The sequence below is a fragment of the Catharus ustulatus genome, chromosome 17 (genome assembly GCF_009819885.2).
Source record: "Catharus ustulatus isolate bCatUst1 chromosome 17, bCatUst1.pri.v2, whole genome shotgun sequence".
In the NCBI taxonomy this organism is placed as follows: Eukaryota; Metazoa; Chordata; class Aves; order Passeriformes; family Turdidae; genus Catharus; species Catharus ustulatus.
The window spans coordinates 6,300,001-6,418,649 of record NC_046237.1 but is presented as its reverse complement, the minus strand read 5'-3'; the positions used below and the strand labels follow the sequence as shown (position 1 = coordinate 6,418,649).

General features: G+C 49.8%; 3 protein-coding genes across 15 annotated transcripts; 2 read left to right on the top strand and 1 right to left on the bottom strand.

Annotated features, from left to right (window-relative positions):
* Positions 1–4,726: 4,726 nt before the first annotated feature.
* Positions 4,727–18,142, bottom strand: PPDPF (pancreatic progenitor cell differentiation and proliferation factor). Of its 3 annotated transcripts, none has more exons than XM_033074733.2 (5): positions 17,734–18,142; positions 6,304–6,392; positions 5,585–5,659; positions 5,316–5,412; positions 4,727–5,112 (listed from the first exon to the last, which is right to left on the bottom strand). In XM_033074733.2, the coding sequence occupies exons 2-5, from the start codon at positions 6,356–6,358 to the stop codon at positions 5,001–5,003; spliced, it is 339 nt and encodes a 112-aa protein (XP_032930624.1). In that variant the 5' UTR covers positions 6,359–6,392; positions 17,734–18,142; the 3' UTR covers positions 4,727–5,000. The 3 variants fall into 3 exon arrangements, with proteins under 3 accessions (XP_032930624.1, XP_032930623.1, XP_032930625.1); XM_033074732.1 differs by lacking the exon at positions 17,734–18,142 and adding an exon at positions 7,116–7,195; XM_033074734.2 differs by lacking the exon at positions 17,734–18,142 and adding an exon at positions 6,832–6,937.
* On the top strand, positions 15,776–30,498 carry EEF1A2 (eukaryotic translation elongation factor 1 alpha 2). The gene is made up of 8 exons (XM_033074731.2): positions 15,776–15,942; positions 17,394–17,615; positions 21,632–21,811; positions 22,820–23,116; positions 27,192–27,342; positions 28,887–29,143; positions 29,224–29,458; positions 30,149–30,498. The coding sequence occupies exons 2-8, from the start codon at positions 17,472–17,474 to the stop codon at positions 30,274–30,276; spliced, it is 1,392 nt and encodes a 463-aa protein (XP_032930622.1). The 5' UTR covers positions 15,776–15,942; positions 17,394–17,471; the 3' UTR covers positions 30,277–30,498.
* A 13,847-nt stretch (positions 30,499–44,345) lies between these two features.
* KCNQ2 (potassium voltage-gated channel subfamily Q member 2) lies at positions 44,346–117,723 on the top strand. Of its 11 annotated transcripts, none has more exons than XM_033074941.1 (18): positions 44,346–44,661; positions 67,826–67,916; positions 68,724–68,850; positions 69,912–70,087; positions 70,938–71,063; positions 73,185–73,295; positions 74,177–74,272; positions 74,965–75,059; positions 78,304–78,333; positions 82,144–82,212; positions 83,903–83,932; positions 89,315–89,368; positions 96,393–96,580; positions 97,367–97,475; positions 98,006–98,137; positions 100,851–100,958; positions 106,550–106,673; positions 107,371–117,723. In XM_033074941.1, the coding sequence occupies exons 1-18, from the start codon at positions 44,366–44,368 to the stop codon at positions 108,073–108,075; spliced, it is 2,667 nt and encodes an 888-aa protein (XP_032930832.1). In that variant the 5' UTR covers positions 44,346–44,365; the 3' UTR covers positions 108,076–117,723. The 11 variants fall into 11 exon arrangements, with proteins under 11 accessions (XP_032930832.1, XP_032930830.1, XP_032930829.1 ...); XM_033074939.1 differs by having other exon boundaries at positions 96,357–96,580; positions 97,370–97,475; XM_033074938.1 differs by having other exon boundaries at positions 96,357–96,580.
* Positions 117,724–118,649: the final 926 nt, after the last annotated feature.

The following is a 118,649-nucleotide window of genomic DNA, read 5'->3' as shown; positions in this document are numbered from 1 at the left end:
TGTGTGCCTCTGCCACCCCTTTCCCAGGCAGCAGCCCCACATGCCCCAAGGACCCTGCACAGTCAGCTCTTCACTGGGCTGCTCCGCTCTGGATCCTTGTCTCACTCACCATCGTGTGGTTATTCCAAGAAAAATCAATGTCTGTGTTCTAATATTGAATGCCTCCTTATCCCAGGTGCAGGCAGCAAAGGGAAAACCCTGCAACACCCACGGGAAAGCCAAGAGATGCTCCCACCACCCCCAGCTCCTCCCTAATCCCAGGATATGGCATTGCAGGGGGGCCTTGAGCTCTGCTCCCTCCCAAGCCAGCACAGAGTTTGCTCCAGCCAAGTCCTGGCTGTCCCCTGCCCATGAACAGTCCCAGAGGCTGGACTGTCCTTGGCAGCAGTGGAAGGACACATGGAAAAGCAGGAATTGGAGCAATGCCAAAACTCCTGGCTGGTGCAGGCAGGGGCAGCCCGAGTGGGGCTGTTGGAGCCCTAACACACTTGTGGCACCAGTGGCAGGAGCAGACAGGCTGTGGGTGAAAGGCAAGGTTTAGAATTCCTCCTGACAGGCCCATTTTGCCTCTTTGCAGGTGACCAGTGGGACTGAGCCAACAGCAACGTTGGAATTTATAAAGTTAATAAAGTTTATGCAACACTCCCCACGCCTGGGCAGTGTCCATGCTGTGCAGAACAGCAGATACAAGTCTGGCTCTTGGCTCAGCAAGCCTCCAAGCACGAGGGGCCTGGAAAGGGGAAGCAGGAATGTGGTTTAGGGGTGGGATGAAGCCTGCTCTGTTCATGTCCACAGAGCTGCAGCCCTGTCCTGGGAAGGCAGCAGCTCCTGGTTAGTGTGTGCCCAGATGGAAAAAGCAACAGGTTGGGTTTGGACATGGTTGCAGCAGGAAATCCTCTCCTTGAACAAACATTTCACAGCCTGATCAAACACCTGAACAGAGAGCACACCTGTGTACAGCCCAGGTGCTCTCCTGCAGGGAAGAAAAGACAGAAGCCACAGCCAGCAGGTGAAGGGCTATGGCACACTAAGGAAGGGCAGGGACAGAGGGGCTGCTGCACCACTGAACCACAGAATGGTTTGGCTTGGAAGGACCTTCAAGGACACCCTGTTCCAGCCCCTGCCACGGGCAGGGACACTTTCCACAGACCAGGCTGCTCAAATAGCAATAACGACGGTAAATTTGCAGGTCTGGCTGCCACCAGATGGAGCTCAAAAATAAGCAGGAGGAGAAGGGGGTGCATAGGGTGCATAGGGTGGTGGGGCTGCTGTGGGGCACAGTCTGTGGTGGGGTACCTGGAGATGCCAGGAGGGTTGGCAGGGCACCAGCCTGTCCGACACATGGCCCAAAACCAGCTCACTCAGCAGCCACAGTGACCTCTTGGGGATGTGCAAGGGGAATGAGGGGACACGGTGATGACAGGGTGCTGCCCACAGCAGTTTTCCTTCCTTCCTCCTCCTCCTCTGCTGCATGAAAAGCCAATCCACAGCCTGGGCTTGCCCTCCAGCACGGTCTGCTGGGTTTGGACATTTCTCAGAGTCATTACTTGTTTTCTAAAAGTAGATGAACTTGCCTGGGGGGGAGGGGTACCCAAATTTTCCTGTCTGCTCCCAGGATGTCAGCCTGAGCTGGCCACTGCAGCCCCTCCAAAAACTGGACCAGGCTTTTCCTTAAGTGCACTCCAGAAAGGCAGGAATGCTGCTGTCCTGTCCCTCCAGAACTGCTCCAGTGAGCACTGGAAAATCCCGTTTTTAGAGGGCATTGTAAATCCTGTTGTTGGAGGGCACTGTAAATCCTGTTGTTACAGGTATCTCCTGCTCCACTTGCAGCCTGGCATGTGCCCATTTGCAGATTCAAGGATCCGAGCTTTGACCCAGTGGCATTTGGAAGCAGCCTCAGGCTGATGCACTGCATCTCAGCTCATTTCTATTTTTAAGGTCCCACATCAGTGTTTGAAGGGTGAGGGGGAAGCAAAGCTGCTGGAGGGAAATAAACCAAACCAAAACAACCCCCAGCAGCAAGAGGCAGGGAATGTGAAGAAATACTTCTCACTGGAGGCGGCGGGGTGGCACGAGGGCTGCTGCAAGGGACGAGTGAGAAAACACCAGCCAGTTTTTAGCAAATATGTGAATTAATCAGCATTAAATCACCATCGAGGCAGCAGAGTGGGGGACATCACTCCCTGTGGAGTTGATGCCATGGGAGCTGGGTGCTTGCCCTCCAATATCAAGCCCTACAGGAAGGGGACTGATTTGGGATGTGTGTGTGGGGAACCCCTTTTATTGTCTTGCTTCTGCTGCGCAGTGTTTCTCTTGCTATCCCACCTCAGCAGCAGTGTGAGGACACAAGACACAGGAAATCAGCTGGAATCATAGAATCACTTAGGTTGGAAAAGCCCTCTAAGGTCCACCACTAACCCATGTCCCCAAGTGCCACATCCACAGGTCTGTTAAACCCCTCCAGGGATGCTGACTCCACTGCCCTGGGCTGCCTGTTCCCATGCTTGGTAACTCCTTCAGTGTGGAAATTTGTCCTGATAGCCAACCTAAACCTCTCCTGGCACAATTTGAGGCTGTTCCATGGAATTGTGAAATGAGAGTTTTCTCTCATCACTTGTTACTTGAGAAGAGAGACACCCACAGCAGTGGAGATGGAAACAGAACAAAAATAAATGTGCTTGGCTGTCAGATGCTTTTCCAAAATGTCTGAAGGCTGTGACAGGGCAAGAAAAGCCCTAAAAGCCTTTCAATCCCAAGCAAAAAAAAGGCAATGCCAAGGGCTCTGCACTCAGAAATGCCATGAAGCTGCCCAGGAGCACATCTGGGAGCATCTGGACTCTCCCAGGAGAGGAGTCTGAGTCTGTGGCACTTCACAGACATTCAGAAAAACAGCCTTTAATTCAGCAGGGCTTTTCCAGGCAGTTTTGCTTCACTGAACAGGGAACCATCAGCATAAAGGCAGCTACTGACAGGTGTGGCAGTCCCTGCTGTAAATCCAGCCCACCTTGGAGCAATGTGGGAATGCACTCAACCTCCATCCAGCATCCACAAGCTGGATAGGGGAGCATCCATGAGCTCATGGCATCACAGAGCAGCTCACTTAGAGCTGGATCAGGCTGGGGAATGTGCTCAGATATAAGCCAGGGATGTAGGATTGGTGCCTTTGCTTTCCCTGGTGCCTGAGGACAGTTGCTGGGTTTGTCCCTCCAGGATCACAAGACCAACAAGCAAATAAAGTAATATTGACTTTACCTTTGTGTGTCCACACTGATTTCCATGCTTGAAAAAAATTATTTCTCTCTCAAAAAATATGTGGCTTTTGCTGGCAAGCAGCAGCAGAGATCCATGAGTCATCCTGGGGTTGAGCAGCACCCAAAGGGCTTTGCTGGGACCTGGAAGACCCTGGAGCATTGCCACTACCACACATCCCAGCCAACCAGCCAGCCCACCTTGCCTTGTCTTACTCAGAAAGGGTTTTTTTTGTCTTGATTTTCCTGTGTTTTGTGAGGTTTAAAAGCTGCCATGTGCTTTCTGGGATGTGCAGCCCCACAACAACAGTTGCTGCCCGACTGGAAGTCACATCAGATCAGCTGCTGCCATGGGGGTCACCTTCAGGGTGCTGGCAGCCCCTGGGGTCCAGACTGTGTGCCCAGACTGCTGGAACACCCCTGAAGCCATTGCCTTTGGATGCACACACTGACACAGGGGGAGCAGAGCTGCCCTGGCCCCTCGGAGGGACAGGGGACACAGACTCTGCCCCAAAGACAAGGACCAGTGCCTGGGGAAGCAGAGCTGAGAGAAAAGCTTACTCAACACTTTCCACCATAAAAACAACAGAGCTGGAAGTGACCCTGGATGCCCCTGCAGAGCAGACAGAAAGCAGAGCAGCCACTTGCCCCCAGCTGCTCCCTGCCCTTTGCCCTGCCAGCACAGGACAGCAGGAGGCACAGCCACAGCCCAGGGGTCCCACAGCCTCAGCTGCCATGGGGCTGCAGCACCTGGTGCACACAGGGCCAGCCCTGTGCAGTGGCTGGAAACAGAGCAGCCTTTGGCACCTTTAATTCAATCTCTACAAGGTTTTTTTTGCCTCCAGCAGGAACAAGGGCACTCCCTTCATGCAGGCACCTGCAGGCTTTTGTTTTCCCAGCTATCAGGCTGGTCACAGAAGGATCAAACAGCCAAACTGGATAACTGAAGGCAAAAATCAGGCAAAACAGCACTTGGGGCAGTGCAGCACGTGGGCCAGCTGGGATACAAACCCAGGGCAGCCTCTGAGCTGCCATCCACACCATGAGCTCCAGCCTGATATCCAGACCCATAAAATGCATGTCTTGAGCGAGTTTTAACTCTCTCCCCATTATGGAGGAGTCACTGTGCACGCAGATCCTTCCCCAGCCCAGCCACACCTGCTCAGGTCCTGCACTCGCTCCTACCCCTCCAGGAACCAGAGCAGTGCAGGGCAGCCGTGTGTCCAGGGAGCAAAACAATTTCAGTGCCAGCAGGGACAGGCTGAGTAGCCAAGTAAGGAGAGCAGAGGGTGAGGGAAGGTGTGTGCAACACCACCACAGCCAGGCAGATCCTGCTCATGTGCAAAACTCCCAGTGCCCAGTGAGTCAGGCTGGCACGTGGCCCCACCACATCCTGCTGCTGTGGTCAGGAGCTGTGCCCTGTCCTGGTCCAGCCTCACTCTGCTCCCTCTCCACAGACAAAAAAACAACAACCCACACCATTTTAAAAGGCTGCTCAAGTTTATTCGTTTCCATTGTACGGGTTGAAGGCAATAAAAAGGTGTTACCAAGTCTTGGAGAGGGCTTAGTTACACTGGGAGAGAGTAAAAAAGGCTGGAGTGGAATCGTCGGGGTGGCTGCAGTTTTCCATCAGACAGCAGCGCTGTTGCTTGGAGCAGCCTCTACTCTACAGGGCTGGGGCTGGGGCTGGGGATGGGGCTGGGGCTGGGGATGGGGCTGTGCCTGCCGGGTGGGAGCAGCCGCCGGCCCCGCTCACGCCGAGGGGCCCACGCTGGACTCGCTGGCGTGGCGCCTCCGTCCTGCGCCCGGGGCGGCCACCAGCCCACAGGCCATCGGTCCAGTGACTGCCCGCAGAGCTCCCAGGCTGCAGCACACAGCAGAGAGAGAGTCAGCCATCATGCCAACCCCAAAATGTGGCATTGCTGCTCTGTATTTGTTCCTGCAGCAAAAGCCCTGGGCGTGGATGTGGTCCCTCGGGTCGGAATGCACCCCGGGGGATGTAGCAGGGATCCCCAAGTGCCCTGGTTGCTGCACTGGTGCTCCCCCCTGTCACCTCAAAGCACTCACCTCTCCTGGGACTCTGCCACTGTTGTCATGGCTGGGTGAGTTGTCTTCCCAAAGAAGAAGCTGGCCCACCACTGGCCGGGGTCAGACTTGGGCAGATCTGAGGAACAGGGCATCACAGGGAGAGTCCAGGTCACTGCAACCTGGGCAGCCCCACGGCCACCCCAACCCATCCCACAGCAGAGGCTGGGGCACCTCCAGTGAGATTTCTCAGAGCAGAGTCCCCACGAGCCAGGACAGGTGACACTTGAGCCAGGACAGGTGACCCTTACCTGGGCCGTGGGGGATGACCTCCCCAGAGTACTCTGAGCTGCAGGAGCTGGTGCTGGAGGTGGAGCTCAGGCGCCCTGTGGAAAAATCCTGGCCATCAGAACCACTGCTGACCCATGGTTGTGCCAGAGAAGGAAAACACAGCCTTGGTGAAGCTGTGCCTGGTGATATGGCTCAGCCCCATCACTAACTCACTCCACTTGCCCAGTTTAGTGCCAGGCCAGTAAAAATCACTAGGAAGGGAACACTGGGAAGATTCCAGCTGCAGGGAACAGAAAAACACCTGAACACCTCTGCAGGAGAAAACCTGCAACCCCAAGGACAAAATTTGATGGCTTTGAGAGACCTCTGCAGATGACTTGAGGCCAAGAGGATGCAAATTCCTGTGTATAATCCATGTGCTTTTAGTACAACAGCTACAAGCCTGCTGCTTGTTTCATCTCGGGGGAATCCTTTAATTCCCTCTGGTTTAAGCAATCCATTAAACCAGGAACTCTCTCCCCAGTGGGGTACCAGGAGCAACCATCACCCAGAGGAGGCTGTGGGCAGCAGCAGGGACACTGATGGCTGACCCCTTTTCTCACCAAATGCTCACATGGGGCTGCAACTGAAAGCTCAGCTCCATCTGTGCTGCAGCCACATCCCCCCAGACCTGGCAGAGACCCCCAGGCTCCCCCCAGCCCCCAGCCCAGGCTCCCCCCAGCCCCCAGCCCGCCCTTACTTCTGCGATAGTTGTGCGTGGCCATGAGCGAGCCGCTGGATGGGATGGATGCCATGGTTCCTGATCTTGGTTCTTGTGCAGATCTAAACCTGGGAGCACAGAGGCAGCCGTCAGCACCCACCCTGACCCTCCCCTGCACCCCTGAAAGCTGCAGGGGTGCAAATGGAACCAGTGTGACCAAGGGAGAAACGGGACGTGCAGCCCTGCGCTGGGAACGGCTGGTGCTCACTGCACATGGATTAAACCCACAGAGCTATAAAAGCTACATGCAAAGCCAAAATAATTCCATCATTCACAACTGCCTGCCCAGAGCACAGCCCTTCCCGACCCCACCTCCCCGAGTGTTTTTCTTGCAGGAATCCAGCTCCCCTCCTTAGATCAACATCTGGAGTTACAAAATCCCAGGCGGGTGTTGCATAAGGAGCAAAGAAATGTTGAGCTGGGGTACACAGCGAGGGTGTTCCTGCGGGAAGTTCCAGCCCCAGCCAGTCCTCTGCAGCCTCCCCGTCACCCACAGCCGGGACAAACCTGCCAGCCCTTCACCTCTGATGTGCTTCAGCTCCAGTTCCGAACTGGAGAACTTCTTTCCCTCTTCCGGCTACAAAACACCATCCTGCCAGCAGCTGACTTCCTTATTCTGACCCCTTCAGACCAGTCTGACCCCTTATTCTCCAAAAAAAGCTCTAAAACCGCTCGGGGGGTCACACGCGCCAGCTGCCAACATCTGGCGGGCACCGAGCGCCATCCGCGACAATCGGGGCAGGGTCCGAGAGCGCAGCTCGGGGCCACCCCGATCCCTCCCCCCAGCGCACCTGGGCAGTGTGGGGGCTCCGGCGGGGTCCGGCGGGCCGGGCAGGGCAGGGCAGGGCAGGGGGTCCGGCCGGGGGCCGCCGATCGCTCGCACCGCACGGCCTGAGCCGCGGCGCTGCCCAGCGCGCCCCGCTCCGCGCTTTTATCGCTCCGGCAGCGCCAATGGCAGCGGGGGCGGGCACCGACACGCCCCTGGTGTTGTCGCGATTGTCGTGGGGGAGAGAGGGGACACCCCCACAACGCCCGGAAGGCGGAGAGACTGGGGTGAAAAAGCTCTGAGGTGGTTCAGCTCCGGTTCCGAACTGGAGAAGTTTCTTTTTCGAGCAATGTTGTGTTTAAAGTAAAGGTTAACACGGAAAGTAAATAAATATGGATTCGAAGGATTCTGAGCTGGCTGGGCTTTATCAGTTTTGGGAGAGAACACTTTATTTCAGAGGAAAAGCCGAAGTAAAGCTCACAACACAGACCAGCTCCTGGGTACCAGAGTAGTATCCTACCCGGGCATGCCCAGACACCCTGGAGAAGTTTCTTTCTCCTTTCGAGCCATTGCTGTGTTTAAAATGAGGGTAAACATGAAAAGCAAATAAATACGGATTCGAGGGATTCTGAGCTGGCTGGGTTTTATCAGTTCTGGAAGAGAACACTTTATTTAGAGGAAAAGCTTGCAGCAAGGTCAAAGTACACCCCACACCACAGCTCCTCTGTGTTTGAGTACCAGGACAGCATCTTATACAGGTGCTGCTCCATAAACCACTGGTTTTGTGGATGTGAGTCTGGGACAGCCAAGGCAGAGGAAGCAAATCTGTTTAAGAGGAACAGAAACTTCACAAAAATTTTCTTTCTATTTGGAATGGAAATGGGGTTGAGAACAAAACACTGGAAGAGACACCAGAGCCTTAAGGTATCTCCACAAGGCAGTTTGTACTCTGTACACCTAAACTGTTGCTCACTTTTCTCCCCTAAAATTCAGTAATGCTCCAGGGCAAAGCTTTGCAGCCCAGCATGCTGAGGATCTCAGTAAAACCTTGCAGTTCAGGTGCAGCTGAAAAGCAGGGAAAACATTTTTGGGGGGTGATGCTTTACCCATTTTAGGGACTGAAGGCAGAAGGGAGCCCACATCGCAGCCTGGGGTGGTACTGTCACAAACCCCCATGCAATGAGGTTCACTCCTCCCCACTCTGTGTTTTTCCCTATTAATCTGGAGTTATTTTTTAATCACCAAGATGAAGAACCAGTGCCAGGGGAGGCTGCCCTGGATTGCTCCAGGACACTGATCTCCCTGCAGAGCCCATGGGGCAGTAAAAGGGCTCCACACCCCCAGGGGTGTGTTTGTCTGTGGGGTATGACCACCCCAGCATGGGGACACTCCATGTGAGCCATGTCCCCAAGAAGGCCACCCTGACCACTGCTATGGACACTGCATGCACCTTCCCAGGACAGCAGCCAGCACAGTTTTCAGGGAAAGCCTTGGCACCACAGCTCTGTAAATAAATAGATTATTTCCAAAATTTACCCCAGAGGTTTAAGGGCCAACACAAGCACATGTGTGATCCAGCTGAGGACTGAGTTCCTCCAGTTGTGCCTCAGTTTCCCCACTGATAATACTGACTCAGCGCTTTCCAGGGAAGGATTTGGCTGAAGGTTGTGATGGACTTTGAATATACAAATTCCAACAGGCAGTTTAAACAGCCACGTGGTTGTTTTCATGCCCAGCACAAGGCTTTGTTTTTGTGCTGTGTGACTGCGTTTGATCATTGGTTTGATTTCAGGGTCCTCACACTCCCAGCCCATTTGCTCCCAGCCCTGCCTGGCTGCACAGCATGGAGATTTCCACAGGCTTGGGAGGGAATGATAGAAGGCTGAAAATTTAGTGCTTCAGACATGAAAAGTTACTTTTGTTTTAGAGTAGCCTGTGGTTCCTCTCTCAGGTTACTCCTCAGCTCCCTAGGGATGTATTCCTGCATCCTCCATCCCCCCAGTAACGCACAGAGCAATTAGAGTGTATTGATATAAAGATTATATTCTATAATGGATTATATTCTCCCTAGCAGGTACAGGCTGTGTACCCCAGTGAGTCTGAGCAGGCTAATTGCTTTAATTAATGACAGAGCAGAAATGAACAAACCTGCCGCAGCCCCTTTGTGCCATGACACCCCTTACACCCACATTTGGGGCTGCTTTTAAAGGATCACCTCATTAAGCAGATTACACTGGGGGTGTGATGCTGCACCCACAGCCATGAGGGCTGAACTGGGGCTTTGCTACTTCAGGGGGATTAATCTCCAGCAAATCGTGCCTTGTTCTGCTTTTCCTCTCAAAATCAATCCCATTTTACCTTAATGATGCAGCAGGAGCAGCATGGGTAGGACAGAGCAGGGCAGAGATTGATGGAGCAGCCAGTCTGGTTTCCCAGGACAAAGCCTGTTCATATCAGGTATGTGGAAAAGAGGAAGATCCATTTCATTTATATTGATCAAGAAATGGTACTTTTAAAGTGAACAGATGACAAGATTTGGATAGATTTTTCTCTTTGGTTTATTGGAGCCTCATTAGAGCCTCTAGGCTAGAGCCTGGGACTGCAACTCTCCAGTTTGCTTTTCAGCAAGGTTCCTGTGTTTGCCTTGTTGTTTTTTTTTTTTTTTTTAATCTGGCTTTTAGCTTCTGGCAACTGGCTTTTGTTATCAGCCATTTGTGTGGGCCGTTGAGGAAGGGCCTTTTGGGTAATTTTGAACTTGGCAGAAATTTCTGGAAGCCAGCAAAAGCTGCAGAGCTGAAGGAGCTGCTGCCTCTGGACTCCCCCAGTACCTGTGGGACAGCATCAGTGGTGTTTGGGTACCCCAATGGCTGTGCCATCCCAGTGGCTTCAGGGATTTGGTCAAGAAAACGTTGCCCAGCAGCCCCTTCCCCACCAGAGCATGCAGCAATTTTCTATTCTGGGTCAGAAAGCAGCACTTAGTCCTGGCACAGTGGAATCACAGGCTGGTTTGGGTTGGAAGGGACCTTAAAGCTCATCTCATTCCATCTCATTCCAGCACCTTTCACTAATCCAGAGGGCTCCAAGCCCTGTCCAACTTCACCTCGAACACATCCAGGGATGGGGCAGCACAGCCTCTGTGAGCAGCCTGTTCACCAACACAGCTGGAGCTCTCTGCAGGGCTGCAAAGCCCGGCCCTGCCCCACGGAGCCTTTTCCCTAATTCTCCCTCTCTTGAGGATTCCTGCTGCAGAGCAGGGAGCAGGCAGGACCTGTGTTCAGGCTCGTCCTTCCTTCCCCCTCCTCCCTCTCTCGCTCCTCCTCCTGCCCTGCCTTTTCCCGGCTCTGTCACTCATTGCCAGGTTTGGGATTAGGGCAGCGTCCGCCCAGCACAGGCAGCTGCTGCCACCTATGGATAATAAACACCCGAAATATTCAGCCCAGATGCCACATTAGGGCCACCTCTGGTCAGAGCCAGAGCAGCTGTGACACCAAGCCCATGCTCAGGTTGTGGCCTGCTAGAAATGCCTGGACATCTTCCACTTGTTATACAGGTTTAAATTAGAAAAGGGAATGTCCTGGAAAAGCAGAGAATCACTTTCCTTAAGCACAGTGCTTACCTGCCATCTGGAAATGGTGCTCTGCCTTTCTGGGGCACGTGCAGCAGTGACCCAAGTGCCACCTTGGCAGGAGAATAAACCGAAGCCAGATCAGGGCATGGGTCACTGTCCCCATGGTGATGGGAGCAGCACCTGCAGTCTGATTTCCCAGAGGGCACAGGGAATTGGCATCAGGACCCCCAGAATTCTGAGTCTGACCTAAAATACTCACATTGTGGAGAGGGTTAAACAGTCACAAACTGTCTGATTGTCTGTGGAAAAGGGATGTCTCCAGTTTGGAAAAGCCAGTGAAGAGAGATGACAGATGCTTGCTGTAATCCACAGGCTTTGTGGTGAACTTGGTTCCACAAGTTCCTCACATTTGGTTCCTCTGTTCATCCCTACAAACTGGAAAATCATCTTGCAGAAACCAGGAGCAGCCCTGTGCGGGATCCATGTCTGCAGAAAACTCCTGGACCAGCAACTCCTTTGTGGGATCAGGGGAGATGCCACTACCCATCACTACCACCACATGAAAACAAATTATTCACCAATATAAACCCTAGGGCTTTGGTGGGGGTTGGTTCAGCAAAAAATTTTCTCATTAAGTTCCCTGATCCTCTTTTCACTCTCTGGGTGCATCCAAAGCTTATGCTGTTATCCAGGTATCTCCTTTAACATTTCCACTAAATCCATCAGAAGCTGTGGGCAGCCAGGGCTCTTTTCACTCAGTGGCTGTGGTTTGATAGGAAAAGCCATCCCTGGGATTAATCAGGCTTTTCCTCACTGGGAGATGTGCACAGCTGCCAAAACAAACACATCAATCTGCTGGAGCTTGACACAGCACCACACATCTTTGCTGAAAACCCAGCATGGTCCAGGGGCAAGGCAGCATCCTGCAAACAGCACTAAACCACAGGGCAGAGGTGCCTCATCTCATTTGGGCTTGACCTAGATTGGGCTCTGCCCCATCCTCAGCTCAGGGGGAGATTTAAGGGATCAGCATCTCGCAGCCCCCACAGATGCTGCATCCAGGCGCCAGAAATGTCACAATGTCCCTGATGAGATGTGGATGAAATGGTGTTTGTCTCCTTCCCTGGTGCTAAAAGATATTTCAGGGCATGGAAATGTTCATCCTGGCTGCTTCCCAGATGGACAGCAGCTCAGGCTGAGCAGTTTTATCCTCTATATCCTCAACCTCATAACTCAGATATTTGGTGGGAAAGGCGTTCCTGGAAGAGCATCCCCTGGAGCCGTGTGCTACCACAGACACCCAGGATAAATGGGGACACTTTTCAAGGCTTTTAAGCACTGTCCCTCCAGCATTGCTACCTCAGATCACCTTGGACCCCCAGTGGCTGTGCCTAAACCCCACTGGGCAGGTCCCAGTGGTGTGAGCACCATGGTGGGTCCTGAGGAGCAGCCCAGCCTGCAGCAGGTACTCTGCTGTCCCATCAGGGATGACACCAGACTCCACCCCCAGCTGGCCAAGTGGCTGGAGGACTTGAATGTCTTGTTATCCCTTCCAAAGTTTATTTTTAAATCTCTAGCTCCAATTTAAAGGTATCAGCAGCATGTGCTGAGTGCAATGCCTCAAAATAGTCCCTTTCTCCTCCTTCCCCTGCCTTTCTGTCCCATAAATCCTGTCTTTGTTTCTCCTCTCCAGGTCTATAACATGAGCATGAGTTGAAAAACCTGCTCATGTTAAAGGAAATCTACTCCATCCCTGGAAGTGTTCAAGGCCAGTTTGATGAGGCTTTGAACAAACTGGTCTAGTGGCAAGTGGTCCTGCCTGAGATCCCTTCCAACCCAAACCAGAGTGGGATTCTGTAATCCTGGGATCTGTTCCTCTTTAGTGCCTTGAGCCAGGAGTGTTGGCATGTAAACACAGGGATCTGGAAAGTTTGACCTCAAAGCCAGCCCCAGGTAAACATGCTCTAGAAACCCCTGGGGTGTACAGAAGGGAATCCCACCCTGCTTTAACACCAGTTATTGGGGTTTGGCTGCAATGGCAATGCCTGTTCCAGGATTGCCATGGGATGCACGGTGTGTACACGAGCAGAGGATGGTCAGTGCCTTGGTGTCTCGAGCTTGTCCACTCCCAGCACATGGTAAATGCTCAAATATCAGGGTGCAAAACCTTGGCAAAGCCTCCAAAGCTGGTGTGGAAGGAGCTGAAAGCCTGAACATGGGAAGAAGGAAACCCAACAGCCTCCACTCTGTCCACAAACTGCGTTTTAGAGGACAACCACTGCCCTACCCACCTTGGATCTGCTTTTCCAGTGGCTCTTGCATGAGGCCAGGCTGCATTTCTTCCTTTCAAGGACTCTATTTCTTTGCATAGAAAGAAAATAGCAATTTACAGCAATGTCCAGCCCCAACTTCTCCCTTGTGAGACCAGAGCTTCTGGAGCAACATGCGTGCTGGCATTCCTTGTGGCTGCCATCTGCCCTGCCCAAACCCCCTCCTTCAGAGGAGACCTGCTGCATTTTATAACCACAAACACACAAGTGCTCAGTGAGCTGAACACCATCAGGCAGAAACACCCCCAGAGCCAGGCAAATCCAGGCAGGCAGCCTGGGGTGTTTGCATCCCAGATCCATACAAATCACTGGCACTGCGGATTATTCCCTCTCCCAGTCACACTGCGCAGGCCTCTTGGGGGAAAAAAATAAATTCCAGATGTTCTGTCTGGGCAAATGGAAATTTTAGCCTAGTTTAAAGCACCAAATCTCAACGCAGGAGCTGTGGGGCAGGATGGGGTGGAGGTGAGGATGATGAAAGGAGGAAGAAGTCCCTGCCTTGTTTGTGTGCAGCCTGCCCATCCCTTCCAGGGAAAGGGGGAGTTCAGTTTTCTTGAGTCACCCTAAATCATTTGGTGGTGGTTGATGGGGAGGGTGAACCAAACCTCAGTATTGTAGGGGAATTGTTTCAGCTGGATCTGGTGCCAGATGGAGGGAGACGAGGTGCTAAACTTCAGCCACCCTCGGATTTCTCTTGCTCTCTGTTATTTTACACGGCTGAACATTTAAGAGCAAATTTACAGTGTTTTTTGTGAGGCAAAATTGTTCCACTCAGGCATGGCATTGAGCTTGATGGTCCATGGGACCACATGTGTTCAGTGCAGTCCTTTGCCCCGGGTGCCAGGCAAACCTGGGCACACAGCTGTGGCTTTAAGCCTCTCGAGGCTGGGGTAAAGTGGCTTAAGGGAGCTGGGATTAGCCAGGTCTGACAGCCCTCTCTCCTGCTCAGGTCCTGCACTATTTATAGGCTGATGGGCAGTCAGGCTCTATTTCAGTGCAGCACAGGGCACTGCCCACTTCCCTTCTTCCTGGCTGGGAAAAGGGGTGGAAACTAAAATTCTTTTTACTGGAGAAGGAAGGGAGACAGGAGAGGCTCACCCCATGCTCACCTGGCAGAGGTGACCAGGATTTATTCCATCCCCATCTTCATTATTAAACTCAGCCATTGCCCTGCTGAGGGCAGTTCCCAGGCTGCCTCAACCCTGGGTAAAAAAAGGGCAAAGCACTAAAATATGGATAGGAAGAATAAGGGAGTTATAAACCTCTCCCTCCTCCACGTTATCAGACTTGCTGTCCACCTCCAGACCTGTGGTAAAGCTTCTACCCCTGCCCCAAAACAAGGCTGGGGTAATCTCTTTAAATCCTCTTAGAGCCTTCTCCTTGGAAGTTTCTTTTTATTTTTCCTGGCACTAAGTGTGTTTTATGTTGTGCAAGGAATGCTTCATAAAAACAAAAGATAGTTTTACTATCGTATTTCTAAGAAAATACCAGTGAGCTATAATATTCATTAAAGAAGGCCTCCCTTTAATAAAGCACTAATGAGAAGTTAGAGACGTTTTTATCCACATAAGGAGTAAGTTTTTAACCATTAGTCTAGGAAGGTAAGAGTATCTTCATAAGGATATCTAATTTAGCTGTTAAATTCACTGGAAGGATGCTCTGGGCCATAAAATTGTTCTGGGTTATTTCATAGCTTTATTCAAAATTAGCTCTTTTGGCCTATATTTGGCTTTGGGACATAGAAAATTTTGGATTTGCATTGGAAACTCACAGTTGGCACAGACATGAATATTCTGACCACTACATATTATCTTTTATGCAAAGAAAATGTCATTACATTACTGAAGTAGATTGCTTACAGTGTTCTTGTCCTCCTAGGACTTGAACCCCACTTCTCATTAAAAATGAGATGATGATGTTAAATCACAAATTCTTGATTATCCCCATACGTGTCGGAGGTGCAGAAATCTGTTTTGCTCTGTTTGCCCCTTGCTCCCGGGCTGATGAGTTCCCAGTGAGGCAGAGATGTGGGGCAGTGCCCTCAGGGCCTGCCCAGGGTGGTTTTTGTGCCCTGCAGGGACCTCTCTCCTGCCAGCCCCTGTGGGAGCACCCCCACAGGGGACACAGCAAGGCATGTGGCATTTGGTGGCCCCTTCCAAACCAGCCCTGTCCCAGGCTGCCACAGGGACCCCCACAAGTCCCTCTGGGCCAGCACTTCCATCATTTCCCCGTCTTCCAAAAAGACATCCCTCCATTTCTCGTCTCTCCATCTCCTCCATCCCTTCATCTCCCTCTCATGTCTTCATCTTCCATCTCTCCTGTTTCTCCATCTTTTATCCTCCCATCTTTGCCCCATCCCTCTATCTTCCATCCTGCTGTTTCCCTCTGATTTCAGTCTTGCATCTCTTTATCTTCCATCCCTCCATTTTGCACTCCTCCTCCATTTTCCCCATCCTTCCATCCTTCTGCCTCCAGTCTCCCCACCTCCCTCTCATTCCTTCATCTTCCATCTCTCCTGTCTCTCCACCTTTTATCCTTCCACCTTTTTCCCATCCCTCCATCTTCCATCTCACTATCTCCCTCTGACTTCACCCTTCCACCTTCCCATCTCTCCATCTCCCACCCCTCCATCTCCCCCCACCTCTCCATTTTCCCCATCCCTCCATCCTCTTCCTCCCATCCTTTCATCTCCCATCCTTACACATTCCCTCCCAGTCCCCCTCTCTCCCGCCTCTCCCTCCTCCTCCTCCTCCTCGTCGTCCTCCTCCTCCTCCCGTTCCCCCCGCGCCTCCTCCTCCTCCTCCTCCTCCTCCTCCCCCGCCCGGTACCGCATTGCCGTAGTGCGGGGGGGCCGCTGCATTGCGCTGCCGCCGTCGATAGGTGGGCCCCTCCCGCGGAGATAAAGCCGGCGGAGCCCAAGCCGGCAGCCTCTGGCCGCCCCGACCGCCGCCCCGGTAAGAGCTGCGGGACCCCGGCGGGATGGGGGGGACAGCGGCGATGGGAGGGGGTGTCCTGCCCCAGGGGCTGCGGGGATCGGTGATTCCCACCCGCCGTGTGTGGGTGCTGGCAGCCCCTGGGGTGGGGGGTACCCCGAGGAGGGAGAGGATGGGGCTGGACCATTCCTTCATCCCGCAGGTGCGTCTTCCCGCAGGTGGGAAATAACACGCGAAGAAGTGGGGCTTCAGGATGTGAAAATCCTTCTAAATGTTGTGCGTGAGGAGGAAAACCTGATAATCCCCCCAGCTCCCCCCTCCCCTCCCCCCACCCTGCCTTTGGGATCATAGAATCCTCGAATGATTTGGGTTGGAAGGACCTTAAAGATCGTCACGTTCCAACCCCCCTGCCATGGGCAGGGATGCCTTTAGCTCCTTGGGGAAGGAATAAAATTTAAAAATCCCCAATTCCCAAAGCGATCCTGCATCTCCCCCCGTGTGCCAGGGGTCTGCAGGGGACAGAGGGACCCGCACCCAGAACCGGGCATCTCAGCGGAGCCACAAAATGGCCAGATCGGGCTGGCTGGTTCAAGGGCAGGAGGGACGGGACAGCCGCCGCTCCTGCTGCCCAGGGAAGCTTCTGGCTGGGAATGTTATCACCCGCATGACTGAATCGCTATTAGAGCAGCAAACTCCTCCTGACCTCCTTTACTTCTATGGGCAGATTCGTGAAATTGGATTTTATTAGACGTCAGATTAAAGCTCCTAATTGTGCCCGGTTTGTGTGCAGCTGCAGAGCCATGGCAACGCCGGGAGATGCCAGGACAGCTCCCTGGCTATATCCGTTTGCGTTTTTAGCCTCCTCCCTCTGTTCCATCTAGTTTCACGGCAGCAAAATATAATAACCCCCCCAAGTGCAGGCTCAGAGGAGCCCTGGGCAGCCCCGCTGTTCGCAGCCCTGCTTGGGGGAGCAGGCGAGGGCTATTTTTGTCCACCCCATTTTGCAGACGCTCTGTTGTCACCTGGACTGTGCCCAGCTGGGGAGGGGTGAGGGCACCCTCGGCTCCTCCCAGGGCACCCACGACATGGAGGAGATGCCCTCGGGTTTGGAAAGAGCGAGAAGGCAGCGGGAAGGTTTTCCAGGGAGGAAGGGCACCTTCGCAGCATCCATGACGTAGCCCTGGGAAATGGGGGTCTCCGCGAGGGCGGTGGAGGGCAAGATGCCGAAAAACACGGCATCTCGCTGAGTCTTGGAGGCTGGACGTGGCAGCCCGAAATAGCCCGGCTGGTCTCCTCCGGGGGCAGGCTGGCTCTGACCCAGCGCGGACAGAGCTGCCAGACGGGCCGGGCACCTCCGGCTGCGTGCTCCAGCGGGAAGGTGGGGCGAGGGAAGGACAGCGTTTCCCGAAGGGCTGGGAGAGGGGCTGGCACAAGGGGGGCTCTTTCTGACACGCCTGGCTCTTCCCCCGCAGCCTCCCCCAAAAGGCAGCCGCGTTCCCACCGCCCTCCCCAGCGCCGCCCGCCCCGGCCAGCCCCGTTAGCCCAGCAGCATGGGGAAGGAGAAGACGCACATCAACATCGTGGTCATCGGGCATGTGGACTCTGGGAAATCCACCACCACCGGGCACCTCATCTACAAATGCGGGGGCATCGACAAACGGACCATTGAGAAATTTGAGAAGGAGGCTGCCGAGGTGAGGAGCCCGCCCCTCAGCTGCCCCCACCCCGCATTGCCGCCCGGGGATGCTCCGCGCTCATCCCCGCGAGCATCCCGCCACTATTCCCCTTCTGCTGCCGCTGCCCTTCTCTTACCTTCAATTTCTCCCTTTGTTCCCACCTATTTTTCTCCCTCTGCACCCCTGGGTCTTCCCGACTTCTCTGGCCTTGGGAAAATAGGCCATTTGGGCGCTCGCCACCCTCCGTTCCGGAGCTGGGGGACTCCCTGCTGCCGGCTGCTAATGAGGGCAGGGGCACGGCGAGGGCTGCACCATGGGCTAGGGAACCAGCAGGAATCACTGGGATTCTGGAAAAGCCACAAACCATTTCAAGGCATGAAATTCCTTCTAAATATGGTGCATGAGGGGGAAAACCTGATAATCCCTCGCTGCATAGGTCAGGGCTGCCTGAATTTCACTCTGAAGCATCAGTTTCCAGTGCCTGCTGGGGACAAGGTGCAGCATCAGCTGGACCATTCGTTTGATCCAATTGAAAAACCTCATTCCCATTTTCCTCAGGCAGGTGGTCTGGTGTGTAGTGAGAGTGGTACAGAAAACTGGCTGGAAATCTGAGCATTTGGGTTAAATTCTTTTGTTTGATCCTTGCAATAGTGGCATTTATAACGATTTTATCATGCATGCATTTAAAAGCTGTCACACAGCAATGCACCACCTGTAACATGGCAAACCCCAAGATTATAGAGGAAGAAACAGTCTTGGGAAGAAAAATGTCAGTTGGGAGTCCTGAGAAATTAATGATGGTAAATTCTAGAGAGGTGGGAACAGCCTGGCTGTGTTATCCATAGGGCAGCTCCTGTCACTCAGAAGATTGCTTGTCGTCATCGTTCTGGGAATGCAGATATCCCTTTTTTTTTTCTTTTCCTTTTTTTTTTTCTTATTTTCCTTTTTTTTTCTTTTCTTTTTTCTTTTCTTTTTTTTTCTCTGATCAAGAGCTCACATTTCATTGACCAAAAAAAAAAAATTACAGAGCAGCCATTTTTGATTTCACATTTTGCTGTCTGTCGTAACCTTTTTAATTTGCCGATAGCATCTGAGCTAAATCCCTTATTTTCCTGCCTCACTTTCAGCCTTTTTTTCTCATCCTTAAGCCAAAGAGCCTCATCCTTCATACAAAATGATTGCTGATATCCCTCCATAAAACCCCCCCCTCACCTATAAGATCAGATAAGGCATGATGAGGTTATCCCGATGCGATTGCAGTGATTTTCATTGAACAGACACTTTCACTGACTTGCCAGGATCTGCGGGCACCGGAGGCTGCTATTAATAGCCTATTGACTGAGCTTACAGACTCCATTTTCTGATGCAGGGCTGGGGAAGGGTTTGCTTCCATTAGGTGGCATTCACAGGAAATGGAGGCCTGCGCGCACCCAAAAGGCCAACAAAAAACCCCAGGGTCTGCTATTTTATTGAAGAGAAAAGAGCGAGGGTTTCTCCCTTTTTCCCTTTTGATTCAAGGGCAGAGGTAACAGAATCTCTGAAAGAAGAGTTGTTCTGTTTTTTAAAAAAAAATTAAATAATCAGTATTTGTGGCCTCCAAATAGAAAGCTGTCCCTCCGCTGGGGTTCGATCAGGGAAATTCAGGCTATTTCTGGCACTGAACAGGGAAGGTATTGTGCACAGCTAGATAATACCCTGGGTTTTTCAACACCAGCTCTGGGTAACTGAATACACCCTGTGAAAGGAGGGAAACTGTTTGCTAAATAAAGGATCTCATTTGTCTTCACGTTACGTGTGATGGCGAGCTCTGGGGGGGTCTGGCACGTGATGGGCAGCTGGATGTGTGTGTGGACATGGCTGGTGGCAAGAAGGGGCTGATTCCCACTCAGCTGCCGTGTGGTCTGCTCTGTGCCTCAGTTTCTCCATCCAGAAGGGATGGGGAAAGGCTGTGGGATGTGCTGCTGGTGGGGGAAAGGATGTGGGATGTGCTGCTGGTGGGGGAAAGGCTGTGGGATGTGCTGATTGACCTCCTGCCTGACAAGAGCCCATTACTAATGCAATGCACAAATGGACCATTCCCTGCCGTATCTCCATTTCCAGCAGTAAATGAGCACACTCTGATGACTCCTCCCTGTTCCCTGGAAGGGGGAGTGTGATGTGGGTGCTGGAAAGGGTTAACCTGGCCCCATCCCTGGCAGAGCTCAAGGCCAAGCTGGATGGAATTTGGAGCAACCTGATCTAGTAGAAGTTGCCCCTGTCCATGGCAGAGGGGGTGGAATGAGATGATTTTTGAGGTCTTTTCCAGCCCAAACCATTTTGTGATTCTAAAAACCTCCAAGCTCCTGCTCCACCCCCTTGCTAAATCCAGTGTCAGGAAGATGCTCAGGAGCAGAGACTTGATTCTGGATTTTTCCATCCCCGTGAGAGCTCACAGCTTCCCAGAGGAGACGGTGCATCACCTCCTTGACCTGGTATCTCCTCTGAGGAGGGGAAATCTTGCCCCTGGCTTTAGGATTTTGCCCATAATCCTCTGGAGCAAGCTGCAAAGTCATCGCAGCACTCAGCTGTTATGAAACAGGATGTCACCATTAATTCCTGGTGCTGGCTGGGAGCAGGGCTGGAGTGTGGGAGATGGAGCAGACCAGCCCCCGGGCATGGTGTGGGCAGGGCAGGTTTGGATGTGATGCTGTGCTCTCTTTCCTGGGGAGGCTCATCACTGGAGTGTGGGACCTGCTGTCAGGAAGTGCTTCCCTCTGACTGGTGATTGATAATGGGCCAGAAGAAACTGTGATTGCAGGGAATGGATGGATGGATGGGAGCAGGCTATCACAGCTCCGACCTTGCATAGCAATAGGAGACCATTAAATCATCTGCAAATGACCTAAATTCCTTTCTCTGCCTTAAAATCTGCTCTTATCTGAGGCCAAGAGCTGATGGCTGCAGCCCATTTGAACCCCTTGCTTTGGCCAGGCTCCCTGACTGCCCCACACACAGCAAGGGGGGGCTTGTCCTGCCCCATCTCCCCCTTGGTAGGATCCCAGCTCAGACTGGGAGCACAACCTCCACGCTGGGGAAATCCAGCTCTCCCTGGTGCAGTGGTGTCAAAGGGCTCCAGCCCAAAGGAGAAGGCCCTTTAGAAGTGCCACTGTGCTTTTACCAGGGAATTTGCTTTATCATGGGGCAGAAAGATTTACTGGAGCTAATCTCCCCCAGCGTGATTTCCTGCATTACATTGTTGGCTGAGATTTTGGCCATTTGGCAACGACAGTTGGTCTGGCTGCAGCTCACAGTAGCTTTTTCCTGTGAATTTGCACTCTCTGTGGCAAAAATCAATCACATTTCTTTTCTGCTCATAGCAACCATCTCTCATTTCATTTTCTTTTAACCCATTCCACCCCTGCCAGTTTTGTGCTCGCTCATGGAGCAATGCCCTTTCCCACTAATCAGCTGCCTCAGGTCTGAGTCATGGATTAAAATCACAGAATCAGAGAATCATTTAGATTGGAAAAGCCCTCTGAGGTCATCGAGTCCAACCAGCACTGCCAAGCCCACCACTAGACCACTATCCTTTATTTCCCTGTGAAACCATGGGAAACAAAATGAATCTCATAAACAGACATTTTTCAATAACTCCATTAGCATTAGGGAATGGGATAAGTATATAAATATCCTGTCAGAGACATTTAGTGTGGCAAGAAGCAACTTTCCAATTTTCTGCACAGGATTTCCAAGCAGCAGTGCAGGACCTTGGTGTTTCATTGAGGAGACCCAATGGGTTGCTGCCTCTCGGTCTGCCCACCCAGCCCCACTCACAAATTCACTTTGTGGCTTTTTTTCCAGCCTCTCCTGCATCCTGATGAGGAGCATGTTGAGAGCAATATCTCCTTTCACCTGTATTTATTAGTAAATAGCCACAGCTCTCACTGAATTTAGGGAATTTTACCTTTACATGTTTGACCTTGTGTGAGCTTGGGAAGTGCCCTGGAGGGTGGGAGCTTGGGTTTCTCACTCGTTCTTGCCTCTGTGTTGGCCAGATGGGGAAGGGGTCCTTCAAATACGCCTGGGTGCTGGACAAGCTGAAGGCTGAGCGTGAGCGTGGCATCACCATCGACATCTCGCTGTGGAAGTTTGAGACCACCAAGTACTACATCACCATCATCGACGCCCCTGGCCACAGGGACTTCATCAAGAACATGATCACTGGCACCTCCCAGGTGGGAGATGGGGCCCAGGGCATGGGGCTGCTGGAGGGGGGAGGTTGGGCTTGTTCACAGGCTCAGGGTCATGCAGGTGCTGTTAGAGTGCTTGTGGAGGTGGGAAGTTGAGAGAGGAGCTTTCAGCCGGGTCTACCCAAGGGACTGGGTGGCACCAGGAGCCCAGCACACCATGGTCCTGCACCTCCCTGGGTGTCTGGGAGAAAGGGTGGCTTTGGGCACAAAGAGGTGGTTTCTCCACCCCATTTCCACCCCCATGAGCAGTGGGATGAATGTGGCCTGCCTGGGAGCTGGGATGCTGTGAGCTACAGGCCTTTGTGTCTGGGCATCTCCACACTGTTCTAGCCTCAGTCAAATGAGATACACAATGAACTTCCAACAATCCACTAGGTTTTATTGGAGGAGGCTCCATGGGTTTTTCTCTTTAATTTTCCTCAAAACTGCTGTCTTTGTCTCACATTGTATTGCCAAACCCAATGGCCTGCCCTTCCTGAGTAGGGTGATTTCCCCTCATTGCACTGTGGGACATTCCTGAAGCTCCCTGTGACTGGTAGGTGCTGGGTGAACCCCTCTGAATGCCCAGTGAGATTTCCACTGAGGTGCCAGTTGGACTGGGCATGGCTTTCTGCCAGACCCAGGCAGCTTCTGCCGTGTGCTTTGGTACAAAAGTAATCTGGGGAACAGTTCCCATGGCTGGAGTCAAATCCATCATCCAGCAGGGGTTTTTTTTGCAAGACTTCAGCAGGGTTTTAAATAAAAAGTTGTCTGTAGATGATCATGATGAGGTCCTGGTCAGAGTCCTGCATCCAGGAGGGATCCACACTGGTTTCCCACCCACAATACAGACCCACGTGGGGTTGGCAAGTCTGAAACAGCACAGCTGGGTCAGTTTTAAGGCAGATCAGCAGCTTTGTGGGTCACAGCTGGCAGGGAGTCATCTGTGCCTCCCTCAGAGCCCTGAGGGGTGTCACCAGGGCCGTGCAGCAGTTCATTTGCTCTGTCCCCCAGGCTGACTGCGCTGTCCTGATCGTCGCCGCTGGCGTGGGTGAATTTGAAGCCGGCATCTCCAAGAACGGGCAGACCCGTGAGCACGCCCTGCTGGCTTACACCCTGGGGGTGAAGCAGCTCATCGTGGGCATCAACAAGATGGATTCCACAGAGCCGCCCTACAGTGAGAAACGCTACGACGAGATCGTCAAGGAGGTCAGCGCCTACATCAAGAAGATCGGCTACAACCCGGCCACAGTTCCCTTCGTGCCCATCTCGGGCTGGCATGGAGACAACATGCTGGAGCCCTCTCCCAATGTAAGTCTGCCTTGTTCACACTTTTTCCCCCCATGCTGAGGATCCTGACCTGGGCTGAAGATGAACTCGGTGCTCTGCAAACATTTCCTGCACCCGTTGAGCTGGCAGCAGAGATGATGTGTGATGGAGCTCTGCTTGGCCCTGGGCAGGATGAATGGGATCAGTGTTCATGGGGGCCATGCCCAGGCCAGCCACCCCAGCACTAAACATGACTATCTTCAGGGATGATCTGTCTGGCTTTGCTTCTGGGCCAGGATTTGAAGTTTTTGCCTTGTCAGAGCTGATGGTGACATTAGAGCAGCAGGAGCAGTGTGTGTGTTTTTAGGGCATTGTTTTCTGGGGAGAATAGCACAACCTGGGGTCAGGCTGGGAGCAGTTCCCACAATGCAACCCTTGTGCTGGGTCTCAGGTGTCCTTTCCCATCGATGCTCTGTGTCACTGTGGTGGCCAAACCTCCACTTCCAGTGCTGGGATCTCACTCCTAAAGGTGATGTTTTCACGTTTTCTTCAGGAAGTACCAGGTTTCCCATGCTAAAATCAGTTTCTTAGAGCATCCATTTGAGGCTGCTCCTTTTCCAGTTGGTTTTTAGGTTTTTATTCCCTCTGTGATGGGGATGGTGAGGAATCAAAGGCAGGGTGCTCTGGGTGGGCCCGTGCCATCCTTTCACAAGGAAGAACTTAAGAAGGATGAAGGTTTTTGGCTGCCCAAAACACTTGTTATTCTGACACTGGTTTTGTTGGAGGAAAAGCTACCTCAGGGTTAGTCTTTTAAAAAATCATGGGCTGGAAAGTTCTGGCTAGAGGAAGGTCCCTGCTCTCCTGGTGACATCTGTGTGACCTTGAGCAAGCTGCTCAGACCAGACACCCCAGGAATCTCTTGTGAAACCAATGGGAAATTTGATGCTTAGGGGGACTTCAGGACATCACCTGTGGATTAGGGCAGGGCTCTGTGATAGGAGAGGCAATCCATGAGTTCAGCAGCAACAGGAGGAGGTCAGGGATCACAGCCTGAGGGAGTGCTGCAATGCAAACTCACACAAAGCTCCTGCCCTGCACAGCTCACTTGGGATGGCTTGGAAGGAAGGAATTATTGGGTGCTTTGGGAGATTCCTGTTCCCTGAGGAGCAGAGCTGGGATAAAGGTCAGTCATGGCCATGCCAAACCCAGCCCCATGGTTCCTGGGTGCCTCAGATCAGGCAGGCTCCAAATGTCAGCAGCTGCTGGGCTGGGAAGATGATCCTGAACAATCCTCCTATAAATAGGCAGCAGAGGGGAGGCACGGGGCAGGAGGGGCTCTGTGCTCCCCTTCCTCCAGAGGGGTCTCAGGGCAGGTTCTCAGTGTGATGGGCTGCCTGGGAGAAGGCAGGGGGTGAAACAACTCTCTCCTTTGTCCTGAGGAGGCAACTGGCTCCTGACTTCTGCCTGAGCTAGGGAAGAAAACCTGGCCTGGTCTGGAACAGATGAGCTCTGCTGGACAGGGTTGAGGGACAGACTCCTCCTCCTCATATTGCACCACCTCTGGGAAAGCTTAAGCAAGAACTGGTGTAGATGTCTCTTCTCTCTTTCCTCGCCTGAAAAAGCTCTGATTATTTTACTTGTAATTTCTGGACAGGTTTCACTGAAGCACAAGGCAGTCAAGTGACTTGTCTGTCTGTCAGGGGACTTATCAGAAAGTGGGGATTAGAGCCATGATGTCCCTGCAGCTCCTGTTGCCTCTGAGCAAGGGGGGTGTGGTGGTGCATCAGCCTGGAACTGGCTCTGTGTGGGAGACTCCAGCCCACATCCCTGTTGCACAGAATCCCAGGGCCAACTGCAAAAAAATGACAGCTGGGATGGGCTTCCATCAAAGTTTGGCATTTGAGAGCTTTTTGGGAAGTGGGGTGTTCTGTGAAGCAGCTTTGTGATGCTCCAGCTGGCAGAACGGGGTGATTCCATGTTGTTTGGGAGACTTTCACCCCATGGGATGCTGCAACCCAAACACTCCCAGTCTCTGGGGCCAGGACATGTGGTTGCCTGGGACTGCAGCCTCAACACTGGGGTGTGAGCTGAGGTGCTCATGGGCTGGGCAAAATCAGGGAAAGGTGACTGCTCTGTAAAATAATCTTTCTGTGAAAAAGAGCTGGAGCTGTTATTTTGGGGAGCTGGAACTTGTCTGTCTCCAGGATTTGGTCAGATCCTGCTTTTGCCACAGGAGTGGTGGAGTAGGAATTGCTCTTTGAGGAGCAGATTTGGGGAACACATGACAGAAGTTTTATTTGGGTGGCCACAGGAGGCAGCACAAGCCAGGTTTTGCAGACACTTTTCACCCTGAGGCCATGCTGAGGTTTTGCAGAGATTTGTTCCCTGAAGTTGTCTAAATTCATCTTTACCTGATTCTTGGCATGTCAGAAGTCCCCAGGAGAGAGGGCTGGTGCCAGGTGACAGCCAGGTGCCATGGGCAGAGGTTGTTATTTTCCTGTGTGCCAGAACTGTGTGGGGCAGGGGACAGGAGCTGTGGGCACTTGGTGGCCGTCATCCTCGAGAGCAGAGCCTGTGGGCAGGTGGCCACCAGGCAGCTGCTGGCACAGGTCCCTGCCTGCCATTTGGGCCATGTGACAGCAGGATGGGGGGAGGTCTGAGTCATCCTGCACATCACACGAGGCTCCCTCACTGCCTGCATGCAGTTTTCATTTTGCCAAGCTGTTGCCTGGCTCTGGGTCTGGGTGCACGGTGAGAGCTGCAGTGCCCTGGGAAGAACCCACTGCAAAAGTGTCCCCAGGTCCCTCCTGCCACTGCCACCAAGAAAGACAAGTGGTGACCCTGTGAAGGGGGCTGGCCTGAATGCTTTGGATGCAAGCTGAGTTCCGTGGCTGCATCCTGTCTTTCCCTCTCTCCTTGCCAAAGCTGGTGCAGATTGATGGATAGGAAACCAGCCTTGGCATAGGCACATCCTGCATCCTGCAGGCATGGCTGTGAAGCTGGGGGCATTTGGGGGCCTTGCTTCACCCCAGCCCCCCATGCCCACTGCACTGTGCCACTGGTGTTGGTGCTAAGGGGAAAAAAACCACATCCATCAAGTGTGTGATGGATTTGGGACAAAGAAGAAGCATTTGACATTAGAATGGGAAATACTGTCTAAGCCTCTCTATGCAGAGGGAGGGGAATGGCCTGGCAGACTGTGATCTCTGCTTGTTGTATTAGGGTTGTCTCAGACACAGGATTAATTTTTTTCCTACCAGCAAACTCCAGGTGTTGCTACAACATCCAGATGTACAGCATCATCCCAATAAAGCACTGCAGTTCCCTGCATTTAACCATGGTACCTGCATTTCCACCCCTGTCTGCCTCTTTTCTGGGCAATTTTTAATTTCAAAACCCACCTTAGGGGTAGGAGAAGGGAACATCTGTGAAAAGCAATCCTGTCTCTTGGCAGCTGGGGTTCCAGCACCCTCCCAAGCCAGGGTTTAGAATCCAGACCCTGGAGGGATGATAGCAGGAGAGAATGGGCAGAGACATCTTTCTGGGTCTTGCCTTGGACAATCTTGGACCCCAGGACTGAAGGCTGAGCACTTTGTAGCTGGGACTTGGCTGCAAACCCTGTGGTCCCTGTACTGAAGGCAGCATTCCTGGAGGGTGGGATCCAGGCAGCAGGTGCAGTGCCCACGAGTGGTGTTGGAAGTGGGGACTGTAAGTTTGCTGCTTTAAGCACTCCCATTCTTTTTCTCCTGCTAATGGATATCTTGCTCATTTCTAGAAGAGAGAGAGGGAGATTGAGCAAAGAGGAGCAGATAAACCTGCAGGGATGGTGGAGTGGAAGGAGCTCCCCACCCCCCTGATAAAGCCAGGACATGGCAGGACTGTGTGATGTCCCTGTCCTGCTGGGACATCTCCCTGGATTTACCTCTGGGTGCTGAGGACAGGCACATCAGTGCACATTGGAAGTGTTCAAGGCCAGGTTGGATGGGCTTTGGAGCAATCTGGTCTCGTGGAAGTATTCCTGCCCATGGCAGAGGGGTGGGACACGATGTTCTTTAAGGTCCCAACCATCCCAAAGCATCTTGTGATTGTATGGCTCTCTGCTGCTGCTCTCTTGCAGATGCCTTGGTTCAAAGGCTGGAAGGTGGAGCGCAAAGAGGGCAACGCCAGTGGGGTGTCCCTGTTGGAGGCCCTGGACACCATCCTGCCCCCGACCCGCCCCACAGACAAACCCCTGCGCCTGCCCCTCCAGGATGTCTACAAGATTGGAGGTGAGCTTTGCCACTCCTCTGCCTTAACTGGAGTCTTCATTCCACAGAAATTTGGGAATGACATTTCCAGGTGTTGGGAAACTGAAGAGATTTGACTCTTCAAACCAGAGATAATGTTGGAGGAAAGGGTGGTAGCTCCTGGGCAGAGAGAGATTTGGTGACTGCTTCCATTCCTTCCCCACTCTCTGTCCCTCTCTACTTGAGAATTAGATAGAGGGAAAGCTACCTACTTCCTCCCTGCCTGATTGCCCTTAACCACAGATTTCTCTGAAATACAGATTTTTATTGAACTTTCAAAGTAGTGTTGGGAATTGCAATATCTTCCTAGCAATACCTGTCCTGGTGGACATGCCCAAAGGTGCCCAGGGACCAGGGAGGAGCAGCAGGTTTGTGAACTCTCCCCAGGGAACACATGATGCCAAAATGGCTGCAGATTTGTGTGTCCCAGAGGTCATGGTTGGCCAGGCAAGTTGGAGGCAGCAAAAAACATTCTGTGACCCAGATGAGAGACAAGACCAGCAGGGAGGGCACTGAAGCTGGTGCATGGCAGCTTGGCTGTGACCTGCCCGAGCTTCCCAAATGCTGGTGTCCATCATCAGCACCTCCTCCTGCTGAGCTGTGCCAGCCATGCAGGGAGTGCTGTGGCTGACACGTGTCCCCTTGCCTCTGGAGAGGTGATGGGGACACTTTGCTCAGCTATAAATACCCCGTGAGCTCTCTGACCTGCTGGCATAAGTGGACAGCACTGCTGACTCCCTGGCTGCTGGATCAGGCAGGCACAGCCTTTTCCAGCCCTTTCCCACCCTTTTCCAAGGACACATGCACTGCAGGGATTGAACATGGGATTTAGCTGGGTTTTCAATGCTGGCTGCTGTTGTTTGCAGTGCAGATGAAAGGTGGTGAGCAGGTCTGTGTCCTCCCCTAGCTCAACTGGGGTGAAGTGATCTGGTTTTACTGGGGAGCAAGTCCTGGGGAGGAGAGACACTGTGGGAAGAGGAGAGATGGAGAGCAGGGTGGTTGTGGAGGACCAGATGGGTCCAGCCAGCCTCTTCAATCTCTTTTCAGTGCTGTTTCTCTCAATCATTCTTCACCTGCCTCCAAAGGGGAATTTTCCCAAAGTGTCCTGGTGACACAGGGTGTGAAAGATCCCAACCATTAAATGGGCCACCCTCATTCTCTGTCACAGCTGGTGGTGTGGCCATCAGGGATGTGTTATGGCACACATGCTGGGATGTCCCAGTCCTGCATGCAGGAGATGCCACAGCTGGTCCAGGAGAAGAACTTTTGGGGCATGCAGAGTGCTCAGGACTTTCTGATTATGGGTTGCTTCATTTTTACAAAACATTGGGTAGGAAGGATGGGCTCATATTGATTTTCAAGGTTCTGATGTTGATCTGCTCAAAACTTGGGGGTTTTGGTCAAGGAGCAAGCATGTTCTTTGGTGACAACCACTGGGGAAATCTTGCTTTTGCTGAACCCAGGTTCTGGCCCAGGGCCATACCAAGCAGATTGAACTTTGCTGCACTCTGTCCTTGTCTCCACAGGGATTGGCACAGTCCCCGTGGGCCGAGTGGAGACCGGAATCCTGCGGCCCGGCATGGTGGTCACCTTTGCCCCTGTGAACATCACCACTGAGGTGAAATCCGTGGAGATGCACCACGAGGCCCTGAGCGAGGCTCTGCCTGGCGACAACGTGGGCTTCAACGTGAAGAACGTGTCTGTGAAGGACATCCGCCGCGGGAACGTCTGCGGGGACAGCAAGTCCGACCCGCCGCAGGAGGCGGCGCAGTTCACGTCTCAGGTGAGCAGGGCTCGCTGCCACCACCACACCTGGTTTGCCAGCAGCTCCCAGCCTTGCCATGACACTGCTCTGTCCCCCAGGTGATCATCCTGAACCATCCTGGCCAGATCAGTGCTGGCTACTCGCCCGTCATCGACTGCCACACCGCACATATCGCCTGCAAGTTCGCCGAGCTGAAGGAGAAGATCGACCGGCGCTCCGGCAAGAAGCTGGAGGACAACCCCAAGTCCCTGAAGTCGGGTGATGCAGCCATCGTGGAGATGATCCCTGGCAAGCCCATGTGTGTGGAGAGCTTCTCCCAGTACCCACCCCTTGGTAAGGGAATGGCTCTTTGGAGGTCTGCTGTGGAGGGGCTGGAGGGCTCTGTGGGTGCAGAGCTCACACCAGCCGTGCTGAGCTTCTCCCAGCGGGATGGGGAGGGAGCTGAGGATATTTTTTGCTTCCCCATGTGCTGCCAAGATGGGTTTCCAAAAGCTGGGTTTCCCTTCTGGGAGCAACAACACCTTTCCTTTATGGTTACTAATCCATGATAGTTTCTGAACACAGAAACTTTTTCCAGTTTCCTCCTCTCTGCCCTAAAACAAGGTCAGGAGAAGAAAGAGGGAAGTTTGTTCAGTGGAGGCCACCTTTTAATGCAGGGAAGTGCCATGCTAGAGAGCTAGGATGGTTTGGATTGGAAGGAGCTTGTTCCACCCCCTGCCATGGCAGATACACCTTCCACTATGCCAGGCTGGTGTTGCACATCTGGAAGCTTTGGTAGTGCTGGGAGCACACAGGGAAGAGATGGGTTTTAAGTTAAAAAAGCAGTAATTAAAATAGAGGGGAGCATCAGGACTAGCAAGGGTTGATAGCTCAGGGCTTGTCCCTGCAGGAGCTTGCTCCAAGGGCAGGGATAATGCATGGCACACATGGCACCATGAGTGGGGGGTGTAGATCCCACCACCACCCTCCCAGAAGAGCTCAGCCCCCCGTCCCACTGGCATTGCCCCTCTCCCTGTCCCTCAGGCCGCTTCGCTGTCCGTGACATGCGGCAGACCGTGGCCGTGGGCGTCATCAAGAACGTGGAGAAGAAGAGTGGTGGGGCTGGGAAAGTCACCAAGTCTGCCCAGAAGGCCCAGAAGGCTGGCAAATGAATCGTGGGCTCCCAGTGCATCGCGCAGAAACCATCCCTGACACCAGGACGCTGCCACCGTCTCCCCCGGGCGCACGTGTGCACATCAGCTTGTAAGAGTTTATATGTCAACGACTGGATGCTCACCATTAAGGTCCAGTGGAAATTCTTTAAAAGGAAAAGCATGTTCCAGCGTTTGTGAGGCTTCATGTTAATTTTACCAATAAAACTGGTACAACATCCACCATGGAAAAAAAAAAACCAAACCAAAACCAGACAAATCCCCCCATCCCAAAAAAAACCAAAACAAACCAACCAACCCAAAAGGTGTGGAGCTGTGTGTGTGTGTGTCTGTTACTGAGAGGGGCTGGGCTGGCTGTGGGTTGTGTAGTCTCACTCAGAGTAGATGGTGGGGATGGGCACAGGAGGGCCTGGGATGGAAATAAAGAGGGAGGAGGATGGGAGCCCAGATTCAGGGTGTCAACCAGCACTCAGCCCTTCCCCAGCTTGCACCCCTTGACCTGGGTGACTTCCACACCCTAAAGCAGTGACAGCTCTCACAGCAGCTTTGAGGCTCTCCTTAACCAGCTCAAGCCTCTAAAATAATTTTCCAGGGTCTTTATTATTTTTTTTTAATACAAAATAGGCTTAAATTCAGCTCCTACATGAGAGAAAGGCAAATAGGGCACCTCATGTCTCCTGTAATGGTGAGCAGCACCACTCTGGGCCTTTGTCATTCCCCATCATTTTGGGAGCAGTGATTGGCACTGCCTGCTTTCCCCACACACTGCCCTTTCCCCAGCCCTTTCCAAACAACACAACAGGAACATTTCCTCCTGACTGAAGCCCAGATCTCACAAGAAGCCCCAAAACTCATGGTGTCCACCCAGAGCAGTGTTTTGTCTCCCATCACAACCTTGCAGCCCCAGGCAAGGTGTGCAGCTCTCCCAGCTCTCCCAGTGCAGCTGTCCCAGTCCCAAGGGTTGCTGAGTGGTTGGCATTGTCCAAAACACGACAGGAGCAGTGAGGGGGACTGAGTGGGAGCAGGAGTGTGAGGAGGAGCAGTAGGTGGCACAACGGGGCAGGGAGAAGGAGGGAGGCGGTGTGAGAGTTGTGCTTCCATCACATCATTCCAGGGATCTTTCCAAGGGACATTTCCTCCCTGAAGGAGGCATCAGCAGCGTGCTGGGGCATCCTGAGCCTGTCTGTGCCCATGACTCGGCTTTCAGGAGGAGACAGTGCTGGGAGCACATGGCCCTGCACGTCTCTGTGAAGGGCAGCATCCCCAGAGAGCTCCAGAGGCACAAGCATTGTCATTACTGTTTGTGTCACAAGCCCTTAATGATCCTAATTAACATCTGATGCTCTGCAGTGCCGAGTGTCCCCAGGCAGAGCCTCAAGGAGCTGGCAGGCAGCTGAATTACAGAGAGTTCTGCACAATCTCACCCTGCCTGCTCCCCCAAAACTCTCCCCATCCCATATTGGTATCTGGCAGCCCACAGACACGGACTGGCTCCCTGGGCCCTCCCCAAAACTGCACACAGGCCAGCAAGGCTCCTCACCCCTCTCCACAGCCCACATCAACCACCCTCAACTGTAGAAATCAATTTGATCCCCAAGGTCTTGGCAGTATCTGGGCTCTCTGAAGTGCCGTGTCCTCGCCTCAAATTGGAAGGGGCTGTGGGGATCCCTGCAGGCACAGCACAGCCATGGGAGAAGGCTCTTTTCCCACTGATAGTTTAATCTCATCTTCCAGCTCCTCCTGCATTTCCCAGCTCCTGAGGCATGTTTTCCCTGAGACAGCTTGTGCCTCTTCCTGGGTATTTCCAAGCAGGAGAACATCCTCATGTGCATGATCTTCCTGCACCCTAAAAGCAGCAGCAACAGGAGCTCCTGTGGGAATATCCCTCCCATTGCTCAGGAACCTCCAGCTCCCTGTGCCCCATGGAAGCCTGGCACAGCAGGAGTGGGGACAGCTGTGGGGACAGAGGAGAACAGGCACAAAGTCTGCACCTCTCTCCTATTTTAAAAGCAAAAACAAGCTTGACAAAACCATGGCTACGTTTCCATAGAAATATGCCAAGGGAGCTGTGAAAGTTACTCTGGTAGCACTGCACAAGTGGTGAGGTAATTAATGATGGAACTGCAGAACAGCAAAAATATAAACCCCAGAGGATTTCACTCAGACTTGCTCATGGCTCAGAGCAGGGCCAAGTTTTCAGCCTCATTTCAATCTGGGTTGGCACCACAGGTGATCTGCAGAAGCAGAAAGAAGAAATGGTGCCTGAAGTGAGATCTCAGCAGCATCCCCTATTTTAGGAGGTTTGGGTCAGGATCTTTAGCAAGACAGAATTAATGAAATATTGTTATTTAAACCCACTTCAAAGCATGAGGTTCCCAAAAGAAAAATATGCTGAATTTCTGGGCATCTCAACACCATATAAATGAAGCCACAATCTGCCTCCAGCCAACCTTGGGTTTGAATCCATTGTGTTTTGGGATTGGATCAACAGCCCATCAAGTGCAAATCACTGCCTGGCCCCACAGGGCTTGCAGGCACACAAGTAATGATGCCCTTAGTTTGACATGATCCGTTTTGGGGTCCTACCAAAATGATAAACAACCCAAGAGCCCCCTGAAATGGACCACAGGTGGATTTTGGCAAATCCTGCAGGGAGATCAAGCAAATTTTGGAACCATCAGCATCATGTTGGAGGGGTGTGTGTGACCCCTGGCAGGTGATAGAGCTGTGGTGGTGAGATGGATTTTTAAATACCAAATCCTCCTCCAATTCCTCCCTGCCATGGCCAGGTGTGCTGGGACGCCAGGGCTCAGAGTCATTTTTTCACAGCAACTTTTGTTTAGGAGTCATTTTCCATCCCGGTCCTCCCTGAAGGCTCCCTGCGCTTCCCGCAGCAGCCTCATCGGTGCCATCTCGTGGAAACAGGGATAAAGTCCTCCTGAACAGAGGAAATCCAGAGCCAGGGCCCTGATCCTGGCAGGCAGCACATCCGAAGCAAAAGGAATAGCCCCGGGAGATGCAAAGTGCTTATTGCCATTTCTTTGGGCACCAGGGTTTGCAAATGAGATTACATTTCCTGAAATTTAAAGCTGGTGGAGGCAAAGTTACTTGAGGTTGTAGGAAAGTCAAAACACATCAGGGCTGTCTCTGCTGTACAGCTCTTCAAGGGGAGAGAACCCAAAGGACCTGGAAGAGGAGGGAAGAGGAGGGAGGTGTGTGTGATGTGAATCAACACTCGGTTTCCAAAAGGGGACCTCACCTCCACGGGCAGCACACCCTGTGCACAGCTCGGCACCGATGCCTGGGTGGGGGCTCCTGATGGACAAGGGAAGATCCCACAAATGGGACCATCCTTGAGGTGTGAATGGACACCTCTGCCAAACCCCAGCCTGGTGCTGGCTGCTCTTGTGGCATCCACTGGAATGAGGAGTGAGCGCTTCTCCTTTCCCACCTCTACCCTCGTGTCTGCCTGTGTGCTGTTAATAATTTAAAGTAAGTTTTCTTAATCCACTGGAGCTGATTGGCCAACTCAGCAAGCGTTTGGGGCTGCTCTAAAAAATTTATAAGGCTTTTGCAAGATTGCTAGTGGAATCCAGGCTGCAGATGCTGAGCTGGGGGAATTTGAACCTCCTGCTGCCCTTCTGCACTTGGAGGGGAGTTAAAGCATCAGCCACAGCCCCTTGTCAGCCTGGGCAGGTCCTGCAGAGACCCAGCACAGGCACACACAGAACCTCTCCAGTCAGGGCAGTTCCTCTCCCATGGCTCCATCATCTGTCATCAGGTTTTGCTGAACCTTAACCCCACACAGGCAGAGAGGTCCTGCCTGTGTCACGATGACTCAAAAGTCTTGGTGACATCTGAAGCATTTACACAGCATTTGAAAACACAGCCCACTGGGGAAAAAAAGCAAACTAAGATCTCCTGACCTTCCCTTCTGGTTTGCTGCCTTGGCAGCCAATGCCACTGACTGCCAAGGAGGCCAAGGTACCCTTCAACCCAGAATTCCCAGAGGACATCACCCAAGGGGGTCCTGCCATTGTCTGCTGGTGATGGAGATGCTGAATCATCTGTGGTAGCGGTGGGAATGGTGCACAGGCAGGACAAAGTGACTACAGGACCTCAGAAAGTGACTTCATCACTGCCCAATGTTTTTCCTTGTGTCCCAGCAGATGCTTCTCCTCTCCTTGGGCAGCTGCACAGCACATTTCCCCTTGCAAAGCTGCACTGCCACTGGGCAGCTCTCCATCCAGCACTGGGTAAATCACCTCTGTCTGCTGCCCAGCCCAAGTGTTCTGGGCTTGGCCTCTTTCCTGAGCAGATCTGCACAATTTTGGGCACCCAGGTGAGAGCAGATGGGGCTGGGCCATCCCCACAGCCTGGGCAGTGCCTGGCCCAGTGGGGATGAGGAGTTCTCCCTGGGTTTTGTGTCCTTGAGGCTGGACACAAACTCCTTGAACTAAACCTTCTTGGGACACAGAGGATGGGTCAGAGCAGACGCTGGGTGTAAAGGCTGATCAGGGCAGAGAACATCCATGCCTGGGTGGGTCTCATGTCTCCATCCTGCTTCCATCACACCCCCTTCACAAAGTCCACCCTTGTCCCCAGAGGTACAAATTCAGAGAGGAGGGGGGGAAGCCAGGATCTCTCCCAACATTTTGTAACATGCCAAGGGCCAAAACTGGGAGGTGTTGACTAATTTCCTTTACCCACCTCCCTCTGCATTTCCCCAGCTGGAGATCCTCATTTTCAGGTGCATCTGCAGCCAGGGGAACACAAAGCAGCAGCTCTGGCCAGGGCACTGCACCACGTCCCATCCTCCTCTTGGCCTGTGCTTTACCCTGTGCAGAGATATTGCTGAGCTGAAGAGAAACTGGAGCTGTAGCACAGCCCAGGGTGCAGCTCTGGGCCAGACCCTCCCTCCTGCCTCGGGTACCATTTGGCCACTGCTCTGATGCTTTACATAGAGGTACTGCAGCATCTTCAAATAACTCATTTCAGCTCTGCTCGCAAACACTCCTTTGCTGCCTACAAATTTAGGATGGCCTGGTTTTGCTTAGTCTAAATGATTTGTAATCACCCCGAGTCTGGCACTGTTCTCATGCCTTATTTCTGCTAAATGCTCTCTGCAGTCCTGGCCAGGCACAGCCGAGCACTCAGAGTGATGAGTCTGGCAGCAGCCAGGCTTTGGGATGGGGATACGAGCAGGGGAAAGAGAAGAGGACGATCCCCAAATATCGGCTGTGTGGGGATGGGGTGGGTGTGGCAGCAGTTGGCTCGCACAGGCTCCGAGCTGGGTTTGGTGTGGGGCAGGAGCGGGGGGCACAGGGGAGGGTCTGAGCCAGCCCTGCCACCTCCAGGGTCTGAGCCAGCCCTGCCACCTCCAGGGTCTGAGCCAGCCCTGCCAGGGCGGTGCCGAGATCCTCTCCAAGGGCACAGCGGGGAATTCTCGCCCGGCACCGCCCTGAATTCAGGTGGCAGCAGTGATGGATGGGACCGCGCCGGGATGCTCCGAGCGCTCCCACCACAGCCACGCCCGCAGCCCAGCACCTTTGGGGTCCCATAACCCGCACGGGGAGCAGGGCACAGTGGGGACAGGGGCTGAGCACATCTCCAGTCCCTGTCCGAGGTGTCCTGGGCAGCTGAGCTGTGACAGCTCCTGTCAGGGCACAGACACAGCTCGGTTTTACAGCTGCCTGCCCCGCTCTGCCCGCACACAGAGATGCTGAATGAGAGGTTTTGAGGGCACAGCCGAATGCCCAGAGGACAGGAACAGCGTGAGCAAGGCAAAGTTGCGAGAACAAGACAGGAGTTGCATGAAAATCAAGCTGGAAGTGAGGAAATGTCACCCTGCAGGAGCAGCACCCGTGTTTTTGTCTGGGGGAACGTGCCCAATGTGCTTGATCCTGCCTTGTCCAACATCCGAGATGTTTGGCAGGTGCTTCCCACACAGTGAGCCCACAAAGAGGGAATTTCATGACCAGTAGTGTCCATTTCCCCATGGATTTGTGTTTCCAGTAATGTCCTGTGGGTTCTCTGATGTCTGCTATTATCGTGTCCATGCATCCCCATTTCCTGCAGTGAGATTTCTGTCCTCTCTCTCATCACATATTCTCACTCAAAGCAATCTGGAATGTTCCCCCTATATTTAATAAAGAGGTTAAAAATTGCCCAAAAGCTCTGCAGTTATTAAAGAAGGGAAGAGAGATGCAGACACATGTACACCAGCTTTCCTCAAGACCTCAGGTTAAAGATAAATAAATCATAAACTCTTGCCCTTTCACGTTCTTTTGATTTCCCAGGGGTCCAGGCTGAAAGGCTGAAGAAAGCATGCAGCAAAAGCCCACGGTGCAGAGAAACTATGAATTTAGTTACTTCAAGAGTTTTCCTTTGCAGATGACACATGGTGTGCTGTGACAGAGGCAGGAGCATGGAGACAGCCACGTCTGCCTGGCAGCTTCCCAACAGAATACTTCCATTTTTTAACCTGAAACATGGATCAAAAGCAACCCTCCTAACTAAAATCAAAATCTAATATCCTTTCTTTAACATTTTTGAAATGGAAAAAAAATTACATGGAAAAAATGGAAGGCAGTTTTTTCTTAATTTGGAAGGAGTTTTTTAAAATCTGAATAATGAAGAGGTAAAATAATTAACCTTAAAACTTTTCAGCATTTTAGTAATTGGGTTTGGTTTTCTTGCTTGCCAAATTGTAGATTTTGACATTTCAGAAAGAGAGAGGAAAAAAATGCTTTTGCATCAAAAAAAGAAATTATTTTTTTCTCCATGCAGGTTTAGAGCTTTTGCATCTCCTCATGCTGCCCCCTCCTGCCAGCAGGAACCCTCCCAGCCTATGCCTTGTACCCCTTTTCCCTGCTTTTCCCTAAGGAACACCCCATCCCTGGGACAAGATGAGATAGGATTATCTCCTTCAGAGACCCCTCTGATCCAGCACAGCTCCCCAACCCCAGCAGAGCTGGAATCCCCTCACATCCTGCCCCAGCACCTCCTGCCCTACACACCAACACCCCTTTTATGCCCCCAGCACTTTCCAAACTTGGGCTCTAGAAGGTCCCTCCCAGCCCAGGACACCAGGAGCATTTGGAGCATAATAATTTGAGCTGGTTTCCCTTCCATGGGATAAAGCAGAGAGCAATCTGATGTGCCCCTCCTTGCAGAGATGATGTGTCAGAATCAGCTATTTCAGTATGGGCTTGTTTCTTTGGGATGACAACCTCCAGTGCCTAAATATTCATGCAGGCTTCGATTCAGCTTTGAAGTCGGTGGGAGGCAGGTGCTTGAATGGGAACAAAGCACCTAATGGGCTTTGTGGGACTGGGTCTCAGCCAGGATGCAGTTATGGCTCTGGGAGGTGCTTTACTGGGAGCAGAGCCAGTCCTGAGCTGGATTCCAACTCCTGAAACCAGGCAAGGCTGGAAGAGCTCCCTGCTGAGACCAGGTTGAGTTTTGTTGCTGTAAGCTGTGTATTGTGGAGAGCACAGCCCTGGTTTGGGGACACTCGGAGGGAGCTCTTAGTGAGGAGGCTTCTCCATCTCTAGTGGTCATCCCCAAGGAGCTTCAGGGTGTGAGAGGAGGTCCTGGAGCAGCCCTGTGCTGGGGGATGAGGTCAGAGAGCACTGGGGTGACAGCAATTTGACAGTGGGGCTTTGGTCCTTGTGGGGGCAGGAGGAGGTGGATCCCAAGGAGGTCAGGAGGAACAACGTGAGCACTGGGAGATGTGAGGGATGACTAAGAGAGCTAAATTTACAGAGTCTGGGAAAAGGAAGGCTCAGGGGCAACTGTGGTCACGGGCTAAAAATACCTTCAAGGTAAGAGTATAAATGAAGAAAGGGAATTACACGTGGTCCCAAAGGAGGCAGGGCAGGAGGAGGAGCTGAGGGCAATGACGGAGGCAGGGGGAGCAGGGATGGGGGAGCACACCTGGCCAGTGGGGAATTTGCCAGGAGAAGGGTCTGTGTGGCAAAAGCAGAGCAGTCTAAAGGTGGCAGGGAAATGTCCTGGGTGCTGCTCCCTCTGTGGCTTTCAGCTTTGTGTGTGCTCTGAGAGTAATGCAATTTAATTCATGAGAATTCACCTTAATTTTTGCTTTTTTTTCCCTGCTTGTTTCTCCTTCCACATCCCAGTCAAGCAGCTGTTCTTTCCAGGAACCAGTTTTCCTTTAGCATCAGGCCTCCACAGCACAAATTGATATTTAGACCTCAGCAATTTTAATCCCCCTCAGAAAGGAGGAGCATAAATTTCCAGTTAAGGATGGAGCATGTGTGTCTCCCAAGTCAATTCAGTGTAACTTGGGGAGATTTCTGTTCACACAGTCAGACACTTCCAGCTGCAGCTCTGGCTGATCTCATACAGCAGGATTTGTCCCAGGTTTTTCTGGAGCAGCCTCCAATGAGGTCGGTGCTGTCTAAGAACAGGTCAGGAAGATGGATGGCGGCACAGAAATTTTGCATCCAATAAATATGTAATATAAAATAAGCAGCTCTGTCAGCAGCAGGATGAAGGGAGCCTGGCTCCTTATGAGCATGTTGCTTGCAAATTCTGATTGAAGATTTTTAGTGGCTGGGAGGCGTGGCCTTCGCATGGGCACCTTCTCCTGTGCCTGGTAAAGCAGAGAATACACTTTAAAATCTCCTTTGAAGGGGGAAGAAGGAACCATTGGGGAGCCTCTGTCTATCAAGGCTGGTTTTGATGAAAATTGATAGAAACTTCATTAGCATTGAAACAGATGACAAACAGAATTGATCACAACTGGAAAACCATCTGGCACATCTTCATTTCAGGTGATTAAAAAAACAAATAAATAAAAATCAGTGCTGATACTGTGGTTGTGACTGCCAAAATCAGCCTTTTCTCTCTGCCCAGTTTGAACCCTCTTGCTCTCGAGGTGGTTCTGCACCAGTGTCCTCACCACCCTGCAAATACTCTGCAGCTGTGCCCACATCTCTTCATCCCAAATGTGGAAGCTTTGGCTGAGCATTGCCTTCTGTTCTAGCCACAAATGTCACACTCACCTTTCTCCTTTGGAAATATGCAGATTTCTCCATTTGTGCACATGAATTATCTTTCCTAGAGCTTTTTTTTTCCCCTGAGGGCTCCACCTTATGCTGGGGAAGCATCTCCTTCCAGGTCGAGTTCCTTGTATGAACCAACCTCTCTTGGGTCAGGGCTGCTGCTTTCAAAGCCAAAACTGATTTGGCACGTGTTGGGAAGACTCAGGCAGGGAAGAGACATGAATAATCAATAGACAGGGGCTCTTGAGGGCTGTTTTCTGCTCAGAGAAGAGGATGGGAGTGGTGGGAGGTGAGGGGGAGCTGAAGCAGAGCGAGCTGGGTGGACACTGGGTGCAGAGAGACCGAGCTGTTCACGTCTTTTCCCTTGGCAGGTTAGTGTTGCTGGGATGTTGCAGCATCCTGTACAAGGGGAGGTAAAGCCATCTGCTTTAGGGTTTGAAAATAGCTCTGGGAGAGAGCTGTGAGTGACAAAACCCAGGCTATGGGTAGCACAGTTCACACAAACCACCAGCTGGGTGGGGATGGAGAAAGGGTTCAGTGTTTCAAGCAGAAATTCATCCCTGGAGTCATTCTACATATTTCACACCAGTCATTTCTTACTACATCTCAAAAAAATCGCCAGAGGACGGAGCATGGACTTTCTGTATCTTAACATGGATTGATGGGTTTCATCCTACCTTCAGGGTCTAAGCTATCTGCCATGTTGTTTGTGTTTTAAAGCCGTCACCAGTGTTGAAAGCAAAGGACTGACTCAGTAATTCTGTTTGTTTGTGGAGACATAATGTCCTTGGATCAGATAAAAGCACCTTCCCACTGCTGCTTTTATATACCTCATTAATTCCCAGTGTTAATGGCTGTGTCTTGTCTTCTGCCACCCAGCACAAGTGGCACACAAGTGACTTCATCTCCAAAATTACCTGCTGCAGGCTCTGTGCAGGACATCACAGCTCTGTAAGTGTTTGTGTCCCCTGGCTGCTGCTCCTCTCAGGGCTGCAGCTGGCCAGGGACTGGAGCCTGGACCAAGGGACAGCTCCTATGAGTGGCACATGGGGGTGGAAAGGGGAAAGCCACGTGTTTCTGAACACTCAACTGCACCTGGCTGTGCCAGCCTGTGGAATATTATAAAAAAGGAGTTAGAGATGCCCTAAGAGTCCAAGATAATAAAGAAAGAAAGGGTGAGGCTAGAACAGACCTTCATCCACAATTTCAGGCCTTTTCCACCTCCCAAAGACCACTCTGTTCACAAGAGAGGCTATCCTTGATGCCACTTACTCTCAAGATCTTGCTTACAATTGAGGTTTTGCCTCCCTCCCGAGTGTAGCAACAACCCCTGACAGTCCCTACAACCACACTGTGCCTTTCCTTATCCCCCCAACCTCTGACAGTCCCCACAACCACACTGTGCCTTTCCTCATCCCAACCCCTGACAGTCCCTACAACCACACTGTGCCTTTCCTTATCCCCCCAACCTCTGACAGTCCCCACAACCACACTGTGCCTTTCCTCATCCCAACCCCTGACAGTCCCTACAGCCACACTGTGCCTTTCCTCATTCCCCCAACCCCTGACAGTCCCCACAGCCACACTGAGCCTTTCCTCACCCCCCCAACCCCTGACAGTCCCTACAACCACACTGTGCCTTTCCTCATTCCCCCAACCCCTGACAGTCCCTACAACCACACTGTGCCTTTCCTCATTGCCCCCAACCCCTGACACTCCCTACAGCCACACTGTGCCTTTCCTCATCCCCACAGCCCCTGACAGTCCCTACAGCCACACTGTGCCTGTCCTCAGCTCCTCCAACCCCTGACACTCCCTACAACCACACTGTGCCTTTCTTCAGCTCCCCCAACCCCTGACAGTCCCCACAACCACACTGAGCCTTTCCTCACCCTCCCCAACCCCTGACAGTCCCTACAACCACACTGTGCCTTTCCTTATCCCAACCCCTGACAGTCCCCACAACCACACTGAGCCTTTCCTCAGCCCAACCCCTGACAGTCCCTACAACCACACTGTGCCTTTCCTCACTCTCCCCAACCCCTGACAGTCCCCACAACCACACTGTGCCTTTCCTCAGCCCACCCATGACTTGGAAAGGGTGAGATCCCACCCCCTTCCTTTCCCACTCCTGATTTCTGGTGTCTCAGAGATGCAGGATACCCAAAGCTGTGCTGCAGTGTGACACTGAGAATGACCAACTAATTACGCAAAGAGGAGTGCGTTGAATTTAGATTCTTCTTTAGGGCTCACAGACTATTTGTAATCTTGAATTTGTTAATTGAAAATTGCTTCCTTTGTTTGTTGTTGGCCTTTTTGTGGAGGGGGATATTTCCTGCTTTGGGACTGCGTCACTGGATCTATAATAATGCACTTTGTACATTAGTGCCAGGCACATTTGTAATTGGCCACCCTATTAAAGAACACTAATGATCTTACAAGTGTTCACAAATAATGAATAGAATGGCCCCTCATTGAATTGAGCAATTTATTCCCTGACATACTTGCAGTTCTGTTTTTTCCAGTATTTAACCCAGCTTTAGTTTTCTGCCTGCCTTGCAGAGATGGCTTCTCTTTCAGCCATGTGTTGGAGAGAATATGGGTCACAGGAAACGTTCTGCTCATAAAAAATGTAGGGCTGCTCCATGCTCACTCTTCCCTCAACGTGCATGACAGGGTTTGGGGAGTGAGAGGCAGCTTTAATCTCAGTGCTCCTCTTATCCAGCAGTTCTCACTGGGATCCTCCTGAGAAATTAGGAGAGGACCAAAAAGCCAGGACTTGAGAAGTGCACTCTGAAAGGTTATGTTGATTTTCTCATTGAAATAAGAATTTCAGGAAAAGCTGGTTTTCCAATGAAACCCAGCCCTGGGTGGCTCCTGCAGCCATAAAACTCGGGGCCACCATCTTACTGCTTCCCTACTAACATCGTGTCCAGGTATTTATGATGAAAGGAGCAGCTCACCAGAACCTGTGATTTAATTTACAGTAAATTCACGAATACAAGCCGCACTGACTATAAGCCGCATCTCTGGGTGTTGGCAAATATTTTGGTTTTTGTCCATAGATAAGCCGCACACGAATATAAGCCGCTCTGTCGTTCGCAGCGAGGACCCGCGTGCAATTATTAACAGAACCGCGGGAGGGCGGGGTTTACTGGCTGAGCTAAGGCTGTGCAGGCTCGGCCCGCTAGGGGCCGCTGACGGGGCCAGGTGGTCCAGCACGGTGCTGCAGCTCGGGGCCGGCCGCCGCTGCCCCTGGGCTCGGTCACCCCGGGTCGGCGCTGCCCTGCGGTGGCAGGCAGGGACGGAGCTTCCCCTGCTCCTACGGCAGCGGCGGCGGGCGGGGACGGAGTTTCCCCGCTCCTGCCGCGGCGGCGGCGGGCGGGGACAAAGCACCCCGTCGGCTCCCCGAGCCGCGGCAATGGCTGCGCGGGGCTCCCGTCGGCTCCCCGGGCCACAGCAATGGCGGCGCGCGCTTCCCCCCCCCTCCCTGGGCCGCAGCAATGGCGGCGCCGGCTTCCCCCCCCCTCCCCGGGCCGCAGCAATGGCGGCGCCGGCTTCCCCCCCCCCCTCCCCGGGCCGCAGCAATGGCGGCGCCGGCTTCCCCCCCCCTCCCCGGGCCGCGGTAGGGGCGGCCCGGGTCCCCCCCCCCCCTCCCCCGGCCGCGGTAGGGGCGGCCCGGGTCCCCCCTCTCCTCCCCGAGCTGCAGCAATGGCGGCGCCGGGCCCCCCCCCCGTCTCTCCCCTGGGCTGTGGCAGAGGAGGAAAGAGAGCTCTCCCGCCTCTCTCCCCGCCCCCCGTTCTGCCTACACGGAGCCAGGCTCCACCCGCGGTGCAACAGAGTAGCGATTTGTAACAATCGCAAAATGCCGACTTTGCAGCTGCTCGGCTCAGCACTCTGGCAGGCACTTCTGAGGTTGTATTAGCCGCTCCTGATTATTAGCCGCATTTCCGGTTTAGGAGCAAAATCTTAGTCAAATTGGTGCGGCTTGTATTCGTGAAATTACTGTACATACAAAAAGTTTTGTCCTAAAGCCTTGTTTTACTTACAAAGAACATGCAGAGGTGTGCAATGCACAGATCACCTGTGATTTTTTGGGTTGTAAGGGACAGAAATGTCACTGGGAAGGAGTTAATGATCTTGGGATTGATTTTATTTGGTTTCAGGTCTTCCCATTGCACTGCAGAGAACCCTTTCCATGGAGGATAATCAGGTGGGGCAGGCACCTCTGTCCTATCTTCTGCAGTCTGCCTGTCTGCTCCTGAGTCCAGTGGAGGAAATATTCCTTGGGGCAGAACCCAGCCATGGTGTAAGGGGGGACAATGCTGCTGCTGGGTGTTAAAGAGCTAATCTGGCTCAGCACATCTGGAGATGGGCTTTCTGTGCTGGGAGCTCGGCTCCTGAACAGCTTGGTGACCATGTCATGGTGCACTTTCAGCATGAAGGATGAATTTGGGCTCCCAATATGATAGGCTGACCTTTGGGAAGCACGGAGAAAGGGAATGACTGTGCACACTGGGATTTGCAGCGCAGGTCTGTTGCAGAGTGGGCTCACAGGTTGGGTCCCTCCTGTGACACTGTGGCAATGTGTGACCACGGGATGTGCATCCATCGCAGGGCGCTGCCCAGCCCTTCCCGGGGTGCAGAAGGGTTTTGAGCGGGGTGCCAGAGCCTGGTTTGGGGAGCAGACACTGCGCTGGGGGCAGGAAGATGCTGTACCTTGATCTGAGAGTGGGATGTCAGACCCTGCTTTAGCGGGGACCCACAACACCAAACACCGCTCTCCTTGGGGCGCGCGGTCCGAGCCGCTCTCTTTGAATTTGGGGCGGGTGGGGAATGCCAAGCCCGGCTTTTTGGGAGGGGGGCAGTGCGAGAGGCTGCCGGCGGCGGGGGACGCCAAGGGTTAAGGGGGCGGGCGGCGGCGGGGCGGCGCTGGCGGAGCCGATTGCAGCGGCTCCTGCGGCTCGGGCTGCGCCGGGCGCGGAGCAGCGGCGGGGAGCGCGGGCGGAGCCCCCGCCGGAGCCCCCGCCGCCCCCGGCCCGCCGCCCCCCGCCGCCACCATGGTGCAGAAATCCCGCAACGGAGGCGTCTACCCGGGGCCCGCCGCCGAGAAGAAGCTCAAGGTGGGCTTCGTGGGGCTGGACCCGGGAGCCCCGGACTCGAGCCGGGACGGAGCGCTCCTCATCGCCGGTTCCGAGAGCTCCAAGAGGGGCAGCATCCTCAGCAAGCCCCGCTCCGGGGTGTCGGGCAGCGGGAAGCCCCCCAAAAGGAATGCTTTTTACCGCAAGCTGCAGAATTTCCTCTACAATGTGCTGGAGAGACCGCGGGGATGGGCTTTCATTTACCACGCATACGTGTGAGTAAAAGGGTGGGGGGCGAAGCTGATGGCAGAGACGCCCCCGGCTCGGGGTGCCCTCCTCCACCCCCTCGGCCCCCCGAATGCGCCGGGGAGGAAGGATGCTCCGGCTGCGGGGAAGGGATGCCGGGTGCCAGGGCTGCTTGGGGAGCCCCGGGGGATGCTGCGGGGGGCGGAGGCTGAGCCGCTCCCCCCCATCCTCTCCGAGAGCAGCCGGGCCGCCCGGCCGGGCCGCCGCTGCATCCCGCATCCCGCATCCTCATCCCGCATCCTCATCCCGCATCCTCATCCCGCATCCCTCGCCCCAGCCCAGGCGGTGCCCGGGGACCGGGCGGTGATGGCCATCCGGGGAAGGGGGCGGGGGGAGAAGCTGCCCCTGCAGAGCCGGGGGGTGGCTCCCAGGAGAGGTGCGATGCACCGAGCCCGTGCCTCCCCCTGCCCGCTCCTGCTTGCGGGGGAAGGGGCTGCTCATGCGGTCGGTGCAGGGGGCTGGAGCAGCGGGAGTGATGGGTAGCGACGGTTCCTCCGTCTTGCTTGAAATCACCATAGCAATGCTGTGAGCAGAGGAACAAAAAGCTCCTCTCAGGCACCGTCTCTCCTCCCCCCCACCCCCCAGCATCCTTCCCTCCCCGGCCCCATCTTTGCCTGCTGGGTGCCTGCAGTCGGTTTGGGGCCGGGCTTGGTTCTGGGGCTCTGCTCAGGGTTCTGGAGGTATTTCTTGTCCCCCGTGGGAAGCGGCTGAATGGGAGATGTGTCTAGAAAGAAACGCTAATCTGTCTGGGGCTCCCTGCCTGTGCAGGCGAGCGGTAAACAAAGGAGCATCCCCGGGCGCACATCTCCCCTGGTACCCGCGTTTGGGCAGAAATGGCCCAGCTGACCCGCGTTTGGCACAAGGATTCCCTGAATCTCTGAAGCACTGCTGCATAGGAGCGCAGATGACTTCCCGTTGTCCCCAGGATTGCAAAGGGAGGGTCAAGATAAATCTCGGTGTTACTGCAACTCCCTTCCCTCTGGGACTTTCCTCAGTCCCACCGGGCTCTTCCGCAGGCCTGGGCTCAGGCTGAGGTGCTCCTTCCCTTGGCACCAATGTATTTTTGTTTAGTTTTTGTGTTTTTCCTCATGGCCATGGCCTCTGTCAGCCACGGCAAAAGGATTTTTGGGGCCTTTTCTGTTTTCTCCCCCCTCCATCCTTTTGCAGTTATGCTGCTGTAGATAAGGAGTTGGGATGTGCTTTCTGCTCCTCAGCCATTTTGTACCTTCAGGCCTTCCTTGGAGGTGTTGGTGGGACCAGCTGGAGAGGGGAGATCCTGGCTGGGTGGAAGGGGCAGATTTGCTGAGCACTGCAGCGAGCTGGGGTCCTTGGGGAAGCTCATCTCCCCAGGGAAATGGGAGAGGAGAGGAGAAGAGAGAGCATCTCTGGAGCTCAGCTGATGAGCGGTGTGAATTCCAGCACTGGGCATCCTGAGCACCTTTCCTGCTCCCATCCATCCTCTGGAGCTGTGGGTGGTTTGTGTCACAAAATCTTGTGTGGAGGGGCTGAGTGCTGACAGTGTGAGCTGTGTGTGCACTGAGGGTGGGGATGTTGTGTGCAATGAGCTCTGTGCTGTTAAATACAGGTGAGACCCCAGCTGGGGGACACTGGGGTGACAGTGGCAGAGATGCAAGGGGCTGAAAGCCAAATGACAAACAGCAGGGGTAGCTTGTCTCTGAGGGCTTTACAAACACCTTGGGCTTCTTCAGCTGCTCTGTCTTAACTTCTGAAATGCTTGGCTCTCTGTGGTGGCATTTTCTTGGGCAGCCAGGGAGGAGCAGGGTCACCCCAGCCTGCCCTGTTCCCAGTGCCAGGCTGTTCCCAGTGCCCCTTGGCTCTCACCACACAGCTGCATCCCCCCAGCCCAAGTGCCTGCCTTTGTTCTGGCCTTGTGACCCCGCTTGTATCTGCTGTGGCACCACAGGGAGCTGTGCAAAACCAGCCTCTGCCCCCACCCTTCATGCACCTGCTGGGAAATGGAGGCTGAATTCAGGGCTGAAGTGGCAATTGCACCAATGTCTGTGAAGAGTTGGTGTTTTCATTGTTTTTCTACAGTGTGCTGGGAAGTTCTATGGACTCTGGTTTTCTGTACTATACACATGATAGGCTTAGCCTTGGCAGATTGCTGTTACAAGGGTAAGGGAAACTTCACCCAAAGTTACCAGGATCAGCTGGTGCATCAGTTATCCCCCCTTGCTGCCCAAGTGAGCCTGGCATGGCCTGTGCCAGGGCTGTGAGCACTGGAGTGGGTTTTGTAACTGGAAGTCAGTAATGCAGGCAGACAGAGCAGATAAAAAGCTAATTCAAAGGTGTGGCAGGATAACAAGGCTGCCTCAAGGTCACAAAGTTTGTATGGAAGAGCTGAAGCCATTCCCATGTCCCAAAGGCCAGTGCAGTGTCCTACCTGTGCTTTTGGGGACCCTCTGTCTCCTCGTGCCCCAAACCTCATTTTGTGCCAAAGCCTGGAGCACAAAAGCACCTTTAGCCCTCATCCTGCAGGAAGGGGAGTCCTGAAGCAGACTGGATGAGGATGCCCTGTCGTGGGTTCAGTCAGCCCTCTCTATGCCAGCACCCCAATTTCCCTGCTCCTGCTGCTCACAGGCACTTTCTTGCATGAAGATTTATTATTGTGAGTTTGTGATGCTGCAAGGCTGGTTTTTATCTCATGGAGATGCTCACAGACCCAGCTGCCTTTCCAGGCATGAAGCTGCTCCAGGGCTGCTCAGGCAGCTCCCTGCACCCAAAGCCAGGACAAAAACTCTTGGGACTCTCCCACCATGGAGATGTTTTAATAAATAGGAGAGGTGCCTCTGGGTAAGCACCTCTGCTAAATTCCTGCCTGCAGAGGCCCAGGCTGGTTTTGCACAGGGCTGCTGATGCTCTGCCTTGAGATGCCTGTGCAGGTTGCATTTATTTCCAGTGCTGCATCCCAGATCCAATCCATCTGATTTCATTCCCCACCTCTTCCTGCTGTCGATCACTCCCTTTTGCACCATCTCATGCATAAGAAATCAGGGAAATTCAAACCAGGGAATCTCTCACTCCCCCAGCCCCAGTCTCATCTCAGATGTTGCCTCTCCAAAAGCGCTGGAACCTCTGTGAGCAAAAGTACAGTTTTATATTTCTGTGTTATGATTCATTTTTGTACTTAATAGCTCTTCCCACACTGACACAACTGGGTGACCTGCTCTTGGGAGCTGTGTGGTATATATGATATATAATATGTATTTTGCACAACCCCATGGACAGCTGAGCCTGGTGGGCCTCATTTTTGAGTGTAGCTAGAGGTGGTCTGTGGCTCCCAGAATTCTGAGCCTTCTTTATCTTTCACCATCTCCCAATATTTCTGTCAATATCTTTATTTTCTATTCCCCCCCACTTTTTTTTTTTTTTCTGACAGATCCTTAATGCAGCACATGGCTTCATTCTGTTCAAAGCTGAGCTGAAACTTGAAAAGTTGAGCTGTGTCTAAATAACAGGTCAGGCTTTTTGAGGGGTACATCAGCACTTAGATCTCAATTTAGTTCTCTGTACAGGTGGGCATTTGGTGTCTAATTTTTTTCCATTTTATTACTCTGAATGAATTTTTTTCCTTCTGTTATTTTTTGGCTTGGTTTATGTTAACCTGTCCCGGGCTCAGGAAGGGCTGTAATACTTGAAAGTGATTTTTTGTCCCTACCTGTCATCTTATTTCAGGAGGGATGACTGTGTTCTGTGCCAGCCTAAGCAAGGTGTTCACTCTGGGCACCCCATGGTCTGAGTGTCTGGAATCAGACAGGGATTTGCTGATCCCTGGGGGAGCTGCTCAGGTTTGGACCCTGAGCTGAAGAAGGGGCATTTGGAACAGAGGCAAAAAACCAACCCGGATTCAGGCACTTTTAAAGCTGTGTGTTCAGGAACCAGCATCATTCTTGCATTTCCTATGTAGAATTTACAACCCTAATGCATCTCTTTAACCATGTTAAAAATAGTTTGGGTGCATTTTTCATCTGCATACTGTGCACCATACATTTAGTTAATTAAGCAAGTGCATGGACTTAAATTATAATAAGGAGGAACACTTCCTCCCTGTCTAATTCTATAAAAATTTCCTTGTACCATCTCTGTCCCATTTGTTCTTTCCTTTCCACCTCTCTCTGCAGTGTCCAGCCTTCCCTGCCTGCATCCTGGCATGGCCATGGCTGGCACAGGGGGGTACAGAGAGTGGATGAGTGCTTCCCTGGAGTTCCAGGGTTTCTCTTTGCAGAAATGCCCTCTTTTGTGACTCCTCTCCCTCCTCAGAACCGATGAAAGCATGGTTATTTCACATAGATCCATTCCCAGATAATCTCTTACACCAGAATTCAGGGTAAATGTGGTCGGACAGTCTTGACAGTCCATCCCCACCCCCTGAGGTGGGGTGGTTCATGGCAAGTCCTCACCCTCAGACAGGGTTGTGGGGGGCAGTACAATGCCACCAAACCCAGCCCATCCACCAGTGATGTACAGGGACTCTCCAGGATTCTCCTTCCCACCTCCAGGCTGAGTGGGATGAAGGGGCCAGGATGGATCTCCCATGAACTCAATGGACCTGCTGGGCTCTGAGCTCCCATGTTTCTGCCCTGAGCTCTGGGGTTGTGTCCACCCCAGGGACCAGGGCACCTTCCTGCTGGGATGCCTCACGAGCTCCTCTCCAGCTGCTTAGTCAGAGCTTGGTGGGAGCAACCTGATTTCAGTGCTTTAATGTGTCACGTTCCAGCCATCACGTTCACCCCACACTGACATTAAGGAAATGAAAAACAAGCTGATCCCCTGGGTGACCTCCTTTTCGTGCTGCAACACACCTCAACCAATGAGTCTTGCTAGGGTTTGATGTATAAAAAATGGAATAACCCAAAATGCAAGCCCCAAATACTGCACTAAAGGGAAGATGGGCATAGCTCAAAGAGACGTAGTTACAAAAATCAGCTTTCTTGATTTTCTTTTTATTTTTTGCATTGCAGCAGGAGGAAGGGATGACAGGGTGAGACACTGTGTCCAGGGTGAGCAGGACACAGGCTTTGCCTGCCAGGCATCAGTGGTGCTCACAAGAATAAAAAACATGTAAATTTAGTGTTTGGCTTCTGGGAGTTAAGTAGCAAACATTTAGCCCTGCATAACCCTTTTTAAGGTAACTCAAATGCTTACTGGTTTCTTAGTTCCTAAGGAACAGATTGTTCTTTAAATTGTGGTGACAGGGAGATGTGCCAGTCCCTTTTCCTGCCATGTAATCTCCTGTGGAACAGATATGGTAGAGCTGAGACAGGTGGAGAGTGGTTCCTACAAAGGATTAATGGCCTGTCCTTGTTGGTGTGGTGTCCCTGTACATCTCCAGCATGAGATGCACATTGCTTTAGAATAATACAGTGATTTTTAGCCCCCAATGGTCCAAAAGGAACCACATTGCAAAACCAGATTGTTGTGGTGGTCTGGACTGAGTTTCATGAATGTATTGAGAATGCATTTAGACTGTATTTAGATGTACTTGTGAGCACACAAGGCAACACCAGGGAGTGCAGCAGGACTGTGGGTGCAGGGTCCTTCACCACCGTGTATTTATTTAAATGGCCCCTAATCAGGTTGCAAGACAAAAAGACTTGGGCTATTCTGACAGCCAGCTGTGACAGAAGATGATTCCACCAGGACTGCAAGAGTAGGTGTTTCAATGTAAATTTTGTTTTCCAGTAAGAGCAATCTGTGTGACCAGCAAGTTGTGTGAGCTTGCTCAGCTCCCTGCAGCTGTGGTGGCCTCGCTCCCCACATGGTTCTGGTGGCCTTTCCCTGGGCAAGCTGCAAAGGCAGCCTCCTGTGACACTGACAGGTGTCTTGGGGGCGTCCTGTGCATTTATTGTGAGCACTGAAGTAATTACTTGCAGTGTTTGGTGGGGAGTATCTCGCACAAGGCCTGGCTGGGATGGTGAGAGCTGCTTCCTTACAGCCTCAGGGCATCTTGGCTCCACGGCTGCCAATAAACAAGGGAAAGCACAGAGTTCCTGCAGAACTCTCTGGTCTCTCCTTGGCATCACTCCAGCCTTTTAATGTGCTTTTAGATGTGTGGAAAAGTTTTGGTGTTGGTAAGCATCCATCCAAGTGATCTTTTTGAGTGGATTGGGTGTCAAAGAGCTGCCTTTTGCAAGAGAGGGAGCAAGAAGACCTCTGGAACCTTCTCACCTCTCACTCCTGCTGCTCTAGGGAGGTGATTTAAAGCTACATCAGAGTCACTGGGGTTGCTGGGTGCAAGCCCTTGTGACTGAGCAGCCACTTGATTTGACTTGGGGCCTATAATGTCCAGATGTTTAAGGTGCAGTGAGCTTTCATTGTGAATTTGGTGGTGCTCAGGTACGTGCTGGATTCCTCGTGGAAGTCCCACAGGAGCCCCAGTGCAGGCTGAGGTGGGCAGGTTTGCCTTCTCTTGCCCATTTCTCTCTCTTGGAGGCAGACGGAGCCTGACTTCCCTTGCACACCTTAGTGAGACCAGTCCAGGCAAGGAGGAGACAGAGCCTGGCTTGATTTCAGACTGAAAAACGGGAGTGAGTGCAGGCATCTCCACCTCCTGCCACAGCCTGTGGGAACTGGGGTGCTCAAAGCCAGAACTGCACTGTGTAAGGTGAAGGGGAGAGGTGAGGCTGATCCACATTGACATGGGATGACCTGGACCCGAGATCCACCTTTGAGAAGTGGTTTGAGGAAGGAATCTTTGAGCAAACCCTGATCAACTCTTGTGATCTGCAGTGCAAGACTGGAAAAAATCAGAAGCAATCAAGCCTTGTTGATACCAGTTGTAGCTCCAGTTGTGTTTCAGACTGAAGTGCCCAGGTGCCATCTTCATCCAGAGATCCTCCTTTTTTTACTGCCTCCCCTGGCAGGCTGGGACAGGGAGAAGAAACAAGAGGATGGGCAAAGGCAGAGGGAATGACTGGGTTAGGAGGGAGCTGCTCTCCATCTGACTTTCCTGGCAGTCCGTCGTGGCTGGTGCTCCGTCTCTTCAGGACAGATTTTGCCTTCCAGAGGGTCTTTCCCAGGCATTCACAATTTCCTCATTTGTAAACAAACCCTGATCTGCCTGGCAGTCCTGCTCCCTGGTTTAGAGCTCTGCCAGCCCTGGGGAGGTGACAGAGTGGGAGCAAATTAGGGCTGGGGTGGCAGCAGAGCTGCTGTCACGCACTGCAAGGGATGAGCACAGCGGGGCAGGCGCTCCTGACAGCCAGCCTGTCACTCTCCATGAAGTTATCATGATGCCCAGGAAAAAAATAAGCTATCAGAAATCCTGACTCAAGGGTGGCTGGTGCACACCTCGAGTATTTCCTGTATGAGGGCAGTGTCTGGGTACCTGCTGTGTCTATTCTTGCAGATTTGCCTTGGTAGAAAAAAAAACTAACATGGGGTGCAAAGGAAAAAGAAAAAAAATCAGTTAGATAATAGTTCAAATGAATAGAAAGGGGAAAATATTACTCTGCTAATACTACAGCAGTGTACAAGCAGCCCTATGGGAGCAGAAGTCTACAAGCTTCTGTTCTCCCATCAAGTCAAAAAGAGCCAGTCCCTGCTGGAAGAATTGTGTGTTGAGCATTCAAGACACAGAAAAGGCATAAAACAGTTGTTGGGGCACTACTGGGAAATGTTCTTTGTGTTCCACTTTTCTTTTTAACAGCATTTCCTGTCACCTGTTTTGCTTTTGGATTGGTGGTTTGGTTGCTGTCTGTGCTCCTTGGGCCTGCAAAGGAAGGTGGGGTTGGCTTTGGCCAGCCTGTGGGCTGAGAAGCTCAGCAGGGCTAAAGTTGGGCTGGGAGGATGAAGGTGGCATCTTCCCAGTGCCATGGATCACCCACAGAGGGACAGTTAGCTGTTCATTACAGATGCAGCAGTAGAGGGCTGTGAATGGGTCTTATTGACTTTCTCCTGTTGGGGTGTTATATGTGGCAGTGAAATGACAGCTCTGGGAGACTCCTCGTGCATGTTTATGGGTCTGTGCTCAACTCAGAGTCTCAAAGTGGCCATTAATTGGGTTTATGCTTGCTGGGAGGTTTGTTACCTGATCTGAAGAATGTAATAAGGGATGTAAGAGCACTCCATCTTTCACTCAAGAGGAGAGGAAAATATGTGAATGTAAATATCTGTATATTATAGCTGGACAAACAGGGAGAGTGGCTCTGCTTCCTCCTGCCACTTCAGGCCATATGGTGGCTGAGCCTGAGTGCTTCCAGGAGGGGCAGTGAAAAACAAAACCTCTCCCCAATAACAAGGACTGCTCAATGCTCCTGAGGCAGGTAGGCTGCAGGAAGGGCTTAGGCTGATGTGACCATTGCCTCAATGTTGGACATTGATATTTTCCAGTGGTTACTCATCCTTCCTCTTCCTTTATGCCTGGCAAGGCTGGTAATGCCAAGTCTTGCCCAGTTGACCTCTTGCTAGGCCTTCCTCCAAGCCTTCTGGGGATTATTAGCAGTGATTTGTGCTTTAAGGACTGGTGAGATTCCTGAGTCATCCCCTTAGGCAGGGAGCTATTTATTTCAGTGTGTGTGTTGCACTCCCTGGGAGTGGGTGTCTCTCTTCCGCTTTTGGATCCTGCCCTGACACTATATAAAGACTCCAGGCTTGAATGAGCAACAAAACCAACCCTGAAAGTGGCTCCATCCTTTGGAAGATCCGTGCTGCTGATCCCATCTCTCCTGGCTGCAGGAGCAGGGCTGTTTGGAGCATGGGTAGGAGCTTGCATGGGATGTTTGTCCATCTGGGGTGTGGAGCTGCTGGGACAGCTCCTGGGCACCTGAGCATGTTCTGTGTCTTGTCCAGGAGCAGCTCTTGCTCCTCAGTGGCTCGTGGCTGAGGGGGAGGTGGGATTTGTCCTGTTTTTCCCCCAGAGGTTGCTCTGCTGGTCCTGTTGGGTTTTTGATTGGCAGGGGTTTCATTATTTAGAAGAGATGAGGTATTGAGTGGCTCTAAGTCTCCACTGGTATCAGAGCAGGCACTGGAGGTGTCATGGGCTCCTCTGGGACGCTGCCAGTGCAGGAATTTTGTTGTGTCCTTTTCCCCAGGATGGGTCTTTCTGGGCACACCCCATGCCTGCAGAAAGCTGCCCTGCAGTGAATCTGGGGGAGAAGGAGCAGCCCCTCTCAGGGAACTGCACAGAAGCCGGTGCTAATGGCAGTGCTCATCCAAACGCTGACTTCACACCCAATTAAGCATCACCCTGAGCCAGAGGGACAAGTCCTCATGTCATTATGTCTTGAACTCAATTGCTGGCACTTCATGAGGGCTGTGTCTCCATAGCCTGAGGGAACAGAGCATTTAATCCGTATCAGCACTAAAGAAACTTGGTTAATGTGATGTCTGGTTTGGTTCTTGTGGGTAGGGGATGCACATCTCTGTCATGGTCTTTTTCTTAGTTTTCTTAGTTTCTTAAGTTTTTTCTTAGTTATGGCTATTCCTCTAAGGAAGGAAAAACACTTAGAGAGAAGGAAAATTTCATGTGCTCTTTGTCTGTAATTTACCAGAATTTTGCATTGAATTTTTCTTCTTCTCCATGTTTTCTTCTTTTAACATCTAGATGTTTTTAATGCTATTCTTAATTAGCAGCTTCTTGCTTATTGAGCCAGCTAATGAGGGATAGAAAGAATTTCTGCAGTGACCTTTTGTAGCTGATGATGTTTTTCTTTTCTGCAACAGAAAACAGATATAATTTGAAACCTTCTCTGAACTGCCCCTCCAGACCCAGAGCCTGCACCCTCCCGCTCCCAATGCATATGTGGGTGGGGGAGCACCTCAGGTCGTATGAAATGGCAGAGAAAGAGCTGCTGAGGCTTGGTGTGAGCATCAGTAAATTAATGGGATAAATAAAATCAGGGAATTGCATTAGTAGGGATCTTAAAACTCATCTTGTTCCACCCCTCCTTCCAGGGACAGGGACACCTTCCACTGTCCCAGGCTGCTCCAAGCCCTGTCCAGCCTGGCCTTGGACACTTCCAGGGATCCAGGGGTAGCCACAGCTGCTCTGGGCAATTTGTGCCAAGGTCTCGCCCTCCCACAGGGAACAATTTCTTCTTAATATCTAACTAATCCTGTCCTCTGTCAGTTTAGATGACACCGTGTAGGTATGAAACTTGGTTTTAAATTGGCAATGGTTTTAAACAATCTCAGTATGGGGAGAATGAGTTGGGGCTGTAAGTGCAGGAAGAGGTAATGGAAGTTTCTGAATAAGACAAAGGAATAGGACTCTAAAGTTGTTTCTATCCTACTGCTTTCACCAGGAGGTGGGGATGTAAACATCTACAAGTAGGTGGGACATATCCCAACCATGATTTGGAATAGCTAAACCTAGGAAACCTCCTAATAATTCAGGGCTTGATCTTGCCTGGACTTGGCTCATCCATGTGCAAGAATTTGGGAATCTGGGGAGCACCTCCATCAAACCTGCCATTTTTGCTTCCCCTCTTTGCACACAGCCTTCTGTGGGTGTGTGTTTGGCAGAGAGCACCTGCCCAAAGCCCAGCCTGCTGTACATAAACGGGCTGAACCTCCAGGAGGAGTTCAGTCCTCTCTGGCCTTGCTCTTCCCCCCTTGGGAGCTGATGGCTATTGAAAATCACAGAGAAATTCATGCAGGTAATGAATTGCCTCCCCATCTGTTTCTGGGGAAGCCCATCTACCCTGCAGCCACATCCCCGTGGGATGTGTTGGGAAGAGTGGCTGGAGCCGAGCCTGACCCTGTGATGCATTCCCTGCTGCCTGCAGTGGCCTGGGATGTTCATCCCATCTGGGAAACACAAGGGCTGGTAGAGCCCAGGGCAGCAGCACAGGCCTGATGGGCTTGCTCACTTATTTTTCATTTGCTAACAGACAGCAGAAATTAAATGAAGATTAATTAAACTTTTTTTTTTCCCCTCCTTCCTGCTTCCTCTTGCTCTTTGCTGTTTCTAGGGAAGACTGGAGATATGTGCTGGAGAGGAAGCTCAGCTCTGAGCATCCTTCCACAAGTGCAGCATATGGCCCCCATGGGACTGCAGGGAAAGGCCCTCTAATTATGGGGAAAGTCCTGTGAGGCTGGCTTACACAACCAGCATGGAGCTGCTCCTGCTTGGGTTTAGCAGCAGGCTGAGGATGCTGTGACTCCAAATACTACCTGGCTGTTATCCATTCATGGCTTTGTGTCGCTGTCGGTGTCCTGAGCGTGCAGCGTGGAGCACGCACGCGGCTCCGAGCCAAGCAGGAGGCAGAAGGAGCGTGGGGGAGCATGAAAGGGACACAGATATTTACAGAATGACAGAATTCCCAACAGCCCCAGCACATCTCGGGGCTGGCTGACATCACCAGGGGCATGTGGCTGGGATGGCACTGAGTGAAGGTGACTCCTGTGGCAGGAGCAGGATGCCCTGATGAGGATTTGGGCTGTTCAGCACAAAGTGAAGGTGATTTCTCTGGCAGGATCAGGGTGCCCTGAGTGAAGGTGACTCCTCTGGCAGGAGCAGGGTGTCCTGATGGGATTTGGGCTGCTCTTGGGCTCTGCACTGGCTGCCTCTGGCTCCAGCACCAAACCAGCCTCCAGGAAAGGGATTTAAATTTAAGGCTGTTGCAAACGCCTTGAGCTGCTGCCTAGGGGTGGAGCAGCCCCTTGGCTGTGGTGCTGGGCATGGCCTGGGGTCATGTGCTGGAGGACATTGCTCCTGTGAGGCTTTGTGCTGTCCTTTAAGATGCTGTGTTGGCTCTGGTCCACGTGAGCTTTGCAGTGGTTTTGTGCCAGGCTTTGTGCTACTCCAGGAGGATTTATTGCTTGCTGAGGGCCATGGACATGTCTTGAGCTAGACCTGGGTTTAACCTCACCTGTGCCCCTGTGTGCTGGAGGAAATCATCACCACGTTTTCCAGCTGGGAGCTGAGGTACAGAGGAATTCAGTGACACAGGATGCCTGCAGCATAAAAATCCAGCATCCCTGCTCCCCAGGCTGTAACTCTAGCCTCTCCCTCCTCCAGCTGCAATAACCATTTCCCATACAGAGTAGGAGCCTTCAGGATGTATCCTTGTCCCATCACGCCTTCCTCGGTTTTGAATTATTAAATATTGTCTCTGATATCCATTATAAATGTTTTTAAGGCATAGTTACTTATCAGAATAGAAAATGCTCTGGTTTTGGCTTCATCTGCTTATGGGATTTACAATAAATGAGAACAGTTAAAAAAAAAGGGGCTGGAAGTGTTCAGGGCCAGGTTGGACATGCCATGGAGCAACAAGATCTGGTGGAAGGTGCCCCTGCCTATCACAGGAGGGCTGGAACAAGGTGATCTTGAAGGTCCCTTCCAACCCAAACCGTTCTGTGATTCTATTAAAAGAAAAAATCATGAGAGGCTTCAGTGGCAGGTAAACACAGAGAAGTAAGATCTTTACCAGAGGATGTCCAGTTCTGTTACAGTGGGCACTGGTTTGTGTCTTCTGCTTAAAACAAAATCCCATTATTCATTAGTGTTAATAGGCTGAAGAGTGTTTGTTGCTGTGACTCCCACGGTGCCAGGTTGTGATTTGTGCTCTGGAAGGGCTCCCTCCCACCTCCTCATCACCAAATCCTGCAGCTGGCACTGGGGCGCACCAGCCTGGCTGTGTTAGAGCCAGGACTGTTCCTCTGCCTTAGAGGGAGCAAGGAGAAGGTGCAGATGCAGAGCAGGAGCCCAGGGCCAGCTGCAGATGCAGCCAGCTGTGAGCTCAGTGCTGGTTCCTGTGGCTCCTGCAGTCCTGGCTGCTGGAATTCCCAAGGTCAGATCCGTGCCCGCTGCCTGTGAGGAATGGGTGGTACCTGCAGCTCTGCAGGAGATGGTTGGAGCAGCACAAACCCAACCCTGGTCCTGCTGTTGGTCATTCCCTTGCTGCAGCAGGGTCTTGCCCCACAGCTGGGCACATCTGTGTGTGTCTGTGCCAGGCACCTGCAGCATCCCCGGGTGCAGCTGCTGGATGTGACCCAGGTGGGAGATTCCCTGTTTTTCCAGAGGAATGAACTGTGGAAGCTGCCTTGGGAGTGAGCTGGGAATTTGATGTGGGATCTCACTGCTGCCAGGCTGGCTCTGATTTCCTCTGGAGCCCAGGGGAGAAGCAGCATCTCCTTCCCCCGTTCCCAGGCTGAGCTGCAGCAGCTCTCCCAGGCAGCAGCACGGCGATGCCGCAGGGCTGGGGGAGCTGCTGGGGGACTCAGATCCTGCCTGAGAAAAGGGGTTAAAAGCAGGTTTTTGCAAGCCTTTGCCTGCCATTTTAAACGGGAAGGATGTTTCCCTGGCAACGAGATGGATGCTTCCCAGCAGAGCATATGGCTTCCATCGACTTTGATTTACCAGCGTGTTGAAATGGCAGCTAGATAATCTCTCTCCAGCTTTACTGTGTCCATGCCGTGTGTCCCTGTTCCTTAGGAGTTTTTAAAGGATCCAGCCCCTGCAGTGCTGCTCCTGCTCCTGTCCCAGGGCTGGGGCTGCTGGGGTCCCGTGCCAGGGCTGGGGAGCTTTGCAAAGAGGGACCTGCACAGAAGACCTGAGCATTGCCCAGAGCAAAGAGCTGGAGGAGCTGGAAGGGAAAACCTTCCCTGCCTCTGCTGCCTTTCCCCATCCCAGCAGCTCCTCCTCCTCAGAGATTATAATCCACAGCTCTCTCTCCCTATTCTCCTCCCTGCTTTAAATCATTTTTAGATGTTTTCCACCTTTCACCACACAATCATCTGCCTGCTACAGCTTGCTATTTATTGTTGTGTTTACTGGCACAGGGAAATAAGTAAAGGGAACAAACCTGTCATTTGCTGTGCGGGGGAACATGGGGGAGCTGCTTTTGGGAGCTCGTGGCTTTCCCAGGCTGGCTGGTGTGTGCCAGCCTCATGGAGCTCACGTGGCAACCTCCTTTGAGGGGTAAAAACAGGGGGGAGGAGGTTTTTATCCTCACTGCTGCCCATCACTTTGGCAAACTTGGTGAAAATCAGCCAGCAGGTCCAGATTCTAGGTAGAGACAGGGCAGTCGTGTGAGGCTCATCCATTGCCTGAGGAGATCCACAGAGGTTTGGTCACCACCTGATTGGTGCTGTCTGAGCCTGATTCCCATCTGTCCATGTCTGGTTCATAGCAATGAGCAGCAGTGAGGGACAGGCGTGGGGTTTGGGAGCTGCCTGGGTAATGCAGCCGTAACTGAAGAGGTTGTGCTGGCCTCTGAACTGCTGCACTGCAGGAACAGCTGGGGGGAACATGCACCATCCCTCCCCTCTTCCACTGATGGAGGGTTTGGGGGAGCTTTGGGTGAGGTAATGTCACCTTTTCTGCAAGTTTCCAGGTGGGCACAAAAGCCCTGACCTGGGCTTGCAGCAGGACCCTAAAGCTGCCCAAAGGAGCTCCCTCATTACCTGAGGTTGCCTTGATTTCCTGTGGCAGGGCCATGGCTTTCCTCCTCTTTCTGAAGCTCTCTGGGCAGCCTGTCCCTCTGCAGAAGGTTGTCAGTGTGTGAGCTGTGCTCACCTGCTCCCATCCACACCTGGCCATCCACCTGCAGAATTTGGGTTATGCCAGGGAAGAAGTGAGAGGTGACAGAAGTGATAAATTGTCCTTTGGTGCTGGGGATTAATGTACCAGAGAGGCAAAGAGAGGCTGTGCCAGGCAGCCCTGGCACTGCCAGGTGTCACGAGCTGTTCTGTGCCCTGAGCCAAGGGGTGCCAGTGTGGGTGGGGGCAGGATGATGTCCCCATCACATCCAATCTGGCTGCTGCTCAGGAAAACTTTGCTGATGGAGAGGAAAAGGTGGAAAACGACTTTTGAATTCAGAGTTGCAGCTCCTGGGGAGACTCAGAATAGTTCTGTTAGTGCTGAAGTTAAGCAGGGATTGACTGGCAGCTGATGTGATGTTCTCCCCTCCCTGCAGCATAGCTGGGCTGGTTCAGCAATTTTTTAGGGCTAAAGAGCACTGCCTTCAAAATGCTGAGCTCTCCAGAGATCCAGGTTTGTTTTGCATCCCTTCACCCTGGGCAGCTCCTCCAGGCTGCCTGTCTGCATGGCCCAAATGTTCCCATCCTGGCAGGAGCAGCTTCACAGGCAGGGGAAGCACCAGGGCTGTTCTGCCACCTCTGCCCCATGGTATCCTACCAGCGTGGGGAAGGGAGCAGAGCTCCAAAAGTGACCTCTGGCCTTTTATTTATGGTGCTGCCCCTAATCCTGCATTTCCTCTTGTGCCAAACTCTGTCTCAGGCATCTCAGAGTTTGGACCCAGCTGGGCTGGAGCCTCTCCTGGGGCAGTGCAGCCCCCTTGGCCTTCAGGGGATTATTCCTGATTTGTGCTGGAGTGGGTGAGAGGGAACACCAATCCTGATTGTTGTGGCATTCCTGTTATTCCTTGGGTTACATTTTTTAAACCCAGTTTGGGGGTCATAATCTTTTGGGGATTGAAATCCAAAGGCTATAAGCCAATTCTTTTGCACCTTGGAATCCAAAGGCTATAAGCCAATTCTTTTGCACCTTGGTTGTGAGCTCCTGCTCACTACAAGAGAGGTAAAATTAAGCAAATGTCGAAATTACCAACTCTTAGATTTTACATGGGCAGTTTGCAAATACTTCCTTATTTCCCCAAGATTCTGTTAATTAAACAAACAAATGAACAAATGAAATTACCAGGGCTTTGGTAATCCTTGCATTTTACACTTTGGTGTTATCCATTAGCCTCTGGCTCTCAGAAACCACATCCTTGTCTTCTAATTATCAAGGAATGAAGCTGGGGATGGAGCCTGGGAAGTGACTGAGGCATCTGAGTGCCTTCAAAATTGCCAATATCTTGTCCCTTCTCCTTCACTCTTGGCTGGGAGGGAGCCCAAGAGTTCTGGGGTCCTGCTTTTACAGGAGCACAAGGGCCTCGCCCATGGGGAAATAGAATTTTTAAAGGCAGCACAAGCATTTTGAGCCATTTAATTGCCTTCTGTGGGTCTGGGACAGTTCAGGTGGCTGCTGAGAGCTGCTGAGTGTGGCAGCAGCTCCCTGAGGATGCTCTCAGTGAGGATTTTTGTTTCTGAGGTGCTGCTGTAGAACCAGTGCAGAGTCAGAGATGGGGAAGTGAAGCTGAAGGAGCTCAGGGGGATGGAGCTCGTCCTTTCTGGGCAGGAAACGTCGGGCTCCAGCTGAATCGCTGCTTCTGGGACAGACCTTTGAAAAACCAGCTACTATTCCTGTGTGCCACGGGAACCAGCCCGATTGGAGACAATCTTCCTATCTGCAATTAGACCAGAGCCTATTTTTGTATATCCCATTCCCTCGAGGAATGTTTAGATGAGATGCAGCATTACATTTTATAGGGACAGCTTTCTTTTAACCCAGTTCTAGAGCTCACCTAAGTCAGATCGAGTGACCTGCCCAGGTCAGTCTGAGGAGTTTGACCTCAGCAAGAGCAATTTTAATTCCTGCATGTTCCTGCCATGCAGCATTTCCTTGGCTTCTGAAATTTGTTTTTCTTGAAGTGTGGAAAAGCAAGGCTTAAGAAACAGCAATAACTTGATCTTCAAATAGGGATAAAGGTTGGATCAGGAAGGTTTGTATTCCTGTGCTCACTAGCAATGATTTCTCTCCTCTCCAGGGTGGGGAGGAAGCAGAGGCTCTTTTGGGGAAATACCCTGTGGGATGAGAGGCAGTGCTCAGATTTCAATCTGAGTACTGTGGGTATTGCATGAGACAGCAACTTTCCCTCACATTAAAATCAATGAACATGATCTGAATAAATGCCTGCACAGACATTTTAAGAATTACTTAAATGTCCAATATTTTATACTCTTAATTTACCTCCCAATGCACTGTAATTGCACTGTGGGCTTTAAGATTCTCTCCCATGAACCATTTCTGCAGCTGCATGAATATATTTCTCCCCACCAAAATTTTTGAAAGAAAGCCTCAGCCCAGCAGAGCTGGATCCCAGCAGGAACAGACTCTTCTGGCAGGTGCACAGGCTTGATTAATACTTTGGGTTTTCCTCCAGACATCTGGCTCCTCTGAGGCTGCGTGTGCAGGGCGAGGAGAATACGCAGACAAGCATTTCCAAGTGATTCATTCTGGGTGAGGACAAAGCAGAACATTGGAGCTAGAACTTTGCATGCAGTCATTATTATTAATAAGGCTTTTATTCAGCCTAAGTTAAATGATTAGAGCCAGCCTGTAAAAAGCCCAAGCAATTCCTTACATTTAGCTCCTTTTCCCACTGTAAATGTTCAGATCTTGATCTCCATTCCCTGGCATTTCCAGACAGCTTTGTTTCTTTGAGCCTTCAATCCAGAAAAGCTCTTAAGCTCACTCTGGCTCCTAAGTGTGAATATACATAGTCCTTTGCTGGACTAGGGACAAGTTACTTCATGGAAACCCAATTTCAGCTCAAAATTCCTGCAGCCCAGGGGTTTGGATCAGGACTCTGTCACTCCTGTTACAAGCAAGGGCAAAAGGCTGGAGGAGCTTTTGGAGCAGAAACTAATTTCAGAAGTGGTGGATATTGAAGGAAAAATTTCCTAAATCCTGTGTTTTATTTCTGAGAAATGTGCTTCCTAAATAGAAGGAAGGCAGGGCAAGAGGTTTTCTTGTGAGCTGGTTATGCCACTTTGCCGTGCTCTTACAGGGGGTTTCACAGCTGTGTGGCACTTGGGGACTTGGTTTAGTGGTGGCCTTGGCAGTGCTGGGGAAGGGTTGGACTCAAAGATCCTGGAGGGTTTTTTCAACATAAATCACTCTATGATTTTCCTTCCCATCCCAGGGCCAGCCCTTTACGTGGATCTCTGAGAGCCATTTCTGTGTATCCTGATGAATTCTCCCCTCCCAGCACACCACCTAAAGCCTCACTGTGCCCACCACAGCCTTCCCTGGAACACTGCTTTGGTCCTCTGGAGATGTTCTAGTGCTCTTTTTAGACCACCTGCTCCAGTGGGAGTTGTCAGTCCCAAGGCAGGGGTTTGGAATTAGGTGATATTTAAGGTCCTTTTCAACCCAAACCATCCACAGCACAGTCCTCAGTGCTCTTTATGGCTTTGTACAAGCAAGGGGGTTCTTATCAAGGCTGCTCAGGCATCACCTGAGTGCACTGAGAATGAGAGGAGCTGTAAATGTTGTCCCAGACAGGCCTTTGATAATGATTTATTAAAAAGTTGATAAACCATGACAATCCCTGCCTTGGAACCAGCCAGTGTGTTCACCACAAACAATGTTTCCTACCCTGAGCATCCCCCAGGCTCATTCAAGGAGCAAAATCTCAGGCTGGAGGATGGGGCTGGGCATGGCTCACTGCCCTCAGGAGTTGTTTTTGGGAAGGAGAGCATTTATTAAGGCACACCACCAAAAGGCAGGACTCTCCACTTCTATTTCCAGCTTTTCTAGTGACAGAATTTGCCTTGGGAGATGATTTTGGCTGAGACCAAGGGATGTGGGAACACAGAGTGAGATGTTTAGGCTTCTCCTCAGCCTTGGAAGTGAGCAGCCAGGTTGCAAGTCACAGCAGGATTGCTTACATGAATAAAGATGATGGATGCTCCTGGCTAAGGGTAGGTGCCATATGACAAAGTCTTTATCTCACAGTGTTCTCAGCATTTTGCTTCTGACTCAATGGAGGTTTCAAATGAGCTGCAAATACTCCCATTCTGATTTCGAGGCTCTCTGAGCACTAAAAGGCATTTGCCAATCTCTGTTTCTCTTTGCTGTGGATGCTCTTTCACCTTCATTTATTATCACTTCTGTATTTTCCTGGCCTTTGATTTACATCAAAGTTTTAGGTACTTGAACTGCAGCGTTTTCCAGAGCCCACAGCAGTCCCAGGATTTACTGGGATTGCAGCTGGGTTGCACATAAGCATGTCAGTTTTATTTTAGCACAATTATCAATGCCCTGTTTACATCCCCAAAGTAATTTTCAACTTTTGTTTTAAATGTTTTAAGTTGTTTTTCAATGTGCAGCTCTTGAATGCCTGTAGTGGAAGACTCTTTCCTTTCCAGCTTTGCCCCTTTTAATTGAACAAATCATTAATGGCCTTTCCCAATTCCAGGGAAAGCCATCAAAGTGGCAACGAGCACAGTGGTTTATTACAAACTTCTGTCACCTCCTTGTGTTGTATCCATCCAGGAATCCAGTTGCTAATTAGTGGTGCTCCATCAGAGGAACCCCAACATTTCTGAATGTCAGGGAATGTTATTTGAATATGAGTATTTCAGGAATAAATTTAGAGGCCTTTTAAAATTCTTATGTAAATGGGCATGTAGATTCCAAGGGGGTTTCTTTTGGAAGGCAAATTAGATGATTAACCTGAGAAGCTTTAGGATGATTCCATCATGTGCTTTCACTGAGGAAGGGGAAAAAAAAAAGAAAAAAAAGAGAAGGACAATCTTTAGTGTTTCATGCCATTTTAAGTATTTTTATTTCCAAGGGGCAGTTCAGTCATTCCTTTTTCTGTTGCTAACCTGAAGCACTGTGGATATGAAATCTGGATATGCAGATTTTGTGCTGGGATTTAAAAACTGTAATAAGAAGCTTGCACGGGTGTTTTAAGTCAACATAACCTTTAGATGTAAAGTCAGACTTTGGAGGTCTTTGGATTTACTGGTATTAGCAGCAGTCAGATTTGCACAGCTGAGTCTTGGCTGAGCTTAAAGGTCTCAGCAACAGGTGTGGGGGATGCCAGAGCAGCAGAAGGTGCTGGGGGCTGCAGGAATGAGTGGTGGGGGAGAAAATGCAATGAGTGGCTCAAGACAGATTTCTCCTTCCTGTCACTGTGATCCCAAACCCCCTGAATCCTGCCCAGAGTTTGGGATGCTGGGTGCTGACTCCAGCCAGGCATCAGGCAGGACCTGCCTGCTCAGGAGGAGGATATTGTCTTCTCCAATGTTTTGAGCAGAATTGGCATCTTTAATGTAAAAATCATTAGATGGGACCTAATTAATGTTCCTTATTGCACATTAACATTTCCCAGAGTCAGGCTGCAGACGTAATTTGCTTTCATTAGATATGTAGCTTTAAAAATTAGATTAATCCCAACTGCTACACTATTTATTGGCTTGTTTCCCTTCCCCTAGCTATCCATTATTATCTGAAGCCCTTTCCTGGTCTGTCTGGGTAGATTAGGTGGAATTAAAGCAGAGTCCAGCTTCCTGTTCCCCACTGCCCTCCCTCTGTGACAGCTCAGAGGATCCATGCCCTGATGTGCACGTACCTCTCAGCTTCCCTCTTCCACTCCTCTTCCAAACCTCTGCAGATCCCTCAGACCTCAAGCCCCCAAATGCAGCTTCCTTGCAGCAAGGTGTTGTTCTCTGAGCCTCCTTTTGCAGCCCCCAGAGGCTGGGTCAGGCAGAGAAGCTGTGCATCACCGTGGAGCTGTTTTGGGATGTGTGTGCAGCTCATCCTGTGCTGCTCCAGAGCCTGCATCCCTGGCTGGCAGTGCTGTCCTGACCTGGTGGCTGGGACAGGGACATTCCTTACCTGCTGGGACTGAGCCAGGGGGAGGTTTTGTCCCTGTGGGATTTGGCCATGGATCTCCCACGCTCTGCTGGAGAAGCTGGTGCATTCCCTGCTGCCTCCTGTGCTCGGCAGAGCTGTAATTAATGCTGGCCCTGCCAGCCTGATCTGCATCAGATCTCCCTGGCAATGGAAGCCCTGGGGAGCCCAGAGTGGAAATTGCAGCAGCTCAGAGCTGGCCCTGGGGAGCTGAGGAGCACGGAGAGGCTGGGGATGAGGCTGCAGGGATGTGCTGGAAGGGGGAGAAGCAGCACCCAGGTGTCCAAGGGCTGCAGCAGCACCTGGAGCTGCCCCAGCTCTCCCCATAGCCACAGCTTGCATACTCCATCCTTGGCATTTGAGTTCATAAAGCAATTTCTATTCCTATTTTTTCCCCCGTCCCATCAATATCTGTCTTGTGACAACTTAACGTGCAGGAATCCTCTTTTTCTTTCTTTTTTTTTTTTTTTTTTTGTGATACGTGTTCCTACCAGGACTCATGATTTGATAGTGGCTTCATTCTGGACCCATGCAAGGTGACCAACTGAGCAAACACGGCGTGCAAGCCTGCTCTGATTTTGGCACTTTGCTTTCAGCCTTTCCTCAGGCACTTTACAGTGATGGTTGGTCACAAAACTAAATACAACTCATTACTTCTTTAATCTGAAAATGTAGAATTCTCTTTTCCCTTGATCCCTTTCCAAAATGTAGAATTCTCTTTTCCCTTGATCCCTTTCCATTATTTGGTGGTTTTTTTTGTTTTTTTTTTGTTTGGTTGTGGTTTTTTTTTGTATTGTTTTTCCCTCTTTCTTCTCTCATTGATTATTCATTTGTTTCTCACTTCAGCACAGAAGTTTGCAGCAAAATCTGGGCCATTCCAGGAGTGCAGCAACCTAGTTGCAGCTCTTTCCCTCCTGGTCTCTGCTCTCCTTGCCACGTTGTGGGGAGCACTGGGGCCCCTGTGCAGCTCCCAGGGCACGGCCCCAGCAGTCTGGAGGGTGCTGGGATGGATGGAGCACACCTGGCTGCAGGGCAGGTTGTGGTGGGGTTGATTCTGGCAAGGGTTTTAAAAGACCAGCTTGGGGAGAAAAGATATTGGAGTGAGACCTAGACAAGACATTGAGGGACATCATGAGTGGGATTGCAAGTGAGGTTTTCTTACTCTCCTGAGCTTGTTTCAAGTGTCTGCACACCAGATCTGGTGTGAGGAGGAGACATTTGCAGTGAGAAATCAGGCAATTATCAGCTCGGTGCTGGATTCATCTTGTGGCTGATAAAGCTCAGGCTTGGCTGAGATGGCTCTGAAGGTCCCTTACCTTCAGCAGTCCCAGCTCACCGCCACGTTTCAGCCTGTGGTTTGAGTAAATACTGCAAATCTCTCTATTTTTACTTGTTACTGTGACATTAATGGTCATTGCAAAGCCACAGGCACGACCTGGTGGTGTGAAACTCCTTCTCTTTATTCACCAAAAAGCATCAGCCCCCACCAGCAGAACCAAACCTTATAAATATTCACAATGCAGTTTGTAGGAATGTGAGACAAAGTCAGACAGATGAATTATTTAATGCTCTTAAAGAATGCAGCTTTTAGTTTCTCCTTGCGCTGGCCTACTTTATTGTATTAGTAAATCGATCCTGAGTAAATTAATTTCCCTGCTTTTGTTGGAGCAAGCAGTGGGCAGGGGTGGGAGCCTCCATCCTTGAGCAGATGCCAGCACACCTCGGCAGCCGCGGATTCAGGCGCTGAGTGTCAGAGGAGAGCTGAGCTCCTGTCACTCATTCTGTGCCCTTCGATTTGCATCAGAACATCCAGCACTGGGCAGCCCTGATGGGGCAGGCAGTGAGTGGCACTGCCCAGGCTGGTTTTGGGAGGCTGCCCGTGGATGTGGATGGCAGTGAAATCTGGGTGCATGCTGGGGTTTGAGCATCTCCCTGATTTTGTGGTGAATCAGAGCCCGAGAGAGCTGATAGTATCCCTGCAGCTTGTGGCAGGATGAGGCTTCCTTTGTCCCTCCCCAGTGCCAACAGCACCAAAATCACATTCCCTTGGGCTGGACCAAACCCCTCTTCTGCCCCATGTCAGGCCACCCACCTCCCAGTGATGCTCAACAAAACCAAAAAGTCACCAGGATTTCCAGGCAGCAGGGAGTTAATGTGGAGTACCTGCCTGAGAAAGGAACATTAAATCCACCCAAAAATGTCCTACTCTGGCAAGAATTGCAGCACCACTTCTGTGTGAGCTTCTGTGGATGTAAATGCTTAAATAAAGCATGAGTGGAGCTCATGCTCAGCCCGTGCTCCTGCTCCTCAGCCAGTCTGCTCCTCTCTTAGCCCAGTTAGAAATGTCCCTGCTCGTTTGGATGCTTTTGGATGTGTGTTGCTGAAAGAGCTGACACTTCCTTGGGGAAAAAATGTCAGCAGTGATTAGAGCTGCCAGCTGGAAGGGGAACTGGATTGGCACTGGTCAAACTGGGGATAGTCCAATGTGTCCATCCACACATAACCTTCCAGTTAGCAAAACTGGGCACTTGACTTCCCTTTTTATGTGGTGGTGCAGCAGCTGTGCATTAAAACTCAGGGAGAAATGTATCCAAAATTGTTCTCTGAGTGTGTTGGATGAGTGTGAAAATTTACTGCCATTAAGACTGACCTTCTCTCTTTTTTGTGTTCTTTAGTTTTCTACTAGTGTTCTCCTGCCTGGTGCTGTCTGTCTTTTCGACCATTGATGAGTACCAGAACAGCTCAGAAGGGGCCCTTTACATCCTGGTAAGTGGGGGCTGACAGTGAGGTATTAAAATAAAGTCAAAGCCACACAAACCCCTGAGACTGGGGGTGTTTGAGGCAAGAATCCAAGCTGTCCCTTGTGAGAAGGGGACCACTCAGGCCTGTGGGTCAGAAATGGGGAAAAATTTTGAAAACCCTGGGGCTGCTGGATTCACCTGTCTGCTCTCCTTTTGTCTGTTTTCCTCTTCCCCATTCCTGCCCTACATCAAATCAAAACAGCTGCAGATTGATTAGGGCTTCTCTGGGTTTGACACCAGTGAGGAAGGTGAGACAAGATCTCAGAGGGAAGGGAACATGCATGGGATATTCAGGTGGACATGGAAGGAGATGGAAAGAGATCATGTGGCGTTAAGGGATGGAGGATTTACACCATGCCTGCACCAGCTCTCCCAGCACACAGGCAACCAGGCCAGTTTTCTAGGGAAAAAGCTGAAACCCCCTTTTGTCATCCTCTAGGATTATTCCCATTCAGTGATTCCCATCTCAGCTCTCCCCTCAGCAATAACTGAGCTGAGTCCTGAGACTGGTGGTAAGGAGACAACGAGGTGTTCATCAGTCCTGTGATGGGAACAAGCACAATGTGAGGAGGTGTAAAACTCCAGTTCATGGCTACAACGTGCAGCACCTCTCACCACCCTGGGGAGGGATGCACAGAACAGAGATCTGATGAAGCCTGGGCGCTCTGCTGAGTGGTGCAGACAGCTCACTGATGTATTTTCTGAGGTGTGTTTTCCTGAGCATGCTCTCCATCACCCTTTCCCCCCTCTAATGGCACTGTTGTCCCCCCAGGAAATCGTCACCATCGTGGTGTTTGGGGTGGAATACTTTGTGCGGATCTGGGCCGCCGGCTGCTGCTGCCGATACCGGGGCTGGAGGGGACGCTTGAAATTTGCCCGCAAACCTTTCTGTGTCATCGGTAAGAGCTGAGCCCCTGCACGAGATTTCCCAGTCTGGGATGGCCATTCTGAGCACTGCCATGCATGGTGCTCCAGTGTCTTGCATGTGCTTTGGGGGTTAAACTTCAGCTGCTTCATGGTCACCTTGAGAAAGGAAAAAAGCCCAAAGGCAGAAGTCCTAATCCATAGCCATGCTTTTAGTATTCATCCCAGGGCTCTCCCTGTTTTCTGCTGGCCTGGAGCCATCCCAGTGCCCTGCATACCTGAAGCATCACTGGCAGCTTTAGAAGCAGGGCTTAGCCAGGAGAAGCTGAGCACAGGAACTGGAATCCTGCAATCTGCATCCAGCCTCCACACCAAATTGTTCCCAAGTCATTGTAACTCCGTGTCTCGCTTTGCCTTCCCTGGTGCTGATGAGCTGCCTCACAAGGGAGTTGTGAGACTTAATTAATTATTGTTTGTAAAGCACTCAGCGAGTCTCCTGTGAGAGGGGCCATCTGGGCACAGCAGTGATATTTTCTGGCATTACAAATGGACAGAGTGGCCATGCCCTATGGAGACTGCCTTTGACTGTCCAGGAGCAGGATTTCAGTTTATTCCACAGAAAAACACCCCTGTAAAATTTGTGTAGCAAATCAGGGAAGACAGAGGTTTATGGGATCTTTGATATGTATTGAGCAAGACATTTTTTCTTGTCCTCAAGCACCTTAGGATTACTATGGAGGATGCATAGATTTTCTTTCCCAGTTTAGATGGGAGAATTCCCTGCTCTGTGTAACAGGCATCTATGACAGATAAAAGAAGAGGCCTTTGGCAAGGATTTAATCCAATGTTAACCTTGAATCAGATCAAAATTCAGGCCTTGCAGCATTTCACCCATTTTGTATGGGAATGATGAGCACGGAGAAGGAAAGCAGGATGTTTCCACAAGGTTTGCAGTGGCTCCTTTCATCCAGTTCCACATTAGTGCAGGACACAAGTGTAGGAGATGTCACACACTCCCGAGGCAGTGGCAATGCCGTTCCCTCCTGTGGTGATCTGGCAGTGCTCCCTCACTCCTCCCCGCCCTGTTCACCCACAGACATCATGGTGCTGATCGCATCCATCGCCGTGCTGGCAGCGGGCTCCCAAGGGAACGTCTTTGCCACCTCGGCACTCAGGAGTTTGAGGTTCCTGCAGATCCTGCGCATGATCCGCATGGACCGGCGCGGCGGCACCTGGAAGCTCCTGGGCTCGGTGGTCTACGCACACAGCAAGGTGAGCAAGGCCCAGGCAAACACGTGGAGCTTTGTGCTCTCCCCACCAGACACTGCTTTGGCTCAGCTCTCCATCCCAAAGTTCTTCCCAGCTTGGGGAGACTGGAAGGACACTGTATGTAACACAAGGGAGCATCACAGTCAGAGGCACAAAGGCTGATGGAGTGTTCCACCTGTCAGGAAGGGAAGGGAGAGAGAGATTCCAGTCATGGAACCAATCCCTGGTGTGAGGGGATCACTTTGGGAAGAGTTTGTTGATAACTTTTTGTTTCCTGATGCTGTATTTATGATTTTAACATTTCCCCTGCTTTCTTCACTTCCTTTTCCCCAGAGAAGCTTAGTCAGCTTCTCCAGCACTGTGTAAATATTATAGGAAATTTTTGGATCTCTTTTGCCTAATCCATAAATATTCACTCCTGTGAATTCTGAATTAAAACTTCCTTGCAACTGGGGTATAGTCCACCCAGACCCCAACTTGACAGCTCCTTTAGTGGATTGGACCTGCTCTGAGTAGAATCTCCAGAGATCTGGGGGTTCCTATTTCGGTTTCAACTTCACTTCCCTCTGTGAACTGGGGAAATATCAGAGTTTTTAAAGTCTCAGCTCCAGTTCTTGCAATAATGGAGCTCTAACACTCCTCCTTTTGCTATGTGTGTTTGAGTGATTTGGTCTTCAGGCCTGGCAGAGCCATGGTCCCATCTCCAAAAGTGCCATCACTGATCTCCAGCCAAAGCCCCGAAACTTAAACAAGTGCAGAGAAAGTTCAGATCCAGCAGCATTTAGAAGCTCAGCGTTTGGAGATGCGCACCAGGACTGCAATCATTCTCTTCTTTCCTTTAATGATCTCTCAGGAGCTGATTACTGCCTGGTATATTGGCTTCCTGTGCCTCATCCTGGCCTCTTTCCTGGTGTACTTGGCCGAGAAGGGAGAAAATGAGCACTTTGATACATACGCAGATGCACTCTGGTGGGGTCTGGTAAGTGATTTCCATAGAGCAGCTGCTGGTTATTAAAATAAAATGTCCATTAACCCTCCATCTTCTATCACTTACGTGAGGTATCGACTTAGTGCTTAGTTAACATTTGTATTAAATGGCTTCAGACTGTTCCATTTAGCTCTTTTTCTTACATAAACCTCACAGAAATTGGTAGGGGATCACATTTCTGAATTAGCTGGAGCTGCAGGGGAACAGAGAACTCCTGTGCTTCCAGTTGTGGGATTGAGCTCTGTCGTGACAGAGGCAGGTTCAGAGAGAGATCCCACAGCACGGGGTGCTTTGATCATTGTTTTGACAACTATTGCTGCCCTTTAATTATTGAAATTGCACTTGGGCTAAGCTCTGTTCAACACGCTGGAATAAATTTCATAAAATTAATAGGGCCTAAGTAGCAGAAAGACTCCAGTGGGGCGAGCACTCCCTGTCACATTTCTGCTGAAAGGGCAATACTTGTGGTTTGCTGTGCGTGTGCATGTGAATTATTGGATTACCCGATTAACAAAGAGAGAATTAATGACGTCCTAATCTTCTTGTGTTATTGTTCTTCTGCTCCATCACTAGTTTGGCCTTGATTACAAAGCATGTAATGAAAATCCCCAATCTGATCAAATCCCAATAACAGGCTTGGGGAGGAATCGGCTGATCAAGCAGCTCCTCCATTCCAACAAAGGGAAAGAGGCAGTGAGTTGCTTTTCAAGCCCCTTAGTTAGGATAGAAAAATAAAAACAAAGCCCAATTTGACATAACGAGAAAATAAACAATGAGGGAAAAGTGACAGCCCAGATTAGAGCTCAGTCTGGGGAGAACCATGGGCAGATTTATCCCTTCTGCTTCTGGGACTGTTTTGCCACTGAGAAGTTCAGGAAAAAAAAATAATTGAGTTTCATTAAAATAATCAGTTTTTGTCAGAGTCCAGCTCATGGATCCAATATTGGCAGACATTGAGAGATGGGATCAATCAAATTTCAGGTTTAGAAGCTCATACCTTGGTTGATCTTAGTGTATCCAACACTTGTTGTTGTTTATAGAATTACAAAAATATTGTAAACCAGCTTTGCAGTGATTATGGAGGGAGCCTTGCTCTGACTCTGTGTTTCAGTAAGGATTACCACATTGATGCATTTTTTAACCATTTGGTCAAAATAGCATCTAATTGATAAGGCTTTTAGTGGGCCCAATTAAATAGTGCTTTGGGATCCTACTTCCATTTTGTTAAAGTGATTTTTTATTCTAAATGGAATGCATATTTGCAATGCCACATCAGCATGGTGTCAGCTCCCATCCCTGGGGCCAACTCTGTCCATGGAGGCTGTGTGACAGGGACAGCTTTGGGATCAGAAGTCTCAAAGATGTTTCTAATCAGACCATCCCTCTCTGCCTTGCCCTGCCATTCCCAGGCTCTCCAAATCCTCTTGGAAACCTTGGGGGAATAGCCAGCATTTCCCACTAGTGATGTCCATGAACTGAAGTAGGAAAAAGTGCAGTTTGCAGTTTGAAATTCAGGGGACTCTGTCTCCAACAAATCTCTCAGGTCCTTCCCTAAAATACAGACGGCAGCTTGCCAGCTCTCTCTTGGTGCATTGCAATAACACAAAACTAAATGAGGTGCTGTGAAAGAGCCATAATTCATCCTCTCAGCCTTGCAGGCTGTTTTGAAATAGAGGAGAGGAGACCTTCCCAGCTGATGGGCTCTGCTGGGAAGATTAGGAATAAACAGCAGCAGGTCTTTGTGCGTGCAAGCAGCTTTCCTGAGCTGCTGAGAGGGATTTTGGGGGAACAGCACCGGTTTGCTTCCCCTGCCGAAGGCACAGCCCTTCCCTGGGGGAGGCTCTGAGCTCCACCAGCCTCTGCACCAGATGGCAGCTCTCTCTGTGACAGCAAAAGGCACCAAAATGCTCCCAACTGGTGTGAAACCTGCACATGAGCAGGGTGGGTGTCGGGGTGCATCCCATGGAGCTCTCTGTCCCTGCTGGTCCCCCGGGTCCCTGAGCTGCCTCCCGGCTCCTCTGTGTGCCTCTGGCTGTTGTGTGAGTTCTGGCTGTGCTGTTTCAGTTTTTAAGGCTGTCTGACCAAGGGCTGGGCACTGATCTCTCCCTGCAGATCACTCTCACCACCATTGGCTACGGGGACAAGTATCCACAGACCTGGAACGGGCGGCTGCTGGCGGCGACCTTCACACTCATCGGTGTCTCCTTCTTCGCCCTCCCTGCCGTAAGTGGGGGGCTGAGCTCACCTGGGCCTTGTCCCCAGCCCCTGGAGCTGCTGGCACTCTAACACCTTCAATGTGATGCACTCAGAGACCTCCTGTCTGGGATGCTCTGTGGCTTGTGAATCAAAAAATGAGGGAGAAAAATGGAGAGCTTCTGAATATCCACAGCTTGGGCATCGTGTGCATGAGCAAATGGGATGGGAACTTTCAATTTGGCTCTGCACAAATATTTATGAAGCAATAAAAAAGCATTTTTTTTCTCCAGAAGGCTGTTCCTTGGGGTAATAATGGCTTTAAGATGAAAGAGGGTAGATTTAGATTGGATATTAGGAAGAAATACTTTCCTGTGAGAGTGGTGAGACACTGGCACAGGGTGCCCAGAGAAGCTGTGGCTGCCCCATCAAGGCCAGGCTGGACTGGGCTTGGAGCAACCTGACCTAGTGGAAGGTGTCCCTGCCCATGGCAGGGGGTTGGAATGAGGGGAGTTTTAAGATCCCTTCCAACCCAAACCAGTCTGTTATTCTGCAATTACACCATTTCAGCAAATTCCCCCTGTCCCTTTGGCAGCGCATTTCAGTGTGTGGCAGGATCTGGATTCCTATGGGGATAATCTGCTGACTGCCAGCGTGCTGGGGATCTTTTCTATTTTATCCCTTGGCTGGAGGTGGTTTGGGAAAATTTGCAATTCCAGTGAGTGCCAGCAAAGTCTGCTGCCCCTTGGGGAGTGTCTGCCACAGCTGCCGGGATGGAGGCTCCTTCCTTCCTCTACGTTTGAATAAAAAAATGAGCTGGGAAAAAACCTTTAGAGGGAAAGCTGACCACAGTTTAAAGTGGAAGCTTCACTAAACCCCTGCTAGCAGCAAATTGTTGTTCTCTTCCCCAGGGCATCTTGGGTTCAGGGTTTGCTCTGAAGGTTCAGGAGCAGCATCGACAAAAACACTTTGAGAAGAGGCGGAACCCAGCAGCGGGGCTGATCCAGGTGAGGGACACGTCCAAGGGGCCTTGTGGTTACATCATCCTGCTTTTAGGGGCTTCACAGACTTCTAGAAGTTGGGGAGGAGGCAAATAGGGCCATGTAAGGTGTGAGACAGAAACTGGTGACTGGTTTTGTCTGGGAATAAATGCCAGGAAATCAACCATGGGAAAACAGCATATGTGGTTGGGAATGTAGAGAGAAAAGGGATGGAATTCAGCAGGCAGCCAGCTCAGCAAGACAAATGCATTAGGACAGTCTGTTTTCCCCATTTTTTCCTCCCCAAAGAGAATATTTATCCTGATATAACAGTACAGTTGGGAGCATTTTCTTCACGAGAACAGATGTCCGTGCAGAAGGCTTGCCTTGGTGTATGTCTTGGAGAATTGAAATTAGTCATTTTACATTGCCTTGCTCCTCTCTCCCCACATTTTTCACTTCTTAATGGGCAGCAACACCCATCCTGACCTCAGCCTGGCAGTGAATCCTTGGGACCCAAGCATTTTTTTGCTCACATGGTCAGGATTATCATGGTAGCACCAGGATTATCATGGTACCACCCCAAGTTTATCACTCAGCAGATCAAGAAGGCAGAGCACTGGATCCATCCCATAGGACTTGTTGCTGAGGTTTATAAACCCAGGGGTGGTTCTGGCCATGCCTGGGTGCACAATCCCACTGGGTTTTCTCCTGCACAGGCGGCCTGGAGATTTTATGCCACCAACCTGTCCCGGACAGACCTGCACTCCACCTGGCAGTACTACGAACGCACCGTCACCGTCCCCATGTACAGGTACCTCCTCCTCCAGCTTCCTCCTCCATTGCCTTCTCCTGATGCCACTGTCTCCATAGTTATTTGGATATATAATTTTGCTTATTTATTTACTTTTTGTTTTGTTAAAAAGTTGATTTCGAGCTCCTAAGGGCTGGTATATGCTTTTTATTTTTGAGTTATTTTTGCTTTGTATTTTTTCATTGTTTTTCTTTTTGACTTGATTTTAATTTCCCTGTTGCTTTGTGTTTTGTTTTTTTTTTTTTTTTTCTTCCCATGTCTTTGTGTGTGTACATCCTTTTTCTTTTCACCTTTATTGCTCCACGCCTGCTGGTAGTTGCATTGTGTTGTGACAGTTGCCGTGCCCAGGTGTGAAGACTTCCCTCCAAGCTGCCCTGGATCATAGGTAAACACCACCCTCACCCTACCTGCAGCTCCTCATGCCCTCTCAGGCTCTCCTTGCTGGTCCAACTGGTCTCTAATGGTCCTTCTGCCTTTCAGAAAACTTCTCTCCCACTCTTGACCAGCCTGGCACTCTCCCAGGTGCATTTTCCCTGGGTCCTCCTTTCCTTTCTTTTCCTTTTTTATCTGTAAGAGGAGGAAAACAAACTCGGGATTCAGGGAGCGTTTTCCCATTTCTTGTACCTCATTTATCCATCCCAGGGTGCTGACACAAGCAGGGAATGATGTTGGAACCATGATGGATGAGGCTGCTGAGCACCAGAGTGTTTGAGCAGCACCCATCTGCCTTGCTCTACCTGCAGTAAAACCAGGCAGGGTTTTGAGGTGAAACCACACAGGTTAGAGCAGTGCTGTGGAAATTCACAGCCTCTGGGATTTGGAGCTTCATGGAGCTGGGGACAGAGTGTCCTGCCATGCCCCACAGCCCACCAGGACATGGGGAAGCACTGTGTCCTTCATGTCCCCTTTGGGCTGGTGGCTTCCTCAGGAGCTAAAATGCACAATGTTCTATTCATTTTCACCCCACACTCCCTGTATCCTGGGCAGGGCCATGTGCCCCTTCCTGGTGTATTCTTAGAGGCCATCCATGACTCTGTGGGTTTGTAGAATGGTTGGATATGTTTGTTAGATATTCCTGTAGCTCTGTGGGGTTTTGTTGGGTGTGATGGGGCTCCCTGTGCCCCATCTCCCTGCTCCCACACTGGGCTGTGGCCCAGCACTGGGCTGTGCCATTGCAGGAATAATCCCTTCCTGTTTTCCCATATTACTGGTGCCTTCTAGCCCTCAGGCAGACAGCCTGGATGTATTTCCTGGGGTAAGCTTTAGCCTGTATTTCAAACACAGCAGCCAGCCTCTTAACCCACCATAAAAACCGGTTGGAAGTCCCATTGTTGTGGTCAGTGAGCTCTCATTGAATTCATTCCCAGTGTGTGTTTGATTGGTTGCTTTTTCCCTGGAAATTTATGAAATGACTTGAAGACTTTTTCTAAAAAACCCAAAACAACAGCAACAACCCAACAGAACAGAGCAAAGCTGTTTTCCAATAGCATTAAACCACTCATTGAAACTCTCCCTCCCAGTACCTGACCTTGTGGCTGTACCCTTGCATCACTGCCTGGGATCAGCTACTGGAGAGGATGAGGATGGAGCTTGGCCCAAAATCCACTGCAAAATGCAGGCACTCAGGGCTTCTTTTCAGTGGACTTTGCCAGATTTTACTGCTCTTTGAAATACTGAATTTACCATGCAGCCAGCCATGCAGTGACACCCTTTTGATTACCTGTTACACAACCCCCTTGTTAAAACCTGTATTTGCACAGAGCTAATGTGCAGGAAGAAATCTGAGCTAAAGATCTCCAGAAAAGGCTAAGTAGAAACTCTTGGGAGGAGAAAGAGAGAAAAAATGTAGTTTGAAGAGCCTGCTTATCTTGAGTAAAAAGCCAGGGCAGATTTGTAGCAGGGCTGTAGCAGTTTTGCTGGCTGCTGCTGTGGGTGCTGCTCAGCCCCACACAGCAGTGGCACCCTGGGCTTCCTTAGAAATGGATTTCTCTGGACTTTCAGCTTCTCCCTTAAATTCCAGCTCCTGTCTGTGCACAGATCAAGTGAACGTCACCTGGACAAGTGAGCTGTGGGTGCACCAATGAATTCAGCCCTCAGTGAAATTGCTTTTTTTACCAAAAAAGCACTGAACCCCTCTGACTATATTTTGAATGCTACCGAATACATTAAGTGATTTTTTTTTTTATTTAAAGGGAGTAACTGTATGTGCTGGCTGCAGCTTGCATCACTCACACTGACCATCTCTCTTTGCCTCCCCACTTCCCCAAGCCAGCTGGCAGGCAAACCCAGCAGCCGCCTGAGGCCATGGCTGCAATGCACAGTGTGGTTTGGAAGTGGGCTAGAGGAACACAAAATCCCCTTCTCTGGTGCCTGGGGATGATCTGCAGTCACCTCAGCATCCTTTTTGCTCAACACTGAGCTGCTTTTCCTCATAGCAGGAGCTTGTGCCTTTAGCTCATCTCTCTTCCCAAGGCATCTCTGGAAAGGCTTGGCTGCTTGATATGAGAAAATGTTTACACATGCCTTGGAGGAGCTCACACGGCTCCAGAGCATCACTCCAATCACTGCAGTGGAGCTACTCTGATTTGTCTGGGGGAAAATGTGGTGGCCTCTGAGAGAATCCCAGATTTCGCCTTTGAATCCAAAATGTGGCAGAACCAAATTCTGAAATATGCACGGGGCTCCTGTGTGTGCAGGTGTGGTTTGGGTTGTGATGTATGAGTAGGCGTGGTGCACCCAGACATCACAAACAACCTGTCCTGCATCAGCCACTGGATTTACTGTTAAAAAATCTGCTCTTATTGTCACTCATGAGAGCTTGATCTGAGCTACTGTCATATATTGATCTTTGCTAATAAAACCAAACCCATGGGCACATCCTGCCCATCCAGCAGCCCAGCCCAGGGAGCTGGTGGGGCTGAGGCTGTGATGTCCCATGGAGGTCTCTGGGAGGCCCCCACACTTTCCCTGCCCCGTGGTGCCCGTTTGCTCTCGCAGCAAGGTGCCAGCTGCCTGTCCCCGAGGGTGGCTCGGCCGTGCCGTGGCTCCTGAGCCAGCCACAGTGGGAGCCCAGCCCCCAGCTCACCTGTGAGCCTGGCCACAGCATCTGCTCCCGGGGACACACTTGGTTCATATGCTAATTTTCTTTATTCTGTTTCTTTCCCCCTCTCCTCCACCCCGACTTCCCCCCCTGTTTTTCTTTCTCTTGCCCCTTTGGTTTTCTTTGGTGAAAACTCTTGAAAAGCACGCAAACGCAAACGTATGGTGCCTCCAGGTATGAAGTGCATGTGACTCTGAAAGTGTGTGTCATGTCACTCCTTGTTCTTCATTTGGGACTGTAACGTGCAAAACAAACAAACAAAAAAAAAACCCCAGAAAAAACCTTTGAAGATGAGTTTTTTCCAAGGAATGAGTGAAAGCCCTCCTGCTGCTACAGACTAACCCCCTGCACCTCCATGTACATTTGAGCTATTGGTACACACAAGTGTTGGGAAACTGCCAAAATGATGGTGTGAGGAAGGAGGATGGGAGTGTGCTTGATAAGCTTGCTTTGTTAAGGATGATTTCTTGATGGTCTTTCCAACCTCCCCCAATCCATGCAATGCTTAGCAAGAAAACATCCCCATTCATCTTCCATTTCCCTCTGCCCTCTCTCCTGTGTGTTCCCTCTCTCCAGCCCTCTCCTCCCATCCTTCACTGTGTCATTTATCTGGCTCTGGGCTGCAGGAGTTGTGCCCACCTGGTGATGCTGGCTTTGAGTTTGCTGGTGTGGTGGCACCACAGGGCACATCAGTGCTAGCAGAAAATAAAACCTCCAGAGCAGCTGTGCCTGCTTTTGAGGGTAAAACCTGGAGGAGAGAAAGATCTGGGATGCTAAACTGATATGATCATTCATTTCTTTGAGTAATCCAATCTGATTTTTTGGTGAAAGAATGCTTTCATCTCAGCAGGACTTTTCCATTTCAGTTTTTAATTCCAAGACCCACCTAGAGCTAAGCAGTTATTAGCCACAGTTATTCAATTTGGGACTTAACCTTTTGGGATCAATTGAAATGCTAAGTCCCAGATAAGGCTGTGTAAGATTTATGATAAATAATATTATCTCAGGTTCTGCAGAAAGGAGTAGATTTGCAAATCACAGGCATATTTTATATGAGATGGGTATCTGAAGGTGTAGTCAAGTTAATATTTTAAGATGGGGAATAAATGACTTGCATTTCAAGACTGCAGGCCAAGCTCTGTTCTTAGAGCAATTTAAATCCTCACTAGATGCAGTAATGCCACTAGAGCTGATGTGATTTAGTGTCTGATTTCGAAACCCAGTTCCAGTTTTCACAGATGCAAGTTTTACAGCCTTAGTAAATCACACTTACTGCTCTGTGTGCTTAATTTATAGCAAATTGCATCAATGAACTGCAAGTGTAATATCAAGAATATATTTTCCTGTTGCGCTCAACAACAGCCTGTTTTGAGAATCAGACATTTTTCTGCTACTGGGAGAGGAATAAGAATGTGCCACTTCGGTTCCATTTGTTGTAATGAAGTATTTTATAAGCTTCATCAGTGTTCTCAGTCATGAAAAACAGCTTCAGCTGCAGACATAAAGTCATGGTTAGGGCAAAAAATTGGCTGCTCATAGGCTCATTTAGGTTCCCATTCCAGCACCCATCTCCTTGTCACCATCTCCTTAACTGTTCATCCTGGGACTGTTCCAAAAAATCATCGTGGCCTCCGTGTGCGTGCCGTGGTGTGTCTGTGTAGCTCCCACCGTGTCGTGTGCTGCTGCCCTCCTCGTGTTGTGGGGTTCTGGTGGTGTCCTGGCCCGAGGCATGACCTCCCTCCTGTCCCCTAATGCTTGAATAGTTCTCTGTGCTCCCAGGAGCAGCAGATCCGCCTTTCCCTGCGGATGGGGGAGCCCAGGTAGCGTGGCCTCTCTGTGCTGTGCAGGAGGGGAGGTGGAGGCAGCTGGGGGGACTGAAGCAGCTCCCAAGTGTTGTTGTGGTGGGTGGCATGAGCTGTGTGTGTCCCGTGGTGTGCAGATCCCTGAGCCAGCTCCCCCTAACCGGAACGCGCTTCCCTCGCTAACCAGTGACACCGGACCAGGAGGAGAGAGAGAAAACGTGAGAGCCCCAGCCAGAGCTGCTTCTCACCTGGCATGGTGGCACCTGACCCCCTGTGCCCTGGGCACACACCTGGGCAGGCTGTGCATGCAGCATTCCACAGCAAAGCTCAGTTCTAGAGCTGTGCAGAGTTCTGCCTTTTTTTGTTTTTTAAGGTTCTGGAGAAATGGGGTGGTGCAGGAGCTGTTCCCCAAGCTGCTCTTGCAGTGACAGGTTAGGCTGGGCACTTAATCGAGATTAAATTTCAGTCAAGTATATCAGGTGTAAGTTTTCACCCATTTTTAATTATAATTATTTCAGCTGGTTATTTCCACCTCATGTGTACCAGGCCCTTGAACCAACCACAGAAATGGTGAATTTCTGTGTTTTTTGTGTGTCTGTACCTCCTCATGGAAGCATCTGTGGTGGCCCAAGAGGTGGCCACCTTCAGCACGCTGCAGACCATGGGCTGATGCAAAAGAAATAGTTCCCTTTGGAATCCTGAATCCTCCAGTCTTTTGAGCTAGAGAACTCCTCAGCTGAGACTTGCACCAGCGAGAGCCCTGGATTTGCAATCCCAGCTGGAGAAAGTGGGGCAGTTGTCCTGTGTTCTGCTGGGTATGGCCCTCCCTGAGGAGTTAATTCAGAGCTGTGCACCCTTCATTGCCTGTGCTGGGTTTCATGCACCCCTCTCCCAGCATCTCCAAACCCTTCGGAGTGTGGGAAGGGAGGTGAGAGCCCAGCACTCCTGCACAGCTCCACTGCATCAAGGTCAGCCTCTTCCTGATGTCTGGAATGAAGAGGATCATTAATTCAGCAGATCAGGATGTGCTTTTCTCTGGATGGAAGCGACTGGGGAGCCGAGCCAAAATTTTTCAGGCCTATTTTTGTTCTTTTCTCCATACTTAGAATTGGAAAATTTTCTGATTGCCTCAATCTTGTGAACACAAAATCTCTGCTGAGCCACTGTAGTTTTGAGGATAAGTTTTGTGCCTGCAGAGAAGAGGCTTTTCCAGTTGAGTTGGGTTTTTTTTTTAGTTAAAGTGTGAAACTATTGGTCTCATCATGGCTGAAAAAATGGGGGCATGAGCATCTCTCCCTTAACTTTATTAGAAGCCTCATTTCTTACAATCTCCCCCTGATACCTCCAGCCTATGTTTCTCTTGGTTGAAAACCTGGTTGGGAATATCAATATTAAATGAATATCAATATTTATGGGGCAAGCTTAGGGTCTCAGGGAAAAGCCCAAAAATGGATGTGAAGATAATTCTGTGGCTTTTAGGCACAAAAGCAGGATAGACCACAGAAGTTTGTTCACTGGATTTTTAATTCTTACCAGGATTCCCATTGTGAGATTTACTTTTTTTTTTTTTTTTTTTTTTGAGACGAGAAGATAAGGAAACCTGTGGTTTCTGGAAGGCAGTGACACAAGATTTTGTCTCATTTTGGGGCAAAACCTGACATGGAGAGCAGGGAATTGGTTAAACTCGACCCTGGAGCACACTGGTGTTTCTCCTGGGATGCTCCCAACCCCAGCTCCTTGTTTCCTCTGCTGCTCCTTCCTATGCCTTCCCACATCCCCATGAGCAGCAAGGTTGAGTTTTGCTATTTTCCCCCAAATCTGGAGTTTCTCTCCATTTAGCAATGCCAACCTGCCAGACTACAGTTCTGCCAGAACACCATGGGCTGCCCAGGGACCCTGGCAGCTGCTTGCTTTTGGGGAGGTTCAAAATCCAGTGGTGCAGACAAGTTTCTCTCTCTCTCTTGCTGTCACACTCTCTCTCTTACCCATGCTCTGCCTTAGGACACTGTTGGAAGTAGCAGCCAAACCCCTCTCCATCCTTCCTGAGCTGTCCCCCAGCTACAGTTGGTGGCTCAAAGCTGGTTCTGGTTGAAAGGATGGGGCAGCAGGGGAAGTTGCCGAGACAGGAGGCTCTGGAATCAGCTCTGTCTGGATATTAATGCTCTTTGTTTTCTCCCTCTAGACTCATCCCTCCTCTGAACCAGCTGGAGCTCCTGAGGAACCTGAAGAGCAAGTCAGGACTGACATTCAGGTTAGCAGCAGAGTTAAGAGAGTTTGGAACGCACACACTTTGCAATATTTTCCTTTTTCTCCTTTTTTCTTTTTTTCCTTCCTGCCTTTTGCATATGGACATCCTTGAAGATGAAAGAGGTTTGACAGCTGGTCCCACATGGGTCACTCAGTGACCTCCTCCCTGCCCCTCTCCTGTGCTCTACATGAATTCCTTCAGCCTAACTTGGCTCTGGATTAATGTCATGGTACTTGACTGACAACTCAAAGTCGTTTTCTCAAAGGGGCTGATGGAGGTTGTGATCCCAGTTTTCCTCTGACCTTTCTGCTCCTCACCACACTCAGAGGACACTTGAGCCCAGGATGTTTTAATTCATTCTCTGTTCCCTCCAGTGCCAGCAGGCAAGGTTGCAGCAGTGAGATATTTTTGCTAAATTGGCTGTGGCAAGGTTTACGTGAATCCTCCAGGAGGGTGGGAGTCCTGCACCTTCACCCTCTGCTTGGGAGGGGTAATTCTTGGGGGTTTTGGTAATTCTTGGGGTTTCTGAGTGGTCAAGGCTGCCCTGTTGGTGAATGGGGATGTGCAGATCCTGGGAGGGATGGAGAGGTGCCAGTGGGCATCGGGGCCAGCTGGGAGGTGTGGGATGGGGCCGGCCCTGGGCTGTGCACCCCTGGATCAGCCTGAACATCTTAAAATGTGAATATTTGAGCTAGTGACTGAGGCTGGGCTTCCAAGCTTTTCTGAGCAAAAAGCAGAGGGAAGAAAAGAGATTTTTATTCATCTCTCCAGGCTGCTGCCTTTAGGTGAGGGAGAGGGGCTGGGCTCTGTGCAGGTCTCAGTGGTCGCTGCTGAGTGTAGGAGTGTGAATCAGAGCAGCTGAAGGCAGAGCAGGTTTTCCTCATTGCTGGAGGGAAATGCCACCACAATGCCTGGTCAGTGGAGGTGAGGGGTATTTTTCAGTGTGGCCTCAGCATGGCTTGCAGTGTCCTGGCTGCCCTTTTGGGGCATTTAGCTCACTTTGTCCTTAATGATTTTTCAGGGCAGTCCAGTTTTGGATCGCAATATGAAACTGCAAACACGGATTGTGGTGTCCCACTCCCTCCATGTCACCTTTGCCAACTGCTTTGGTAAAGTAGCTGCCAAAGGCTCTGGAGGCATAAACCCAAGCTGAGGTGTCAGGATGCCAGGGCAGGGGTCCATGCTCCTTCCCACCCACGTCCAATCCCAGCATCCGCTGTGAATCCGTGCATTTGGAGATCTGACGTGAGCTCTGTCCCAATGGCCAGGGAGGAAAAGCGAATGCACCAAGGTCATGGGAGCCATTCAAACCCTTCCCCATGTGCAGAAACATGAGGGCAGTGCATTTCCAAAGGAAGGGGGCCGCTCTCTGAGCCCACAGAAGTCCTCCTGTGCTCACACAAATCACACGACCCTCAGGTGTCTCGGTGGTGCGTAGGCACAAGGATGGGTTGGGGTGAAATCTTCAACCCTGTGCGTTGTATGTGTCTTCTCTGAGGTTGTGTGAGTCTCCAGTGATCTTCTGTCTGGGCCAGAAACTCCAGGAATTAAGTGCTCCTTTCCCTTTCTTCTGTCCACAACTTCCACTTAGTTGTATTGTTTGGTATTGTCGTTTCGTTATGTTTTAACAGTGAAGCAGCAACATCTTTTGCCACCTGACACCATGCTAATGTACTATTGCTTCTGTTTAAAGGAAAGAGCAGCAGCCTGAACCATCGCCAAGGTCTGTATCACTGCCAACACGCCATCCCCATGCATTCCCTGTAGATTTCTGTGTGTGTGCGTGTGTGTACCATGTCGTGGCACCATCGAGGGAAGCATTCCTAGGTATTACCGTGCTTTTCCTGTGCTGTGCAGTCCGATGTATCTACGTGTATGCTGGACCTTAAATCATATCTTCCTTCTCTCCAGCCTGCCTGGGGCTGGAGCTGCAGGGTAGCGAGGCTGGGGGGGAATGGAGAGTGTGGCAGCACAGGCAGAGCTGGCAGACACTCACGGGGTGACAGCAGGGCTTTGGTTTATGCTTCTTTATTTTATTTCATTGCTGGGGTTGTAGCTGAGTATCTCGGTGTAACGCAGGCTCAACACGTGCCCGGGGGCAGGTGAGGCTTTGCTGTGTCTCTGTCACCTGTGCTGGGCAGAGGGGACACAGGGGACACGAAGCCATCACCACATCGCCACGGTGGCAACTCCTGAGCTCCTCTGGCTGTGGGGCACAGCGTGGACCTGCTGCTCCGTGGGACACCTGGGGGCTCTCTGGCATGGCAGAGCCGCCCTTTGTCCGCCCCACCATGGGGAGGAAGCGCCTTCCCTGCTCCATCTTCCCTCCACGCCTCCAGCCCACGGTGCAGAGCGTGCTCTGGGTCGTGGCGAGCACCTTCCAAGGGCAGCTGCAAATCTCACTCGTGGTACAGCTTTTCTCACTTCACAACTCCCAGGGAGCCAACAGGGCTGGTGTTTGGGATACTTTTAGGACACTCTTCATCCACTTAGAAGTATTTCATTCTGGGATTTTTTTTTTTGTCCTATATTTTCCAGTTCTTAAAAAAAAATAATTCTGGAACTGAATCTCTTTTTTTTTCTTGGCTGATGAGACACAAAGTGATGATCAGTGGAGATCATCTGCTTGGCTTTCAGATCTTCCATCTCATTCCTCAAAACACAGCTTTCAGCCTAAATTTTGTAAACAATGAATAAATTTTTCAGAAGTACAGCTAGAGCCTGGCATTCTGCAGATGTACCTCTCTGCCATGCCTCTTAGCTTATAAGAGGCCAGAAACTAATTTTTCCTTGGCATAAAAGCCAACCAAAGATATCTGGGTAGAGATAGTGCTGACTAAAGGGTGGAAAATTTCATCTTTCCTTCCTTCTCCCTCTCCCCCCTCCTTCTTTTTTTTTTTTTTTTTGTCATTCATTTGAGCTTTTCTTTGCAAGAAGAACCTTTGTAGCACTCCATCTACTTTCCTGCTAAATAACCCAAATCTCCAAGATCATGTTTCAACTATCCAGATTTACTTATTTATTTATTTTTCTGCTTCAGGTCTTAAGTGTAGCTTGAGTGGAAGCAGCCTCCACCCAGCATTATTAAAGCAGGGAGCATTACTTGGGAAGGGCTCTCTGGGAGCAAACCAAGGCTGAAATCTTGGCCACCTGCCTGTGGCATCAGGAGGGTCAGAATTTCATCCCAGGGTCTGGCTGCTCTGCTGCCCTGCCTCAGCCAGTGATAAACTTTGGATGCATCAAAGGGTGAATCTACATTTCTTACATTGCAATGAGGTAAAATCCATGTTCAGCCCCATCTGCTCCATAGCCAAGGAAATCTGACAGTCCCTTGTAGGGAAACACCAGCCAGCATCCCTGCAATCACAAGAAATAGTCTTATTTCTCAGTCACTAGCCTTATTTCTAGTTTTTCAATCTTGGTCCTGTCTTGCAGGGTTCATATTTATTTACTTGAAACCTGAAGTTGTGTACAATATTTCTTTGTAGAGGTTGCAGGTTTTTCCCCGGATCATTTTCTGCTTTCTCGACCTTATGTCACAGAAAGAAGTAAAAATAATCCTTCCCTGTCCTTTTTCAGAGTATTTTTTACTATTTATAGGTCCTTCATCAGAGTAATTTCCAAGTGCTGTTTCCTGCTCCTGTGGTGCATCTGTCTCTTGTGACACCGATGGGTTTTGTTGCTAAACCCCAGCCCAAGAAGGGCTTAAGCTGAGGGTCTGCAGCTGCTGTGCAGAGCTTTAGAGTTTATTCCATATCGTTCAGTTCTGCTGCCATGGCAGCACCAAAGCCCCTTCCTTCTGTTCTGTTGGGACAACACCAATTCTACCTGTTCCCACTGTCCTTTTCCTTCCATCTGATAATGCCTTAGACCTCAGGAAGGAATTTTTCATTTGGGGGTGCCCAAATTGCCTGTTTTCCCCAATAAAATTTTCTGGGTTTTTTACATTCACTTCCCAAATCTTCCACCCACTCGAATTTCCAGCAGCCTCCCGGTGATGCTCAGTGTGTCATCCTGCCCTTAGAAAAGAGAACTCATCCTGTTTCTCTGCCCACCTGACAGTTAATCACCCACTTGCTGCTGATGCTTCACTCAGGAAGCTCCTGGGGATGAATTGTCTCTCTTAGCAGACCCCAGCTCCACATTTTCACTGCTTCAGCTGGGAAAGGATTTTCCACTTTACATTTCCATGGCTGTAAGGAAATAATCCTACACCTGGAGGTAGCTGGATCTTCCTCCTGCTCTCCTGATGTGTAGGGAGTGGCTGATTTCCTGTATCCTTCTTCCCATAACCAATACACCACAACCCCCCTGCAGCAAATGGAACAGAAGGAGCTTTTTCACTACTTTTCACCTTTTTATATTTCAGTTTAGAGAAGGGTTGCTGGCATGGCACATGGGATTATGCTATGCAGGATAGACATTGTCCCAAGCATTCTGCCAGTGCACAGAGTGGCTGTTGGGGTCCTGCCCTCTGTCCCCAGTGCTGCTGTGGCCGTGCTGATTTCTGCCCACACAGCCCTGGGAGAGCAGCTGCTGGGCTGGGAGGACATGAGGAGGTGATGGGGTCAGTGTGGCAGAGCCTCGGGGTCACCTGCAATTTCTCTTGGGTGGCTTTTGATTTAGTCTTGGCATAAAATGGGAGGGCTGATCTGAGAGACAGGTTATGTCCTTTCTCTATGGTTTCTGCTGTGTTTTTCCACCACGAGCTTGTCTGCATCCACATCTGAGTGCTGGGAACGCACTGTGCTGATTTGCTTGGGGGCCAGGAGCTCACCTCCCCCCGAGGTGGAGCCTAGGCTGGGATGAGCAGAAGAGATGCTGGCCTTTTTCTACATGCTATATACCCCTTCCCCATTTTTTATTTTTCTCCCTTTATAAAACAAACACTTTCAGAGCCTCCTTGCCCATCACCTTGGGTGTTGTGTCCACCCTGTCCCAGCCCTGCCCCTGCCCTCCCCAGGCTGGCTGTGCTGTGGGACACTGGCACCCATCCCATCTCCCAGACCACACTGCTGCCACAAATCCAAATCCACTGTCTCTCTGTCCCCTGGGAAGGGGTCTGCTCTGTGCTAGGGCTTTTCTCACCCCTGCTGCTGCAGAAAGCCAGCAGATCAGAGTGGTAATGGGGGGTGATCACTCTTCTGTTGATCAGGCTCAAAATTAGCTGTGGCATCTCGTTTCTGTTTGTTTTACTTTGATTGTTATGTCAAAAAGGCAGACACATGGTTGCCAGGGCTATGGAGGCTCCTGTGTGAAATGTGGGCTTCAGATGCTCTTTAACAGATGGTTTGAGAAACATCTGAAGGCATCTACAACCACATTTCTTCCTCTTGCATTTTCCAAAATGCGATTGGGTGAAAAGCTGAAAATTAATGAACCAAATGATCGTAATACACATTAATATCAGAGAAAAATAAACAGAAGGATTGCAGGGAAGTGGGGAGCTAAAACTCAGATTACTTTGTCCAGCATGAGTTCAGTGCTGTAGGTAATGAGAGGAACCTGTTGGGAAGGTTGTTCTCAGCTGTGGTTTGTCCTTGCCCCAGTGAGCCCAGCAGGACTTGGCCATGTTCTGGGTGAGTGCTGGGCTGGGTCCCTCGTACTGTGTGTGTTTATCTGTGTGTATATCTCTCTCTCAGTGTGTGTATATGTCTGTCTGAGATACACACAACCCCAGGATCTCTGTTCAGGGGTGTGATTAAGGCTTCTGTACGCACTGGAGGATGCCTTTGGTTGACTCAGTGGGCCCCTGCTCATGCAGCCAAGGATGTCTGAGGTGTCCCAAACCTCTACTGCCCGTGGAAACCAGGGCCAGTCATGGGAACCCCACGGGCCACGTGAGCCTGGGCTGGTGTTTGGCCTTCTAACCAATGTAACTGGTGTCAGAGACTCATGCTGGGACTGACAGTAATCTGGAAATAATCAGTTCCCTTGAGGGGAGCGGATTATTTGCACGGAAGGAACTGCATCTTTCTGGAGGGACTGCAGAGGAGACTGAGAGGAGAGAAACCCACGCGTCTCCCTGAGGCCCTGCATGCTCCATCTCCCCCTCCCATGCCAGCTCCAGGACAGCCCTGGTAGCACCTCCAGCCCCTGGGGCTACCCGGGGATGCAGGATCCCATTGTGGACACCTGAGGAATCCCTAGGATGCTGAGCTTGCATGGGATGCTGTGCCTGCGAGCTCCTCTGATTACCCAGCTCAAGTGTAAAATAAGATTGGGATTTGGTGCCCTTCAGCCTTCCCAATCTGCCCATAAATTCAGCAAGAGCTGCCTGCTGGTGGTTGGTGGCCTGGTGGGGTGATGGGGCCACGTCATTCCCCTTCCACAGGTAGAGGGCTGCTCCATGGCGTGGAGGACCCTGGTGCTGGTGGGGATTTCTGGCAGGGCAGTGCCTGAGCAGCCATTTGGGATGGAGCTGTGGTGGTGCCGCCTCAGAGTCAGCAACTCCCCAGAAGTGGTAGGGCCTGTCTGAAAATCTTCACAAAAACCAGATGTGTGAACACAGATGTTCAGCTGCCTTCCCATAAGGGACTGCACCACACCCTGTTTTTTATCTGTTTTTGGTTTTTTCCAATGCCAGGCTTGATATAATGGTATTTCCCATATGGAAAGTGAATAATTCACATATGAACTAGCTCTCTCTGTGAGTGGGGATTTTTTGGGGGATAAAAAAGAAGAAATTTGAGCTTTTTTGATATTATTTGACAAAACAAGTTAAAGCTTTCCATGGTTTACGCAATTTGAAAAAAACTTACTTTTAAAAATATATTTAGAGGAAGAACAGAGTATTTTTTTGTTTCCAATATAGATGAAAAATCTTCCTGCAGTTAATTGTAGATAAACTCACGCCACCAACTCAATGAGCAGAATTATTAGAGCATCTCTAATAATTAATTTACTGACCACAATGAAACAAATTTCAGAAACCCTCTTGATTTTTGATTTACTTTCTTTTTCCTCACCGAACACTCAAACAGAACAATCCTGTCATGAACCCGGCCCTCAAAACACCTGTCTTTTAAACCTAGAGTCCATAATCAAAAGTTTCCTGTCTGGCATTTGCTTCCAGGTCTAATTTTTACTCTCCCCTCATTTCCAGTAAAAGCAAACCGTGCAGAGAGTCACTATGCGGATGCTGCTCAGGAAACTCTAGGTACCACGGGAAATGCGTCGCACGAAACTAATCAAAAGCTGCACGGCTCATTCTCCCTCTACCCTGCTACCACCCGTTCTGATCACTTCTCTGCTTAATAGAGGTACTAGATGAGTAAAAAAAAAACAACAACAAAAAGGTGGAAGAGCCTTCCCTGGCTGCCAGTTGTGCAGAGCACACGAAGCGAAGGGATGAGGATGGGGAATTTGGGCTGGGCGAGCCAAGCCAGTGTCTGCTCAGCAAGGGAGGAGGCCAGGAAATGAAGTTTAACAAATAATGGAAAATTTAAAAAAAAAAAAAGGAAAATGAAAAATTTCAATTTTTTTTTTTTTAAAAGGATTCCTTCCTCCCTATCACTCCATCCCTCCTCAAGGTCCAGGGAATCCTTGCGAATGGACTTGCACTGTACAGCAACGTCCAGTTAGCAGCATGAGAACTACCAGCTTCCTGCCTCTGCTCAGTCACCATTCCTTTGGCTCTCTGACCGTGACAAATTGACCTTTCCTAGCCTGGTGGCCTTTGGAAGCCACAGCTTGCCTATCTAGCACCTCTACTACGCAGCTAGAGAAGGACTAATCTCAGCCTGTCCCGCCAGGCGCAGGGGACAGGGCTCCCCTGAGCGTTGACATTGGCCTTGTGAATGGTTCTGTTTCCAGACAGAGGGGGACAGACAGCTTTAGCTCAGGGCTCTGTACAAGCAGGGTTTGCATCTTTTTCATCCAGCTGACAACTGCGAGGTGTCTTCAGGGACTTCCCAGCGAGCATCCCTTAGTGCGCCCACGGCCACATACACAGACACATGGATCTTATCTTCCTTGTGCAGAAATACTTCCACACCTGCACTAGAAGAGTCTCTGCCCCCACCCCTGCTCCTCAGCAGCAAACATGCACCTTCTTGATCTCCCACTGCCCAGAGTTTGCATGCTGTGAATGCTGGCAGGGGACCCCCAGCTCCTCGCCCCGCAGCCAGGCAGGTGGACAGCCCAGGAGTGGCAGGGCACTGAGTGATGCCGCATGTTTGTGAACTCGGAATTTTTGCATGCTCTATTTTTGGAGTCCGTTTTAATTCTCAAAATCACCAGTCTCTGTATCCCTCAGAAAGCCAACAAACTACAAAGCTTTGAAAGTACAAAACTGCAGCTCTAACAGTATATGTATCTCTGATTTTCTTCATTAATTGTTTCAACCTGTATCTTTTCTTTTCTTGCTATTTTTTGACCTGCTGGCTCTTTTTATTCTCTGTCAGTCTAGAGGGCAGGACTCATGGCTGAGGTTTGCGTGTACCAGGTGCTCAGAGGTAGAGTGGTAAATCCCATCTCTGAATGGGTAACAAAGAGGAATGGGGCATGATCTAGGGCACATAAAAAGCAGTTTCTCCATGGTAGGAAATCCTTTACATCTGGATAAATAGCCTGAACCTTTGAGTCAGCCTCCTGCTACATATTTGGTGGTGCTGTGGCCTTCCTTGAAGGTTAGCCTTGAAAAATGTGGGTAAATATTGGGTGATCATCAGTTGCACAGGCAGCATTTCAAGACAAATGGCAAAGATTTCATCAATAGTCTAGCTGGACAAAATGATCCTGACTTCTGTGGTGTTTCCATTTGCCAGGTGAGGTTGGTTTATGTGTGGAGGTGCAGTGTGAGCAGGGACTCCTCTCCAGAGAAAGCCTCCTCTCAGTTGCTTAACACTGAGGTTGTTTTTGGCAGAGGTGAAAATGAGCAGTGCTATTCGTAATCTGTCCTCTCATCTGTTCGTGTCTAGTTCTGTTTTCTGGAAAATCAGCCACTCTGAGCTCAGTGTCTTCCTTGCATGTCTTCCTAGGCATGGATTTTTAGTTGCTAAAGTCAGTGTAATTTTTTTCTGTTTTCTACTGAAATCCTTCCCACTGTGCTCCTCATTTCATCTCCCCTGTCTTGAGTTCTGCAAGGGAAAGGGAGGATGAAACAAAGTGTTACCTCAATATCTTCTTAATCTATTGGAGAGTCTGAAAAGGAGGATGGCAGACTGTGGTTCTTCCAGTCCAAAAGGAGCCTTGAACTTTGGGGTAGCTACAAGAGCATCTTTGTTTCCTGCATCCATCCTGAATGTAGTGTTACACACCCTGTGCTTTAGTAAAACTGTGGGTTAACTGTGAAGGGATGTAAAAATAATTCAGATGTCTTGTTTCTCTGGACCCTTGGGTGTCTGCCACCAATCCCCAGTGCACAAACCCTTGGGGCAGATGCCAGCACTTTGATGCAGCTCAGGCTGAGTGCTAAAAGCCTTCATCTAGGATGCACATAACGAAATAACAGCACACAACGAGGCAATCATGGAAAACTCAATGTAGGCAAATTAATAGGAAACTCCTTAGAAGCTGTGGTTTCTTAATGTACTAAACCAATGATCTTTAGTCAATAAATGCAATAACACATTCATTTTTAGACAGTAATGTAGCTACACCAAGGCAGATTATCAGCTGTATCGTGTTCTGCTTGGTAAGAGACTTTGCTGGCACACTCAGAGATGAGGGCACCTCTCAGTGGGAAGAGGAGGCACTCAGAGCAGTGAAGGGAAGGTGTTTCAGAGCCCTTCAGAGCCCTTCAGAGCCTGTGGCTCTGGGTGGAGCAGGTTCCTTAAAGGCTGGTTTGGGAATGATCAGCCAGCTCGGAGGGGCAGCCTGGCTGCTTTGCTTTGCCCCCAGCTGCAGAACAGCCGAGCTGGCAAACAGCAAACAGCCAGGAGGAGATGCAGGATGTGGCTGATGTGGTGTCTGACTGCACTCAACAGCAGTCTGGAGAAGAGGGCTGGGAATTAGGAAGAGATGGGTGATTATCACAGAATGCTGCAGGACAGCAAAGGCTCCAGACACGAGTCTGGCTCCAGTGTCCCTTCTCTCGTCCCTTTTGTGCGTTTCTCTGCTTGAGTGGTGGCTGCAGGGATGGTGCAACTCCAGCTTTGCCATCACAGCAGCAGTGGCTCCCATCCAATGGTTGTGGATGAGGAAAAGGAGAGGGATTACTCACCATGACACAATCCCTGGCTGATGTTCTGTTTCACTTACACCCAGGTATCTCTGTTTCTAGAAACTGTGTTCTCTAGGCTGAGTTCACCTTTTAACAGTGTTTTTTCTGGAATAGCTGGAGGCAAACCAGGCTTGAGCTGGCCCCTCTCTTGGTTTCTGTTTTAGTCATGGCAAATTTTGCATACACAGTTTTATTTTCCCTTCCTTCATGCCTCCAGTAATTGGTTTCTGCCTCTTACTCACACCAGCAGGCAGGCTGGAGCCCAGTGACAGTGACAAAGGCCATCACTCACTCCTGGCACTCCTGCCTGGTTTTAATGAGTTGTTCTCATATGCCACGAGCTCAGCACAAACTCTTGATTTAAAAAAAGCCCCTCATTTACCAACAGGAGACAACCTTTTTCTCCTGGCCACAGCTTCTCAGAAGAATGAGCACTGATACTGGTTGAGTTTGGATGTGGAAATGGATCTGAGTGTGTGCTAGTCTGCCCCATTCTGGCTAGCTGAGAAGAAAATGAAGTAATGGCTCAAGCAGAGTTTAAAATCAATGACAAGACCTTACAACTGATACTTTTTATTGATCTAAAATCACTGCTAATGTAATGAGTCCACATTTTTTTAAAGTGCTGATTTAATACTATAGAGAACTGGACTGAACCCCAAACCAGAGCATTTCAAACAGGAGCTTAAACCCCTGGCATCCTAAGGAGGCTGATGGCAGCTCATTTTGAAGGTCAGTACTTGCACATTTCTCTGCTGAGTGCTGGGCAGTTGGACTTCACCAAAAAAGTCCACTACAGCAGTGAACATCATCCAGTTTCTCCAGCATGGACTCTCGTTTTTTGACTGGCAACAGAGAAAAATCAGCTCAGTTTCTATCCTTTGTTAAATTCAAGTCAAAACCTGAATATCTATAAACCTCCCCCACAGTCAGCCTGAAAAGGTAACTTTTTGCTATCAAATCTGTTTTCACAGATGCCATTTGGAGTGGGTATGACCTAGAATTAAATCACACACCCTGTTAGGCTGTTGTGGCTTCCCCTAATCTGTGCCTCTGGTTGCAAAGCCACAGTTCCCTTTCCCTTCCTTCCCCTGGCACGAGCAGAGCTCCTGCCCCGTGCTCTGTCATGACTGAGAGTGTCCATCTGTCCCTGCTGTCCTCCCCTCCGTGTCACCAACACTCCCCACCCAACTGAGGCTCATTTACCATCCTGGAGTGACATCCAAACACCTCCCTGAGACACTCTGCATCTCTCTGCATGACTTTCTGGTTGAGTGAGAACATGATCTTGGATTAGCTGACATCTATCCCTATGTATGTCTGTATTTCTTTGGGATTTTTTCCTACCAGCTCCTGCAGACCCCAGCAGCATCCTCCTCTGCAGGGATTGTACTTGCATGTGATTCCAGGTGTCGTTTCCAATGAGGGAATTGCATGGCAGAGGGAAAAATTCAAATAATTGTTCATGGTGTCTCGTGTTGTCTATGTTAAAACAAAGAGGTTACATTAAGTGTTGGGTTTTTTTCCTTAGTGAGTACTTGGGAACAAAATCCACCCAGATTTTAATTGTTCATCAGATTGCTATGAGATTTTTTAATGTGTTGGTCCTCATGCTCTCAGGCTTGAAACTCTTTGCTTCTATCCCTCTCAAAGTTCAACCCTCTCTCTTTTGCTTTTTGTGATTCCTGCAAACATTGGTAGCACATTTGTTGTGGGAATGGAAAAGGGGCTCCAAGGAAAAGGCCCTGCCATACTCAGTGAAAGGCAACTGGTTTTATGCTGGGATTGGTGATGGGAGAAACTCAGCAAAGGATAGGGCACAAAGAGATCACTTTGAATCCTGAATATTGCTGTGTTGCTAAAGCATTTTTATGAAACTTAATTTTTAAAAAGGTAATTCAAAGGAATAGTGCTACTGAAACACAGTGGATTCAAGAAATATTACTCTGTAAAATCAACAAAAATAAAGAGAAAAGATCCAGTTGGCCTATTTAGAATCAAATGACAAAATTTCAATCTGGTTTCTAACCCAAGAAATTTTTAAGAATTTCTTTTAAACCTTTGGCTCATTATGTACAATGGTTTTGGTAGCATTAGTAACCAGGGCTTACATCCAGAAAGGTGTTTAGGCATGTGCTTGTTCCCAGATTCCTGTGTGGATTTGTACCTCTGACCTGGATTTCAGCTCTTCTGATCCCATGGCTTTCAGACAGACCCTGCACCACACTGGAAATCCAATCCCCAGCATTTACCTGAATTAAAATTCTTCTTTAATTGGAATAATTCTGCCTTTTTTTATTTAGTCATGAGCAAATTTTATTTTCCCTCCAATCCATCCTTCAATGTGAAATTGCTGCTGAGCTTGTGATCCCAGCCAGCCCTTCCCTGCAGCCCAGGGGATGCCCTCCCCACACAACTCTGCAAAACGCTGCCTAAGCACCTTTCTCTCCCTGTAAATGTTTGTTGTCTCACAATGTGAAGTGACTCTGTAAAAATAGCACCTTCTTACTCGACAAATCTGCTCCCTGAGTGTCCTCAAGTCACATCTTCCTTCTCTGGCCAGAGCTGGTGTCTGCTCCTGTCAGCAGGGAACAGCCGGCGCCTGGGAAAAGGGAGCAAAAAGCTTCACTTCAAAACCAGCAGCCAAGTTCTGATTGAAGAAACTTGGGCCAGTTTTGAAGGCAAAGAAGGCTCTGACTTTTAAGTTGGTGTTGCTGAAAGATGCACCAAAAGAAAAGCAGGTCTTTGGTTGGTGACGTGGAAATTAAAATTTCTGAAATGTTCTTCCCGCAAATTGCGGCAGAGGGTTGGCAGCAGAATGAGAAGTGGCTGCTGCAATGGTACAGAATGCTGGGAATTAAATCCCTGTCTTCACTCAGTTTTGATATACCTGTATATGAAATATTGGCTATTTGTGCAAGTATCTTGCACTGGTTGTCCAACCTCTAATCAGTGGAGTTTAATCATCGATTGCTATTAAGAAAATTTGAAATTATCCCAAACTGTTTGCAGTCTGCTTTCCCCAATGCTGTCTTTATAAACTTTGTGGTTTCATAAAGATTTACAAAATTGCTTTGGTCTTAAATTCTCACATGAAAATTCAACATCTTCATTTGGGTGAAAGGCTTTAAATGCAAATTTCAGAATTTGGAAACTAATTAGAGCTGGGTGGTCACTATTTCCTAGTGAGATCTTCTTTTCCAACCCTAATTGCAAGGATGCTAGTAGGGAAAAAAGGCATTAAAGTGCCATATTCTGGAGTTTTCAAATTCTGCTTTCCATGTTTATGACACCCATAGCAGACCCCCAGGGAGATGGCAGATAGCTTTTAGATGGGATTTTTATAGCATACAAAGGAGCTGTACAGTGTTTGTATTTATGTGTTTCAATATGTAACTGGATAAAGAGGAACTCTTTGGAATTTATAAAGGGGGCAGATTATGTTTTAAGAGGGAGAAAATACAGGAGCTGAAGAAAGGAAAAGGACAGATCTGAGCACCAGAAGTGAAGTGTTTGCACAAAAGTTTTAAGATAATGGTTTGGGGTTTTTTTAAATTGGTATTTTCTTATTAGCCATAGTGTTTTGGAAGGCAGTTGTGAAAGAAAAGCTTCCTAACCCGTGATCAGAGTCGATCAGTGATTTAAGGAATCATAACCTCATTGTTAATGTCATCCTGTCCCGCCAGCCCTGGCATCCCATGAGGGGCTTCTGTTCAAGTCCTCATTATTTTCTCTCTCTTACGAACCATTCCCATTTCACTCATGATGACGGAAACATTTCTACAATGCTTTCTCTAAAACAAAAATAATATATTGGAAAAATTAAAAAAAAAAAGAAAAGCCAACAGCAAAGCTACATGTCACTGCTGCTTGGAAGTGCTCTTGGTTTCTAATGGCTGGTGGGGAAGGACTGCGTGGTTTCCAGAATGACTCCTCCTGCTGTCTCCTTTTTGTCTTTGTTTCAACGTGTTTCTCTGAACAGTCAGAAGGTCAGTTTGAAAGATCGTGTCTTCTCCAGTCCCCGCGGTGCTGGCACCAAAGGGAAAGGCTCTCCACAGGCTCAGGGCATCAGGAGATCCCCCAGTGCTGACCAGAGCATCGAGGACAGCCCGAGCAAAGTGCCCAAGAGCTGGAGCTTCGGAGACCGCAGCCGAGCCCGGCAGGCGTTCCGCATCAAGGGAGCAGCGTCGCGGCAGAACTCGGAAGGTGAGGGCTGGCCCCACCCAAATTCCCAAACTCCCAGCTGGCCCCAACATCCTCTCCCTCCCCACCTAAGAAGGGCAGAGCTGCCAGCCAAGCTCTTTGGACTCCTTCCCCTCCCAGATTTTTAGCTTGGAGTAGCCTGAGCGTCCTGATCAAGTTGAAGATGTCCCTGCCCATTGCAGGGGTTTGGGCTAGAGGGCCTTTCAAAGGTCCCTTCCAACCCAAACTTCTCAATACTGATTAGAAGAGGCAAGAAAACCCTGTCTGATACCCATGATGATATTTCTATATATAAGGATGGGGAAAGGAGGAAGAGTCAGGCATTGGGACAAGAAGAAATGGCCTCAAGATGTCCTGCGGAGGGTTAGGTTGGATATTAGGAAATTTTTCTTCACTGAAAAGGTGTCAAACCCTGGGACAGGCTGCACAGGGCAGCAGTGGAGTCACCTTATTGGAGGCATTTATAACACATCTAGGTGTGGCACTTGGGGACATGGGTTAGTGCTGGGCTTGGCCATGCTGGGGGAATGGTTGAACTCGATGATCTTAAAGGGCTTTTCCAGCCCAAATGACACTGGGATTCACTGATATAGGGATGGGTGAGAGCTGCATTTGGCACTGCTAAATGTCACCTGAGCACATCCTGGGAAGTGCTCTCATCTGGATGCTCAGCAAAGGCTTCTCTGCTGCATCCCCTGGGGTTGCTGTTTGTGATCTGCCTCATCTTGTGTGACACTGGCACAGGAACCAGTAACGTGTTGTGTTTCTCCTTCCCTGTCCCAAACCCAGAAGCAAGCCTCCCTGGAGAGGACATTCCTGATGAGAACAAAAGCTGCAACTGCGAGTTTGTGACAGAAGATTTGACCCCAGGGCTGAAAGTCAGCATCAGGGCAGTGTGGTAAGAGAGGGAGAGGGGGGAAGCAGTCCAGGAAAATAAATTATAGAGAAAAATGAGAAGTGTAAAGCCCAAGAAGTGCTTGCAAAATCTGACGTGTGTGCTGCAGGCTGTTTTTCCCCTGGGTGGCCTGCCCTGCTTTACAGACAGTTTTGCCAGGAAGGGCAATTTTTTGCTTAGGGAAGGAATAAACGGAGAAACAGGAAAATCTCCCGCAGGGATGCATCCAAATGACGGTTCTCACCAGCTCTGAGATGTAATGCTGACATTTCTAAAAGTGGTGCAGAGAGCACATGCACAGATGACAGTCCAAGGGGCATCAGGGACCCCCTGGCGCAGACAGGGCTTCAGCCACCAGCCCCCGCAATCCCCTTCCTCTCTCCTGTTGCTGCATCCTCTCCCAAACCCACAGGGCTGGCATTTATTCCATTTTCCTTCCCAAAGCAGCTCCCTGCAGTGTTTTTGATTTGCCATGAAGCAGGTCAGGCTGCACCCAGGGACTGTGTTATGATTTTGCTCTCTGTCTCCTGCAGCATTATGAGGTTTCTCGTCTCCAAGCGCAAGTTTAAGGAGAGCCTTCGGCCCTACGACGTGATGGATGTCATCGAGCAGTACTCAGCTGGCCACCTGGACATGCTCTCCAGGATTAAAAACCTTCAGGCCAGGCAAGAGACCCCTCTCTTTGCTTCATTTTCCACTGCTTTTTGTTCACTGTGGAGGTATTGCCAGGAGACAGACACTTCCCTTTGCAGCTGCAGCTTTTTCTTCTCCTTTTTAAGACAAATCCCCAAGGAACACATCAGTGCTTATGGCTGGAACCCACAGGGATAAACAGGGACATGGGCTGCCCTAAAACTCCCTTACTGCCCATCTCAGGACATACAAAAAACATGGCTCATCCTCCTGCTTGATTTTGGGAGCTTTTGGCATTATGGTATATCCCATGGGAAAGGTGGGTGGGTGTCTCCATGGTCCTCCTGGCAAAGGTTTGGTGCCCCAGTGGTAAGGCTCATGTGGGTCATTTGGTGTCTTTCTGGGAGTGAAATAAGACAAGATTTGGTGTCCTGGCTGCCTCAGACACAGAGAGCAGAGAGGAGGCAGCAGCTCCCTCCCACTGCTGGGATGCTAAGCCACTTCAGGAGGAATCCCTCCTTGGATGGCACAGCCTGCTGAAAATCCATGCAGATGGGAATTTCTCATCCAAGCTCACCGTAGGTGGGTTTAGCTGAGCTGCATTTCAGCTTCTGTGCTCAGGTTTTAGGGTGAGATGTGTTCATTTCAGTAGGAGAAGGGATGTGGAAAAGGGACAAAGGGAACAGAGAAGGTTCCAGGTTTCTCCTGGAGAGAAAAAAAAAAGAAAACCCAAACACATAAGTTTGATTCCTTGAACAGAGGATCAGAGTTTAATCTTTTAATCTGACCACTCATTCCCCAGCCCTAACCCCAAGCCTCCAACACCCCAAGCTGTGTTGGCTCAGCAGAAGCAGCTCCAGTTCTGCAGAGCTTGAAGGACACCCAGAGCTGTGATGGGGCTTGGCCATGGGCAATCTCCAGTCAAAAAAATACACCATTTGCTTTTACACTTGGAGAATGAAATTGCTTCCCTTGATGGCTGTGGCAGTCCAGCTTCCCCTAGAAGCCATTGAGGAAGTTTTCCTTTAATTTCAGATCCATCTAAGTCCCTGGTAGTCAGCAAATGTGAGGGAAAAAGAAGTGTTTGTGCATGCAAATACTGACATGAACCTCAGGAAGAAAGTAGGAACATTGTCTTGGGAAAAAGAGGAATCTCTGTTCTGCCATGAATCTCTCAGAGACCATTTTAACTCTGCTATTTTTGATGCAGAGTTAACTTTCTCAGCCCTGCTGCACACTATTCTTTTCCCAGAAGGAACATTTTCCCTTGCAATGGAGACCAGAATATCCTGGAGAATTTCCTCTGTGTGAGCCTCTCCTGTTCAGAACAAATTCAGTGATCATAGATCCAAGATGTGTAGCTGAATACAGAGGAGGAAGAAGAGGGGGAGGGAATTGAGATTTCCTAACTTTGGCAACCTGAATCAAGAACCCTTGAGGCCACCTCCACAGTGGGTACTGGGCATAGGGGTTGTCATCTCTGCTGGCTCCAGGGGGATGCCTGAATCCCCAGCACCCTGAGGGCTGTGGCAGATTGCCTCTCCACCCATCCAGGTGTCCCAGTCCTTCAGGGGCATGTGCTGCAAAGACAAAGCACTTTGGTTGTCTGCTTTTTTGGGGAGGTTGGGGTCAGGAATTGCAGTTTTCAAAGACCAAACTGGATTCTCCTCTTAGCTGTAGCTCTGGGACTGTGAGGATGAGGTTCTGGGGCTGGACAAAGCCACCACCCATCCTCTCACAGGGAAGCCAGGAGGACCAGGAGCTGCTTCAAAAGCAGCTTGGATTTGGGATCTAAGGCTACCAGGCAGCTTCACTGGTTTCAGTGTCCCCACTGACAGCAGATCAGTGGTGGTGGTGGGAGCAGACCCCTTTGGGGCCACCCTTGGGGCACCAACAGGTCCCACGGCTGGGGACCTGCCCAGTACAGCTGGAAAAGCTCCCTGTAGACAGGGCCATGCCCAGTGTTGGACCCTGCACCCATACAGGGCGATCCCAGGGAGGAAGTCACGGGGCACCTGGGAGAACAGATATTTTAACATCCCTTTCCTTCATCAGTCAAAGCTCAGCTCAGCAGGGCAGGCTCTGACCTCCCCTAGGCAGGGCTTTGGTGGATTAAAGCATCCAAGCACATTTCTGGGGTGTTTACATGCACTTTCCTCTCTGATCAGTAAAGCCTCTGTCACTGTGTCTGCAATGTGCTCTTTTCAGTGTTGTGTTCACATTGTCTCGTGTTCCATCCTGACACCTTGCCAACCATGGATGTCTCCCATTCATTGAGTTATCCAGTCCTGCAGCGTTCCTCGCCGACTCCCAGCAGCTCATGCTCCCTCAACTAGCTGAGGATGTGCTCTCTAGCACTGGAACTGAAAGGAGGATGAATATATGTTGTTTCATATCCAGCCACCTCAATGGGATATTGCCACACATACACAAATATATTCCAGAGGGTAAAGCATGGTGCCTGTTATATCTGGGGCGGGGGGAGCTCCTGATGATGTTGCAGTGGTGCCTAAATCTCCAAATCTTACCCTGATTTGGGTAAGACTCTGGTTTTTCACCAACAACCAGGTGGTAGGAGAGAGCCTTCTGTTTCCAGCGGAATATATTTTCAGATTCTCTCTCTTTCTCTCCCTGTCGTTCTGTTTGTCAGTTGTTTCTTTCTTTCTTTTCTCTGACCAACTTTTCTCTACGTGTTGCTTCATTATGCATTTTGCTGGTGTCTTTTTTTCTTATTTACTTTGCCAGGATAGATATGATTGTGGGTCCCCCACCCCCTTCAACTCCCCGGCATAAGAAGTATCCAACCAAAGGACCCATGTATTCTTCCAAAGAGTCTCCCCAGTACTCGCCTAGGTTAGGATTCACCAAAATGCCGCTTTCTCTGGAATTTTTTTTTTTTTTCATTTGCTTAATGTCAAACCCCTTTCATGCCAGTTATATGACGGCATTTCTCACTTAGCAGTGCAGCCTGCTAAATCATGACTCACAAGGGTTTGCTGCTCTGGGTGTGCTCTGATTTGCCTTCAAGCCAGAGGGGAACAAAAAAGGGGATGTTCATTCAGTCATCAATAACCATCAGTTCCTTCAGCGAGCCTATTTCCTGTTTGCAGTCTTCTTTGAGGTGCTGAAAAATCAAATTATATCTTTTTAAAAGATCTCATATTTTATCAGGCTGTCTTTAGACGTAAAAGGTGGAATATTTACCCACAAATCCAATATAAAGTGAACAATCCACTTCCCGAAGGGTGACACCATCCACACACAAGCAAAGGAGCCTCTGCAGCTCTTTGGACAATGAAATGAGTTTATTTCAGTGGGCAAAGTAAGAATGAAGTGTTTTGTAGCTGATGGATGCAGTGGTCTCTGTTTCTTCCTGGTGCCACTCTACTGACAAAGGAGAGAAAAACTGTGTTAAAATACCACAACCATGGCACTCATATTCTGAAAAATAATAAATCAATCCTGATTTTCCAAGCAAAAGGAGCAGGAGTCAAACCCAGCCCTCAGTCACACAGTGGGATAGTTCTCATTAAGTTCTCTCCCTAAGTAAAACCATATCATGTAGTGAGGAATATATTATCACAAAAATTCCCATTTTAGGGCATTCTAAGGTCTGGGCAGCAAGGCCATGAGCTGGGCTCTATTTTCTCCTTGTGCTGAGACCACTAGAGCCCACAGCAGGCATAAATATTTGCCAGAAAGTCATTTTCCATGTAGAATTAGTGGGTGATTTTTAAATGCAGTAAGCTTAGCCTCAAATATTTTTTTCCTAAATATATTTGCCTCCCTAAGAGCTAATATGTGACAAATCTCTTGATTTTTATTTAAGCTGCTCTGAGTAATCTTCACTAGAGAAATGTAAGTAAAAGGAATATTGAAAGCTTACCTTTTCCCACTCAGCTAGTTCAAACATGAAAAAAATAGAATTTTCTAGAAGCCCAAAGCTTTACGCTTGAAAAAAAAATGCTTTCAGAAAAGTATTTTTCCCATTCCTCCTCCCTGCCAAAAGAAGTTTTGAAAATGAAATAACCTTGTTATTTGCAGAAGCATTTCTATTTAAAAACAAAAATACATATTCAAAAGGATTTTGTTGTATTTAAACTTTTAGATGATGTGTCCAAAAAGCCTTCACTAAAAGCCAGATTTTCATGTGAAAACTTGTGCCTCACACACAGCAAAGGTGATTGATGGATCTGAGGGGAAGAAGCCTCAAACTGGGATTTTTATTTTATTCAGTCCAAGACTGTTGCTGTGTCAGCTTCATGCTAATGGCTTTCCCCTCACTGTTCATACAGTTTCTAATACTGATTAAAAAATCTTTGCACATGCCCACGAGGCTCCTGGGATGTTTAGACTTTTTTTTGTAATTTCTCCCTTTTCCAATGATTTTTTTTCATTTCCCCCTTACCAAGCTGTGGGTGCAGAAAGCAGCAGGGTACAGAAGGCTGCTGAAATCTCTGTTCCCACCCATGAAAAGGTTTGTGCTGCACTTAATTTTTGGCAGTTTTATCCTTCCACAGGCACCAGCAGCACCTGTGAGGTGCTCAAGGGGCTGATGGATGGGAGCCAGAGCTCTGGGCAGCCCCAGGATCCAAAAACCCTGGGTCAGGCTCTGCTGCTGCCATGATCTCTGTCACCCCAACACCATGTGGGTCTGTGCCATGGGGTGTGTCCTGTCAGGTCCCCATGGATGGCTCCAGCCTCTCCTTTTCAGTCTGCACCCCCTGTTTTAGCCAAATTCTGCCCAAACATCACGGCAAGGATGTCCCATGAGCTGTCTTGACCCTGTGAACTTCTCAGTTCAGCCAAAATCTCTCTGCAGGCAGCTGCCAGCAAAGGCAGGGGGATCCTGTAGATGCCCACAGCTGTGGTTTGGCTGATGGTGTTTGCTCCATGCTCTACACACAGACAATTTGGATAAAATTCCCTTGATCAGATGATTTAGCCTAGAATAGGTGCAATCTCAGCTGTAATTTTTAGACATTTGTTGATCAAAATTTGTCCAGAGCGAGATTTATTGCCAAATGAAGGGATAAATAGCCAGTCCTGTGACATGGATGAAGGGGGTTTGGCTTCAATGCCTGGATTGTTAACAAAAATTTATAAGAGATAAGGAAAAAAAAAAAAAAAAGACTTGACTATCTATTCCCAAACACTTCATTTTTATCTCATTTGAGCCTTTTGATGTCTGCTTCTGGCCCAAGGGTGACTTATTACACCTCTTTGCATGCACTGTTAGCATGAAGCATAATGAAGCATGAGAAAACCTGCACTGTGGCTGATGCAAGAATTTACATTTTTTTTGTATCATTAGAAAGAAGGAAAGACAGCAAAGCCCACTTTAAAGAGCAATCCCCTCTTGTCTGTCCCTCCCAAACTGAGGCCCAGCAGAGCCAACCAAGGACAGCAGATGGCACAGTTTGTCGTGCATCCTTAGAAATCTCGGAATTCTCTTCTGCCAGGGAAGGAACAACATGGGCCTGGCTCTCCCAAAGCTTCAGCTGAATTCTTCCCTCTGCACATGTGCATTTGGCACAGCAAAAATAAGAATTGAGAAGACACAAGCTTCCCCATGGGTGTAGTGTAGAGGTGGGTTGGGCACCTCAGAAGACTCTTGGTCCTTTGTCATGCTGTAAGAACATAAATTATCCCCTTCTGCTTGCTAGAGTGGAATATATTCTTTCTTCTTCATCTTTTGAGCTTTGTTGCCCAGTTTGGACAAAACCTCAAAATCTTGTAATGGCTAAAAGGACCTCCTGCTCTTGGGTTGGGAGGAATTTCCTCTTTTCTCTTGTACTGGATAAGGCACAGATGAAATCTCTGTGCTGTGCTGAGGGTGGGAGCACTCTCCTGTGCTCCAGCTTGTGCCATGGGAAGCAGAGGGGTGGGAGACCTTGAGACTGGTTTCTCCCATAAAGAGAGAAGCACTTGGTTCACCTTCTTGTCCCCTCCCTGCACTGAAGCCAGAGGCCCAGAGCTGCCCCCTGCACCATCCCTGGTGCTGCCCTGCTCCCAGGAGAGATCTGGCTCTGCTTCCTCAGGGCTGTGGAACACAACCACCCCAGGAGTCAGGGCTGTGTTCAGGTATAGACACAAAGGCAATTAATCAAGTGGGAATTCTGGGCTCTGGTGTCAATGGTAAAATGGGAAAGGGCTTCTGAATGCTTTATGGATGAGCTCTGTGAGGGGCTTCAGCCCTGCTCCTAAATCCCAGCAGGTCTAAAGGCAAGTGGTGTCCTTGAAGGTGAGCAACAATTTATTGCTCTTCTTAGTGATCACTCCATCTGTGAAGTGCCAGCTGGCCCCTGGGATGGGCCATGTAAGGTTCACTCACTGGAGAGCTCTTCTCTTCAGCTATGAAAGACAGCTAAGTCCTGCCTTGATTTCTGCAAGGTTAGGGTTAGGGTAACAAGACTCTCTCTGTCATTACAATGCAATGTTGGGCTCTCCTCTCTGTGTCTGTCCTGCCTCCCTGCTCCACTCCACAGCTGCTGAGGGACAGCTCATTTCCATCAATGGACACATTCCAGTGCCAGTGTGGGTGCTGGATGGGACAGAGCACCCTGATTGTTCTTGGCCTTCTGCAATATTCAATAACATTTAGACTTTGGGCCTCTTTAAACTCATGTTCATTGTTTTACCAGTCTCCTTGCTTGTGCATCCAGGAGAGGAGTTCATACAGTGGCTGTACCACGCCTTGACTTGTGACTCCCCACCAAGGTAGCCTGAGGTATCCAATTTAACAGCTCCTTGCTTTCATGGTAACGACACTGTCCCAGGATTTCTTGTGCTGTATGTCCTGTCAGTAATTGCATCCCTCGTGGGGAGTTCCTGTAAATGTCAGTGATTTCCTTCTCCCATTACAAGAGAGAAATAAGGCATGCGTATTCCTCACACTTGTAATTCCAGCACTTGGTGCTCCTTGTACTCCTGTGCTTATATTGCTAAGCAAAGGATCAAACATGGCTTTTGAAGCAGAACAGAATTCTGTCACATCCCTGCCCAAATCAAGTAGCTTCTGGGATCAAAGCTAAACTCTGAAACGATTGTTGGCTTATATTTCCTGTCTTTGGTGTGATGTGCTCACCCACTTCATCTCTTTGAGCCAGATCTGGTGCTGTGAAGTGCTCTTGCTCTAATATAAGCTAAGGGAGCCACGCTGGTCCATTCCCACTGGTACCTGTCCCTCAGTGTCAACAGCCAGCATCCAAAGTCCCTGTCCAATGTGAAGCAAACAGATGGCTCTTGTGTTGGAAATAGCCTCACGTCTCATTCCTTTCCTTGGTTTTTGTTTGTTCATTTTCCCCTGTCTGTCTGTGTTCAGCTCCTTCCTTTTCCTCCTCCTGGTGCATGGACCCATGGCCCACACGGCAGAACTGCGTAAGAAGCATTTTGAGTTTTCGCTCAAGATACCTCGACTTGGTTTCAGTCAGATTAATTAACCCTTCTTTCCCCCTGCCACCCTTATGTTTGGTGCATTATGCAAGAGTAAAGTTTGCCCAGCACAGAATTAGTCTATAAACCTGGTGCCATTAAGAAGCTATTCCAAAAATGAATTGCTCCCTGGTCTTTGGAGGGATCAAGCAGCTCCACTGTTTACTCTCCAGAAATTTGTATTTGATGCCTTTAATAAAATTGAGTTCCAGCTTCCAAACTGGTTCTGCCCTCCTCCTTCCTCTGCATATGGAGCTGTTTATCAACCCAGGTGTTCCATTCTGGGAATAAGGAAGTGCAAATGTGACATGTGTAAAGAAGTCAGTACCAAATTATGAGCCTGGTAACCTTTCCTGGCTGATTTGGCAGGAGCATCCTCTGCTGCTCCCAGCTGGGAGCCCTGCTAATAAAAAACATCTCACAGTACAAGTGAGAACTGCACTGAGATGAAAGCAGTTTGGTAATGTTTGGTGAGTTCTGGCCAAATTCAGCCTTGATATAATTCCACTAAAACAGTTACCACTGCACCTGTTTGTCTGAGCAAGCAGCTCATTTTCACGGACATGAGGATTACACATGGACATTTGCATTGAGGAGAGGGAACTGCTGAAAAGACTGAAAAAGATCCCATTGATATTTGCTAGACAGAAAACTTGATCTTCCCCCAAAATAATAATTTCTCAATGCAAATAAGAAGTTAATTGATTTGGAAGAAAGCCAGTTAAAGAAATTCTTTGCAGTGGGTAAATTTACTGTGCATAATGTGCCAGGTTTTTACCTGTATAAACAGAAATGGATAATTTCAAACTCTGCTAATACTGCTCTGAATTTTGCATCTGAATTAACACTTCAGTGCCACTGCGTGTCTGTGAGTAATTTGGAGTGTTAGTTGGGAGAGAGGCTGTTGCTTTGTCCCGTGGAGGCACAACAAGCAGTGCCCTCCTCACCTGCTGCCTCCAACTGACTCCAGGTCCTTTTCCGGGGGCGGGGGGATTTTCTGATCCCGGTAGAGTTGACCAGATCGTTGGGAGAGGATCCTCCATGACCGACAAGGATCGGACCAAAGGGCCGGCCGAAGGGGAGCTGCCTGAAGACCCCAGCATGATGGGCAGGCTTGGAAAAGTTGAAAAACAGGTATCTTGGGTCAGGAAGGGGTTCTTACCAGAGGGTCTTGTGTGCATTGTGTTGTTTTTCCTTGGCTTTTTCCCTCAGTGGGACGTTTCTTTTTAGTTAAAAAAAAAGTGAGAGCCCAGAATGCTTTGAAAAAGAAGCAAGGTGGATGTTATGAAAGGGCACTAAATGCCTTGGAAGCCTGAGTGCTACTTTCAAACCAGGCACTTTGAGTCTAGTTTATTGAGTTTGTCAAAGGCCTGGATTGTTTTTGAAAACAGTGCATTGGTTTCTTTGCCACCATGCTGGACACATTTCAAATGAGTCCCTGACCCTGGCTGTTGGAGCTGCTGGCCTTGCTGAAGATTTAAAATCTTCCTAGAGCATAAGGCTCAGAAATCCTGATGGCCTTCTGAGCCCAGAAGCAAAGTGCAGGAAGGAGCTGGAAGAAAAAAGTGTGCTCCAGCTTTTCTAGGAGTTGGTGCTTGTCATAAAGATTAAAGGAGCATAAGGAAAATCCTGTAACAAGGGAAACCCTGTAAAAAGGAGAATCCAACCCTTCAGAACAGGACAATTAAATATTCACTAAAAGTTGTTGCTGTGGGTGAGTGTAGGCAGAGGTGATCTACGAAGCCCAGCCCCACACTTGTGCCCCGATGGAAGCTGCTCATACTCTGGTTGTTAATGTGCATGTAGTACTGGAACTGTGGTGTTTTTGCAGGTTCAGTCCATGGAGAAGAAGCTGGACTTCCTGGTGAACATTTACATGCAGCGCATGGGCATCCCCCCAACGGAGACAGAGGCTTACTTTGGGTCCAAAGAACCAGACCCGGCCCCTCCCTACCACAGCCCCGAAGACAGCAGGGAGCACATCGACAAGAACGGCTGCATCATCAAGATCATCAGGTCCACCAGCTCCATGGGTCAGAAGAACTTCTCCGCCCCACCAGCCCCAAGCAACGCGTGCCCGCCCTCCACGTCGTGCCAGCGGCAGAGCCACGGCTCCTCTCCCATCGGGGAGCCCGGCTCGCTGGTGCGGATCCCGCCGCCGCCCTCCCACGAGCGCTCCCTGTCCGCCTACAGCGGCGGGCACCGCGCCAGCGCCGAGTACCTGCGCAACGAAGACATTACAGCCAAACACCACGAGAGTGCCATGAGAGACAGCGACACGTCCATCTCCATCCCCTCGGTGGACCACGAGGAACTGGAGCGCTCTTTCAGCGGCTTTAGCATCTCCCAGTCCAAAGAGAATTTGGACATCCTTAACAACGGTTGCTATGCAGCCGTGGCCAAAATCAGACCCTACATTGCAGAAGGGGAGTCAGACACCGACTCTGACCTCTGCACGCCCTGCGGTCCCCCCCCGAGGTCGGCCACGGGCGAGGGACCCTTCAGTGACATGGGCTGGTCGACCCCCCGGCAGTGAAGCCTCCCTGCAGCCGCCGAGCCACGTCCAAGCGCCGGCAGCTCCGGCTGTCCACGTGTGGAACTTCTCAAGGAGATTGACAGCTAAGGCTTTCCTCTTTCTAGGACACCCTTAGCTGGCAGACACTTTCTTGCAGCTTGCTCTGGGGGGAACGAGCAGGTCCGAGCCTGCATTTGTGGAAGAGGTCACGGTGATGAGCGAACTGGAGCCGTGAAGTCCAGATTTCTTTCATACTCTCTTTCTAAGATCATTAGGTGAAACTTCCATGGCGCAGACTAGGCAATTTGCATTTCTTGGGAATCTTCAGAAGCGCAGGGCAGGAATAAATCGCCCAGCCAGGGCTTTTGTAGATCACATTAACTGGTGGCTGACAAGTGTTAGGTGGGAATTGCTGTGTCATGGCAGTTGATGATCACACCTTTAGGTGTTTTGGAGTCACAGACAGAATACCTGTCTGTTTCTGGCTTAGGTTTCAGGGCACTTGTAATAATGAGGGGTTGTTACTCTGTGGTCCCTCATTAGCTGTCAGGAAGGTGACATAATTCTGATATAATACATGGAAATGTTGTGTAGGGCCCTGGAGGAGAGGGATGGTGGCTGGGATATTTGCATGGGCAGAAGACATGACCTGAAGTGGGACTTGCTAGGGAAGTTTGGAAATGATCCTGTCTTAGGAAAAACTCAGAAATATGAGCTTGAGTGCAAGAAGAGGGGCAATCCAGAGGGAAAAGAAATGAGACAGAGAAGGAGGATGAGACACTATGGAGATGGAATTTTATATTTAAAACCATGTATTATATTTAATTATCTCTCCTGCTGACAAGGGACTTGGGGGTGCTTTGAAAGCAAAGACAAACCAAAGGCAACCCCTCTGGAGGGCTGCCATGATCCCAAGCCAACAGAGCTGTTGGGGAGGCACAGCCACCAGGCAGAGGGAGAGGGTGGCTGTGCAGGATGCTGTGGTCCCTGCCTTGCTGTGAGTTAAGAGCTGAGCTCCATCCTCTGGAAGCCCTGTTGGTCAGAGTGGGCACTTTTCTTACAGTTTGCATTGTGCCTGAACACTTTTGCACAAACTATGCCCGTGAAAATCTTTCCTTTCTTCTTCTGCCCTGCCAAGAATCTCACCCCCACGTACTCGGGACATCCTTTGGTTTGTTTGGATCCCTCAAGCTGAGTTAAGAGGCACTGCTTTGTTTCTTCATGGTCTTTCAGAAGCCTCTTGCCCGTGCTTGCCCATGAGTTTTGCCAATCCCAGTCTGCCCCGTTTTGTTGTTGTGGAAGCACTTCCACTTGGAAAGGTCATTGTGTCATTGCCAGGAACCTCAGCAGCTCCTTCAGCTGGGGGAAGGCGAGGGGAAAAGTGACGCTCAAAGTTTCTTTTGGGACCAAAACAAAGCCACAAAGTGATCCTTTACATGGATAAGTTGGTAGGGGGTTTTATTTGCAAGGTGGTGGGTCAGGAGAAGTTTGGTTTGGGATCTGTTTCCAGGGCTGGGACACCATGGCTGGCATTGTGCCTCTGAACCTTGCTGTGCATCCACAGCCCAAATCCCACGAGTGTTTTCTGCTGTGATTTCAAACCCTGTCTTTCCACATTTTCCCTGTGTCATATCAAGAGCCTGTTAAGGATATTTAGGTGACAACTTCATTTCTGTGTGGCCTTTGAGAGGTTGAACGTTGATTTGCTTGGGGTGAAGGGAGACTCACAGCCTTTTTCTCTCCTCCTGTTTGCTTGACCAGACACAGCAACCAGGGAAGACCCAGGATAATTCCGGCCTTAGGCAAGATGTGGGTCCAGTCTGACAACTTGCAGACGGGAAATAAAACCATTCTTTTGCTATTGCCCAGGGCCAGCACACAGGTTTTATCATGGAATGAGGAAGGGGGAAGTATCTTCACAACTTTTCCTGCCATTTTTCACCATTCAGGAGGGGAAAACCCTGTTCTTAGGGAGAAACTGGGCTTCCAGCCATGACAGTTCCTTTTTTCCCCTCTTGAGCCATGTCTTTGTTAACTTCTGCAGTTTTTCCCTCTCTGTTTGTGCTCCAAAACTCCTTCTGGCTCCAGATTTCTTTGTGCAGAGTTAACACAGCAGTGCCCTTGACTTCCACACAGAGACAACTTTAAAAGCCAAATGGCTGTAAATCATGCAGATTTGCTTCTGGTGTGTTCCAAAATGAGATCCTTTCTGCTAGAACAAGAAGTGTCAGCAGGTCCTAAATCAAATGTGGTGGCCTGGGCATTCTACAGACCACAAGAATGGAAATTGCATTTGGTGAGGCAAAAGTCAACATTGCTCCAGCCAGCTGCTCACTGCAAATTTTGTCCAAGTCAGAGATAACAAAAATTTATGCTCTTATTTGTTTGCAATTGCTTTTCAAGGCCTGCTGGAAATTTGGCACAGAGGGTATGATAAGAGGCAGGAATGCCAGATGAGGATGAGGATAAGGAGGATGTCATGCAGTCCTATTGCAGCACAGGTACATGACTGGTCTGTAGGCACAGAATCACAGAATCATTGATTTACAGCATCACAGAATGCTTTGGGTGGAAAAGGACCTTAAAACTCATCTTCAGGGGTTGCATAGGAAAAATTGAGTTTTTCCTCTTCAGCTTCCTGCACTGGAATCTATAAAGATCTTTTGACTTGTATCTTGAAATGTTGGATTTGTCCTGTAATCAGTAATTGCAGAAAACTGGTTTTACACATTTACACATTTTTACACATTTCACATAGAATTCACATAAAACTTTTTTTGAAGGTATGAGATATATTTTTCTGTGGCATCATATCAAAGAAATTCTGACACACCTCCATGCACAACCATGCCATAAACCATCACTTCTCATTCATCCAGGCAAAACCCTATGGAATTTGGGGTTAACTTACACTAGAATTAGCTACAAATAATGCTCATCATTTCCATGAAATTATTTAGGCCTGCATTAACAATGACAGGTCCTGCTTGTTGCTTATTGACGTAAACAATTTAATTCTTCTCCTAAATCATAGTCCAGTACTCTCTTAAATTCTTCCCTTCTAATCACTCAGCTCCCCCATGTCTGTACCACACATTCCTGGTGGTGATCTCCCACAAGAAGTCTTGACCACCAGACTACAAGAAAATGAAATAAATCAGTTTTGGGTTGCTGATAAGGCAGTCCTGATGACAAAGACCTTTAAAAGGGTGGACAGGCAAACTCTGTCCCTCTGCTGAGCCTCTCTTGGGCTACTCTTTGCTCCCCTCTTCCTCCCAAATCTTATTCCATATTTTTTGGAGGACAGAAACAAGCTCTAAGCAATGCCAAGTGCGGACAGAGGAGTCCAAAGAGAGTTGAAGATGTGAAAGCCAAATTTCCAGCAGACCATGCTGAGCTGCTCCAGGGCTGCCCATGCCCACAGCTGGTTCTGTGCCCAGAGCCAGGTTCCAGGTGTGTCTGTACTGAGAGTGGAGCCATCACCAGAGCCTGAGCTCTGCTCTCCAAGAAACTTCTGGGCTTTTTTCCCCCATAATCTGGGTCTAGGTCTGGAAAGAAATCCTGCAGTTGGCCCACCCATGGGATGGAGCAATGCCTGGGGCTGGGACGTGAAGCCACAGTAAATTTTTGGGTCCTTCAGGTCCAAGAGTGAGTTCAGGTGGTCTGAGGAGTTCTCTGAACAGATGTGGCTGGAGTTGCCTTTCATAATGTGACCCCGAGACAGAGGAACAGCCATAAGTCAGATTTCCCAATATTTGGGAAGGGACTTTAATGTTACCCAAGTGCAGATTTTGTATGTGAATTTCCTTGTTGACCCGTTTTCTTAACAACAATTTTTAAAGCAAAAAAATGTCAAGGAGCTTACCAAAACCAAACCTCTCATCCAGCTCAGAAAGCCATTCTGTTTCTTTAGACAGACTATGTGATAGATCAGATTTTCTAAAAATGCATTTTGTTTCAATGCTGCTTAACAGGTCCAAATAAATTTTGCAGGGTCATTGCTATTTACAGATAAATAGGTATATTTTTACATTTTTAATTGATTTTTAAAATTTTAAATGAAGTGAATTTTTAGTAAAAGTTTGTATAATCTACCTGAGAAGCCTCAGATATGAATGCTCCCCTTCCAAATAATTGCCCAAGAGAAAAGAAAAACACCTTCACTCATACTTTTCCCAAGAGGGAGCTACTGGAAACCTCATTTTCCTGATAGACCACTGTGGTCACAGCAAATTATTGCTAAGACAAAAATATAAGTATTAAAAGAGAAACTGAAATTCCTTAGGAATTTACCCAAAGCTGTCCCATACAAAGACCCTTAGCATTGAGTATTTTATTATGAATATTAAAAAGCCCAGGAGCAAGATAAGGATTTCTGTTTCTCCATCAGGCTGAGCGAGCCCTGAGCCTCCAACCCTTTCTTCCCCACCCACAGCTGCATGTCCACATCCTCTCCATCCTCTCTCCATCCCGGCTCAGCCTCTTCTGTTCTCATCAGCTTCCTATTCCTGAGCCAGAAACAAGGAAATCAGATACAAAAGCTCCTTCAGCTGCAGGTAGCATTGAGGAGGAGGCTGTGGGGAGGGCTGGGGGCAGCAGCCCCTCCCAGCCCTGCTGCTCAGAGGTGTAAAAGCAAACTCTTGCTTTTAGCACACAAACACCCCGACTTTTCTGCCTCCCAGAGCAAAACCTGCTCAGAGCAGGGGTGTGGGTTCGCTGTTTTTTTAACAATAACAATAGGGTGGGTTTTTAATAATAAGGATAATAATACTGCATAGGAATCTTCTTTAGTATATCTTAGTGTTTGATGCCCCAGTGACACAATACTGCTTGCCTTACCTTAGTGTCTAGAGGGAGAGGGGTCACACACCTTTTGATACACTATTAATCATGCTTTGGATTTAGGTAGCAGCAGGGTCCTTTTTAACTTATGAATGTGCTTTCTGGACTATCTCACTGACTGTACTCTCAATTTTGCCTGCTACTGCATGCAGCCTGAGATGAGTAGACAGCAATATGCTCCAGCTGTATCTGCACTCCCAGATTGCTGTAGTACCTGACAAGGTAACATTGCCAAAAGCATCGCCCTGGCTGTGCTCCCAGTGAGCCACAGGGTGCTGCGGTGCTTCTGTAGGTAACACTGATATACCAAGTGTCTTTCATGCTGCAACTGGACATCACCCCATCCCTCTGACACAGCATGCACAGACTCCATTTCTGCTGCTTGTGACTGTGGGGTAAAAAGCCATGTTTGTACCTGTGGTTCCTTCAAACGTGTGAATGGGGAGGAAAAATTATGAATATTGTTGGCTGTGTGTCACAACCTCCTTTCCATCCTGAAAAAGAGCATCCCAGATAGTCCTTTCTGTGGGTTTGGAGGAGCAGGCAGTGCCAAGGATGGAGGCCTGGTCTTCATTTCAAAGATGCCATTTGAATCCATGTGGGACCTGCCCTATGTTCTGCTTCAGTTCCCATAGATTCTCCCCCTGCAGCCAGCCCTGAGGTGCCATGTGCTTTAGTGCCTGCAGCAAAACTCGAGCCTCGGGGGAGAGTGTGACTGCCAGACCTTGGAAACCACTCTTGGGAAATTCCACCCACCCCTCGACAGCCTCGGTGGTCTCGGGCACCCTGCAGCTGTGCCATAACCATTCCTCATGGGAGCATCTCTCACTCTCCTTGCAGAGTGGCACTGAGCTACATTTTCATCTCCATAAATATTTTGCCAGTGTTCTCCCCCCTGCAATACCAGTCTGTCGTGAGGCCTTCAGGGTTTGCCCTTTTGCTGCTGTTTGCAGTTTCTCACATCTCTTGGCACTGCTGCCATGACCTAGTTTGACCCTGGCCCCATATCCTCCCCTTCCTCACCCAGACTATTTACCAGGGAAGCTGTAATGCCAGAACTCTGCTCTGAGACTTGGCCTGGCATCACCAGATGCCCAGAGAGCCTTTATGTTTTGTTATCATGACAGTTTTGCTTTTAATTGGCAATTTATTTGCTTCCTCATTGAGCCACCGTGGCCTCAACACATCCCTGGTTTGTTCTGCTGAAGCTTTTCCTTTCAGGGATGGGGTCTGTGCTGTCTCTCTGTGCCCTGTGAGGGTTTTTCCCCGTGGCTTTAGCTGATTGAAGCTGGACAAGGATGAGGGTCTGGCTCAGGTTTTCTTGTCCAGGTGAACATCTCCAAGAAGAGCTCACAGCTCTACCAGTGTAGATGTTTTTGCTCCCTGAAGCAAGAGCTGTTTTCCAGACCTTTGTCCCCTTTGGCAACACACAGATGTGGCTGTGCATGCCAAGCTCCAGCTCGGTCATGGGGAGAACTGGAGAGCAGCTGGTCCAGGCTGTGCTGTTTCCAAAGCTGCCAGTGAGCCTGGAAGCATCCTGCCCTCTGCTAACTCCTGTAAATACAGCTGCAGGTGAATTGTTCAAGCATTTGTTTGCTCAGTTTTGAGAAACCTGAGCTCACCACAAGGCTTCCCAAAGCTCAGTGCCAAGCCCAGGCTGGATTTCACCTGCAGCTATGCCTATAAGTTTAGGGCAGGGTTAATGATTTCAGGTAGAAGCCATGCCAGAACCTCCAGTTCGGATGGTTCTGACCCAAAACAAGGCTGAATGTCACACTGCCAGCAAAGCCTCTGCTGGAATTTCAGCTCCATTTGACACTGATGACTGTGGACCTGGGGAGATGCTCTCTCCTTCCCACGCCACACAAGAAAAGGTCAGCACAAACCTTGCAAGCCACAATGGGAAAATACCTCTTTATTTCAACATGCCATGGGCACCTCCCATTAAAGCAGCAGCATTTCACAGAAATCCCTTAAACGTGACTGAACATGGCCATGAACTAGAGCTTTCCATTTGCAGTGATGCTCCTGAAAAGGATTGATCACAGAGGTGGATGTGGAGGTCTCAGTTCTTTAGCATCTCCACAGACACCGTGGTCAGCCTTGCTGAGAACTTGAGGACAAGTCATCAAGGCTGGTGACAGGTCTTTTCTGTCCTGTGGTTCTTCACACTGGTCCAGCATCTTCCCTGGAGCTGGAGTTACCCCATGCTCCTGTCAGCATGCAGGATGGAGACCTTTCTTTGATGGTTACTCTTTCCTCCCCCACTAAACACCTAAAATTTGAAGTTTCTTCACTTTTTCTCAAAAAAATTCACGCACAGTGTAGAGTACCTGAGACTTTCAGGAACACCAAGGCAAAATAAGACATAGCTAATAAATGACAGAGATTTTGTTATTTTAAATCAAGAGCAGATTTTAAACATAGTTGCAGTTGCTGCGTGGTGTATCAAATGCTTTAGGAGATTCAATAAATTATTCTTATAAATGTTTTATTCTTTTATCAGTAATTCATATAGGTGGGTGCCACTGTTCTTATACAGCAACAACGCTGCACACACTAAACTTATATTCCTGTTTCTCCAATATAGACACTGTATTTATAAAATTTATCTTGCTTGGTGTCACTTTGGCACATTATCCACATGCACTGCACACGAATTGCACATTACATGCCATGTGCTGATAGGTATCTCTACATGTAATCAACATTTGTGCGTTGAACTGACACCAAAGTGTCACCTGGTTTGTGATGTGACTCAACATAACTGGGAAAAGGGAAAAAAATGAACATCCTGTTTTGTTAAGAAATTCACTGCATTTGAATGCTTCTTTAAACAGATTTTATCAGGAAGCTAAAATACAAGATTGCCTCTGTGATGTTAATTAAAAAATACCTGAACAAAACAAACACACAGCCCATAAATACTTACCAGCTACTGTATTCCTATATATTCTTCATTGCTATTCATCTGAACTGTAAATTCTGTACAGATTGAATGAAGCTCACAGTTTATCTTTGTCATAACATGCAAGATAAGAGGACAACACAACTTTGGCTGCAGAAGTGTGTGCATGTGGTTGGAGTACATGCACCCACGTGTGGCTGTAAGTGCATGTGGGTCTGAACACGTGTGCACACGTGTTCTCTACCAAAACAGTAAAAACAAAACCAAATTACTTTTTTCAATGATTTGTTTCGGTCAAAAAGGAAGATTTGCAGAGGGGATTGGTGTGTGACTGCCATCCCAAGGAGAAATGCCACTTGTGAAGGCAGCACAGGCCGTGCAGCAGAGCGATGCAGTTCTTGGAGTGATAATTTCCTTGGCTTCCTTTCAAACAAACAAATATAACAGAGTAGCCAGTGCCAACTTCAAGTCCAAAAAAGCCCATTCCTAAGATGTGTGGCCAAACAGTTGTCCTGTGCCTTTGGAGATCCAAGGGCAAAGTCTTCACCTGCTGTGCCAGGGTGTCCCAGGGAGCGGTGCTGGCTCAGGGCAGTGCCAGGGTCTCCCACAAAGCTGCTACCCAAGCAGAGGATCCCAGTGCCCCATGGGTCTTATCTTTGCCTAGATTTAAAAAGCCCCTAGGTAAGAGATGTTTAAGAAAAGAAACATTAAAAGCCCATCTTTGATCTTAGAGTTATGGAAGAAAGGACCATATTATAACCAAGAAGTCTGATTTTTCAAGCAGGTCAGCCCACAGACACCAATACCCCCTATGCAGAGATTTCACCAGCCTCACCAAATGAATCATCCTCTAAGAATGAATTCTGCCAATGTTTTCACAGATACAAGATTTATATTGGGTAGAGCTTACCCTTCAGTGTTTAATCTGAATAAACAAAGGCATGAAGAGCTAACTTTCCTGGTTTAATACTGCTGGATGCCTTGAATAAATACTAATCAAATTTTTGCATTGGCCTGAAATCCACCTCTGGGTCCAAAGTTCTCATCTGTAAGAGCTGCTTCAGCCCCAGATAGGTCACTGAGCAAAGGGCACATCCATTGCCAGAGTGCTTCCCTGGGATACCTTGACACTACCATGGTTTGTTACAGCATCTGGCTCATTTGGCCCTCCCTGGGCTGGAAATGGTTCGTGGTTTTGTCCTGACAGTGAGAGCTGAGAGGTGAATTTCCCAGCGGGACGAGCATGGGAAGTTTGGTTGTCCTTTAGAAAGCAAAGACAGCTGCTGCTTTGCTTCCTTTCATTTGCTCTGTTGCCTTGGCTTTCTTGCACTTTCGTTTCATCTCCAAAGAATCTCTCATAATGCCTTTGGTACTTATGTACAATTTGAAAACATTTTGTATGTATGGAATGAAACACACTTTTCTCTTGTAAAATAGCAATCAGATTTTCTTTTCTCTCTTTTTTTTTTTTCTCCTTTCTTTTTTCTTCTGTTGGCGAATGTGTAATTTCCTCTGTACATTTCAATCATGACTTTGTGCAATGTACATTTTATAGGGACAGGTGCCAAGGGAATGACCTGTATTTTTCCTAAGGGACTGGCTAGAAGCCGACAGACACAGTCATACATGGTTTTACATGAGCACCGTGGAAAAGCGACGTAGCCCAGACTTTTACACTGAAGCATTGAGCGTGGGTCAGCTTGTACCTTCACAGGAATGACTGTGGCAGCTGCAAAACTCTTCATGTGTGGTGTGAAAACCAACAGTGATGGTTGCAACCAGAAGGGAAATGGAGGAAAATTAAATAATCACAATCATTAATTTAAGCCTCGAAGCATCAGAATGGAAAATTTGCATTCAGTAAAAATACCAGAGATTTAACCTTCATGAGATGAAATACACATTTATTTTTCTTTGCACTTCTTCTGTTCTCTTTGTTTATTTCTGGGGATTTCTTGGTACTTTGGGGACATATTTAATGGCTGATGAAGAGAAGAGGAATGGGGACCTGACTTCCTGACATTAAACCTCCACACACTTCTATTTCCAATGCTAGAATATATTTTTCCTTCTAAAGCATAAAATCAAGCTCATAAATCTCAAATGCCCTTAGTTACAAGGACACTGCCCCTTCAGAGCCCTTTAACAATATTGACTCTCTTAGGGTTCTACATCAACCACATCCTGATTGATAAAAGATGGTTACTGAAGATTTTCACCCCCTGTGCCAGCTCCTTATCTAAATTCACCCTGCTAAAAAGGGAGGTTGGTGTCACTGAGGTGGGCTCAGAGCCAGGAAATGGCACTGGGAAGGGAGCTACCCATGAGTTACTTTGCTTACCAGCCCTAAATCAAAAAAGCTGGATTTTGGAGCACTGTCATGATTGACTGACAGTATTTCCTGTAGTGGTCTTGGCTGAAGAAACAGCAGTTCCATTTTGTAAGAGAAAAAGTAAAATCCCTTCCTGCATGCTGATATTTTTTTTCCAGAGTGGTGTAGCATGAGTATCTGGATGATCCACAGACTGGGTTTTAGAAAGCCTGCCAGTCATTTGGGCAAGGCAGTGACAGAGGCTTGGCAGGATGAGCAGTGTGCCCAGGCACAGCAGCCCCTGCTTGTGCCAGAGCCCTTGGCTCCAAGCCTCCAGCAGCTCCATCCTCCCCAGAGCTGTTGGAGAATCAGGTGTGAGCATTTCCCAGTGCATACAGCACATGGAGTGGGCTTCAATAGCATCATTCTGTTTGATCTCATTAGGCTTCACACCAGTGAGATAAACAGGAAGATTCTCAGTTTGCTGAGGCACATTCCCCAGCTGTCTGCACAGGATTAGGAGCTGCATCCAAA

Coding starts and splice junctions, on each gene's coding strand:
- PPDPF (XM_033074733.2), bottom strand. CDS start 6,358: ATGGCATCCATCCCATCCAGCGGCTCGCTCATGGCCACGCACAACTAT. Junction 5,660..6,303: donor CACGCACAACTATCGCAGAA/GTAAGGGCGGGC, acceptor ATTTTTCCACAG/GGCGCCTGAGCTCCACCTCC. Junction 5,413..5,584: donor GGTCATCCCCCACGGCCCAG/GTAAGGGTCACC, acceptor CCTGTTCCTCAG/ATCTGCCCAAGTCTGACCCC.
- EEF1A2 (XM_033074731.2), top strand. CDS start 17,472: ATGGGGAAGGAGAAGACGCACATCAACATCGTGGTCATCGGGCATGTG. Junction 27,343..28,886: donor GGATGTCTACAAGATTGGAG/GTGAGCTTTGCC, acceptor TTGTCTCCACAG/GGATTGGCACAGTCCCCGTG. Junction 29,459..30,148: donor CTCCCAGTACCCACCCCTTG/GTAAGGGAATGG, acceptor CCTGTCCCTCAG/GCCGCTTCGCTGTCCGTGAC.
- KCNQ2 (XM_033074938.1), top strand. CDS start 44,366: ATGGTGCAGAAATCCCGCAACGGAGGCGTCTACCCGGGGCCCGCCGCC. Junction 82,213..83,902: donor AAGTCAGGACTGACATTCAG/GTTAGCAGCAGA, acceptor TTCTGTTTAAAG/GAAAGAGCAGCAGCCTGAAC. Junction 96,581..97,366: donor GTCGCGGCAGAACTCGGAAG/GTGAGGGCTGGC, acceptor TCCCAAACCCAG/AAGCAAGCCTCCCTGGAGAG.